Source organism: Ammospiza nelsoni, chromosome 3, assembly GCF_027579445.1.
Source record: "Ammospiza nelsoni isolate bAmmNel1 chromosome 3, bAmmNel1.pri, whole genome shotgun sequence".
Lineage (NCBI taxonomy): Eukaryota > Metazoa > Chordata > Aves > Passeriformes > Passerellidae > Ammospiza > Ammospiza nelsoni.
In genome coordinates, this window is record NC_080635.1 from 55,550,709 (window position 1) to 55,694,887 (window position 144,179).

The 144,179-nt window shown below is 40.5% G+C and overlaps 2 protein-coding genes across 2 annotated transcripts; one reads left to right on the forward strand and one right to left on the reverse strand.

Moving 5' to 3' along the window:
- Positions 1-44,562: 44,562 nt before the first annotated feature.
- On the forward strand, positions 44,563-87,540 carry IPCEF1 (interaction protein for cytohesin exchange factors 1). Its single transcript, XM_059467666.1, has 10 exons — positions 44,563-44,578; positions 48,109-48,309; positions 48,972-49,141; positions 56,776-56,849; positions 57,994-58,065; positions 61,018-61,079; positions 64,298-64,386; positions 69,687-70,053; positions 77,760-77,953; positions 81,791-87,540. The coding sequence occupies exons 1-10, from the start codon at positions 44,563-44,565 to the stop codon at positions 81,989-81,991; spliced, it is 1,446 nt and encodes a 481-aa protein (XP_059323649.1). The 3' UTR covers positions 81,992-87,540.
- A 10,294-nt stretch (positions 87,541-97,834) lies between these two features.
- Positions 97,835-120,310, reverse strand: OPRM1 (opioid receptor mu 1). The gene is made up of 4 exons (XM_059469090.1): positions 119,997-120,310; positions 105,919-106,271; positions 104,456-104,976; positions 97,835-98,614 (listed from the first exon to the last, which is right to left on the reverse strand). The coding sequence occupies exons 1-4, from the start codon at positions 120,308-120,310 to the stop codon at positions 98,576-98,578; spliced, it is 1,227 nt and encodes a 408-aa protein (XP_059325073.1). The 3' UTR covers positions 97,835-98,575.
- Between the last annotated feature and the right edge of the window lie 23,869 nt (positions 120,311-144,179).

Genomic DNA, 144,179 nt, shown 5'->3' on the forward strand with positions numbered 1-144,179 from the left:
TCTTGCATAAATGTTTCTTTAGTCCAAATCTTGCATCCTGTTTTATTACACTGCCTCCAGGCAGTCTCCACAAATTGCTCTATATCTGCAATCACATCCTGAATAGACCAAGTTAAACCCCTCATCATGCTTTAACTTAGATCTTGATGAATTCAGCTCAAACCATTTTTTTGCAGGTTTTACTTCCCTAGGAGCTTTCCTGCATTCATCATTCAATTTTTGGAATATCTTACACATGATCTGAGCAGAAAGGCTTTTGTGCTCATGCATTCTCAGAAATGCCTTTGCCAGCAGGATTGGTAGCTCAGAGGAGTGTGAATGTTGGCTTCTGCTTGAGTTTTCTGCACTAAAATATTCATCCTCCAATTTCCACCATATATCCTAGTGCACCATCTGAAAAGTGTGAGATAGAAATGCTCGTGGGTAATTGGAAAGAAGTGTTGTGTCCTTTGTCCTGCTGTACAACTGTGGCTTCTTTGCTGCAGCCTGAGCCTTACTTTGCACATGCTGTGGTTATGCAGCACGTGCTCTTTGTGGCTATCACATAGGAATGCTTTTGTCTCCTTGCAGGCTGTAAGGATTTTGTAATGGACAAGAGCTTTTGAGGAAGCCACTGACTTAATTCAGCATATTCTGTGATTCACTTAAAATGTAGAAAGAGCACTCCAAAAAACCTCAGTTTGGAGAATGAAAAAAAGAGGGGTCAGGCTAAGCTAAATGTATGGGTCTGTGTTGTGTTGAATGCTGCTGCAGCTGAGTGGCAGCAACTCTGCAAAGAGAGCACCCCACACAACTGCAGCATGCACACTTGTTTCTATCACTACATTTGTATGATGCTGGAATATGAAACAAGGGCAGTCTTTCAAAGCAGTTATATATAGTTCCACACACCACACTTGAGCTGTAAGATATATTGACAAAAGCAGTCAAGAGCTGCTGTCAGTGTGTAATTTCACCAAATTCTGCTGCATCGGTTTAAAATGGTAACCTCTCTTTATCCTGTTGCCTGCACAATGCAAGTCCCTAACCATCAGTTTTGTCTTCCTTTATGATAGCAACTGCTGGTAAGGTTGTGTCATTCCCAAGGGGCCTCGTGCAGTGGTCCAAAAGCTTAGTTAGTTTGGGTTATTCCGGACTTTGTCCAAAAGTGGAAAGTCAAATTTAAAAACTATTACTGCTCCAACATCACTTAGAGTTGGGATTTTTTTTTAAATACATATTAGATATTAAACAGGCAGGAGTTGTCTGTTGCATTCTTTGCCAGTAGAAGAAAAAATAAGGATTACAAACTCAGTGGAGGAAAAAACCCCAGACCTTTGGGTGTCCTCCAGTTCCTGCCAGTGGGAGAAATGTGTTTGTTTTAGCATGACATAGAATAGATGTAAACATTTCTTTTTAAACCTCCCTGTGTGGTCACCTCAGTTATTCAGGATGATGTAAGCCACTGACTTTCTCCCTTAAGTGGTTATGGAGTTATCCAATATATTTTTTTGGGAGACAGTAAAGATATCTTAGACAATTATGTGATTGATTAAGAGAGTATGGAGATGGAGTAATTAGGCATAAAGTAAGTGCCAGAGAGTGCTGAGTTATAGGGGAAATCCTTGGGGTCAGTTTATGATTGCAGTTGCTGTTTGTTCTCTGGTGAGGGTGAATGGTCTCCATCCCAGACAGCAGCCAGGGAATCAGAGCACAAGAAGTTCAGTTTACTGTGCCATCTTCAGCTGAGAGGGGTACTTGCTCTGGCTTTTTTGGTTGTTTCTGACACCCCACACCCTCCTTGGTAAGTGTAGCAGGAGTAGGAAGTGTTGAAATGTACCTGTGGAGCAAACCTGACTAGATTCTGATGGATCACTGGGCTGTGCTGACTGATGGTGCTCAGCCGCCACACGTTCAGATGTGCTCTGGGAGTGCCTTTGCAGGTGAGGAGCCTCAGACCCTTCTGACCTTGACTTAGAGCTTTTTTTGTTTGGGCAATATTTACTGAGAGGCATACAAGATGCCACAGTCTAAACTGAGATTCATTGTTTTGACAGTGTATTTAATGCTTTGGGGTTTTTTTCCCAAGTAACTGCATGCTTCTCAGTGCTACTTATTAATGTGTTTTCCTCTTTCATCCCCCATTAGCTGTTTTCAGTACCAATGTTTCTAATAAAATCCTCACATATTTCCAGTGAAAATGTTCATAATGCCAAGTAGTCACAAATGAGCCATAAAATCTTAATCTGTAAACTGTAAAAGAGCCCCAACCAAACAAAACTCCATTAGTAAAACACAAGGAAAAAACCCACATTTTCTGCCTTGGGAATAACAACTTCAAGAATAATAATAAAACTAAGGATTTTCATCCAGGTAAAAGATCAGCCAAACTTAAGTGGCTGCATCTTGGGTGATTTGTTTGATTTTATTACGTGATAGTAGAGAGTGAGGGCTGTAGTTCAGGTATTGTAGATTCTTGCAGCACAACTGTGGTGTTTAAATGTGTCTCCACAGAATGTGACCAAAGGCTTTCTTGGGTGTAACACAGTTTTAACTGAAACTCTCCCACTTTACTGAATGTCCCATTGAACATGCAGAAGTCTTAATATTGTCTGGCATATTTCTTGATGTGCCACTGGTTTCTGGGGGGAAGTTGGTATAAGTTCCTATAAGTGAGTAGGATGAGAGCAAAATAAATTATGTCCTAAATTAATTATTTCCCTTTTCCTATGTCTTTCCTCTCTGACCTTTTCCTCCTTACATTAAGGCTAAGGGACTTTCCAAGAATTTATTTCACAAAAAAACAGCTATAAAGTCTTTAATATTTATAGCATAATCAGTTTGTTTTCATGTCCGAGATAGTTTTGATCAGAGCCTTCCAGCAAAAATAGTGCTGCCCACAAGACAACATTTCCAAGTCCTTGATTCGTGTAAGAATTCCTCTCTGCTTAATAAGCTGTTGGCTTAGACTCTGCTTTGAAGTTACTCAGACCACCCCAAGCAGTCCTTCGTCCTTTAGGTCCAGACACATCAGCTTCTTATCACTGGATAGGAAGAAAGGTCTGGTTTTTTTCTCCTCTTTCTGAGTTTTGTAACACTGGATTCATAGTTTGCATTGGAGAGATGGGGGTAGACATCCTGCCCTTCCCTGCCTGCCCTGTCCTGTCTGTGCAGTGGCTGTGTGGGGTGGAGGGACAAGAAGGCAAGGGGAAACTCATCATCTAAAGCAGCAGCCCCTCTCTTCCCTCTCTCATGCTCAGGATAGGAGTGACAGGCCTCCAAATAAAAGGCTAAGGTACATGATTTGCAAAGCTGGTTTTCCTGTGGAAGTGTGGGAACATTGAGGAGTGACATGATGTGTCTCACAGAGGTAAAATGAGGGGAGCCATTATCTAAGAACCCAAAAGGTTTGGCAGCATATGAGCTCCCTGCATGGCACAGGCATGTTCCACCTAGGGCTGCACAGAGAGCCTTTACTAAAGCAAGGGGACAAGAGAGCTGGGGCTGTCTGGGAGAGGCAGTCAGATCCCCCAGGGTGCTCACACATGGGTCAGTCTGGTCACAAGAAATGCATTTGACCTGTACAACCGTGGCTGGCTGCTGTGCCTGGAATGGATGTGGTCTGTGTGGGAAACAGGGCCTTGAGAGGGATGTGGAAGAGGCTCAGGTTTCAGCATCGTGACTCATTTTCCCAGTGGTTGACCAAAGCGAGGGGGAGGTGTGATGGGAAGCTGTGATGAGAAGTACTCCTGCTATCTTTCTCCCTATCAAGAAATGTCAAGAAGTGAAAACAAACATCACCAGAAGTCTGAAGTTCAAAAAACCTGAATCACAGCACGGTTACCAAAGCATATGACTTCTCCCACAGGTCATTCTTGCAAATATGGATTTTTCATCTAGTTTGCAATGAAGCATTTGGTGTGTTTTCAAAACGCAGAAGATTTTGGACACCGTCTGGTCTCACACAGTATTTGTTGTTCATGTAGCTGGCTGTGAAGAGAGACATCTTGGCTAGTGAGGCTGGCTCTGGCAGCGTTGTCTCAGGGCAGGAGCTGTGAGAATTGCATCACCCTGCCTAGTTTGATACAAGCTTTTTGGGTTGGATGTGCATAATATGCCTACATTTTAAAATGAAGTGAAAGTCAGTTATAAAATAAAAAAAACATACAAAAGCCATTAGTGGGAGAAGAGATGCTGCCAAAACATTGTGCTCTGGTTGCTCTCCAGTATTCTTGCCTCATTTGCACCCCCAAGACAAAATTCCAGGTGCTTCCCTAGTGGAAGGAGGCACGCTACATGACCCCAAAGGCTCGTTTCCATTGTTGAAAGCACAGGCCAAGCAACATTTCTGTTGTTTTTCTCTAGGTCTTCAGGTATTTCCAGTGATGACTAGTCTGCTCAGTCTGTTGCTACCTCCTCCCTTTGTTCAAGGTGCCCTTGCTGACAGTTTTGGCATTGTCACACTTGGGTGCCTGCAGAAGGCAGTGTTGTGTTCAACATGCTTGTGCTGCTTTTGTACTTGAGCATAAATAAGAAATTCTCCCACTAAATAAACAGGGTTTGTCAGGCAAAATGGTTTGTCCTCAGCACTAGGTCTGAGTACTAGGTTCCTTCTACTCTTTGTGTCAAACCTGATTAGTTGATTAGAGCTGTTTCTGATTTATGATTGAAAGGGTGAAATGAAAATAGGATCTTGTTGATGAGGAAGATTCAAATGAACATTTGAACATATTAATAAAGGCCAAAGAAACTAGAGAAGCAAAACCAGGCACTAATTCTTTATATGAGCAGTGCTAAACAAAAAATACACAAAGTAAATGTGTGTGTGTTTTGTGTTTTTGTGGGGTTTCATATCTCAGCCTACTGTCTGGAAACTTTTAATATTATTCTCCTACAAGTTTCTTGACAATGAACGGTAACTGTGGGATGCTTATGATCAAGCTGCTGCTGTATTATTGTGCTGTTGTATTTTGGGAGAGCAGATTGCTTGCTACACCTGGGTTTTCTGTTCCTTTCCAGCCCTCCCACTCTAAAACCAATGCACATCACATCAAGTGGCTTTCAAAATTATAAGCTCATCACTAGATCCTCTTTTCACTGTCCTACTCAGTTCAACTTTTGAGAACAATAGCAAATGTATTTTTAAAGGCTGAAGATGCAGTACCATAAGCACAGGCAGAAGTAATTTTTGATTGGTTTGAGAACTGGAGCCATTGTAAGGTAACAGATATGCTGCTGTATTTAAGATGAAAAGTTTTTCTTCAAGTAGAAATTGTGTTATGTTCTTGGACTATTAAGTACACTCTTGATTCAGAAATGCACAAAGCACTATTTGTGCCACTTAAAGTTCACATGGAAAAGCTGAATCATCCAAGCCATCTGAATGATGCACACTCTTTGGTAGTTGTTTTCTTCATCAGGCAGCTGGTGATCTCTCTTCCTGTATTCAGGGCTTGGGTGGGGGAGGAAAAAAGGAAGAAAGGAGTCTCCAGGGTGGGGGGAGAAGCTATTGCTTCATGTGTGCAAACTTTATGGTTTTCCTGGGAGCTCTCTAAATTTGTGGTAAGTTAAAACTATATTAAGAGGATTGAAGAGGCAATATATATTGCAATTAGGTTATAAAGTGTTTTTATTTTAAAGTAATAATGCTTTATGAACATTTTAGGCATTATTTGTTTATTATAAGTTATATTTCAAGCAGTTCATGGGAGAAGACATGAGATATGTGCTAGGGTGGGGGTCCTTCAGACTTGGTAGCTTCTGTGTCTCCTGCTCCCCTCTTGAAATAAAGAGGTGAACTGTGAGATTTGTTGCCTCAGTCACCAGCCAAAAAATGGTAACTCAATTTCTCTTGTGCTGGTCATGTTACCCAATTTACATTTGCCTGCTGAAGCTCAGTGGTAATGAAGGGCTGTTTAGTGCTGAAAAATCTCCCAGGTCAGCAGTGGGACAGGCATGTGACAGGGTTGGGGGGAACAGTAGTTTTGCAGAAAACCCCACACATACTCCCTGCAGCTACATCCTTAGTTTTCTAATTTAGGACGTGTCTATTTTTTTGTGGATATTTTGTTTATATTGACATTGGTGAGGAAGCTTTTTCCCTCTTTTTTAATGATCTACCTCTTTATTACAGTCTGTCTTACCTAGTTAGATGGTAAGATTTTTTTTTTAATCAGGCCTTGTCTTCTAGTTTTAACTTCCTGAGTGTAATGGGCTGGGGATTTAATTGTTCTGTATTGTATTTATTAGTATAGTTGAAAAGGTCTAAAGAACAGCAGAATGGAAAAAGCAGTGCAGAAAGGCTTTGCTCAGATCTTGATTGTCTGACTTATCTTTGGGTTTTTTTTTTTTCCAAAAGCTGAAGAGGGACACAACCAGCAGGCATTCAAATCTTCTTTTGAGTCTGAACCAAACTCTGTGTGACTCTGTCAGTGTGAGTAATGAACTGCCTGGGAATTGATGGCAAATTACTTGTATTTCTTACCAACACAGAGCAGGAAAAAAGAGCTGGGGCTCTGATTCTTGGCAGATTCTTCAAGAGAACCTCTCATGAACTGTGCAAGGGGGGCACTTCCATTCCTTTTGGTGACTGTCATTTTAGGGCTGGCAGTGCCTGCAAAAACCTGAAATACTTACCACAGCAGGTAGTTTCAGAGAGGGGGCAACAGCCCCTCTTGCTTAGAAAACACTGGCTTTGGAGAAAATACCAAATCAAACTATGTTACATAGTTTTAAGAAAAGATGACTGCATTGGTGTCATAAGAACAAACATTAAAGATTTATGTAAGAAATTTATAGGACAAGAGACAATAAGGTTGAATTACAGCAGAGAGCTTGAATTTGGTTGAAAAACCTGATTTCAAGGAGAGTTAAGCACTTGTTCAAGATGCTGAAGGGAGCTGTGGAACTTCCATTATTTGAAGTCTTACAGAACGGGTTAGGTGGCCTCTGTCAGAAACAGCCCAAGTATAATTGATCCTGCTGGGAGGGATGGACTTAATGATCTCTTGATGTCTCTACAACATTTTGGATTTGCAGAGCTGTGAGTAGGCTGTGTGTGATTGCATCCTGCTAGAGTTCATCAAGTGCTTTCAGGCCCTTCTGGATAAAAGCCATCATGCACACTTCACCATAACCCTGGTGAAATTTGGAGGTTTAAAGGACCCTGAAGCAATCAAATGAATGCATGAGGAGATGCAGTGCAAGGCTACCACACAGAAAAGAGGGATGGGGAGCACTAACATTCCAATTCAGTAATTTTGTACTTATCTAGAGTAAAAGAATAATCAAAAAATACCATTATTATTCCTTCAGTTGTTGAGGTACTTGCAGAACATTTCAAAACCACCACTTTTTGTTTTGAAGGACTGTGGGGGTTTTCCTCTTAATAGAAGGAAGGTATTAGTAATGGTGCTACACTTCTGAAAAGGGAAAGCATATTAATAGGTCTAAAATATAGTTTGGCCTTTTGAAATCAAGACAATAGACCTACAAAACCTGCTCTTTTATACTGCTTCCTGATAGAATTGAGAGACGCATCCCCACATCCTTGCCATTTCGAATGTAATTTTTAATTTTTAAAAAGGAAAATAACTTGCAGACAGGTAGAGCAGCTCTGTGCTTATGGAAGTAGCTTGTTTCTGTATATAAGTTCCCTGTTAGAACAAGCTGTGAAGCAAAAAAGTACTCACCTTCGTTTTCTTTCAACCAGTGGGTGGCCCAGGGGTATGAACTTTATGGGGAGACACATGTGCGTCATGGTACCCAGAAATTAATTTCTCATGCAGTGAAAATCATCAGTGACCAGAGTCTCCAGAAAGCAGTACCAGATGTCCTGAATATTTTGACATTCAAATCTTCAGAAAGCTCCAAAAAGGAGGAAGTGAAAGAATGGTGGCAAATCTCTTGCAAGAAATTTTAGGGATGTGGGACTTCATTTGCACATGAGTGTGATAGCTCTTTTAAGCAAAAAGCATGGTGGGAAGTGGGACAGGCTTTTTCTTTACTACCACTCAGAGGACTGAGCCATCTGCTTTTCCATGTCATCAAGGAACACTGTCTGGTCTGCTGCCTTGATCACTTCTGTGGAATATTTACTCTTTCCATAAGTAACACGTGTGCTTCTGCAGACCTGCCAGTACTGCCCTATGATTCACAGTGCACGTAAAGCCAGTAGTTATTTTAGGAAGCAATAGCTGAGTCTCTGCATCAGATTTCAAGATGCATTTTTGGCCAAGTTTTCAGATAATCCATTTATATGCAGTTGAAGTGCTTTGAAGATATAAAGTGCCATGTTACAGATAAGTACTGATTAGTCATGCAAATAAATAGATATATTTTAATTAGGGCAATTTCAACATGACTCGTACTGTGGAAAAGAACCCATGTAAACATATTAAATAGGTAATTTATTAGTGGGAGCAACCTGTGATTAAGAGTGTCTTGTTTTAATTTTTGGGGGAGAATAACATACATTGCAAAGTAACAATGCAAGAGAGTAACAGCCTGATAAGCTAAAAAACAATAACAGCCTCTGTTTTTCAAAATATTTATAAGATTATAACTGAGATATTTATGTCTCTTCATGTCTGTTTGAGCCCCAGTACAACTCCAAGTGAGCTGGGCATGCTCATGTATGTACTGCCTGAAATGTGGCAGTCTTGCCAGCTGGTCAGTCTGAGACTACTTATATATCCTGTGGTGCTATAGTAGCTCTGTTCTGGGATTTGCCATCACTTTTCTGCCAGGACCCTTTCTTACAGTAGCTTTTTGTGTGTGTGTGATCTGTCAGCATCCTGACTGGGAGAGAGACAGCAAGTGAGTGGGGTGTTTGCCACGAGGCCTTCTGGTGTCATGTAGAAGGTGTGGTGAAGTGCTGCTGGGTCATTCCATATCTAGTTCCGAGTCACTTTTGTATGTGTGTGCAATTATATGGAAGGAGAGCAGAAATGGAGGCCAGGATCAAGGTGCTGTTTTGCTAAACTTGCTCAGGAGGGCTTCTGAGAGTCAGAGCCAGACCTTTCACGTTCTTGGATATGGCTGCATACTGCTCTGTTGCTTCCCTTGGAATCAGGATTGGGTACCTCTGTGATGAGGCACGGAGCAGAATATCAGACTGTTGTTACTGATATGTGTGTGTTTATCACCTTTGACAATATATCTGGGCAATGTAAGTGATGAATACTTGATGAACTACAGGAATGCATCCATGAAATGATTCCTTGCCTCTTTGTTTTTAGTGCCAGGACTTGTTTATAGTGGAGTGTGCCAAAGTTAACCTCCAATTAAAAATCAGGAGAGGCAACAGTTTACCCCATGGTAAACACCACGTAGTGGCTCAATTTACTCTCTATCAGTTAGTCACAACACCCACAGTCTTTTTAATTTATGACTAAAATGCAAAGGTGTAATGTAAGTGGATTTTCCAGTCTGGTTTCCTAGTTTCAGTGGAATTTGCCTGAGCTTTATATAAGTATAAAAGTATTTACATGTGTGTATGCCTGTGGGTGAATGTATATACCCATGCACTGAATTCTGTTTAAACTACTCAACCATAATATTTGAGATGGAATGGCATGACTTGTCAGCTTTGTCTTTCAGATTCAGTCTTTTACCTTTGCTAAAAACCTTCCAAAGAACTTGGACTTACAATCTGTAGTCAAGGAAAATGGGTCCTCTGTTGCCATGTTTCCCTGTTCACACAGCCCCCTTACCTAGAAAGATGATAAAACCAGGCTCAAGTGAAAGTTTACTGAAACAGCTTTTGTGTAACTTCTCACTTTATGCCTATATGAGGTATATTTCTCTCTTTTTTTCTTTCTTTTCTTTAAACAGAGAATATATAAGAATAAATTTTCACAATCATTGCAGTTCCTACTCAGTAGGTATTTGAAGTACTTACAAAGGTTCAGTGCAAAACCATTTTTAATCATTGCTATTCTCCTTCTAATGTCAGGGTTACACTTCAAGTGCAGCTGTGTGTATCTCTGCCTTTATAAAAAGAAGTCAAATTTCATTTAGAGTTGTGCTTTGAAAAAAACCCAAACAACTGCTGTGACTTTGTGACCTTTCTAAAATGTGTTCTCTGGCTTTTAAATAGGGACTTTCACTTGAAGGAATTTACAACAGATTTTCCTCAGAGTCCTTCACACTTAGATCTTGGCTTCATTCCAGAGTGTAGAAACTAGGTTTGTAATTGCCTTATTTACAAGGTAGGGTTTGCCCTTCTCTTTGTTTGCTTAACTTGTTAGATTGTAGACTATTAGGCGCCACTTAACCTTCTAAAAATGTTTTATTTCTATTTCTTTTCTGATAAATAACTATTATTCTCCTGAAAAACCATCATCAGAATGAACAGAAAAAGTGGATTATTCTGAATTTAATTTGTAATGTAAGAGACTGGGTTTAGCAGAATGGAAGAAACTAGATAAAGTGGTCCTCAATTTGATTAGAAGATAATTTGACTTAAAATTGCTGTTGCATTTTTATCCCCCAAAATTATGGATTTAGATAAAATTTGGGGAAAACATTGGTCTGAAGTTCCATTCCAAGCTTTAAAGAAGGCTCAAGCACAGTAAATGTTTTGGGGAACAAAACCATTATTCCCAACGGCTTTTGCCTTGAAATTGTTCATTAATTATTTATTTTTACCATCAGTCTCTGCCTTTTGCATACCTGACTGGCTCCAGAACTAGCTTCTGATACACAGAACCAGTACAGGGACACTTGTTGGGAACACTTGTGCTTTCAGGGCATGCTTGAGCCTTTCTCTTTCAAACATACCATCATATGCCCTTCGGCTTCCTCACTATCCAAAGCTGCTCCTTGTCAGTACTTTACTCTTCCCAATGATCCTATCAGCAGCTCCAGCATTCTCTTTAGGAAGAGAAAGTTAATGGGTGAGACTTAATGTAGTCCAGAGTGTGTTTGGGGACCAACTGGCTCTAAGAGACATCCAGAGTGAGGTGTTTATCTTCCCATTGTCTGTCTTCCTCACTGGACTCCTCCCACTGCAGGAAAGGGTGGCAGCAGCTCCAGGTCCCGCTAACAGGGGTGGAGGAGGAGGATGAAGAATGATGCCTCCTCCTTGCCAGGGTAAGGCTGTACCATGGATCCAGCAGAAAGCTAGCCCTCATCTGGGATTTCTGGACTATGTTTTGCTGCTGTGTTATTTAACCTTTTTTTCAAATATTGTTGTGTGAGCAGATGGCACTTGCTGTCTGACTGGTGGTGCCATTGGGCTTTTATCTGTGTGACTCTGCTGTAGGAGAGCACTGCAGGAATTACTCAGCTGGTTGGGCTGCTGAGGGTTTCTCAGTGGTGGCTAACCCTGGTTGGATTTTCTAGTTCTCTCAGCCCTCTCTTCTTATTTCAAATAGATTGTGAAAATATTCTGAATGGTAAAAATGTACTTGTCTGTAACAGCAAGCAGATTGTGTATTAGAGCCTGCTGTACTAGTCCTTTGGAAATTGTTTGCTTACATGATTTCCTACGTGGATTTTTTGTGGCATTTGACTGCTTGGCTGAACTGTGTAGGTCTCTGCTCCCAGACAAACTTTTGCAGTGGGAGAAAGACATTTTGTTGTTCTCTGTGGATGAATGGTGGTATTCATAAAAATACAGCCTGTCTAGTCATGCACATAAATAAAAATCTATTCAGGATAATGATGACAAAAAGGGAACATACATATGTCAGATAGATCATATTCTGTAAATACAGACTATAATGAGGTTTGTAGAATGTATTTAACTTAGGTCTTGGTCCTGCAGACAGCTATCAGCATGTGAATACATTTATGTAGCACTGTTGACTTTTAGAACTGCTCAAATTTATAAGATTAGTCCAAAGGCTGCAGAACACACATAGTCATTTTGTTAAACTCATCCAGATTAAAGTGTTACCGTCTTCAGGCTGCAGTCATTCCTGTTTTGTGTTTCCTCACTGGGGGAAGGAAACACAGAGGTGTCTGTAGCTGTTAAGTGGGAGCTGACAAGTTGTGAGTGCAGGTCCCAGGGCTGCCTGACTTCCCTTCCTGCCTCTCAGCCTTAGGAAAAGGAAGGTCATGGTGGAGAAAGCAATGTTTAACTCTCATAGTGTAAAGTTCTAGAAGAGGGAATATTTTCAGAAGTGTGGGCCAGTCAAGAACTAGCCATGGCTCTTTGTGTTTCCTGTTTGGGGCCAATAGGGTGACTGACTTATTGCAAGATTCAGGTGTGAAAATTCTTATTAACACTTTCAGGTTTGACATCTGGAAGGAAACAGAATGGCTTTTTAGGCCTCATCTGCCAGCGAAAACAACCAAATTTAAAAAAGGACTTTGGAGATAAATCACTGTTTAAGGCCATTAAAAACAAGACAGAATTTATTAGATTTACTTTTTTTTATTTTAAGAAATTTAAAGTGCATATATGTTCAATATGGTGACAATGAGCACTGATATTTATAACTATATTTTTTGATACCTTGAAGGCTTATGAAGCCTGGTATTTTAGCTGACATTGAGCTGATGGTCATTCCCACACCATCACTGTTGTTGAATTGACTGAAATGTGAATATCTCCTTAGAGGATAGTCTCATGCTTTATCATGTGCATGTGTGTTATCAGAATTCAGGTTTGATTGATTTCATGCCAGTGAAAAATAGTGCATAGCTGAGTGGTAATGGAAACCTGGATACAATGAATAGCAAGAGAAGAATTTACAGGGAAAGAATGAGAACAAGAAGCCTAATCTTCAGCTTTTCTATATATAGAAAACACCTCAAGGGTAAGCACATACTGTGTTGTATAAATACATTTAAAATGTGTTTTGTAGGCACATATTTTCTATGTGTTGTCATGATCAGAAACACATGTAGACTCTGAAAAGTTATGTGAAGCATGCAGAACCCTTGCTCATGAACATAAGTAGAAGCTATGCACAGTGTATATGTGTGTAAACATCCAGCTGGAGGAATAGCCACATAAGAATTATTTCAGAACCATCCCTAAGTCAGGAAGCCACAAATTATAGGCCTGAAATTTACCACACTGGCACGTCTACATAAATAAAACCAACTGGAAAGATAGGAGAGAGGAAAAACACATTTACCAATAGTATTAGGTTAGAGAAGAGGAAAAATGCTAAACCCTTTTCTTGGCTCCAGTCAGAAAGTTGGAAGATTATTACAGGCAGGAGCTTGCAGACTTGAGCTAAACAACTTCCTGGTGCTGAGTATGAGTTTGATTTTTATTTATGTATATGCATACAGTCAGGGCTTTACACATAATCGTTACTTTGATAGAGGCCAAGAGGGGGCATGGTTGGATTTGTTTTTTCACTTTCCAGGTTCTTTGTCATCATCTCACTCCCTCTTTATCTCCCTCTTTAGTCTGTGGGATGGGATGATGTCATCTTCTTTATCTACCTAGTATCTACCATGATGAGGTCTTGATCCTGACCAAGGGTGTTGGCTGTTTCCTGAACGCTGAATTGAGAAGCAGCCATAGGAAAGCTGAATTTCTATTGCAGACAGCAACACCTCAGCTAGAGTAAACACAACTGATACTTGTCAAACCACTGAGACAACTGCTAGTTGTCACAAAGCCTTATATAGGTCTCGTTACGTCAGTGCTCTTCCAGTCCTCCCAGCCTGTGCCAGAACAAACTCCCAGAGCTTCTCTCCCCACTCGGTTGTCACACTTGCAACTTTGATTCTGCTGCAGCTGGGCTGATGGAAAAGTAGCTTGGGAAAAGTATCTGCTCTGCATGATTGGTCACTTCTCAGCACCAGATGTTCCTGGAACTGAAGGAAGCTCAGCAGGTAAAACACAATTCTGGGAACTGAAGAGTGAGAAAAGGGGGTGCCAGTAGATCTGAAGAAAGAAAGCAAAGTCAGCATTTGTGTTTGTTTGGAGTTGTCTTTTCTTTCTGTCTCTCTGAAGAGAGTCACTGAGCAGAAGTGTAATTGACTGATGTGGAGCATGCCCACATGGTAGAGAAAGTCTGGTGCCCACCTCATCTCCCGCTCAGATCTGGGAGGTCTGTAGCACAACTGGTGAGAAGGTAGCAAGAATCACTGCTCTTCCTACTGCACTCTTCTTGGAGCTCTGCCCAGGTTCTCTACTTCACCAGCTTGGAGGATGTAAGGGAAGAGGAAGAGAAGGGAAAGCATTATGTAAGTTGAGGAAACTTCCTCACTGTCTAGCAATATCTGAATGTTTTAAATGGTGGGGTAAAAGAAAGAGTTTTCTTGAGACTGCATGTCACGAAACTAGAATTGAACATACAGGTTTCCACTCCATCATGTGACTTCTCTTCAAAAAAAAATTAAATGGGGATGTTCCTCTGTAAGTGCCTGGAACCTGGGGGCTTTCTATAGGAGGAGGATGGGTAGGTTTAAAAAGTTTGGTTTTTTCCTTAGGCTCTGCTGTCAGACATCACATAACCCTAAGGAAAATGGCTGTCAGGAACGCATCAGCACTAATGCTGCTGTGTGAAGACTGGAGCACAGTTAGCCCCTGGACCAGAGTTGTTTCTGAGAGAGAACCTCCTGTTCTTGTTCTGAAAGCTGACTTCTGTTTCATTGTAACTATGGCATTGCTATCAGCTTCCTTAACTTAAAATCATGAGGGTTTGGTCAGGAATTTTGAGTCTTTACGTATTTTTATTTCCTGTACTGAAAGGCTCATTGCTGCTGTTAATGAGGTGGATAGATCTCAGCTGGCATTTAACAACAAGTACTTGTTCTGGGTGCTGACTGGGGACTGCAATTCCCACATCTGGGGAGAGAAGTTCCCCAGTGTTTTGTGGATTTACATCTGCCCTTCACAACACTTCCATCTCTAGGAGAGAACAGCCATTGCTTTCCTTGGATGATTTGAGGAACTGAGACAGAGGTAAACCAAGCTTGCTCAGCACTGCAAAGCAAATGAGGGAATGGGAATGGAAAGGCCTTGAACTGTAAAGCAGTGCTCTTCTGCAGCTGGGCTATCTTCCCTGCTGTCAATCTCTTAACTATTCTGTTGCTGTGGCTAATTCAGGGGTGCAAGGCAGTGGTCACCAGCCATTACTGAGTGTTGGAAATGACCTGTGCCTGATGGGGTTTCTGTGCCTGCAGAGGATTCAGCTGAACTGTATTTAGTGAAGAACTTGAAAAAATTAAGTCTGCAAATTAGCCCTGAGAAAAAAATACAGTTGGATATTTCTCTCTTGTGGATTAGAATGCACAGTAGGGAGAAGGAAAGGGTTTGAGCTATGGTGTGAAAAAGTTGTGTAAAGAGAGGCTTAGGGCTTGTGTTTTGTGGAGTTTCCACTAACTGCTCCATGGTGTGTGTACAGAGCACCGTGTCTTTGGGGACAAGGTGCCCATACTGCTGCCACCTGCAGCAGAAGGCTGAGCAGACAGCTGCAGGTGGGGGAGCCTCTGATGGGTATAATCATTGAAATGAACCTGTTATCTCTTACAGATTTTGGTGCAGTCAGATTTATATGTGGCATTTCTTCTAAAATATCTTCATACTTAGTTCTTAAAAGCTTTCAAGCTATGTGTCATGTTCCCTTTGAGTTTTTCTAATAAAAGAGAAATATGTGATAAGGCAGGATTGGAAAAGGAAACTTAAATATTTAATTTGACTACCACTTTGGGATTAAAAAATTGGTTATAACTAGTGATTTATTTAATACCTTGTGTATCTGTAGTCACTAACATTTTGCACAAATGAATGCAGTTCCACATTACCAACTTCTACAATGCTTACGTTAGGTGGAGTTCCTGCAGTCATGCACAGGAACTAGATATCTCTTTAGACTCTCCTTATCTTCTCTCAGAGCATAAAAAGTCCCAAGGAGCATCCCACTAAATCCTGAGTCCTGCAGGCACTGCACCAGCTGTCACATTCTGCTCTTTAAACCAGGGCTTCATCCAACCTTGGTGGAGTGGCTGGACCAGGAAAAGTGCTGCTGATTGATAGAAATCTGCTGTGGTCCAACAAGTAGTTAATGGTTAAACACTCCATGGCCTCAGAAGGCTGGGTCATACTGGCTCAGATTTTTAATGTGGGGTTAGTCTGTGGAGAAACCCATAGCTGAGTGTTTCTGGCAGACAGCCTAAGGGGTGGGAAAGGAAGACTTTTGTAAATTCACTGCTGTACAAATGTATGCTTAATGTATGCATGCAACCCAGTATTTATTAAACAAGTAGGTTTTCATAGCAGGAGAGATGAGCAGATATTCTGCATATGGCTGGGGCATGGTGCTGTTTCCCAGCAGAGCCTGACCCTGTCCCCTCCTGCCAGGTGTCACCAGCCCCAGAGTGTGAGGTAGCAATGTCTGCAGCCTCCCTGGCCCCTGCCTTGGCTTTGGGGTGAAGCTGTTATTGTTGCTTTGATTATTACTGTTACTCTTCCACCTCAGGATTTCTGAGAAAACATCAGTACTTAATATGTAGGGATCTTTTATTCTGATGATGAACAAAAACTTTTCTGTTATCAAGATTGTTTAGCAGGAAGTGCCTATCAAAAAAACCCAAAAAAACATCCTGGATAAAATTTATATTCCTTATGGCAGATGTTAAGGGGAATGACAATGAAAGCATTATATATCTCATCTTTATTAAGTTCAACAAATGTAGGAACCACACTGCCTTCCAGTTCAGCATCAATCTGGTTGTTAAGAAATCAAGTAACTTTAAAAAGTGGACTAAATGATGTGACAGTGTGTTCAGAGAAAAAGAGCTAAAAGGACAAGCTATTTGAAATGGCATCAAGGCTCTTTAATTGTGCTATTACTAGAAACTAAGAGTAAATATGTATCCATGTCAAGGAAGATTAAAAAAATAATATGGCAAAGATGGTGTGGGCAAACATAAAATTACAGCAGTCTGTTAGAAATAACAAGGTGTTTGTTTGTTTTTTTTATTTTCCCAAAAATCGGGAGTCATATCCAATAGAATAAGAATGGAAAAGACCATAAGTTCTGGTAAATATTTAGTCTTTTTGGTTTGATCGCTAAAGTCATAAAAAATGGACTGAGGAGGAAGTCACAGCAAAATCTTTTCAGATCATTAGAAACAGAAACCAGAGAAAGATTTTGATACTGTTCGAATTGTAAAAGAAGTAGGAAAAGATGATAAGACTAAGAAATAGTATTATGTGAGCTTGTACTAGATGTTTCTAGAGAAAACCCTTTTTTAATTTTTGGTGGCGGAAATTTATAGAGCTGTCCCAAAGTGAACTACTACAATAATGAGTCTTAAAACAAATAAGTAAAAGAATCTTGTAGATCATGAACACCCACCGGTGTTCATGGAGAATTCTAGAGCAACTGGGAAAAGGAGATGCTAAAAAAGACTGTGGCATGTAATTTATTAGTTGAATTAGTACTAGAGGAAAAAGAAGAGGCAAATTACAACAAGTGGATTCATATGTATCAAGGGAGACATACTGATTTTGGGGTTTTTTTTGGGTAAAGATGATGTTCTTCATAAATACTTGGTTTTATGAGCCAATCTACATTGAAGGTGTATCCAGTTGATAGGGGATGTTTTGGCACAGGTGTGTTAAATCAGAAAAGAAGTGCACTTCTGAAGCAAATCTCCAGATTATCCCCACTTGCCCTGCTGTAGTTCACATGGCAGACAGATCTTGCATTATACAAAATGAGCATCCTTAGAATAAAATTAACCAGATGTGCTCCAGGAGTGCACTGCTAATCAGTCCATGAGACTGGGCCACTGGTGATCATTAATTTGTGTGCATGGCAGATCCTTGGCACTGCACACTTTGCTCTACAGATTCATTGTTGGTAGCCTGCTGCACTGCTTGCCTATGTGTGTATCACTGCAGCAGGCTTGGATTTCCAGACACCTTTTGGCAGGGCTGTAGCCAAAGGCTCGTGACAGCTAAGGCAGCTACAGCTCTTTTGTGGGCTAACAGCTGATTAAACAATGGGAAGCAAAGGCTGGAAACAAAGTATGGAGAAGGGGAACTAGGGTTTCAGTGCATTAGGACTCATCAGCTTGAAAAAAAGGATTGAGAAGTAATGTAAGAGGTCTGTCAGTTCTGACCCCCACTGTAGAAGGATTCTTAGCAGAACAAGGACATGCTATTCTCCTACAAGAATTGGGCAACGCTGGCCTGCAGATTACAGAGTTACTTTGAAGACCATGTGTTGTCCTTGGAACAAGACAGACCATGTACTGTCCTCTAATAGATACAAAAAAGAAGAATGAGCATTGTGCCAAGACGGGACCAGATGACAAGCATGCTGTGGGAACTGCTCACTTGGCACACCTTAGCTAAAATGCTTATAGTGTGACAACGAATCAGTAATTAACATGTATTTGTGAATACAGCTACTTAACCAATGAGCATTATGCATTAGTGGTGTGAGACAGTGTATAGAGGAGGATAAATATGCCAAAGGGGCAAAATAAAGTGGAACGACATGTAGCCACATTGATGTGATTGTAGTTACTCTGCCAACTCTCCATGGGACCCTCTTCACACCACAGAGGTGGTTACAAAGTGGCAGGGAATACCCATTTTCCACAGGAAAACTAGTATGCACCATTTGTTAAAACACTACAAACAGACACAACAAGTACCTCAAAAAAACTCAAACAAAAAAATCCCAACAAAACTGGCAGGAAATTTAAAGAAAAAAGAACTACTTTTTCACACTCTGCAAAATTAAATTGTGGCAGTTAGTGTGGATTTCATTTTGCTGAATGTATAAACGGGTTCAAAAAGCAAAGAGAAAAGTTTATGGAAGGACAAGCTCTTGAGAAATGAAGTTCTTCATACAATGAAGCTCTGCAAATCTTCCTTCAGGATGTCCCCAGACTGTGGAATGGCAGAATTCCTCATGGAGACTTCACTTGACATTGTCTCTATTCTGGCTCTTTTCCAGTGCTCTGTTAATTTCCACTTTACCTTTATTCTGACACAGTTTGAGCACTACATAAAAATGCTGCTTTCATTTCCTCTCCAAGTCTGGCATATAATTAAGTAAATAAGAAAATGTAATAATCCATGAGATCAGATTTCTTCAGCTTGTTATTGAAGATAGAAATACTTCCTCTCTGCATCCCCTTGGGACACCCAGATTATCCATACTTCTTTTTATGTAGCAGTCTTGGGTCAAACTCTCTAAAAAGGTCTGAGAATGAAATTGGCACATGTACCTTATTCTCTAACAATATTGCATTGTCTTGTAATGCCAAAGGGAGCTTGCTTTAATTCTGGAGATGCTGGTAGTGCTGTGAAGGCACTACCTGTGACCTCACTTGCAGAGTCCTGCTGTATCTTCCAGCTTTGGGAAGTGGCTTGAACTTGCAGTGCTGTTTCTGTGTCAGCCTTGGGAGCAATTTTGGTGTGGGTGTTTGGACAAAGCTCAGTGCTAGCAGGGAGGTAGCACAGGGCATGTGGAGGGGTGCTGTGCCAAGGACTACAACAATCAAGAACACCCAAAGGGCATTCAGTAGTTTCTGACTCTGAGAAGAACCAGGAAAATTACAGATGTGGTTACAGATGTTGTAGCAGGCTGAATTACAGCAAAGGAGCTTCTTTTAAGTGGTGACACTGGAGAAAATGTGTAGAGTGTCTTAGAGAGCTGAAATTGTAAGACCAGGTGGATGGGTGTCCTGGTAAGCAGTGACTGCCTGGTAATCTATGGAGAATAGATAGATGTAGAGCTCCTCAAGAGAAATAGTGCTCTTCTAAGTTTCAAAGGTCCTTTAAACTTTGCAGCCCAGAACTGGTGCAGACTCTTGGAAGAAAGGTGTAGCAAAGTGGGAATCTGTACCACTGGCTTGTTTAATTACATCTCTCTTGCCTTCTCACTCATAATATTTTTCACTCTGTCTGTAACCATTCACCTTTGTTCCCATCCATCTTTTTTTTTTTTTTTTTTTTTTTTTTGAGCAGACAGGGAATTCCTCAATAACAGGAGCTGTTGGAACTTTTAATACATGTGAAGAGGTTGTTGCAATGCCGTTAAGCCTCACATAACAAGCTTTTTGGGTTTCAGAAGTTGTTTATAGTGGTGGAACAAACGAGTAGGAGTAGCAGTGGGGTTGGGGAGTTCCAAGCTCTTCTTGAACTGTCAAAGGACATGTGTGGTAATGTCACTGAGTCATGTTGGCCACAGGGGTGGAGGACAGGGGAAAGACTCTTATCTGCTTCATTGACAAGGGCTTGGACCTTGGTGCTTTCACCAAGTAAAATCATTAAGGTTGGAAAAGACCTCCAAGATTGTTGAATCTAACCTTTGACCAAACAACAGCTTGTCAACTCAACCACAGCACTAAGTGCCATGTCCAGCCATTTCTTGAATATCTCCAGGGGTAGCAAATCCACCACCTCCTTGGGCAGCCCATTCGAGTGCTTAGCCACCCATTCAGGGAAGGAATTCTTTCTAATGTCCAACTTGAACATCCCCAGTGCAGCTTGAGGGTTTTCCTTTTGTTCTGTGGTTGGTTCCCTGGGAGAAGAGACCAATCCTCACCTGCCTACACCCTCCCTTCAGGAAGTTATCTAGCCTCCCTTTCTCCAGGCTATATACCTCCAGCTCTCTTAGCTGCTCTTCACAAGATTTGTGCTCCAGACCCTTTATCAGCTTTGTTGTCCTCCTCTGGACATGCTCCAGCCCCTCAATGATCTTCTTGAACTGAGGGGCCCAGAACTGATCACAGCACTTGAGGCACAGCCTCACCAGTGCCAAGTACAGGGGGACAATCCCTGCCCTGCTCCTGCTGGCCACACCATTGCTGATCCAGGCCAGGAAGCCATCGGCCTTCTTGGCCACTTGGGCACAGCTGGGTCATGTTTGGCCAATGCTGACTAGCACCTCCAGGTCTTTTTCTCCTGGGCCACTTACCAGACACTCTTTCCCATGCCTGTAGCACTGCCTGGGGTTGTCATGACCCAAGGGCAGAACTTAGAACTTGGCCTTGTTGAACCTCATACCACAGGCCTCAGCCCATTGATGCAGCCTGTCCAGATCCCTCTGGAAAGCCTTCATGCTCTCTAGCAGATCAACACTCCTGCCTGAGTGTCACCAGGAACTGACTGAGGGTGCACTTGATAGCCTCATCCAGGTTATCAATACAGGTGTTTAACAGGACTGGCCTCAGCACTGAACCCAGAGTAACTGTGCCTTATGACTGGCCTAAAACTGGATTAACTCCATTCACCACCCCTCTCTGGGCCCAGCCATCCAGCCAATTTTTAAGCCAGTGAAGAGTGCACTTGTCCAAACCATGGGCTGGCAGTTCCTCTGGAGAATTCTGTGGGAGGCCTTACCAAAGGCTTAAGTCCAGGTGGGCTATATCCAGAGTCTTTCCCAACTCTGGCATTTGGGACACTTGGTCATAAGAGGAGATCAGGCTGCTCAAGCAGGACATGCTTTTCCTACTCTCCTTCTGGCTGGGCCTGATCCCCTGGTTTTCTCGTACTTGCTGTGTTTATTCCATTCAGATTTATCTGCCCCATGACCTGCCTTTGCACCAAGGTCAGGCTGACAAGCCTGTAGTTCCCTGGATCCTCCTTCAAACCCTTCTTGTATATGAGCATCACATTTGCTGATATCCAGTAATCTGGGACCTCCCTGGTTAACCAGGACTGAGGATGAATGTTGGAGAGTGGCTGGGCAAGTCCTTCCACAGCTAGTATCCTTGGGTGAATCCTCTCCAGCCCTGCAGACTTGTGTCTAAGTGGCTCATCTGATCATTATCTACTTCCTCCTGGATTGCAGGCTTTTTGCTCTGCTCTCTGTGTCTGTCTACCACCTCCGGGGCCTGGTTGCCCTGAGGGTAACTGGTCTTTCTGTTAAAGGCTGAGGCAAAGAGGCATTAAGCACCTCAGGCTTTTCATTATCCTTGGTGACAATGTCCCCCAGAGTAAAATAAAGGAGGGATATTTTCTTTGACCCTCCTTATGTTGTTCATGTTTTTCATAAACCCTTTTTATTATCTGTCACAGCAGTGGCAGATAATGTGAATTCTAGCTGAGCTTCCTCCTTTCTCTCTGCATGACCTGACATCATCCTTGTATTCTTCCTGAGTTGCCTACCCCTACTTCCAAAGGTCAATAACTCTCTTTTTTTTACTGAGTTCCTCCAAGAGCTCCCTATTTAGCCAAGGTGCTTTCGGGGGTGCCTAACACCAGTCAGTTCTGGTATAAAAGGAAAATAAATGGTTGCTTGTGGTGATGAGTTTGAAAATTAGAGTTGACAAAACCATAGATACCATAGATAATATTGTCTTCTTCATCTTGTCTTCTTAATATTGTCTTAATTCAAGGATTGCCTTTCTGAGAGCTGGTTAAGCAATCAGTCTTACTACAAAGGAGAACCAGATGAGATATCCTCAGTGGTGCCTGCATGGGAGGCTTCAGCACCTTTGCACAGAATTGCTGTCATTAGCAATGTAGAAGTGTTGGTAAATGTTTCACAAGTTCTCAGGCTTTTATGGTTTTGTTTAGTCAGGGTGCAATCCAGTCCTAACATTGTCACATTTCTCATGTATACTGTGGGCTTAACACTGAGCTATTTTCCTTATGCTGTTTGGAGCTTTCCAAGCCTGAGATTTTACCAAGGTGAAATTCCCTGTTAAGGAACATATGAACTTAGGGAAAAAAAGAAAAAAAAGAAAAAAAAAGTCTTGGTAAAAAAAGAACAATGAGTCCCAAATGTATTTCTTTAAGCCTTGTGCTTAGGTGTTATCATAGGAGCCTATTCAAAATAGGTGGAGATTTTAACCACTAGACCACAGTGACTCAAACGTTTACTAAGATGTATTGCAAAATGCTTTTATCCCCTTCTCTTGCCTTATTATTATGACTACTGAGCATGAAAAATGCAAATAACCTGGGGGAGCGGAGTAAGGGCAGAAATGATAGCTGGGCAGAAAGGATGACTGGAGAGCAGCCTTAGTGTCCTCACTTGTGAAGTTTTTTGCTGGGCCTGGGTTGATTGCTGTGGGGGAGGAAGAGGAAGCAGCAATTGTGAATGCTTTGAAACCTCAGCAGAAAATACTGATGAGAAATGGCAAACATGCAGCTGAGGTTGTTGCTCTGCCTGCAGAATGTGTTGGCATTTCGGTGTGACCTCCTTTGTCCCTCAGAGGTGTGAGCTCAGCAGTCAGCTCAGCCCAGAGGGAATGCCTGTAGGGAAAATGAGGGAGAGAATTTGTTTGGCCAAATTCAGTTAAGCCAAATGAATTTAGATGATGTGCATATACCTAATGGTAGTATAATTTGAAAAGGCACTATTTGATAAACAGACATGCAAACAAAACTTGAACAACCAAAACATAGTATGACAGGTTTTTCTTACCAATGTCTCAAAAATTGACTTTCTGCATGTTATGAATTTTTGACGACTCTGAATTTCAGATGGCTATACCATGGCGGTATTTGAATTTAGGTGTAACTCATACAACTCTATAGTATCATTGAATTCAATGCATTCCTGATGGCTTGTATATAAAGCAATAAATTTTTATTGATGAATTGCTGCTAGATTGTTGACATTAATAACATTAGTCAATGGCTGCATTGACTTTTTATCTATTTATCTTGCAACTAGAATGGGACATCCTTTTTTTGGGCTCTCTATAAGAAAGTAGATGGGCTAGCCTTAGCAATCTTAGAACACAACCCTAGAACTATTTGAAAAAATAGATTTAAAATATGTGAAAATAATATGGGCTGTTTTTAAAAGACTTTCAAGCACTTTAAGATATTTTCATTTTCAAGAAATAAAATAGGTTTTTTACTCTTTAATCTTTGCTAAATGACCTTGCAATAGGAATAGAAACAGTTGAGTGAGAATGCAAAAAACGTGCATGTTGATCATAAGGTTTCCTTTTTATTTTTTTTCTTCTCAAGTAAAAAGTTACATCCAACAACTCTCCTACTTTCCTGAATAATTTTTTAAATACCAAATAGTTGGATAAAGGCCTTATCCCTTTTTCTTCTGTGTGTGAAAAAATATACTTTAAAAACTTTGCATGACTTGGCAGAACAATTGAAATATATAAATAAAGGAGAAGGATGTTTTTCATGGTAAGAGAAGATGACTTCTAACAGAGCCTATTTTTTGAAATTACAGTCTTAGTTCATTATCATATTCCCATCAGTGATATTTTATGGCTGGATTTAACAGAGAATTTTACACATGTGTGCAAGTCACTGATTGCCCTAAACCTGTCTTTGTGTTCATACACATCCTGCTTTTTGAAAATACATGTGTCTATCTTCTTCTGGGAAGACATTTTAATATTTTCTCAGCAGGTTTTTGGGTGATTTGCTGGTCACAAGGAGGTTTGGAACTAACAAAGAATGGCAGGCTCATTGCACCACCCAAGCAGGCAGCCTCAGTCCAACCTCCAGCTCCCTGCAGGCTCAAACCGACTCCCTCAGGGCTTGATCCCATCAGGGCTTGGAAACTTCCAAGAACAGAGCCTGCACAGCTTAGGGAAGGAAGGGGTTTTTTAATTCTGTCTGTACATCTCTTTCAACTTCGGCTTCTTGTGTCTCTGCCTTTTACTGTGTACCACCAGGAAGAGCCCATCTCCATAGTCTTGCTGATTGCCTCATAAGGGTGGAGGGCTGCTGGTAGTGGGCCCCAGGAGCTGTCCCTGCTCCAAGCTGGAAGTGTCACAGTCCCTCAGCTTTGCACAGAGCCAATCAGCCAGCTCCAACCATCTCGATGTCCCCTGCTGAGCTTGTTTGTTTGTCACCATCTCTGCTATAGCAGGGTGTGTGCCCCAAACTGGATACAGCATTTAGGTGTGGTTCAAACCAAGCAGAGGGGTGTAATCATGTCCTTCAATCTCCTGGCTGTGCTTCCATCCCTACAGCCTGCTGGCCATCTTGCAAGCCCACCACATTCCCAGTGCATCTGGAACACCCAGTTTCTGTCACTGGGTTAGTGATGAAAGTGTCCATTCAACACTTGCAGTGGGAAGGCGTTGCAGGCTCTCTGGCAGGCATTTAAAACATATACAGCCACAACAAGCAGCAGTAGTGCCAACGTGACTAGAACTGCTGAGGGCTTTTTATCAAAGATGAAAGGAAAGCAGTGGCATAAGTTTCTGCAATAAATGATTTTGAAGCAAAGAGTAGGATTTAGGATTCTGTACAGATGCTAAAGTCCTTGTTTAGTGTAGTGCTGCAATAAAACCAGTGTCTAATGCTTAACTTTGGCAACTGTTTGTTTTCAAGGTGTTTAAGCAGTTTTATGGCCACTTAAAGGTGTTTCTCTTTTCTGATAATCCTGTCCTTACAAAGGCAGCTCAAATGCTTCCTGCCTGTGAAGCAGTTTATCTGGGGAACTCCAAACACTTAAGAGGAATTAATTACTAAATTTTCCTAAAATTTCTCCAATGCAGGTAATTATTGTGTACCTCCTTTAAAAGTGTGAAGGTAAAGCTGTGGAAGAAGGGGGTTCAAGGTCTGGTGGTAAGTCAGTGCCAGAATCAGGCCTGGAACTTCTGAGTACTGATTCCCTGCTTAAATGCTTTCAGATTCATGTTGTCTTCAGCACTTTATTTTTGAAATCTCACACTGGGATTTAGCCAAGTGGTAAAGGCAAATATACAGTTGATTTCCTTCCCTTTGATTTTGCCAATAATGTTCCCACAACAGGGACTTAATCTGGGGTAGAGAGGAGGTGATGTGTGTGAACCCCCACCGTTCTCTCAACACGGGAGCATTCAAAGACTGGTTAATGTTCTCTGTTTCAAATTCACTTCATTAACTGAAACAAGGTAAAATAGAAAAAAAAGCTCACAGAGGAAACTGGAACTTTACTGCTTAGAAGGAAAACTTTATGGCTGTGCAAGTCAGTAGCTTGCAATCGTAAGTGTTAAGTGCTGCTAACACCTGGTTTGCCTGTAACAGGTGCATTTGGCAAATATGAATCATATTGGTTGAGAGAGTCTCATCTCTTCTCACTTGTGGTCTCTACAGCCTGTGACAGAAGTGATACAACCAGTAGGTTTGTTGGTGTGTGATAAGTTTCAGCAGATTTCCCATACCTCCTGGTACATTCACTGGTTACTCGGTCGTCTCAGTAGGCAAAGGAAAGTTCAGATGATAAATTGCTTTCCTGTCTGGTAAGGAACACATACTCATGAGGCATTTTGAATAAAAAAATGCAGTGTCTAATGGGATTTTATTGCAAATATACTGCAAATATGGGGACTTCCCCCCCCCCCCCCCCCTTTTCTGTGGCAACATTTGTTAAGCTCAAGGAAAAAAATACAGATCCCGTGTCTTGAATTTTTAACTACACAAATATGTTTATACTGTGCAATTCCCAACTCCAGTGAAATCTGCCAGGAGCACAATGGAAAAGTAGTTTGACCTGCCTGCTTTCACCGAGTGTCACTCATCTCTGTGAACTGCCCTCATACTCATATGTGCCCTGGTACATTTGATTCTGATTTTTCTGCTTACAACAATCCTTTATTTCCTCACAGACAGCTTGCCAGAGAAACAGGAATTGGAAATTCCTAAATATTTTTTGTTCCTCTCTGCAAGTTTTCTTGTGTCCTTGTAGCCATTTGGCAGGAAGTCCCTTCAGAACATCATTTTTCTGCTCCAGTCCTCCATAACTATCTGTGTGGAAACCTAGTGATTTCTATAGTATTTGCACAACTATATAGATGTTTTCTTTTAACTCTGAATCACTTATCCTACTGCAATCTTTATTCCTGTGTTGTAATCTCAAAAGTTAGTGACCGTATCTGACTCTGCCACTGCTATGGCCAGAAGAAGCTAGTAAAACAAAGAGAATAATATTTTTATGCTGTGAAATCTGACATGAATATTTTGACCTATTATTTCTGGAAACTACTTAGTTTACTGCTCTCTACACACATTAAATCACTATTTGCCCTGTTTCAGAGAGTAATATTTTCAAGTCTGTACCAAAGGGCCCAATACTGTGCTTGAATCCTCCTCCTTCTCTTCATTTTATCACCTTTCATTGTTTGTTCCTTCCCTTTTTGTTCTACATGACTGAGCAAGAGATGTGTTTTCCCTATAAAAATCATAATCTAAACTATTTATGTTAAATTCGTTATCAGTCAAGCCACATTACAATGCATTGTTTGTATTAAAATAACTGTTTGTATTAAAATCCATCTTCCTACAAGAGCTTTCTTCTCCCCTGGCAATTCTTGACCATTCTTTTCACTCTTTTCTCTTTAGTCTTACAGATTCTTTCTAGTGTGTGTTGGTGATGGCTATGTTATGTAATATTCCACACAAAACTGCTATTGATCCAAAGAAGAGCAATCCTAAATCCGTTCTATTATTCACCATTCCCTTCCTCATGTGTCAAATGATTTTGTTCTGCTTCTGACCACAGCTGAACATTAAGCATGAACTGCCCTTGAACATGTTGCACAACTCCACTTTTTAAGCTCATTTGCAGCAACAGAGCTATTAAGTAAATCGGTTGAGTACTTTCCCCTTCAAATGTTATTAATGGAAATGTAGCTACAAAGATGCATCTGCTTACTCTTGTCTTACCTTATGTCTTGAAATGGTGCATTGGAGAGAAGACTTTACAGACATTGCCTTAGCTGTGGATTAGAAAAGTGGAAAATTACTCTCTTGGTAAAGAGGGAAAAAAGAAAAGGGAAAGCAACATATAATAAGTTCATTAGTATATTTTGAAGGATATGTGAGTGCTTTTCAATGCTGGTGCAAAGTAACATATGAATGCAACGCAAATACCAGTCAACGAAATGTGATGCACTGGGTTAACATGGTCCAAAGTTAAAAACTAAACTGAGAATGAAAAAGTTAAAAACAAACAAACAAACAAAAAGTGTGCAGCCACAATGGAAACTTTCTTTAGATTCAAGGGCGATGTCTCTCTCAGCTGGAAGTGGTTGAGGATGTGGCAGATCTCTCCTGCCTCTGCTAGCACAAGCTCTGAAATGGATGGACTATGAATGCATTGTGCTGGCATGTCCTCCTTCCACAAAAGATTCATCTTTGCAGCAAAATATCTTCTTTTGGATGTGCTGATGCATGTTGCTCTATGTGAACAAAGCTTTCAAGTAACTCCCTGTAGACTGATGTGAGTCATCTGTTTTTTATGTTCCTACACTTCTGCCAAAACTACTAGAAAGTCCTATAATTATAACTGGCGTTCGTGGCACCAGCAAGACCCAAATTAATTTTTTTTTTTTTGGATGTCCTACACGTGGCACTGTAATTTCAGTGTCATGAACAGTAAAGATGGAGATCTCTGTGTATCTACTTTACCTGACTCTGGATCCTGGAATTTTGCTGTGACAGGGAATGAGATCTGACAAAATGCAGGGGAATCCCTAAGCAGCAGCATCCCTCCATCCTGCTTTGAGGAAACTGGTCTGTAATATTCCAGGAAGTTAAAAAAGAAAATATAATTTCAAAGTATGTGATGGCCTGCTTTATTTTTAGCAATGCCTATCTCTTTGAAGAAGGATGAAATTTAATAGAGTTATGCTCTGTCTTCATAGGCTTATGTGATATGTGAAATAAGACCTGTGTAGATAGAGCAATGAAAAGTTACTTGGATATTTGTGCTAGATGTTTATTCATTCTTGAAGTCCACATACCTTTGGGTAAAACTGTTGAATACATAAGCCAGAAAAGTACCCAAAAATACAAGGTCCTGAATTTTCATTTCCTTTTTCCCACAAGCCTAGTGAATATGAAACTTACGGAGGCATCTGTCTCCTATTATTAACAGGGTTGTTAATTTTAGCTTACCACTCTGTTGGTTAGTTGAAAAGGAAATGTGGTAACTAAAGATGGTTGATTTGAGACTATTAGATCCATGTGCTTGTCTGCAGATCTTGCTGTCATCCCTGCTTGGATGGGGTTTCTTTCCTGGGACACACCTTGCAGATGACCCAGAAAAACCAAACCGACACCACTTCGTGTCCCATCTTTCCTTTTGTCCCAAGGGCTCCCTGCCCTTGGTGTGGCTGGGTTCAGGCTCCACCACACCTTGGGGTTCAGGACTGAACACTGGGGCCCCCAGGAGACTGGGACTGGAGAGGTGCTCTGAGGAATGTGTTAGCAAGAGAGGCTGTGCTGAGCCTTTGAGAGTGCCATTTGTCATGGGGACTATTGCATAATTTCTTCTGTTTCCCACAAGACTCTACTCGGGAATGCATGAGAGTACAAAAATTTTTCAAGCCAATTTTCATTTGGGAAACAAACAAAATAATATTAAAAATTAGCTATCTGGGAATATTTCTGGTATTTTATTTGCATCTCCAATCCCATTTCCACGTCTGGGTTCTAACATTAACACTTCTGGCAGGCAAGGCATTTAGCAATTGCTTTGATGTCTGACTTGTGGTTTGTGTAGTCATGGCTTGTAAAAGACACATGAGTTTCCTCTTGGGCAATTTCAGCATTGCAACTGATTTCTGTAAGAGTTTCCTCTCTGCTTTGCAAGGTGTATGGAGCTGACAGGACAAGCGTGGTTATTCGTCAGAATTCCTTGCTGGTAAGGTTATGGCTAATTTTTTTTTCTTGCTTAAGTGACAAATGTTAGTAGTTTCTGTCTTGTCACATCTACTTTCTTTTTCTTTTTTAAAGACAGTATAGTTTTAGCTGATAAGAAACAATGTTCACTTGGTACAATAAAGGAAGTTCATAGCAGCATGTAGCTGCCTGTTTTTAAAGGCCTGTGTAAAAGATCTCATGTTCTCCCATCCTCCTCTCTACTTTGGTTCAAAATGCAAATGGATCATTAAAAAATAATGAAATAATTAGAAAAAATATTTGTTGAGTGAGGACAAGATATATATGAATTACTCTCTTCTGGACAAGTTTAATTCAGTTAAGTTATAAGATCCATCAAAGGACACGGTGACAATCTATTCATAGCTGTTCATGTAAATTTGGTATTTGTGAAGACAAATGTGTAATATGGAAATTGAAGCAATTCCCTTATTGATTTTGGGTTCCTAGAGAAAAACATGCAGGTATAGTATTGTGTGAAGAGAATTTAGAGTGCAATATGGGAGTAGATTTTATTGTGCTGTGGTGACAGCACTGAGCAGAATTATTTCTGTTTTCAATGTGAAAAGAATTTTAGTGTCCATTAGTTTTAATGTTTCTCTCATACAGACTAAATTGAATGAGTAAAGACATGGCTAAATCACTGTGTGAATGGGCTTACCCATACAAAAGGACAGCTGGAATTAGAATCTCCTGTCCTTTGTGCTGAAACAGAAAACCCAAACCCCTGTCTTTATTTCTGGATTCGAGTTTTCCTCAACAAAATGTGCCTCTGGAGAAAGTGGAGGTTAGCATCCAGTCTAATTATTCACTTACCTACTTTTTCAACAAGTTCTTTTTGAAGTGTAGGGCTCAGTAGTACTAATTGGGTTTCTTGGATGGTTTATTATGCCCATGCAGGAACTGCAGTTCAGTTTGGCAGGATTTTCCCATCTGCCAGCCATGCCAATATTCAATGGTATATGACAATTCAAAAAGGAGAGAGAAATTGTTTTGTGACTTCTTATGGTATGGCCTTTCTGTACCCTCCCCAGTGGTGAAACTCTCTAGATGCAAGAACTACCTCTGTGGAGAGGAGATTCCCACAGCGCCCCTCTCTTGGTGTTGGCTCTGGTGGCAGAGTCATGCTGCCTCCCTGCAGTCCCTTTTCCATCACAGGGTGGTGGAAGGCTCTGTTTCACCTTATAAATGGCTAGAGCTATTCATGCGAGGCTGCTAATGTTCATGTGAACTTTGGGTTCCAGCTGTTTGCTACTTGTCCCCATGCATGCTGGGAGACCTGATTTCTTGCAGGGCTGTCGAGTTCCCAGTACACAACATTTGCTTTTCACCTCGGTGAGTGTATTTCCTTGTAGGTGCAGCAGCTGGGTGCTGCCTGCTCAGCATGGCAGGCTCTCCACCATCCCTGTGCAAGGTGGTGGAGGAAAGCATCAAGCCAATACAGGCTGAAGGGCTTCCTCATTTTTTAAGATTCTCTGTTTTGTCCTTACTGATTTCAGATGTTTCCCCTTGCCCCACAAATCCATCCCTTTCACATTTCCCCATGATCTCCCTACAGTAGTACTGGTTTGGTTGTGGATTAGTGGGACAAGGTCTGCTGTGGATAAAGACACAGCTGCAGGGCACTGTACAGACAAGAGAATTGTGCACTCACTTGATTAAATGGCATGGATTTGCAGCCTGCTCTCACCAGCTTGTCGTGGGGGGATCCTCGGAGATTCTCAGTTGTTGTTGGATCCTGTGGTAGGAGCAGTAACCAAGGAAAGGGCTGTCACTGCATGACATGCTGAATAGTTTCACTGTTTTGTGCACAGAACTCTCTCCAAGGAGCCACTCAACCCCTTGTTAACTCATGGGGCTGTTTACAGACCAGTGTAGCTGGTACTGGTTTCATGTCTAGAGAAGGTGTCCTTCCTGATGTGTCATTTAATGCTGATAAAATCATACTGAGTGTTGCACCATCACCAGACAGGGAGATGGGCACAGAGGTAATGTTGCATGCGAAACTATCCCTATTACCCCTTTCTGCATCTCAATTCCTTCTTGCCTGAAGGAGAGCCATGTTTTTTCTCTTAAGAAATTCTCTGGAAAGCAGTATATGCAGTTACAGACACAACTCATCAAAGTGTGTGCACTGCGTTTATGCCTTAGCGACATGCCTTTCTAAAAATATTTCCCTTCTGCAGCCTCCTCTACTCTTTAATTGCTCACTTCTCTTTCCTATCATCAAGTTACAGTCTGGCTGTCCTCCAGTGTCTGTTTCTTTTGCTTTTGCTATGGGGCATCTCTGGCATAAATCTTGTGAATAGGCTGTGTCTGTCCTCCTCCAGCTCTATCTCCTGCCTCTGGCTTAGCTGAGTCATGCTTTCCCTATGCTTGTGCTTTCAGTTGTCCTTTCTCTCCAAACAGCTCTTGTGGGTTGCTTCTAGGGGGGAAGGAAAAAAAATCAACCTAATGACATGGCCTTGACTCACCTTCTACTTCTTTAACTGCTTCTTTGGCAGATGTGGCTTCCTCATCAGGGCAGAGCTCATCTTCCTTTGACTTCTCTACCTTGTTTTTCTCCAAAACCTGCTCTAGTCTTTCTCTCTTTCCCAGCTAGTATGTTCTTATTTCTTCTATTGACTACAATCAATGAACGAAATCCTGTTCACTCTGCCTTCATTTTATCACGGCAATTACCTTCAATTTTATCTGAAAATCTCTTCTTAAAACCTTCCACCCGTGATTCTATCTGCCAATGTTTCTCCATCTGTTTTCTGAAAACCTGTGCAAAATGGCTTTCAGAAGGTCCTGATATACCTCAATGTGCTGTTTATGATCTAATCTCTACTGTACTCTGATCCATTCCTCTCCACATTTTGCCCAAGTGATTTTATTCACAAACATCCTCCTGCAAAGGACAGATCTAATCCTAAACACAGAGTTTATTTTTTGTCTGTTTGGGTTTATTTTTTTTTTCCACCAAATGTAGTGTTTGGCCTGTCTCTCTGGTATGTCATGGCTCAGCCTCTAGTTGAATCCAGGCAGCATGATCAACTTCTACCTTTCCCAAGTCATACTTGCTCATTGCTGGCAATGATATCATACTGATAATGCTATCATAGTCTAAGGACTTCCTTTAGTTCTTTGTTCTTGTTTCTAAGCTATTGTTTAAATTTCACATATACTTTTAAATGCCTTCACTCTCCATACACAGAAATAAACTCTTATCCAAGTGTCATTATCTATTATCATTTTTACTGAAATCTCCTATTATCTGGCCTTGACAAAAGTAATTTCATCGCCTCATATCAGTTCAGAAACTCACTGCAAGGATAATTTTTCTACTCTGGTTCATTGATGAATCTATCTAATTTATTTATACTTCTGAGCAGCATTAAACATACTGAGCCTGAATTCTCATTTTGAACTCCCAGGACTCCTCTCTTAGTTTTACAAGCATTTGAATGTATATAATCTCATTATTTTTCAAAACCCTTGCTCTGGTGCTAACACAAACCTTCGACATTCCCTGTCCTCAGGCTTACTGAGACCCAAAATATGATCCTGGTGGTTGTTGTCCCGCTGTTATCTTGGAGTCTGTCTGATTCCTGCCTACATCCTCCTGCTGTATCTTGTCTTGAGCCTGCCAAGAGAGCTGTCTTTTCTTCCCTGTTCCTACAGTGCACCTGGTCCATTGTAATGGAAGCAAGCATACTGCAATCCCTCTTGCTAACACTTCAGAGAAGTTTCTTCAAAAATATTTTGTGTGTTGATGCTGTGAATCACTTGACATATTTCTCAGCTTTTTTACATTGTGTAGCTGTTTCGTTATCCTTGTTCCTTCTTGCAAGGTCTCAAGAGAGCTCTCATGCTCTTATTCCATGGTGCATCCAAGTCTACCAGGATCTTCTGGGAGCAGCTTCTGGGTACAAGCACCATCAAAATACCATACCAGCTGAGTCATATTAATTGTGCTTATTTTCTCTTAATCTAAAGCAAAAACAACTGCTAGGCAATTCAGTTTGCCTTAAAGCTCCTTCGTAGTTAATGTGTCTCAGCTAATACACAGTAATTTGCTTATTGTCTGAGCTTTCTGCAGCTCCCTCTAATAGTCTGTAAATGATTTGTGTGGATCTCACAAAGTGCAAGGAGAAAGGAGAGGATGTCAAATTGCCAATTTTTCTCAGAAAGCAACAGTGTGAAGATGTTTGTATTTAGTAAGATGCAGCATTTCCCAAATTGGTTGTTTAACATCTTTACAGATATGAGAAAAATAGGAATTTTGGGAGGAAAGGGAAGAGAGCTGAAATGGAGAACCAGAAATTATCACTACTTATTTATTTTTTTACTAGAAATTTAGTTCACTGATTTTTCTTTTCCAGCTGTGGTTTTTATATTGTGTCTCTGCCTGGGGTCTTGTGGGTTTTGCCCAAGTGCTACCAGCACACTTGAAACAATGCTAAGATGAAGATTGAATCTGTATTCCAAATTGCTATGTAGCACAAACCATTGCAGGGGTAAGCAAGACCCTCCAGCAGTTTTCTGTGTTCTGGATGTGCTGTCTGTACCTGGCATACACTTCACTTCCAAATGAAGAACAAATGAAATGCAAAGATGCATTGTGAAGATAAAATCCTAGAAACACAGTGAATCAGAGCAATTTAACTGTGGTCTTGGGTTTCCAACCCACAGAAAAGACTTGGTCTTGTACTGATTAATTGCTGAGTTCATAGGGCTTTTTCCAGTTCCTCCACTTCAGTGATTTCTGATCAGATAGACTTCCAGGTGGTTGTTGTCTTCTGGCCTGTTTTTCTCCTGATGGAAACCTTGGTACAGCTTCAGAGACAGCTGCTCAGCTGTGGAGATATGTTGCTCCTAATTTTGGGTCATAATATGACTTTATACCATGTCAGATGATATTATGTTTGGGTTCTACACTGCTGCCTGTGGATGTGCAAGGACAGTGGGTGCTCAGTTGGAGTCCACAGCTTTCCTCTTCTGCTGCTTCCTCTTCTTTTGCTTTTAAGGACGTGACAAAGCAGGAACATATTTGTTGCACATGCAGCACATTATGAAATGTGCTGAAAACTTGACTGACATCCAGTTTGAACAGCTGTTCAGCCTCCTGACCTGAGTTTCAGCCTTGGCTAACTTGAATTCAACCTTTTCAGCATTCTTTCATCTTATTCTTGTGGCCAGATCTTCTTTTCCTGCTAAGAACTGGGGCTTAAATTCTGGAGTGGCAAACATTTAATAAAGAAACAACACAAGCATATTGAAAGTGAGTCCTCTGAAATGGTTTGGAATAGCTTGCATTTTTTTCTTCCTCATTAATCTCAATAAGTCACAGACTGTTGGTGAAAAGTCTGTCCAATTTATGAGAAGTAGGTTTCTTGTGCCAGCCTTCTTATGAATTTGGATGAATTTTATATTATTACTTAATTGTACATAAGTTATATAATTGAAATTTAAGGACAGTAATATAATTTGAAAAATAAGTATTTTCAATCAGAATATACTTAACTTTAGAAATCGTATTGTTATTGGTATAAATTAGAGCTCTGCTGCAGTGGGAAATACCAAATGTGGAGGTGCTTTTCTTCAAGCATTTACCTCTCATTCATTACTTTTACTACCATGAGGGCTCTGTTGCCAATGAGAGGAAAAACTGAAGTAAGAAGTTAAAATAATTACTGTGAGATGTACAAATAGGTGATAATACTAATTTTATATTGTCCTAATTATTATTATTTATTACTGAGAAGTCAAGAATTTATTTTGACTATTTGCCTTTCCTCTATAAAGCTTCAAAATATGCATATAATAAGAATTATGAAAAAATTGAGGTGCTCTATATTGAAATATACTCTTTTAAATATAAAAAACCAGAAAGAACTGGGAACATTTTAGAAAAAAAAACCAGAGAAGACAGGAAGTATCTCCTTAGAAGAAAAATAAGACACACAGATTAACTTGGTGTAGACTGTTGTGAGAACAATAGGAATCTGGAACATAAGTACAAAAGTTTGGTGAAATACAGATTATGACATAAAATCCAGACATTCTGGGAAAACTTTGAAATTCTTTCTGTGAAAGATGTTCAGTTTTTAGTTCTATGTAAGTAATTTTAACATATGAGTTTCCTCTTTAGAAAAAGGCTCACTGTTTAATTTCAGATTCCACTACAGTGAGGGCAACACTACAGGAAAGGAGTACAGAAAAGTGTTCATTTCTTTAAGATTCAACAAGTGCCTGATGTAGCCAGATCTGCATTTACAGGAGCAGCAAATAGTTATCTCTAATGATTTATTTCTTTGTGCAGATGTTCTGGCAAAGGCTATGGTGTTTAAGAAACAAGAATCAGTAAATCCTGAATGCCTACAGGCGCTGAAGACTGAAGAAAAGTACAGAAAAGTACTGCAGTGATCATTTGCATGCAGCCATCATTTGCAATCTGTCATAGGGTTTTTTTTAAAGTTTATTGCTGTTCTCAGGGCCAACCAGCTTGTTATGCTACCCACCTTAGAAAAGACCCCCTTTTCACACTGGTGAGGGTCTGTATTCTAGCAGATGTTACTGTGCCCTTTTTGTGTGGTGAGGAGGCTTTTTTCTCTTCCTTATAGCAAATGTAAGTCACAGTAAACATGGCTGGTAGCAACTGAAGATGAGAATTAATCTGTTTAAAAGAAACACAAATCTACTGCTGAAACAGTCTAGAAGCAGGCAAGCTACTTGATAATTAAACTGGATTTCAAGGAAAAATGTTTCTAAGAGTACCTTCTTAGCATATCTTTGAGCTTTAATCCTAGAGATGATTTTTCCTGCCTCTCAGTAGTCCATATCTGGTCTAACTCAGACATGCTGAGAACAGCATTTGCCTCCCAGTTGCCTGCCCAGATCATTGGCCTGCCTGTCCTAGACCTTGGAGAAATCCTATGCTGTGTATTAGTACATGGATGTCGAACGGAGGAATGGGTTCTGGCTAAATGTCTCTGGAGAAGTTGTGATGTCAGCAGTCCAGTTTTTCCATTCTCTTATTCCTAGGGAAATGCCTTTCAGCCAAAGGAAAAAGGAGGCCGCTTGCAAATCTGTGTGGCTCAGCAGATGGCATTGTGAGCAGAAGCAGTTCCACCCTCCTTTGGTGAAACTCGCCAGGGCAGTTTATCCTTGCTCTGCCTCTCCCCACTGGGATTGCCTTATTGCAGAGGTGATGTTTGAGTGCAGCACATGTATTTGCTGTGCTCTGATGTGTGGGAGGAAGATAAACTCTTCATTGCTCCTGATCTCTTAATGAAGAACCAGACAGGACTCTCGAGACTTCAGTTTCCTGAGAACTTTATGAATGTGGAGTGGAATTCTTTGATGGAAGAAGCAAAAGATATTTCTTACCTATTTCATCCTCATCATCATCAACATAATGATTTTGCTTTGATTTTTAAAATCTGTTCTCTTGAGATTTCTGTGGAAGTGTGAATGCCGGCCTTTTGTATAGTGCTGTTGATACAACAAATGTTTCCTTGGTGGAAGAAACAAGACTTGCCTCTAAGATTCAGAGAGTGCAAAGAGTAACAATTTTTGCTGGCCTCTTGCTCTCAAATGCAGGAGTTGAAAGCATGTTCCTGCAATTTTTACCTTCCAATGGATGTATAAACCTCCTGCAATGCCTGACAGTAAAGGTTATTCAGAACTGCCTTCCAGTGAGGATGTCTCAGCTTCTTGTCTCTGCAATAATCCAAATTTGCAAGCAGAGCAACAGTTCTGAACCTCTGTTCTAGGGTGAGTCATGCCCTTGTTCTCTCTTGATTGTACTGGACCTTGCAGTGTTCCCTCAAAACTGTCTTTGCTGAACAGCTGATCAGAAAAAATAGAGGAGGGGATTATGGTCCCTCTCTCCTCACCTCTATCTTTTCACAAGGGACTTGCTTTGAGAGAAACACCTTAGATTCTTGTCTCAGGAGGATCTATAGGCTTTTTACTTTTTTCCCCTTCCTCCCTTCTGTGTTTCATCTTCTGGACTAGCAAAAACCTTTGTATCTTTGGAGGAGAGCAGAACCTCAGGGAAGTTCTTATTTATCCCTGGAGTGTTTCCTTACCCTTTCAGTGCACTAACTCTTCATCCAGTTTTGCAGAGAGCTTAATTTTGCCCGCTTTCATTGCCTGGCACAGCAAAAACAAAAAGCCAGCTAGGAGGCAGTAGGAATTGAAGCATTGCACTCAACATTTCTGCAAACTCTTCCTTGGCCTTCAAGCATAGCGGCACTAGGAGTTCAACACTACAAGGAATGTGGGGCAGGCACACTTCATTAAGCATGCCATTTTGTTTCCTCATTTCAGTCTGGGAGGCCATAGAGGCAGCTGGAGCATGTCTTCCTTTTGCTGAACTTCCTCTTTCTCTCCCGCCCCTCTTCTCCTGAAGGCAGAGAGCACTGACTCCTGCAACTGCTTGCTCGGAGCTGTCAGCACATGTAACCTGCTGCCCCGGGGCTTCCCAGCTGGGCTGACAGCACCTGGCCATGATCCAAGCAGGGCGATGTCTCCAGACCCTTTCTGTCTCCAACACGGGAGCAGTGAACTTTGTTCCAGTTTTTCCTGGCCTTCTCCCAAACAGAGTCAGAAGTCATCTTTTTGAATTGCTTTCACATGAGGGGATGGAGTAGTTCCAAATGCACTTGAAAACAATGTTATAACCAATGGTATTATAAAATATAAATATTTTAGATACGAAAAATGCAGTTTCTTGCTGCTAAGCCTGTGAAAAAAGCCCTTTGGTCTTTTCAAAGTGTAACACTTATTCAAAAGGTTCAAGTTGTCCATTGTGGCCAAAGTCGAATGTATACTCTAAAAATTATGTTTTCTGACTCTATTTTCATAGACTTGCTCTTTCTGATGCCAATGGTGAATCTGTAGTTTCATCTGCAATTAGAAACATGAGGTCATGGGGACCAAAGTAGGTGGGGCAATCTTATCAAGGATGGAAATGGGTCCATGAACTTTTCTGAAAAATACCTTAGTGTCTATTTGTTGTTGCCCCGAGGCAAAGTGCCACCTTAATATCCATCTTCCCTGGTGAGCCTGTATGTGAGAGAAAATCTGCAGGCCAAGAAACTCCTTGTACAAGTTAGACAATCAATTTAGATAGCTGATTAACCAGTCAAATACCTGACTAGATCTGACTAATTAGTGGTTAATGGTAAGGTTCTGTCAGATTAAATTGATCTCTAGTAAGCCTAAGGACATTTAAGAGTTTGCAATCACTGTGATAATTTTCCCCCTGCATTGTTGCAAGAACCCCAGTTAGAGGTAAGGTGATAATTTAGGACTATTATGTAAGGCAGTCTCCTTGCCACAGGACAGTGCTTCAAGCACTGCTGTAAATTGGGGCAATGTTATTCCTAATGTCTGGTGAAATATGTGATTAAGTAATCATTGATTTTTGGGGGGGAAACTTTGTGCCACTCTTACTAGTTTCATATCACCTGTCAATTCATTGCCCACTGAAGCACAGATTGTTGCAGGCAGCCAGACGAGCAGAAAACAAGCACAGGGGTTAGAGCTGGTGACCAGCGTGAGAAATGTAAACAGAAGGCTCAGAGCTTATTTTCCAGGTTGTCCACAGCCCTGGCTTGGTGCTTGGTAAAACAGAAATTTTCTTTTGGAGTAGTCTGTGTCAATGCCACCTGAACAGGAGCTTAGCTATGCACATTTTGGGTGCTTCTGTGACGCAAATAGTCTGAGTCATGTTGCATATATCAAATATTTTGCTCAGAAGCAGGAAGGCATATGTCCACTCTGAATGTCATCTGAGTGATGCCTGGAAGGCATGTCTGGCAGGCTTATGCCCTAATCATTGCAGATTGACATACTCACTGTAGCTTGTAATTGGCAAGAGACAGCATAAGGCCTTGTGGATTTTGACTTTCCCAAGAGGAATATTACTAATGAATTAAGATTGATTTTTGCAATTAGAGTCATTGGAACCTCAGTATTCTTTTTGGATTTTTTTTCTTTTCCCCCACGCTTTCAAATTAAATTTGATCTTTATAGATATTTCTATATATTTTAGGCGAGATGATGAGTCAAATAGACTACCTCTACCTATTATTGCAAGATATTTCTGATAAGACACCGTCACATTTCCATGTTTGTTGCATCAGCTTATTGCTCACATACCTACTTGTTCATTACTATTCTTGAAAAAGCAAAGATGAAGTGAGACTAATAAAACTATGCACACATATACCTAATGTTTAGTTGTTCAACCAAAATTTAAAAAGCCCTCAAGAACTTGATTTGGAGATCTTTTAACTGAAACCACATTTGACATTGTATTCAATTCATACTGAAATAAAATCAAGTGGTTCAGATAACTCCTAGAAAAGCCAAAGAAATATAGTTATGGTTTACAAACTGATAATATAAATCCATCCCCTTTGCTTTTATTGAGTACATCCATTGCAGTTTAGCTTCCATAAAATGAGATTCAAGTTTGCTTTACTGTTTCTGAAGCCATCTGAAGTGGAAGAGCATTTACCATGTTTAATTTTCTCTATTTGATTTGTTCCACATTTTAATTTTAGCAAATTGAGCATCCATTACATCAGACTGCAATCCTGTTACAAGTCTTCCATGTGGGTACCTTAATCCATAGGCTGGAGGGTTTTCCTCTCCTTCTGTTCCTAGAATTTATCTTGTTGCAAGAGGAGAGTTTTGGGAAGAGGGCTAGAATCCCACACACGCCTTTCAGGGTGACATTCCACTTCAAATTCCGTTCCATTCAATACACGGATGCACACAGGTCTTCAGGCTGTGAGTGCTGTGAAATGGGCTGAGTCTTCTCCTGCTGCAGCTACTCCAGCTAGGAGTCAGCACCCCTTCCTGATGATGAAGGCTCAGGTGTCGCTTTTGTGGCCCCTGAAGCCTTTCTGTTGGCCGAGCTGCCAGCCCTGAGCATGCCCCTGGGCTGCCATGGAGTGACCACTACCAGCACTCAGAGGGAAAAGTGAGGACACTGTCCATCATGAGATCCCAACTGCAGCCTGTGTGAGGGGTTTACTGGGGGCAGGGGGCTGTGGTTCCCAGAGACAGCCCCTGCAGAGTCATGCTGGGCCATCCAGTAAGGTGGATTGGCTCTATTTGAGTGGCCACATTTGTCCAGCTCTGGCTGTAATTCACCTGACTGCTTAGAAGGACAGTTTTCCCACAGTAAACCTGCACAAAATTGAAAAACATCACTTCTTTTGCTCTAGTGCAGAGACAAGCAGCCTTTCTGCAGTGTAAGTTTTGAAACAGTTGAGTACGCTTGAGTGGATATAAAAAATCCTAATGCCTTTTCATGGAGTAAGTAATCTCACTCAGATTGGACTTTCTTAGGAGAAACAAACTCAGGTTAAATGTCTAAGACTTATTTCTGCAGTGACTGTGTGATTTTTAAAGTATCTTTCATTACACAGGGTACTATAAATTATATCCTTTAACTGGAATGGGACAGAAGTCAATGCTGCTTTTGAACACTGGGTGCTGGCTCAAAACTGCTTGTCCAGTTCTGGAAACTAAACAAATGTCTGAGTTAAAGTCACAGAGAAGGGTTAGCTGAATTCCATTTCAAGTCCTTTGGCACAAAGCACACAGTAGGAAACATTGCCTTGCCAGTTAACTAATGCTTCTCCCCTTGCTCCTGGTGCTGTGTGATTCAGACTGTGTGCAGTTCCTCCCCAAACCCAAGGCACACATGAAATTAAGGAATGACAGGAAAAAGGCCATGTTGCAATAATTACTGTGATATGGTCTGTTATTCTCTTTCTTTCTTGCTCTGTATTTGAGGCTCAGTGTTAATTTACTTGTATAACTCAAGGTGTTTCCTCTGCTTGTTTGTACTAGCTATGATTTCTAAACATCCTTGAAATTATTGGCCTTAACATCTCTCCTCATCATGATATTGCTTCAACTTGAGCTACTTATAGAAAGTGCTTCTTTCTACTTTTGAACAGAAACGGCTGGCAGCCAGAAAAACATGTATTTGTTTGTCTTTCTATTTTTGGTTTGAAATTGCTGGAAGCCAGTAGGTGGGTTTTTATTTTCTTTTTTAAGATTTTATTTTCAAACCAAGACAAATATTATGTATGAGGAGTGGCACATAGCTTAAATAACTGGTTCTAGTAACAGGAAAATGTTCTTGTTAGAAATTCCTCTGAAGTGTGGCTCTATTTCTGGAAATCCCTTCTTGCTTGCTTCAGCAGGGTTTTGTTTCCTCTCCCATTTTCCTCCATGATTCTTTCACAAGCAGAGGGGTGAGTTTTATAGGAACTTTGCTGGCACCAAAACATTGGTATGTTTTCATTCATCTTGTACTGCACCAATTCATCATCTGCCCATTCTACCAACCAAAGGAAAATCACACGGGAAACTGGACAAGGGTTTGTGTTAACCGAGTGAAATCACCTCATCTGCCACCTAAATGGATACCTACTAACCTGGTGTCTTTGGGAAACAGAACCCAGTGTCTGCTGTTGGACTGCACTGATTTTGGTCTCCAGAAAAGAAAATTTCAACTCGTTATAAAATGAGTATTCCAATATGAGGTCTCATCCCATTCAGGAGAACCAGAAGGTTACTTCATTTTTACTCCCAGAAAATGCTGGGAATTACTTAACCAAAGCAGGAATCCAAGTCCTATAGATTTCTTTCAGACTAAAGACCAAAATGAACCAAAAAAATTCACTCCCAATTTTATTTATTTATTCTCTCTCTTGCATTTCCTCTGAAAACCCCAAAAACCTCCATTCCCACCCAACTCCAAAACCTATCACAACCAAACAAAAAGCAACCTTCTGGCCTATGAGCTTTGTTCTGTTTATTTCATGAAAATAAGCTTAGATACTTTTGAGTTAATGTTACTTACTGCTTGTTGATTTCTAAATCAGTAAAATCAGTTTATATAATATAGGATTGTCTTTGGAAAATTTCTTTTTAGGGGTTGGGAGAAGTCAGAGGGTAGAGTTAGAAAGACAAAATGTTTGAAAGCATTTTTTTTACTCTACTGACAAGACTTATGTTATATGAAAATATAATACAGAGCTTAAGTACACAAAATTTTCTCTTTTAACAGCTTTTCCATTGACCTTTGAAACCATTCATGGAAGCTGATGGCAATATTCTTGTAAGTATACTTGAAGCTATGACAGAGTTATTGATCGTCTGAAGAGGTCACATGTTGAAATTATTGGCCATAACATCTCTCCTCATCATGATATTACTTCAATTATATCTTTTTAGTCACAAAGACCATGAACAGCATAAAAGATGCACAACAGCATTAATATCCAAACAGGATCTTTCTAATGGGCCAGCCCAAGAAGAGAGGTTGCCCCACTTCTGCTATAAGGATAAACTGAAATCTACTGCATGTGCCTGATGCTAGGGGTGCCCTCACTTCCAAATCCTACCCCTCAGTGGGTGAGATAACTGTAACCTAAGATACATGAGCTCAGCAAAGGATTTTCTTAGCCACACAGTCTAACCCTTGGGAAGCTTAAAGAAAATACAGCTCTGTAGAATATATCTGTTGATCATAGCTGCCTTTGGTGCCTTCTCACACTCAACATTGTGAGTCAAACTTCATGAGACATGAAGCCTGTTTTTTAGTATTAGCCCAATGCCCCTGCTTTTCCATGTAGACTTTTTTTTTCTTTCCCTTGAAACAGTCTCATATCCCTATTTCATCCCATTTTTATTCCTGGGGAGTTTGCAGGCTGCCCCTGACCCAGGACTCCTGGAGCCTTTGATGCAGCTCCCTCTGACTAGGAAGGGTCAAGAGTCCTTTAACTGGTGTTGGGAGGGATCTGCCCTGAGAGCAGCCAACAGAGCCATCGGGTTGTGCAGCTGGGTGTGAAGAAGGAGTGAAATATGGGGGCCTCCATTCAAACTGTGCGGCTGCAGCAGTCTTAGACATGCTGGAAACAGGGCAGTTTCCCCAGAAGGTGTAGAAACAGCTGTCCCTGCTAGGGCAGAGGCTTCCACAAGGAGTGGCTGCAGCTCTCCAAGTCCCACACTTCAGTGGGTGTCACTGAGGCCTGAGGCTGAGGGTGATGTCGCTCAGCCCTGCAGGCCATCTTGGAGGAGCTGTGCTGGGAAGTGGAGGAGGTTCTGGAGGAAGCATGCAAACTGTGCAGCATCAGAGAAAGTGGAAGAGAGAGATAGGGTCTTGTCTGAGACACAACAGCGCGAAGGCCACCAGTCCCCACCTGCAGCAGAGAAGCAGGCAGTGTCTATGCCCTCTATCAAAGTAAAAAATATCACTGGAGAATTGGAAGGATGGAAGTTGATGACTTCTTGTATAAAGAGGACGCTCCTGCCTCATCTAAGAACAAGTTGACTGCCTTCATAATTGAAGAGGAGCTAGATCTGTCCCCTAGAAAATGACGTGTTTCACTTGAGTGTAAACCATGCAGGTCTGCCAGGAAGAAAAGGTGAGACCCTAAGTGTGTGACTCCCTGCTGCAAGGGACAAAGGACCCACCTGTAGGCCTGACCAGCCATCCAGAGATGTTTGCTGCCTGCGAGGGACCAGGGTCCAGGATGCTGTCCAGAGTCTGCCAAAGCCTGTGCAGCCCTCTGACTTCTATGCCCTGTTGTTATTCCTTTTGAGGACAAAAGATACTGCTAGGGGAAACCAGTATGTGCTGAGGGCCATAGAGCTGGAAAGTAGCTTTGCAGAGAATGGCTTGGGAATCTTGGTGGACATCATGAACCAACAATGTGCCCATGCTGCAAAGAAGGTAAATGGTGTCTTTGGCTACATCAGACAAAGAATTGCCAGCAGATCAAAGGAGGTCATAATTTATTCAGTGCTGCTGAAGCCACCACAGGAGTGCTTTCTCAATATAAGAGACACATGATACACTGAAGAGGCCCAATGAAGGGCCAGAAGAATAATTAAGGGACTGTAGTATTGAAGATGTGAGGAAAGACTGAGTGAACTGGTACTGTTTACCTTGGAAAACGGGCTCAGGGGAGCTCTTAGCCATGTGCATAAATACCTGAAGGGAGGATCCAAAAAGAGGACGTGGTTTAATGGCCAACATGGTGGTGGTGCTAAGTTGGTGGTCGGACTCAATGATTGTAAAGGTCTTTTCCAACCTTAACGATTCTATGATTCTTTTCAGTGGTGCCCAATGACACCACTGAAAGTGGTGCACACAAGAAGTGATGCACACAAACCAAAACACAGCAGGTTCCCTCTGAACATCAGGAAACCTTTTTTACTGTGAGGATGACTAGGCACTGTCACAGGTTGCCCAGAGAGACTGGAGTGTCCCTATGCTCAGTGAAATGCAAAAGCCAGCAGAAACAGTCCTGGAAAACCAGTTGCAGGTGGAGAGTGGACTTAGATGACCTCCTGAAGTTCCTTCAGTCTTAATCATACTGTGATTCTGTGGAAAAAAAGGACACCTGAACTGACAGAAGCCTCTGCTGAAGTTGTCACTTCTCTCACACATTTTTGCTCATCACTGGAGCCTGCCTGGCACAGAAGTGGAAATGAACTATGCACAGTTTTACAGGCTCCTGGTGTGTTTGCCAAGTGCAGGAGTAATAGAATCTGTGGAGTTCTGCAGGATCACTAGCCCATCCTGTTCAGTCCTTACCAAACCAGAGACTACCAAAATAATTGAAACCTACTCTGTATTACCAGTCTTGCACAAAAGTGTAGGTTTTGCAGTTATCCCAGAGCTTTCTGAGAGCTACTACTCTCACATTTCCCTTGGCAAGAAGAAATAGAAGAACATCTGATGTTCTTATCTGTTCAGTTGGTCTTGTGCTAATGAAATAAATCACTTCCCATTAGGAAATTTAAAATTATAGGAAAATATCCAGCATTGTTAAAAGCAAAATCATGACTTTTGGTTTAGTTTCAGATTATTCAGTGGCTATGTTTGCTAGTTACAGAATATTCACATCTGAAACTCCTCTTGTACCCCTTGTTTTATTGGTAACAACTCTGCCTTCCACAGTTTTCTCTTTGCTCTGTGCTGGTAAGAATCTCTAGAAAAGTGAAACTTAAAAGTGTCTTTTAATCAATGTTGACCCAGGTCCACTGATATGAAAGATTATTGACTTTTTTATAAAAGAGTTTTCAGTGAAGGAAACTTTAATTCACTTCTTGAAAAAAGTTTTGCCACTGGAGACTTGCTAATGTGTTGTATTCTCATGGAAAATTGAATCCAAACTGTGCTAGAGAGACATTTTATGAATTTTGTGGTAGGTTCATTTAAATATAAGTTTTCTATTGGTTTGAGATGAAAGCAGTTTTACTGAAAACTGTTTGTTTATTTCATAAAGTACCTATCTGACTCCAAACACTATGCTTTGGAGAAAGAGGTTGTTTCTATTTGTTTATAGATCAACAAAATTTGAGAAGGCAATTTTGTGAATCATGCTGCATTTTATTGCTGCATTTGGGGATAAGAGCTTTCTCTTGTGTGGAGCAGAACACATATTTTTTTATAGAATGAAGCTGAGTTTCTGAACAGCACTGAAACACAATCAGAAGTTGCAGAATTCCAGGCTTAATGTTAATTTGTTGAAAATTTGCCTCAATTTTCAGGAATATTTGGAAAGATAATGAGAAATGTATCTTAATTTAAAAAAAAATCATTCATCAATTATTTTGTTAGAGATTTATCACTGATTTTATCCAGGCAAACTAAATACAGTTCTGGCTGTAGAGAAACTGCTCTTCCTTCCACCATTAATTTCCCAACTCCTCCCACAATATATGAAGAAAGGAGGGTTGATTCATCACCCCCATCAACTTGCAGCAGGATACCATCATTGCAGCAGAAAAAGACACGTAAATTTGTAAATTATTTTAGCTAGCCCAAGCTCTTACTAGGTGATCAGTTTTTGCCTCAGTCTGATATACAGTGGGCCCAACAGATGTCTTACATAACATGGGTACAAACTCTTTCCTGACACATGAGCAAGACACCACGCTATTTTTTTTTTAGATCATCAGCCAGGTTGGTGGAAAGATTACTTCCTCCTCAGTTGTGTAGAGAGAGCCACATCCTGCCTCAGAATTGCTCCTTTTTTATGATTTTATATTTGTTAGAGATTAAACGACCCCAATGTAGTGCCATAGCAAAGATGTGATGTTGCTCTAACACATAGTTTTTGGGCCAGCAGACCTGATTCATACTTGTTTTCCTTATTATCATTTTGGATAGCTCTGAAAGAAAGCAATTAGTTTGTATGACCCATTGATTCCCCGAGGACATACATTATTTCCACGTGTCCTAAATAGGGCATAAGTTTCTTTGGAGTGAAGACATGAAAAGGATGGGGAAAGAGCAGAGTCTCTAATAGAGCTGATGTGTTTTCTTATTGCTTTTCTTTGTGTGTTGTCATGGAGAATAGTCTGAGAGAGAGAGGCAGTGGTAGAATAATAAAAAAAAACAATAAGTGAAAAAGGGAAAAAAGAATACTCAGTGTTTAGGCAGGAGCCTGGGATTATTCATGCCTGGTAAAGCCTCCCATAAGAATGTTGTTCAGGTCATGTCAAACAGGCACCAGATAAGCACAGGAGTGCGAGGCACGGCTCTGTGCTCTGTGCTACACGCTGCACAGATCCCCGCTTCAGAAAGTTGTAGCTCTTGTAAATGCTGGTGACAGTGGGCTCTCCTGTCAACCTGCAGATGGTCTAGCTTTACTCACCTTTAACGTGCCTGTGAGAAGAGCCATCAAATTTTTCAAGGGGGATATGAAATGGGGTTTTGTTTTCCTGAGAAGCTGTCTGGCGAGGCGGAGGGGCTACATTAGGGATGTTCATAGCGTAGCTCTGCAGCGGATCAGGTAGCTGGCGGCTTTGCATAGCAACATTGTGGCCAGCATATTAAATCATACCTCTCTTTATGCTGCATTTGTCATCTGGGGGCTTCAAACCCTTCCTAAAAATAGAAAAAAGTGAGTGCTTTAGTTCCCACACTAGAGAAGGAAAGGTTGAGGCAAAGAGAAGTCAAGTACTTTGTCCGCAATCACACAACCAGCCGGTCTGTCTGGGGAGAATTTACTCTAAAAGCCATAGCTTCCATTTTCAATTGCCTCCTTTTTTGTTCTGTGGTCTTCTCTTTTAGTTTCATTTTCTATGTGTTTATGCAGGATTAAATATGTAGACTGCAAATGTGTAAATAAATTCAATTGTGTTATTTTTGAGGTGACTAAAATTTCCATATATTTTGTGTGATTGTTTTTCCTTAGAAAATATTATGAAACTATTTAATAGGGAAAAAATATATGTTCTACATTAAATAAAAAAAGGCAAAAGTGAAGATAGTATTTTTTTTTCTTTTTCAGAATTTCTTAGAATGAGCTAAATTACTATCAGTCATCTGGCATGTATTTTAATCTCCCTATGTTTGTAAATCCTCCTTATGGAGCCTAATGAAGCATTAAAATGCTGGAGTTTTAACTTCTATTTTTTAACTACAATTTGGGCAAACACAGCAAAGTAGAAGCTGTCTGTGGATGTGAAACAGGAAGCAGGAGTAGATAGACACGTGTAATAGGGTTGTGTTTGCTCTTGCTCAACTAGATATACATCAATTTTAATTAACACGTTTTTTGCTTCAGCTGCTAACGTCCCTTCAGCAGTGAGTGGGTTATGTGTTTCCATCGTGCATATACCACCAGCATCACCACCACGTCCTTCTCTAGCTTCCCCCTCCCCTTTCTACACAAATGTTGCAACACAATCTGAAATTTCCTCTTTTCTTTCCTTCCTGCATTTCTTACAGGTTCCTTTGCGTCAGAAGGCAAAAAAGAAAAGTCAAGGTAATGAGAGATTGTTTTTTCTTTTCTCTCCTGGATTCCTCTTTTGTTATTTTTTTTGTATGTCTTATTCTTGGGAGGGTGAGGATTTTGTACTGCTACTCATTTGGTGAAAATCTGCTTTTTAACTCCACTGATTTTTACACCGATTCTGAGAAAAATGACAACGGGCTGTTCCTTTGGACTAAATCCTTGTGGTATGTTAATTGAATCAAAGCTGTAAATCAGCAAGGTAGAATCAGCTGCCTGCACAGACATACACACTAGTGGTTTTCATGTATTTGGCATAATAGTTTTCTCTAGCTGACTTAAATAGATGTATCATTTTCAGTGCAGCTGTGTGAGGGAAAATATATGCATGCTTCTCTTAAAAGGATCAAAGGCTGTATTTTTAATTTACAAAAACTCGTGTTATCTTAGCATTAATTAGTATCAGCATTATCTATAGCTTACTGTTTAATTTCTGAACATCAGCAAGCCTTTCAAATGAAATTGTGTTACTGTCACAGCCATTATAAAACTGAATTACTTCTAAGTATAATTTAAGACATGCTTGGATGACTTGCTGAGGTTCCTAAGTGAGGATGATATCCTTAATTGGCAGCAACATCTTTCCTGGTAATGCAGTTTTAAGCAAGCACAACACTGTATTTTTAATGGTACAGGGTTCTTTATAATGAGCCGACGGAGGATATCGTGCAAAGAGCTGGGGCAAGCCGATTGCCAAGGATGGCTCTACAAAAAGAAGGAAAAAGGAGCTTTCATTGGCAACAAATGGAAAAAGTTCTGGTGTGTGCTAAAGGAGTCATCGCTGTATTGGTACAGCAGTCAGCTGGTGAGTACGGTGTGCAGGCAGCTCCGGGTGCCAGACAAACAGAATCTGCTGGCACGGACAGAGGGGAACCTGGGGTCACAATTTAGGTGCTCGCTGGAGAAGTACAAATAACTGGGTTTATTTCTCAGCCCTGGCACTTCCTGTGATCTGAGAAGTGTCTATATGAATTTGAAACATGCAGAAAGCTATGTGGTTTCTAGTTCAGCAGGTACTTGTGAAATGTTAACTTGCTGTCAGTTTCACCATGTTAAGAGCTCTTCTTTAAGGGCTCTGGTGGCATTTGAACTTGAGAAATGTTTTCCTGGGTACAGACAATTTGCAAACATTTTTCAAAACTCAAAACAGGAATGCTTTTTCACTTCCTATTAATTTAATTTTCAGAAATGTCTCTCCTATCTCTCTTTCCATCCCCTTCCACACTGAGATTATTCTGTTTGTCTTCTTCTGTCTTCTTAGTTTATTTTTCTTTTTTCTTCTATTTTTTTCCTATTTAAATTTATTTGTCCTCTTTTTTTTCTTTCCTTTTTTTTTTTCTTTCTTTTCTTTTCAAATAGTAGAGGGCAGTTGGCTTTACTCTGGGCTTGTTTGATTGGGCAGAGAGGATGTTTTGCCCATCCTAGGAAGATTCAGATATAGTTATTCCCTTCACTTTGCGGTCTGGCGCTGCTACCTTTAAAAAACTCTTATCACATTCAAATGATGGGGTGACAGATCTAAGAATTAGGGTGAGAAGAGAATTATAGTATGCCAGCAAAAACATTGTTTGAAAGTCAGCAGCTTCAGTGTTGAATTGTGGATGGGCATGAGGTGCCTTAAATGCAACACAGCTGCTCTGGAAATCAGTATGTCACAGGCACAGCAAAGAATGAAAGGTTGAAGGAACCCTTATTAATTATTAGAGCATTTTAAAAAATATCAAAGGCAATGATCTGGATGATTTTCACTTGTTTATTTACACTGCAGCAATCCCCATCAACATTTTTGCTAGCTGTTTCAGGAAAAAAATACAATAGTTTAAGCCATTTAAAAAACTCCTCATACCCTAAACAAAGCTTTACTCATGTAGACTAATTCACATTCTCCCTTCTGTTGTGAGTATAGTGCTAGTATTTTTTGTGGGGTGGTTTTTTGCTTGTGTGTGTGTGTGAGATATTTTTTCTGTTTGCTTTTTTAAATCCAAATAAAAACTTTGACTGGTACTTCAAGATGATATTAACTATTTCTTCTTGGGGTAAAGGAAAGCAACTCTGCTAGTCTTGGGCTGTTGTTTTTTATGATGTTGTGGTAGTCTGATATGGATTGCTTTCAAGACTATGTCAAATACATGCAAAATAGAAAGAAAACAAATAGAAATGTTGTGGAAAAAAAGTTTTGAAAAGGCACTTTTTTCCTTATGCTTACAATATCTCTACTTGAAAGACATGGGGAGGCAATAATACCAATAAGCAGCAGTAATACCTTGCAAAACCTTATTGGCTTTTATAAATCTGTTTGCAGTTGTACTTCTGGCCAAGCTTTAAGAAATGTTAGCTGGCTGGCTGACATGACTTTTTAGACACAGAAAATATCACAAAGGAATAATCCTAAGGAGTAACCAAGATGAGAGGAAATAAAAAATGCAAGACTAGGAAAAAATTGCCTCTGGGAAGAAAAGAGTGATGGGGGAGAGGTGCAAATTCCTCCACTTCCTTCAGTTTTTCTGGCCTGCTTAAATTCCACTCCTGAGATCCAGAAAAACCATGATCATGCTGGTTCCTGTGCTCCTAGATGGCACTTACCCTTTTAGTCCATGCCTAATTCCTGACTGTCACTGACTGTCCCCAAAAGAATAAGGCTGAAAATAAGAGTCAGCCTCATTCCAGTTTATTTCGTTTCCTCTGAAGAGCTAATGTGGCTTCAAAATACCGTTGTCTTGTGTCAGCCCTGAGTTCTCACCTATCACAGTTGTGCTTTAAGCATGATAGCCAGTAGCACCTCTTTGCTTGCAACTTCTGCCAACTCTCACACACTATTTTATGGTAAAAACTCAAAGTTTCTTTGGGCAGCTTAAAGTGCAGCCTCTAAGTAACTATAGGTTCAATCAGTGTTTTCAGAATGTCTGTAACTGTGGGGTTTGGAAAGGAGGAGAGGTGATCTTTGCTAAGGCCTGCTCTCTTAAATTCTTGAGAGCAGAGGCATGCTCAGAGTTGTATGTGGGATCAATTAGAGCCAGATATTCTCACTTCTAGATTGTTGAAAGAGACATAGCAGTGACACATGCTCTTGCTTGCGTGACAAGTCCCTGGCATTAGGACTGCCTGCACTTCCACTATCTTCAGTGAAGTTAATCCTTGGTCCCAAGGGGCTGTACAAGGTGACAGTCTCAAGTTCTGTTGAAACAGGAGTCCTGCTTCTCACGTGCCTGAGGCTTCCTGAGATGGGCCCTTTTACAGGGGCTGATGTCAAAGGTGGTGATGAAAGACTGGGGCTGATGTCAAAGGGACTGGGGCACACTGGTTGCGTGTAGCTCTGCTTGACCTGCTTGGCTCTGGTGAGAAATGAGCTTGGTTTGTTTGTGGCTGTGTGAAAAGCAGACACTGGCAACTGTAGCATAGCAACAGGGTGCTGGACCTTTTTTCTAATGGAGATGGAGAAAATAGAGAGTGGGTGGAATTTGTATGGGAATGTGCATTATCCTGGCTTTGAGTAGATAACCTCATCTGCGTATCATCTTCTTGGTCAAGTTTGTCTTCATGTGCCTCTGAAGTCTGGATATATCTGTCAGTCTAGCTTAATTTTTCTTCAAGCTACTCTGATTCTGGGTCTCTCATGAGAGGCAGATTTGGATACATTACATAGGACACTTGTGAGAATTTTCAGCTGATATTTCCTTCAATTTAATGTAAAATATTTTGTGAATGCCACAGCTCAAAAGAGTAAAAAATAAATGGGTGACCAATAGCGGATCAGACACCCTAAGAGTCAAGCTTCTCCTTCACTGAAAGAAAGCCAGAGAACACAAGCAAATCTGAATAAATTTTCGATGAGCTAGCTGAGGTCAAGGCCCAGTGGTTTCAGCAGGCTTGGGTAGGCTGCCCTGGAACCTCTTCCCGCACAACCTTCTTCTTTCTATAAAACATGAGACAAGTAAACTTCTCTTTGCAGCACGGAAGCACTCCCAGTCTGGGCAGGGGAAGCTGCTTGGACTAGGAGGAAGCACGGAAGGGCTGGTTTTGCAATGAAAACACAGGACATGTCAGAAAATATATCTGGGCAGTCAGAATTTCTGGGTGCATTCAAGAACATCCAACTCCTTGGACAACTGCTCTTCATTAGTGTTGTTTTTCTGTTGTTTTTTTTTTGGTTTTTTTTTTTTTTAGTACTGCTCTCTGTAGGCAGCTGCCTTGAAGACAAGTGTTTAAATAGCACAGTTAGTGATCCTGCCTGACCCTTTATCTGTTTCAATTCTCATACTGAAACTCCAGAGGGAATTAGTGCTCCTACATAGGAAGAGGGGTGGTGGGGGAGGATTGTCACGTGGAATCCCAGGCTCCTGGCTTTCTGGGCTTGTTTCGACTGTGTTGGATAGTGTTGGCTGGCATAGGACAAAGGACTGAATGCCTCTGTCTGGTGGGTCTTTAGGTAGCTTGACTGGTTTTCCAAATAGAGTTGAAATAAATTTTTGTGGAATGTCTTAATGGTGGTTGTCATGGGGATACAGCTGAAAAGAAATGTAAATATAAAATTAAAGAGATGCAGGCTGTGATCTGCTGTCACTATTTATCTTTGAACTTTTATTTTTTTCCTCATTCACTGTATTTGAATTGGTCCTCACTCCAACAGCTTTGCTGGAAGCTGTATAATTACAGTCTTTTAAAAGAAAAATATTTTACCTTTGAGTTGTAATAGCTGCTTATGTGGATGAGAAAAAGTCATTGATGTCAGCTGATTGCGCTGAGAGGCTTGGGGACCTATGGCCCAATATCTTACCCAAATTATTCCCAGTTCTATAGGATGCCTCATTGGTGTACTTGGCAGAGAGAAAAAAAGACTAAAATGCTGAACTGCTCCTCCAACATCCAAAGCATCTTCTGGGGGCAGTGCTGAAACACTGATGAAGCCATGAGGACTACCCTGATTTGCAGATTGGAGCTCTTCCACAATAACAAGATATTTCATTTTCTAGCACTATGTTTTAAAATCTTGCTGCAACATTGCACTCACTTTAAATGACTTACTAAATCTCCTAAAGCCACAACATTTAGATAACATATTGAGGCAAACTCAAAAGGACATTAGCCTCTTTCATGCATTGTGTTTCATAAATAATTTCTTTTCTTTTCTGAGTGCAAGGCTTTTCCTGTGGAAAAATGGCTACTTTCTTTTTTGCCACAAGAATTTTCACACTTGTTATTAATGAAATCATTTTTCTACAACTTGGAATAGCAAAAACACAGATTTGTGTTAGTCTAACCTCCATAAAACCCAAAAGAGATAACAGCTTATTCTTTTAAACATCCTGATTAAGTAGAAAATAGGTCAAGGTTCTTTGTATCTGAGTTTTTAGGGCTATTTTACAGCTTCACATCAAAATCTGAAGGAATCTTGAATGAAACGTGTGAGTTAAATAATAGCATGCTAAAGTCGTGTTAGGGATAACATTTTGTAAGAAAGAAAGAAAGCACTTAGGATTTCTATATGCTTTAAATGTTTTTAAATGACATTTTTATCCTAAGAATGACTGAAAAGATGACTTCCACATGTTCTGTTCCTAGGATTTATTTGGAATTCTATTTGCTGACTGAAATAACACCCTTAAGATTTTTTGTGACTTCTTTTTCTTTTTTCCTTCCTTTTTTCCCTGATAATTATGAAGCTACATACCCATCAAACCCCTCTTTTCTGTTACATAGATGGCCTGTTTTAGATGTGTACAAATAGTGTATTTCACTAATACATAAAATGAAACATGAATTTTTCTTTAAATGAACAAATATGAAATCACAGACAGAATTAGTATAAATTCTGAATGTATTTAGAGAGAATGTGTATGTGAGAACGTAACCTTTTACCAACTGGAACAGGCCAAATACTGCATAAGAAATAGGGGGTTTCTCTGCTGTACAAATTGTTAAAATTAAGGTACTGAAATCAAGGCCTACAGACCTATAGTCATTAGTAATTTAGAGGGAGCTCCCCTAATTTAGATAGAGGAATCTATTTTAATCTAATCTAAATTGCTGATGGATTAAGTCAGTGATTCAAGTCCGATTCCATTTCAGCATGGGTGGGAGTGTTCCAGGTCAGTGTCTCCACACTGGCTTGTGGGGTGCTGGCAATTCACTAGTCCAATACAAAATCCAAACACTCAAATACTTTTGTACATTGACAGTAGAAGGAGTGATTTATCCAATGGCATTTCATGGGCTTAATCCCCTCAGAAATGCCTTTGCAGCACTCTAAACTGTTTATAGGATACAGTCTAGACCAATGGTCACTGCACTGATAGATGGAATTGGTTGAGCTGTAACTGCAGACAGAACATGGAAGAAAGGCCAAGCCTGTCCCAGACCTGAGTCAGCCACTCACTCACCTGATGGTTTACCCAGCTCAGGCCATGGATTTATTGCTGCATGGGTACCTGGGTATATTCCTTCACCCAGAGTCTCGTGGATAACTTTTTCTTAAACTGGGAGTATGGATTCCTACTACAGAGAAGCAACTGGCTTTGTATGCATTTCTCATCCAGCAGTGTGTGCAATAGTGATCGTTGTACCTCGTGGACAGCTTTTTTGAGTTTGGTTCACGGTGTTCTCAGATTGGTCTTGGGAACTAAACAGGAATTTTGGTGTTCCAGATCTAGTAAGTGATCATCTTTTTGGAAAAAAATGCTGGATAATACAATCTCTACTCTTAGTACAGTACAGCCCAGGAATAGTGCTCCTTCATTACTCCCAGTGTTTATTTTCTCATCCTTATATATTTAATATACTATGGATCTGGAATGGTAATACTAGGCTTAGTTAGTTGTCATTTTTGCTCAATGACTTTAGGCTCATGAAATTCCAACCTGTGTAATGGAAACAAAAGCTCCCCAAGCTAATCACTAAACAAGTTTTACAGATACAAATACAATCAGAAAGTGTTAAAAGCCCAAGTAGCTAATAAGCACTTTTTCATACAAATATTACAAAATGAAACTTTTTCAGCCCAGATGTAAAAATTTTTTTTTTTTCTCCTTTACTGAAAGAAAATAAGAAAAACCCCTTCCACTGGTGCTGTGTCTGCATCTTGGAGCAGCAAAACCATTTATTAGTGATGATGTGAAATATAAACTTCTCACATGAATGTTTAATACATGTAAATGACAGGAATGATGGTTAGTCCATGATTTACTGTATACCAAAGAGCAGATATGCAGATGTGCGGGGAAGCCACCCACTGAAGTAACCATTCTGTGTCAACATTTCAGTTCTTGGAGATTCATACTTTCAAGCATTAAAGCTCAAAGACTTGTCTTGATGAACATCTTTTTATAGTCTGATCATATTCATGCATAATGAGACTTGAGATACTGTCACTCATCTTCATTTATCCTCTGCCTTTGTAATTGTTGTGTGTATTTTATCTGCTTTAACTCAGTGTACATTTTCAGAATTTTAATGTGTCTACTAGCAATGGCTGGGAGCAGCAAAAATGTAATTCAGGAACGAGCACTCTGTGTTTTGGAAAGTAGGTTTTTTCCTGACATTTTGTCCTACAGACTTTTGTCGACATTATATATTCACTTCATCTTAGAGGGACTCCTAACATCATTGCAGATGACCAGGTGTATGTAGATGGATGTAGCAAGGAAGATGTTTCTGCCTCAAATGTTTCAGTTTCAGGCAGCACAAACAGGAGTTTGAGGCTTGTCACTTCAGTTTCTCAGCTCTGACTCAGAGTCCTGCTGACTGAGAGCAGAGACGTCAATGCTCAGTAAAGCTCCTGGCATGCAGAAAGGGCTGACGGTATAAACAGGGTGCTGAAAATGTAAATTTAAATATCTGCCTGGATATTGCTACCTCTTGCACCATGCCTGCAAATTTCTGGGGTTAGTGATAGTTGGGTGACCAAAGCGCTCTGAGTCTGCAGTGTTTAACCACAGAACTCAGCTGTGTGGGATGGGAGCCGCCTGCATTGCCTCTGCCTTGCTCGTGTACAGGTCACCCTGCAAAATGGTCCATGCTACAATTACACAGGGGACACCCTTCTCCATTTCTACTTAGAATCATATTGGGGCACTTCTGAGCTGTATTTTTCAGCTCTACATCGGTCATGTTTGTGTAAGATACACACATGCTGTCATGGCACAAACCCACCTTTGAGACTGTAGGTGCCATCTAGACCTGAACAGGTGATATAACCCTTGTTCATCCTTGCTAGGCAACAAAATCTATGCTTACACTCTGCCACTTGCACCCCAGATTTGCTGGTATAGAAATATTCCATCAGGCGTTAATCTGTCCCCATGGTGATGAGCATATATTTTCACAGTATAAAAAGCTGTCAAAAACAAGCACTTGCGTGTTAAATATTATTCAGCATTGGAGTCTACTAGTTTACCAGTTGGTTGATGTGGTGATATTCAATTATTTTTTTTTCTTTTATGGAAGGCTGAAAAAGCAGAAGGATTTATAAGACTTCCAGACTTCAGTGTGGATCGAGCAATTGAATGCAAAAAAAAGCAGTAAGTTTATCTCTTGTTCCCAGTTTTGCATGATTTTTACAAGATTGCAAGGAGTGAGCCTCAGTAGTCTTTGACAATGAACAACACATTATTTATACAATGTGTTGTATAAATAATGAGATATTAATTGAGCTACTGAAAGAAAACCATATTGCAAAAACATTTTTTTGAAAAATCTCTGCCAGATGTGCTTTGCTAAAACCACAAATAAAAAAAGAACAGATGAGAGATGAGTGTGCCAAAGGCTTTCTTTTCCTTTTTTTTTCATTTGCTATTTATGACTAGACTGTAATTCTCAGATCCCCCTCTTAGTTGAGGAGGTCAGCAGTGGTGCAAGTAATGCTGCATACCTCCAAGCCTGAACTATTATTTAGGCTGCTGTGGTGCAACTGAGCTTGGGCTGTACTTGAGGCCTTTGATTGTGCAGAGAATAAATACTTTCTTTAGCAGGGTGCCCATTCAAAAATATTGTCTCCAAACTCCATCTGCAGAACTGACTTCCAGCTGCTTCTGAGTACACTTCAAAGGTTGGGAGGGGTGTTGCTGTTGTTCAAAGTTATAAAGTGCAGCATGGTTTTAATAGTGTCCCTCAAGAAAAAAATCTTCGTTCTTCAGATGGAGAAGTTAGAAGAGCCAGTCACTGTTCACCCACTGTGTGCTGCTTGTGATTTTACTGCGTCACATGTCCCTTCCCTCAGCCATCAGTTTTCCATGCTTTGGAGGTCACAGCCTGATTGACCACAGCACATGGAAGCTGTTCCATGTCTTGGGTCACTACTGGTGTTTTCTTCCAGCATTTTTCAAGTTCGCTTTGCATCTCAGAGCTGGAGAAAGCAAAATTGCACATAGTATTTGCAGTATGAGAAGGCAGCAAAGTTATGTAATGAAATAATGGAAGACTTTGTTTTATTCTTTATTCCTTTCCTCAGTTCCTGTAGTTTATACTCTCTGAATAGTGTGTGGCCTAGGAAATGAGCTAAAAATAGACTAGAGTTTTAAAGAAAGAGCTGCATTGATGGACAAGCTAATCTGGATTAATACAGTGGAGTGAATAAATATTTTAAATAATTCATTCAGCTATTATTTTTTCTTTCTTATGGAAACTATTTTTCTTCATATCTCTTATCTTTTTCTTTCCCTAAAGTGCTATTAAGATCAGCCACCCACAGATCAAGACATTTTATTTTGCGGCAGAAAATGTTCTGGAAATGAACACGTAAGTAGGAGCGACTGGTCGTGTTTCATCCTGTCTCATGCCTGAGAGCACCCTTTGAAAGTTCATTCTTTCACTGTCAAGCAGTCGTTGACATAGTTATTTGGGGAATTACTGAGTCTAATTTTTCTGGTCACTGAATGGAAGAAAACTATTGCTCTTTGTTCACTAATTATGATTGAAATCAGAATCGCTTAATTAGCCCAATTTTGGTGCTAATCTTCCCAGCATTTGCTGGTATAAATCCCTTTCTGTTAGAGTGGTGTTAAGATTTGATAGCAAGTACAGCACCTGGGAAGAAGTGAGGGGAGAAAAGAAAGAGAGAGAAAAGTCCCAGAAGTGATCTGGGACTAGAATATAACAGTTTCTGATTTCAGACTATTGTATCAGCTAACTGGGAGGGTTAGAGGGATAGAAAGGTCTGTTTCCTTTATGTAAATTAGCATTAACTTCAGCATCAAACTGTGCTGTAGTTGAATGATTCTCATGGCAGGTCAGAAATTTTCTTTCCACAAATGGTCCAGAAGATTAACAACCAAATAGTTCACAATGGGAGAAGTAAAAATGGATATGAATACTGCCATTTTAGAAACCACTGAGCTATCAAAAAGATATTATTTTCTACTAATCCACATTTGGCTGATTGAGATATATCTCATATCTTTGCCCTTTTTACTTCAGACTGCAGTCTTTTCTCTATGCTATTGCATTAAATGGCCAAATACTGGATACAAAGAAGTGCAATTTAAATGGGAAGAGAGCTCCTGCAATAGTCGGGTCAGGATTTTCATCATGGCTCTACTGGTGACCTTTGTGTGATTTTTCACAGGGCAATGACTACTCATTCCCTCTATAAATGAGAGACCTCATACATATTTGCCACAATAGAAAAAGAGAGAGGTTGAGAGAATGTGTGTGACCTTCTGAAAGTTCTATAGGTACAGAAATGTACAATATTACAGTAGTGTATGTCCCTAGATATGTATTAATAAATCTGTACTCTACAGATGCCTACAAGTAAATATAGATTTAAAGAATCTATTGCCCTTTGCAAGTTGGAGCAGCATAGAGCATTCTGGTGGGGAGACAACCATGCATTTTGTTGCTCCTGCACTTCCCACCAGAGCTCCTGAATGGAGCGACAAGATCCTGAGCCAGATTGTATGTGGATGACTGAGAATGAGGGACAGCTGGACAGGAATATTTCAGTAGAGAGGGTAACCCTAGTTAAGAGAGAAGAGATGGAAGGATGTCTGGAGAAGGAAAACTAGAGCTAATGGAGGATATTAGTAAGTGCTAACAGCCAGTTTGGAGCCCAGCTGGAAATTCTCATATGAAAAATGCTTAGTCTCCTGTGAGTCAGTGATTGAAATCTAAGCAGGTGTCTCAGCTCTTATGCCCCTGGAACGATTTTGTTCAAATTCCACTTCTTGATTAAATTTCATTTTGGCTTACAGATAGGTAGCCTAGTGTTAGAGCAGCCTGCTCTATGCTGTACTAACCCCCTACTGCTGCAACTGATGATGTTTTCCTTGGCAAAGTACAAAATACATGCATTTAATACATAAAGTACACGCATACTCACGCATATGTCGAAACAGACTAAAAGACATCTGTTCTCTTGGCTCCAGTCCTGCAAATGCACGTGTGAATGGTTCCACTGAACTCACTGGAGCATTCGTGTGTGTCGAGTTCCTGGTGTGCAGAAATGCTTGATGGATCATGACCTTTTGTAACTCTTTGTGCATATATCGACATATGCACATACCTGTACATATATCTCTATTAAATCAACAGTGGATTTATTAACAAAGTCATTTGTTTCACTAATTTATCATGTATTTTCTATTGCCATGCACACATGAAAAGTAAAGTCATGCTGACTAGCTGCATGCATTTAGTTGGCCAGTTGTACATAGTTATTAGTGACTTGTCTGCCCTCATCATTAATGAAGTCCTAGATTTTTTTTAGCAAATCTTTTCCTTGTTAAGGTGGATTTTCATTTAAAAAAAATTTTCGTTAGGATTGGTTGTTAAAAATAATCAATGGACCACTCTTATAGAAATGAAACTTTGTTTTTCTGATTTATTTGTGGCTCTGTTGCTCATACTGAAGTTTAAAAGTGCAGTTACTTTGGTGCTGATCTTACTAGCAAATTCCCTGTTGCTTTAGTAGAACCAAAATAAAAAAAAAAAATGTTTTTTTTCCAGTAATGAATTCCTGCCCTTCATACTTTCTCTATATGGGCCTTGACTTTTAATTGTAAAAGCTTGAGCCTTTTCGGTTGTTAGTTACTTTAAATGTGGATTGATCTGAATGACCTACAGGTAAACATAATATACAAAAAGTATGACTAGGGAATGTTTCTAGCACCAGAAGAATGCAGCCACCAAGGAAGATAAGTGAAAAACACCCCAATTATAGCGTAAACCAACACAGGAAGTGAGACTCACAAAAACCAAAAGTACATAGCAAGTTGAAATATGTGATATGTTATGATCAAAAAGTTTGCTTTCAAGTGGTGCAGACTGTGCAGCGATAATTTTGGCCAGGCCATCGGACATCATCCTCTGAGGCTCCCATGCCTGTTTCTTCATCTCGGGTGAAAGATGACATCTCAACAGCTGGACTAATGCACTGACATGGAGTTACAGCACAAAGACTTTTTCTTTAGCTTACACAAATGTGACTCCAGGGTCACCAGTATGATGACTTTTTTTCAGTATCAAGGGAAAATGTCCCAGGCAACTTATCCTATTCACTGCAGGGAATATTAAAACAGAGGTAACTGATGCCTTTCTAAAAGATTATCTAAGAAATAGAAACTTTGACATTTAGTTGTCAGGCTAATGAAAGCAGATATGGTGATGTAGAAAACAACTGAAAGGAGCAAAATTCAGTCTGAAGAGCATGTGAGTGTCCCTGAATCTGTGTTCCCTCTGTTTCAAACACAGGTGGCTAAGTAAGCTGGGAATGGCTGTAGACCCTCAGGCACCAAACAGGAAGAATGAGGAAGGTATGCTCCTAACTGGTTTCAGTGTGTAGCTACATTGTGTTCACAGTTTTTGCTTGGCCAATTTTTTTTATTTTTGCCAGCTATTTTCTTTCTTTTGAACTGTTATCTTGGGTCTGCCTCCTGCCTGAGCTCAGAGAAACCGCATTGTCACGACACAGAGTAACCACAGGAAAAGAAAAAATGGTGAGAAACAGTGTGAGTGAGACATACTAGGTGATCTTGGGAGAGCTGTGTAACTACTTTCTGGCACTTTGCTGGCTTGCTAAGCCTACCAAGCATGGAGAGGACCAGCTGTGCTGCTCTGGGTTTTGAGCTGGTGAGTTGTGTTACAGGAGCTGTGCTGCAGCATGGCAGCTGCAGGCCCAGGGACACCTTGTGCTCTGCAGACCCATCCCTACTGCGTCCTCCAGTCTGGGGGCTTTCAATAATTGCAATGCTGGGGGATGAGGGGGTGGTACTGCTATTCCGGAGCCTACAACTTGTTTTGGAGCCAAGCCCAAGTTCATTATGGAATGAAAAACTCTATAAGTCCTAAACAATTTATTTACTGTCTTAATTTGCACATCGACCTAATATAACTCTTTGGTAGGAGGATACCAGCACTCAAATCACAAATCTGGGCAGAGGGGCTGGTTTAGAATGAGAAGTGCTCTGAGTAACATTATGTTACCAAACCAGGGAAGGACTCTAACCTGGGGAATATGTGAGGAATATCTGGGCTTTTAAGTCTCCATTTTTAGAATATTGGTACCCAGTGCCCTTTCTGGAATTGCTGAGCTTGTGAAGGAGCTGTCATTATAAAGAAGAAGCTGCTGGTATTTGCAGTTGTATGAACACTGAGGTGATGCAGCCTGTTTTGTCTAAGGAATGAAGTTCCTCTCTGCATCCCTTCTGCTCTACCACAAAATTCAAGATTGTGGTTTATGTCCAGGCTTGGGACATGTCATTACATTATTGATTAATTTGATCTGGCTCCATTTGTGCTCTACTATTAAAAGCAGCTTTGGGGTTGATAAACACTGATGCTGCTGATTTCTGGAGAATTCAGCAAGTCTCATCAGTTTCTTTGTTTTTAGTTCACACTTGTTTCTTGTCAGGAAACTTGTTAACTTCCACACCATCTAATTCTTCCTGCCTGTATCCTGTTTGAAGCCACCTTTATCAAAACACTTTAGGATAAAGGGCTATATTGAATGCTAGGTTTTGTAGCAAGAACTGCAAGATGCTTGTACTGAGGAAGGAAGTCTGCAAATATATTGTCTATCTTTTCATGAAGGGAAGAGTTCAATGGAAAGTAGGAATGGCAAAAAATTTTTACATTAAATCAATTTTTTAAAACCTCCATAAAATGTGACACTGGTGGTATTGGTTGAATCAAGAATTATGAAGCAATAAAAAATGAGTTATTCCACCAATTTTAATATTAAAAACATAAAAATAATCCACTCAATAACCTCTGCAACAGGTTATCTAATAACTTTGCAACAGCATAATATAGCCAATATTTCTTCAGCTTTAAGGACAGTCACCCATTTCCCCCTCAGGAAAAGGCCTTCTGATTCCAGTGTCAAACACCTCCTTTCTTTCCATGCATGTTTTGTCACTGGTGCTCCAGCAGCTGCCTTCAGTGTGGGTGCAGCACCCACTGGTGCCTGGGTGGACACATCCTTACAGAAACATTGCTATGTTTCATTAAAACACTGTCACTACCCACAGTCACTTCTGTTCCTGCTGACCAGTTCCTCCTCTCTGTATCACACAATTCTTCAGAATATTGGCTCTTTTTGTGGCATTTCTTGTGTATTCAGATACTTTCTGTGCATTTTAACACACTCCCCTGTTTAGAGTATCAGAAACAGCTGTTGAGTCTCTTTCAGTTTTTCTGTGTGCCTAAAAGGGGAGCTGTAGAAAGCATAGCTTGTTACTGAATTACTCAAAAAGGCATTAGTAGAGTCTTAGAATTTGATATAGGCCTTATTGCAGCCAGTTTCAGTTCTTTATGCTTAGATGTGCCAGTATATATTTCCAGTAAACGGAACAGCATCTATGCTATTCAAAACCCTACAGTTCTGCAAAGAATACAGGGAGAAAAAAACTCCTTTAAGTTTCTCTTTGTTAATATGTTAGAAAATTCTCTCTCATGCACAAAATTCTTCTCTCTTACAACTTTATTCCCCTCACTCTGTGCTTGTTAACACCCATCCTCCCCCCAGAATCACATGCAGAAAAATAAAGCGTGTGGGTATTAAATAAGTTAATTTTAGATGTAATAATTTCAGGTGACTGTCCAGAGACCATGCTAACAAACTGCTCTCTAGTAGTGTGAGCTCCTGAAGTCAAGCTCTGATGAGGAATCAGAGCTGGACTTAAGCAATCCCTGTTCTCCGGGGCAGAGCTGGACAGAAGCTCTGGGACAGCACAGGCTGCTGAGGTTTGTGGCCAGCAAAGGGCAGCCCTGGATCCCATGGACACCACAGGGGCAGCCTCTGTTCTGTGACCCTTGGCACTCAAGTTGTCCTCATCTGCCTCTGACTTTGTCTTTGCAAACTCCCACGTCCCCAGCTCAGTGGGGACAATGTTTACTATGATCTTGTCCAATGTTTACTATTGCCAGGTCCTGGGCATAAGAACCAGCAACATTCTGCCTCCCTTTTTCTGTGTCTCATTTTATCCATGATTATCACTTCATTTAATCCACCTTTAAACACATTTGTGGAAAATATTTTCACCTGCTACACGGATAGTTGAAAGAAATAACAGGATGACTGCCTCTGCCACATGTCAATGAGTTCAAACTCCTACGAGTTTGTTACCAAAAAAAAAAAAAAAAAAAAAAAAAAAAGAGAGAGAGGAGAGAGAGACACAAGTAGGGTTTTCCTTGGGTATTCCTAGAGTACTGTGTTTACTTTTGGTATTACTTCTTCATATGTTCTGCCATGCTGTATAGTGTGTCTACATGAGACACCATAAGTGACACAAGATTCTCACAAGGTTGCTCTATAGTTTCCAAAACATGATATGAACAATCTTTTTATTCCAAAATTGCAGCCCTCCAGCATTACTATAAGACTACAAGTGGATTAGGAGACACTGACTTGTTAAAGTATAGTCCTAAATCCAGAACACCCTACTTGGCGATCTTTGGTTGCCACAGTGCTGCAAAGATTAATATGTTTGTCTAACTCTTTATTTTTGCTCATTTTCCATGTCTACCTCAGAATGCTACAGTGAAAGTGAGCATGACGACCCAGAAATAACAGACATGCCACCTCCACCCTACACAGTCCAGACCCCACCTCCTCCTTCGGTAAGTGTTCCAGTTATTACCTTGTTTATTGTTGCAAGCAGGTTGAAACAAACCCCTCCTGGGGTTGTGGACCTGTAGGAATAACCTAAAACACTGTCTGGACATGTCCCTGCTGTGTTCCTGTGAAACCTTCATGCACAGACTGCCTGCCCCGTGGCAGAGCTCACAGCTGGCACATCCGGCACCACAGGGAGCTGTGCACTGCAAAAGATCAGCTCCTTCCCATTTATCTTGCTCGAGAAAGGAAGGTGTCATTCTACCTCATACACAAGCTCTGTCTTTTCTTTACAAGATTTTTAACACACTGCTATAAGCTGTTTTTTCATACTGTTCTCTCTCTTTTTTTTAATCCATCCTGAAACCTCTCTCTTTTTGTGACCTTAGTAGCATATCTAACAGCTTCATATTTATATATTTGAGTGGGCTGTTTTTAAGACTGCTGAAGCTGAAACTGCTTATGTGGCAGTGAAGTGAAGGGAAAGAGGCCTCTTCACACAGAGATAAAAATCTGTTTTTTTTCTTCTACCTCTGAAAAATAGACTATGAAAAAAGATAATAGACATTCTTCCAAAATCTATGTAGCATATTGTCCCAGAATATTCCTTCCTGCCTCACTTCATTTCATAAATTAAAATAAGCGCTATGAACCCTCATGAGTCTAATCAAGTTGGCTTGCCTAATTATTATCTAGTTCTTGCTCTATTAATCTTGTTTCTATATAATTGTTTTTCCCAGTGATCTCATTGCCCTTAGATGTGATTTAAATGGGTTTTTAAAAAAAATCTTCAAATTTTTAAAAAGTTTTTCCATTTTGTTTTTTTAAGTAAAGAAAGAAAAGTTGTTAATTTGCTATGACAGGTAGCTTCGCTAGTAGGTTTAGGGTGGTTTTTCTTTCCTCTCTTTGCAGCCTTTAAAAGAAAAGTTTAATTTGTAGTAGAAGTCAGGAAGAGCTGTTGCAAGTAGCAGAGGCAATCCCTAGATGTTTGTAACCTGTAAGTTTTCCTGGAGCTAGCAACAGGCATTGGGGCGGCGGTTTTGGAGTAAACAGATTGTTCATATCATGCTTTGGAAACTATAGAGCAGCCTGGTGAGAGTCTTTTGTCACTACATTTTTAATTTTTAAAATTTTTCCCACTAAGATGGAAAGTCAAATTTACTTAATTCTCTGTTTAGAAAAGAGTGATCTGGTTTGGGCTGGTAATAAGGAATCCTGATTCAAGCCTTTCCCTTCCATACCTGAAAGTTAACACTGAGAGGTGTTGCAGTAGTATACTTAGTACTAAATATTCTCATGGCATCTCATGGAAAGGAAGTGTCTGCTGTTGAGGTACAAGTTCCTCTGTGGCACGCTGAAATGACACCCAGTAGCTGGGGTGGAGAGAAAGAAAAGTTGTTAATTTCTGCAAAGCAGGAGCAAATCAGAAATATACAGATGAGCTAGGGAAGCTTGTGCAATCACAGGCATTAATAAGAGGAGATGTAGTGGACAGAGTTGTCTGTTTGGCCATCTCTAATTAGCTCACATAAAGCTGGGAGCACATGTCCCACTGTCACCCACTCACTCCCCTCATTTTCAGTCAGATAAGTCAGCCTTCACTTCCTCATCCCGAAATGTGTGGCGTTTATCACCAGAACAATCCTTCTGGCACGCGGGGGTGTGAGGCACTCACTGCTGTAGAACGTGGTTCTTTATTGCCTGTATTAACTGGAAGGGAAGTGTGACTGAGTGCCTATAAATATCAGAGGAGAGAAGAGCTTTGGCAATATGTCTCCCACAGTTATTCAGGGCTGTGGGTCAGTTAATGGAGCATCTTGAATTTTATACCTCAGTGGCTTGCCTTCAGGAGATGTAGATGTGTTTTCCGTCTGCTCGCCTCTGAGTGAGTGCCTGCATTTTTCCAGATGAAGAGTTTTAAACAGGTGCTGGTTTTAGTTTTCTGTTTTTCTGGTTTCCTGCAGCCTGTTGGTCTGTTGCTGCAGAGGCCATCTCCAGTTGTCTCCTTCCCATATGCTCCTCTGGAGTGCTGGCCTCCACATTTTGGCAGGGAACATGTGGGAGGAAGGCAGTGGTGCAGATGCTGAGGGATACTGCTTTCTCAAGCTTTCCCTTAAAGGGAATCTTCCCTTCAGCCTTTGCCTTTGTCAGCTGATTCCCCAATTCTTCCTATCCCTTAAAATCCCTTTCCTTGTGGACAAAGGAGTCGTCCTTTCACGCATTTGGCCACTCCATTTGCTGTGGGTCTGCCCCATGCTCAGCTTTCTTACATAGTTAGTAGAAATAGCTCTGTTTGACTGCAAGTCAGTGTCTTCTTTTAAATACAATATTTAATACCCCTTAAAACTTCTGGGCAAGGTCTGAAACAAGAAAAACACTGGAAGGATTGAGAAAGCTCAACTTCCACTAAAAACTCAATTCTAGGTTTACAGCCTGTGGCTGTCTCAGGGAAGGCTGGTTAAACACAGCTCTCTGCTGGTTTTTTTGTTGCAGAGTTCTTGAACCAAGCTGTGAAGTCTCAAAAATGTGGTGGATTTGGGTTCATATTCTGTGGGTGCAGCACTTGGCCTACTTCAGTTTTCTCAGATTGCTACTCGAAGTGACACTTATCCTGTCAACTCAGCTCAGTGTCAAGAATGCTACAGGCACTGACTGGAGTTAATGTATTTTTATTATTTTAAGCAGAAAGGCCTCCAAACTTCTTGACATCAACTCCAAACCAAAAACAATTATTCTGGAAACTCATAGAAACCCAGGTGTAGGCTCTGTTACATTTTTTTAGAGCAGCAAACATTTTGCTGTACTTCTAGAGCCAAGTTTGTACTTGCTGTTCTATTCTCTGCTGGCTCAAACCATTTTGAAATTTGCAGAAGAAAAAAGTAGTGATCATGAGGTTCCATGTGTATGCATGAATTTGGGTACTGTGGAGGAAAAAGTAAGTGAGGAACAAATTATTATAACATCTGTAGGACAAAAGTTAAACTGACCACCTGCATTGTCCACATGTGAATGCATACACAGTTAAAAAAATCAGCAGATTTTATTAAGACAATAAATTGCAGCAGCAGCCAAAAATGCAGTTGAAGATTTTCATGGTCATAATTTTTCTCTAAAAAATATCTAGAGATTCATTAAACTCCAGTGAAATCCTTATGATCTACTTTTTAAAACATCCTCAAATGGAAATTTGTTATACGGATGATTGCAAAACTTTCAGAGGAGTCATTCAAATAAGTTAGGTAAACATTTGTCATGCCAAAGAAAAAAACAAAACACAATACATATGCAGACCAAAAGAAACACCTTCTGGCAGTCATATTTATTCTTACTCATATTTTTTAATTAACACACAATGAAAATGAAAATAAAAACATATTCCCCTCAGTGAGGCACAACCTTCATTTCAATAACACTTTTTTTTTTGTATAGGCAAATGCCAGAAAAATAGAGGTGAGATCTACTATCTTCCTTTTCCAACTTTGAACAACTGAAATTAGACCATCTGCAACATGTGGGCAAGAGTTCTTACTGTTACGTTGTTCTGCTTGACTTTATAAATGCTTCAACAATTTGTCTTTGTGGTAGGAACTCTTAGATGAAATGCTTCGTATCACCTGTGTTCCCAAGGGCATTTTTAGAACTCCTAGTTTAATACAGCATCTCCTCATCCTTTGCTTGAGGATGCATATGTGAAGGTTTCTATTTTAGAAACAAAACCACACCTGAAACACAGTGTTGTGCTTTTCACAGGGGAATATAAATGTCTGGGTCCTGCAGTGTTTGGCATAGTCTTATAGGAATCATGAAAGGATCAGAAAACACACCTTATGAGGAATGGCTGAGAGAGCTGGGTTTGCTCAATCTCAAGAAGAGGGGGCTCAGGGGAGACCTCATTGCCCTCTGCAATTCCCTGAAGGGAGGTTGTAGCCAGGTGGGGGCCATGCCTACAGTGACAGCACTGGAGGAAGTGGCCTAAAGTTGGGACAGGGAAGATTCAGATTAGATATAAGACAAATATTTTTCACCATTAGGTTGGTCAGGGATTGGAATAGGTTACTCAGGGAGGTGGTGAAGTCACCATCTCTGGAAGTGTTCAAGAGGGATCCGAATCCAGTGTTGGATGATGTGGTTTAGGGGCTGCAGTGGAAGTGCTGGGTGCTTGGCTGGACTGGATGAACTTGAGAGCCCCTTCCAACCTTGACAATTCTATGATATTATGAATGGCTTAAAAAATTAACAAAAGTGAAGAAGCTGCTATAAACAGTGCCCACAGTCTGATATAGGTCCTCCTCATCCTCTGAATTGACTCCTTGTTACATGATGCAACTGCATTAGAAGAACAGGAAGGCTTTGCTGTTTTTAATATGAGAAGGAATTAGTATACATTACAGTATACAACACTGAATTGAGGAGTTTAAAAATAATAATAAAAAAATTGTTACTCTTGGCTTGGTTTATTTGAATAAAACTTATTTCTGGTTTACTTTATAAATAGGTATTCCAGGCTAGCCCCTTTACTGTGTTTTCAGCTTTTCCAGGTTTGCCTAGCCACAACTTCTCAGTAAGTTTCAATATTTTCAGTCTAGTTCTCATCTGTTTTAATCCTTACACAGATCTATTTTACATAAATATTGAGGACAGAAACTTGTGGTCCATCAAGTCTGGTATTCCAATGCTGCCATTGGCCAGTAGGAGATGATATGCAGAAGGGGTAAATTTCTGCAGTAGCAAATCTGGCTTTCATATCATGATGATCTCACCACAATTTCTGATAGTTTCTGCTAAGCCTTCTTGCTCTGGTGAATGATTATGCCTTGAATGGACTAGGAAAAATACTTTACTGTACTTCAGTGCTTGAGACCCTTTCTGTCTATCCCTGATTATTGCATTGGTGGAACTGTTGAGTGCTTCGTGTTCAATGGCTAATTTGGAGTTTTTCTTCTTCACTCTTGATTTGGCCAATAAAGTGAAGACAAATCAAAGAAAGAAGGTGAGTGTGAGACCTACCACAGGGGGCTACATTCAACATAATAGTTTTCCTTGGTCATTGTTTCTAGGCACTGTCAGGTTCATACCTCTTTTGCCTTTGGCTTCCTGGTGGCTTGGTTTCTGAAGTTACTGCTCTGTAGGAGACTAATTCCCACACCACTGGTTTGTTTGGATGAATAAGTAACCGGATTACATCAATTTTTGGTCATTCAGCATTTCAACAGCATATCTATACATCATGTAGAACCTAGAAAGAGGAGAAATTTGTAAATAATTTTTCTTTATTCTCTTTTTTTCTTTTGTTTCTGGAAAACAGGATCAGCAGCAGTCATCATTCACCTCAACTCTATCAAGTGAAGCATCTTGCTCTCTCTCCTCTCCTGAAAGCACTTTCAATTCCCAAGAATCATCGTCTTCCTTGACATCCAAAGTGGTTTATTCCGAGAGGCAGTCCTGGCTTGACCTGGTGAACAGCTCTGCCACGGAAGAGGGTGATCAGCCTTTAACGTTCTGCGTACAGATCCATTCTGACGAGGCGCCACAAGTGGTCTGTGTGGATGCAGCAGAAAGCCAGGAAGTGCAGCTTTCCCAAGCCAATGGTGGATCCCAAACCTCTTACCTAAGTGCAGATACACACTGTCTAGCTGTGCCAGATGCAGCAGGACAGCGATCACCAGCCAGAGGTGAGCTAATGAGAGAGGAGATTTTTGTTGCAGAGCCGTACAATGGAAGAGTTCCAGGTTTCCTTAACTTCCTTCCCCCTTCCTTCCTCTATATTCCTCACTGAAGAGTTTTCCAGGGGCACATCATTTATAACATTTAAATTATTGCACATTAAATATATAACTTAGTATCTGGTTTGCAACTTTTCTCAAATTGTATCTATATGTTAGACCATAACCTCTGTGTATAAATTTAGCATAGACGTAATTTTATTAACAGCCTTTATTTCAGTGCAGATGTCTTTTATTAGTTAGAATTGAATCAAAACGTTAACAAAGTGTGTCACAGAATGGATGCTGTAACAAAACTGTAATATGTAGGGAACGGTGAACATAGGGTTAAGTCAGTTCAATTTTACAAATCTGTGCTGCTGCATTTACTCAAAGTACATAGTCCCTATTTGCTTCATTAAGCTTCATTGTAATCAAGAGACAACAACTGAAATCCTGAATCAGAAAGTCTATTAAGACTGGATTTTGTTTAAGCAAATAGGTGTCCGCACAGTATCCTCCTACTGAAATGTACTGCTAATTGAAAAAGGTGGTGTGGTACCAGAATTTGGTTGAATTGTACTGTTTGTAACTCTCCTGTGTAACGAGGAAATATCTCCTGCCTTTTGAGCAAAGCTTCTTCTTCCTGAGTTAAAAGCAGTTGAAGCCTAAGAGTTGTTCCTGGCATACAGTTCTGAGTAGAGGAGTAATACATAAGGGAACAACAACATTCCTGTGCCTCAGCTCTTCCCATTATTCCAAATCCTTGTAAAGATTTGAAATGACTACTCTGTTGCTGAAAGAGAAGGGTTGTCTCAGCACAATGGAAAAGAAAGGTGCATCTAAAAGCTTAGGCTGAAAATAATGCAGTGGTGAAAAGAAACAACATTGGAGTTGTTGGGAAATCAGGGCATTTCTCTGTAGGTGAACCTGATACTGAAAGATGATACTATGAGACACATTAGTTACCTTGTCAGTCTTCCTATGTTTTACAAATATTGACTCTTAAAAAGCTGGCACCCCTTTATGTAGTCATACCTTTCCTGATTTTACACACACACACACACACACACACAAAAAAGGACATTAGGAAAAGTAAAGTTTTCATCAAAAGTGAAAATTAACTCAGTGTTTTCTGCTCACCTACCTTATCCATTCTGTAGGCTTCTCTGCTAGAAAATTCTGCAGCAATAAAGAGCAGAAAAAATTAAAATCCAGAGTGAGCATATGTGCTGTTTCTATGCATTGGAAAAGAGTGCTGTGCTTTGAGTTACTGTGGAATCTACTTCCCCTAATTCTGGCTTTTCAAGTTGTGAAAAAGTCTATGAGAAAGTCATAGAAATGACTATGACTTTCTAATGAAAAAGTCACAAAGACATATAAAATATATTTTACCTTATGAGTGAAATTTGATAAAGTCATGTCTTTGGAAAACATCATTAGGGATATTCAAGTAGATTGTTGGAATGTAGGTAATAAATGGCATAGTGGCTTATAGATCCTGTTGATAAAGATTCAGTGGTTGCTCTTCAGAAATCTAAACTTTTGCCTAGAATATACTCCTCTGGTATTGTCAGAAATCCTGCAATAATGTGTAGGTTATTGCTTTCCATTGTAATGTAAGTGTGACAAATACTTTTATGTCAGAGAATGTGCATGACACATTGATAATCACTTAAAGTGTAGTTTGATCATAGGCTCAATCATACTAACCAATTAAATGGGATTAAAATGTAAATCAAGGCATATTTTTGTATACTCCTGCAGTGGGCAAGATGGTTTAATTTTGATAAGGTTATTCCTGGGGAAATGAATGCTTCTGTTGCTCACTGCTTAGCTGATAGGCAGCCCTGATGGCAGAGCACAGAACATTTCCACCTGAGCCACAGTGGTGATCACTGACAGAATTCCAGGAATAGATCATTTCCCCAAGACAGTCACTATGGAAACTGTATCACCTATCACCTCACTAGTTCTCGTCTGCATCATGACCCATTGCTGACCAAGCAAACGTACACCAGACACAGGTCTGTCTTTCCTTTATCAGTCGGCATATTATGGGCTGGATGTGGAGAGTGCTGCTGTGCGGGGCCCTTCCCTGCAATGGTCGCTGAAAACATTAAGGAAATATTTTGCAAGGAGATTAAGATACTTCAATTTGAGCATGAAGTAGGAAAAGAAGGATTAATGTAAAATAACATTTCTGTTCCAAATGAAAGTTATCAAAAAGGATGCAATTCTGGCTCTGTGGCTCATCCCCCAAGAATTTCCCTCTCCAACTAGTTGATAAGCATGTGCATAAATACTGTGAGATGAATTCAAGTTGTTGAGTAAAATCTAGCTGCAAATTCTCCTGATTTGCAAAAACTGGTAAGAGTACCCTTGTTATCTGATGCAAAACAAGAAGGCATACTTCAGTGCAGTGGGCATTATTTGCTTTAAAATGCTTCTGAATAGTGTGTTTCTAACATGTTTCAGTCATGAGTGTGCGTCCAGGAGGAGACAAGTCTGTCTTTTGTCCACATTTGTCCTGAAAGCACATATTCCCTGTGTGTAAAGATGGCCCTGCTATCATCAGAACAGCTATGTTCTTAGTCTTTGATCCCAGTCCCCCACAGTACCTACAGGTGTGTCTCTCTGTTTCTCCTGGTGAGGATAAAAAACCCTGCCACACTGTTTTCTGGCCACATTCTTCAAGGTAAAGCCACAAGTTGAATTTTTGGTTGTAGCTGATAAGAGCCTAGAGTTGAGGTGAAAATTTTCTAGAACTGAAGAGATCTTTTGCTGGGCAAAGTCTAGAAATGGAGACCAATGTGAGAACAGTTGGTACCTAAAGGAAGAAAGAGTAGCTGTGGTTTTGTGGGAAGAGCTTACCATGAAAAAGTACAAAAACAGTGAAGAAACCTTAGTGATGAGTTAAACAATGGAAGAAACATTTTCCAGAAATAAATGAATGAATCTCCATAAGAAAAGCTACAGATTCAACTAAATGCTGATGGATTATTTTTTCCACAGAAATTATTTAATGAACTCTGCTAAGCAACTGTGAGTGTCTGGTGCAAGGAGCCATAACATTTGATATCTTTAACAATCTTTCCAACCACTCTTAGTGGCGTTATGAGCATTGTCAGCATTTCTTCTCTGCACCAGTTACTGGGGAGATGTTACATACCAGAGAGTGAAACAAAGAAGGGGAGTTTATCGGTTTTCTCTTTTGAAAGGAGACCAGCATTATGCATCCATTTGCTTTTTGGAAATATTTAAAACTTTGGTGATGCATCTTGCTACATGCAGAGTGACAATGGATTCTAAGCTGCCTGTGATGCAAAGAAATTGAAAGGTAAACAAGAAACAGCTGAGAATACAAGCAGCTGTCTGACTACGTGCACTGTATCCAGGAGCTGGCCTTGGCCCCTCCAGGATGGCTGGACACACTCTCCATCCTTTTTATTTCTTCTGGCAACCACTGGAAGAAAAAGTATATGACCCTGACACACCACCATTATGATCAAAAACCACAACAGCTAAAGGAAGCCACAGGAACTAAGAGGTTTTATAAGAAAATGGAATGTGTGTTCCTGTTTAGTTAGGTATCTACTACTATAGCAGTAAAATCCTTCTTCCCTGCATTTTCTGAGGGTTTCATGATCGTATGAAGTTGATGTACCTTGGCAAGACATTCCTATTTTACCACTTCTGGTTCATTTTACCTTAGCTCACAGTAGCTGTGGAAGATCTGGTGTGTGCTGATATTTTCAAACCTGGACAGCTGTTCAAATACCTCTTGGATTTTATCTGGGTTGGTTTTGTGGGAAGGAGTTGGTTAAATAGGAGCTGGATTTATTTAATTCCTTCTGTTCTCACCACTGACATCCTCTTCCTCTCTGGAGTCTGCCTGTGCCAGTAATAGCCAGAACAGATCCTCTGGTGTGCTCTGGCCCCTTTGTTCCTTCTGCAAAAGTTATAGAGAATAGCTGGATCGTGGCTGAGACTAGATGAGAAATGTGCTTATGGGGAGAACAACTATGTAGAGAAACAACTTGAATAATTATTTTTTCTCATCAAAAAAGCTTTAGAAATCACAGTGAAAACTATGGTGCTATGGTTTTCTGAACCCTCTGAAAAAGAGATACTTATTTATGTTGTTTCCAGTTCAGTTTATTAAAATTCCACCCTGCACTGCTGAGTCCACTGTACTGTTAGACAACAGCATCTAATTGTGGTAACATAGTTTCCTGAATATTTTTTTCCAATCTTTCCTCCCTTAGTTCTGCATTTACCAGTGAGGAGTTTGCCTGAGTTATGCTCACCTAACTGAATTTTTTTCTGTATTTTCTGTTCCATAATTATGTGGGAAATGAGATTTCCCTGAGGTGACTTCATATTCCAATCAAAAAGTCTAGTACCACTGTGGAGAAGGGCTTGGGGGTGGATAGGTAGGGAAGGGCAAAAATCACCTGTGACTTTTTGCCTCTGCTCTTTTCAGCCTTGGGTCTATGTGTTCTCTTGACTGGTGTAAAAAATTTTAGCAGAATCAGAAAAAGGGGTGCTGGCAAAGCTACAAGATGCTCATAAGAGTAGCGAGAACAGGAGGAAGAAGCAGAGATTTTTTTTCCCTGGGATTAATACACAACTGGGGGTCTGTGAGATCTCAGTTACAGAATGGGAGAACAAATATTTACATTTCGGATAAATTTAGTCAGATGTGTTCTGTTGGAGGCGGTTTTCAATGCAAAATGCTCTTTTTGCCAAACATTTCATATTTCTTTATCTTTACTACTGGGAAACAATCAACATTGTTTTTCACAGCTGCTTTTTGAAAGTTCTGGATAATTTCACTTATGGAGGCTTAAAGAGCATTAAAGTTGAGATTTCAGACAGGCTCCTGTACTGATGCTCCAAGATGGGGAGTCTCAAAATATTAATGTCTCCAGCCTCTGGCAAGTTGGCTGACAGGAGGGCTGAAGCTGAAAATTGAGGAGGTGAAGAATAGGCATGTTGGGCCTCTGGGAGGTTGTTCTTGTCTGTTATACCTCCAGTTAGAAGGAAATTCCAGATAAATGGCATCAAGCCTCAGAATTGTGTTTTAGCTCCCCTAAATCAGAATTTTTCAGTTCCTCCATTACCTCTCCCCCTTTCAGATTTACAGCATCAATCTAATGCATTCAGTGGCAGCTTCAAGCTTGCAAAATGTGGGCTTTTTCTGAGCTTGGCTCAGGGGTGCTCAGGATGCTGAAGGTAAAATTCCAGATAGGTAACAGATAGTCTGGCCTCAGTTTATAGAGGTTTGTTGGCAGACATATTCTTTGTCAACAGCAGCAGTGTTCTACACAAATGCACAATATTAGGATACTCTCTTATTTTTTAGCAGTAGTTGAAATTAATCAAGGATGGTGACAAAAGTGCTGTGTAACTCATACCTGGCTCTACACAACCTGTAAGTTCCACTAACCCTTGCTTTTCAGCAGTTTGTTCAAATTCCATTTAGTTCTTTATCTATCTGATATGAAGAATCTGACATGGTCCCTTCCCTTTGAAATCATCTGACCCTGATTAATCTCTTGGAGGATGAGAATGGTGGAAGAATAAGAAATAGGAAAAGAATTTCAGGTAGAAGTCTTGAAAGTATGCAGAAGCTGAGTACACTTTGCTGGGCAAGTGCATCATGTATGAGCCTTCTCCTGTGCTTTTCTCCCTTTGGCTCCATCTTCTTCTGTGCTGAATGCTACTTTACTCCTGACAGTTTCCCACAAGTGCATGGAAGATATCAGATTGTTTTGCATGAAAGAAGAGTGTTCAGTGAGGGTGAATTTTTCTCAGTCTTTCTGCTTTGTAACCCTCTTAGGATACTGAGAAAGTTCATGAGTTTGCCTCAAAAGGTGTCTGGAGCAGGGACCTTAAGTCTGCTGTGGGTTGACTTTATCTAAGAGTGGCTGAGCAGGACTGAAGCAACTTTCTCCCCTTCTTACAGTCTTGGATAGTTGATAAAGATCAATTTATCTCTCAAAGTATTACTGTGCACAGTCCTGATGGGTGATGTCTACAGCAGAGTTGAGGCAGTCCTGTGCAGAAGCTGGCTAATGAAACAAACAGCTGCTTCATCCCAAGAAAGCAGGCAGGAAACTAGTTATTGCAAGCCTCATGGCATGTGCCAACAGCTTTCAGGAAATACTATTGCCGTGTATTATGCCTTACACTTCCATTTTTTTTTCTGTTTCCTGCAGCTTGTTAAATATACAACAGCTCTCCTTTTCCTCCCCCAGCAATGTACCAATGTTGGAAGTTATATTTAGTTTTAGTTAAGTTACAGTAGGCTTTTTATAATCACACAGTAGTGAAGAATAGGCCAGAAACACGGTGAAGGCAAATATTTGCAGCATATCAAAAACCTTTCTCGTAACCTAAATATTTAGAAAGAACAGAGATGTAGGAGGATGCTGTACTTTATAAAACATGGAAAAGATAAGAAGCAGCCTCCTTAGCAAGCTGACATATTGCAGCAGTCTTTTCACAGCAGCATGACTGAGCAGAAGGACTTGTTCCTTTTGTTGTGAATATATTTGCTGACTGCAGATGATTTAGAAAAGTAAATGTTTAACTTTAAAAGAAAAAAGTGCCCAGCCAGTTCAATGGGAATAGGAAGGACTGCAGTTGAGAAGAACCAACACCACTACCCCCAGTGACATAAAACCAAGTGTTATCCAAAGTGGATCTTGAGGGATTCATTAGCACCCTGAAAACAACAATAACTGTAAGACTTTCCTGTAGAAATCACTGAAGCTGTGTGGACTGAAGGACAAGAAGTGAATTGTGCAGTCTGTTGCTAAAAATGTCCTTCTGCTGAAACGCCCCTACATATGCCCAGCACATTTTTCATTTCCGTCTGTTCATTTTAAAGTTTTTTTATTCTGAGAAATGCCTTTGCTTAAATTATCTTCTTATTTTATGCCATTCTTGGTTGTTTATTCAATTTTCCTTTAGTGTACTCTCTGTCTTAGAAGATGGTCCTGCAGCTTGGGAGCCAACAGAATAATTAAGGTGGAGATAATCAAGGCTTTGTTGTAAGGCTTTATAAGCAAATTCTCTGCTGCAATCTGTGAAACTCAGGGGCAAGACATTGGATATCGCAAGGGTTTTTGCTTTAATCTGTTTTCTAGGGACCTTCTCTTGGGGCTCCTGAAATGTTTCTATGTTTCTTTTAATTGCTCATTTTTTGAAACTCTGTTTTCAATAATTACCAAAACCTGGTGATGAATCAGCACACCAAAGAGAATTTGCCCTGAAAGTTGCCAGGTAGAAGCATAATTCGCTGTGAGTAGCATGCAGGGTGGGATGAATGGGTGTAGATGCTATCAGAGTTGTTTCATTCAAACATAGGGCTACTGACAGTTCAAAGTCTGTGATATATCCAGAGCATTAAAGCAGCATTCTACTAGTGGAGATACTGCTCACATCTGTTTGGATCATCACCTGATTCTTAGCAACGTGTGAGTTTGGAAGTATGTCTTTCTCATAGGCATTATTACCCTAGAAATTACCCTAATTTCCCTTAGTTTTAACTCTAATACAATTATTTTTTGAGTTGGTTAAGAGCCTTCCTAACAGCTGAACATAACTTTTCTGTTATCTGCTGATACATTCACGTTCTCATGCCCAATTTATTCTTTTCTTTGCAGACCAGGAAAAGTGTGATGATGATGATGAGATGGAGCGACTTTACAAGTCATTGGAACAAGCAAGCCTGTCTCCCATCGGTGATCGTCGACTGTCAACTAAGAAGGAGCTTAGGAAGTCATTTATCAAGCGCAGCAAAAACCCCTCCATTAATGAGAAACTCCACAAAATTCGAATGCTGAACAGTACATTAAAGGTGAGTTTGCAGGTCGTGCCAAGGAAAAGCTTGAGAGGAAAAAACAGTTTGGCTGAAAAAGAAGCAGAACAGACTTCAGCTAAACAGTAATTATGTATTTACTGAAAGCCCCAGAGAATTTTGTTAAAATTTGGAATTCTTTTTTTCTGCTTCATTGTGAACACTGATCTGTGTTATGTTGTTCAGCTTGAACTGGAAGCAGAGGCAATAGCTCAGGAGGGACTCCTCTTACAGAAGTTCCAGCCCATTTGGAAAATTTAATAAAGAAAACTCTTAGTTAACTGGAAAACTTGCTAGCTCAGCTAAATGCACTAAACAGGGGAGCCTTAAAAAAGGAAGAGCAGACAAAGTACATTGATGATAAAGGACATGAAAATGACCCTAAGCCAAAAAAAGTTTTCCTTATGTGATTATCTGAGAATGTACAGGATGTGCCAAAGCTATTGTAAAGACCTCCTGTAACTAAAATATTTCTAATAACAAAAGCATCCTGCTTTTATGTTGGAAATATATCACAAACTGGAGGGGTACAGGGGTTCAGGAGACGTTCCATGAAAGGGCCAGTAAATCTGTCTGGAATGTGGGAATTTATGAAGCAGTTTACTTGCCAGCATCAAGTGTCACGGGATTTCAAAGCCTGCTTCTGAATGGTACTGAGGGAAAATAAAGCTTAACGACAGCATTTGTATTGTAAGGAGAAGACAGAATAAATGCAAACTTGGGGCTTCACTTGTTTCTTTTTGTATGCATTAGAAGCAGGAATTGAGTATCTTGTTTCAAATGCATGTATTTGGCCTCAGGTACTGTAAGCTGGAGAAATGCATGTAGAATGGTTGGACTTGATGATCCTAGAGGTCTTTTCCAACCTCAGCAGTTCTGTGATTCTAAAAACTTATCCTGCCAGCACAATCATTGGTTTATTAGTTGCAATGGAAGGCTTGGCTTTGGCGCCTCAGCCTGTATTGAAATTCCTGAAAAGTAAAGGCAATTGGGAAGAGAGGCATCCTTCTTGGCTCTGTATGAGACCTGGTGAAGTCTCTTCTTAGTATCAATGGGTTTTCAGAGATGTGGCAGTGGCTACAGAAGTATTCATTTGCATCAGCACTAAAGTGAGTCCCCCACATAGCTGAAAGTTGGTTTAAAAAGTGTGTCCACTTCCTACATACAGAAACATTCCAAAAAGTTTTCCCTGCCAGGGCCCTCACTAATAAATCTAAGAACCAGTTAGTGCAAAATGGAGTTGTATTTTGTGGGACAGTCACTTTCATTAGTATGGAGCTGAATGGAAGCCTTAATGTCAGACATGAGCAAGGAGGACAACAGGGTGCATTGATTTAGCATGGGAGTATTATATAAGTTGTGATTAACTCAGGCTTGTCCTACACTTGTATTTATTATGCAAAAATAAGTTTTGGAGTGTTCATAACATATCAAATACGTTGATCTCTTTGGGTTTTTGGCTTTTTTTTCTCTTTTTGTGGTTTTTTTTTTTTTTTTTTTTGGTTTTTTTTTTTTTGCTTTCTTCAAACTAAGAATCTGGAGTATTTACAAGACAAATAAAAAAAGCACAGACATTTTCTCATAGACACAAACACACAAACAGAGTTCTCTACACAGCAGTATTTAAGTTAGCCTGTCTGAAAGTCAAGTGCCTGCAGTGGGAAAGTGCCATATTAATTACATCAGTGGAATTATGTGCTTTTAAAGTCAATTTTCTTAATGTATAATGCAAGACATAAGATAATTAGAAATGATCTACTGGAAATTTAAAAATCAGGAGTTTTAGATCCATATGTATGCTGCTTTAATTAAAACCCTATTAGTTTGAGAAGTGATTTATGCAAGTCTCAATGCAATTTTAATTTTAGACTTTTGACTCCACATATTTAACAACAGATTAATGTTGCTGCCACAATATATCATTAACAAAACATGCTTTGAATACTTTGGAAGAGAGGGAAGCTATGTGCAAATGCATCACAGTCTTAGTGAATGTGGGAAATAATTTTAGTGCTACAGGAGAAACTCCATGGCATGACTTTTTGCTGCAAGTTTGTCCAGTAGAAATACTTCTCTTCCTTCCACCTCCTTATCTCCTTTCTTCTTCTCTTAAGCTAACTGCACATATCCCTGCATCAGTGCTACAAGTCTTCTTAAAAGGGTCTTGAGGGTAGGATGTGTGTAAAACACAGTTGAATGAGCTTTTGGGTTTGAAAAGCAGCTAAGGCATGACAGGAGTTGGAGCAGTTGAAGTTTCATTAGATAAGTAGTGGGATATGGATACAAAAACAGCTGATGGCTGCCATCAGAAGGTGAAATCAGTGTGTGGGAGTATTTTCAAGGTGTTTTCAAGGCAGCCACCAACACAGGGTGTCCTTGGGTATGATGAATGGGTGGTAGCAGGAGAAGATGGTTAGAACTATCCATTGCTTTCACACACAGACTGGAGTGAGGGAGTCCAGCAGAAGTAGCCAAGTTTTGTTAGTGCAGCATGGTGCCTCCATTAATAAATTATACTGTCACCCTGATTTTTTAAGATTTTCTAAGCCTTCTATGTTTACATTCTTGTAACGAACTTTCTCACACACTTTCTGTAAATAACCCATTGTTTTGCATTATTTTATGGAGGAAGAGAAATTTGATAGACTGTTGGTTTGTCCAGCGTCATTGGAGAGGTAGCACTTTTACCCTCCAATCCACTGTCACTTTTAGAAAACTATAAATATTACAGTCAGATAATAAACTTCCCTTTTCTTCACCTTGAGAGCAGCAGTGTGTATGCTTGTGTTGTTTCGTGTCCTATAGTGACATTTACCTGCTCTCTGGGTCTTCTCTATTCTGTGGTCCCTGGATAGGCAGTATGGGCTGGAAAAACAAAGTGGTTTTTTTATGCCACAACATGAGGACATCAAAGAACATCAGTGTGTGAAAGGAGGGTGTAGTGAAGACAGAGCCAGGCTATTTTCAGTGGTGCCCAGTGACAGGACCAGAAGTGAGGGCTCAAACTGAAACACAGGTTTCCCCTGGATAGCAAGAAACACTGTGAAGGAGACCAAGCACAGGTTGTCCAGGGAAGCTGTAGAGTCTCTATCTTTGGAGATATTCAAGAGTCATCTGCACACAGTCCTAGGCAGCCTGCAGTAGGTGGCTCTGTCTGAGGAAGGGTTTTGGCCCAAATGACTCCCAGAGATCCCTTGCAAGCTCAACCATTCTGTAGTTCTGTGACATGCACAGTCTCAGTGTCCCTGCATCAGTCACTGCCCGCACCTTACAAGTGAACCAGGGTGCCTGCAATATATGGTCTGAGCTGCTCTCGCCTAAAAGTAGATGCCAGATTTATTAGCAGTAGCTGGTGGTAGATGGCAGACACAGGTATTGTAGCCACTCTACTGCCAGTGCACAAATTATATCCAAAATTATGGTCAGTGCAGGTCCCAGAGAAGAGAAATTTATTACATGGAATGAGTGTTTTTGAAAAAGTTAGAACTGCTGTGAATTACAGAAATAAATGCTGTTGTGTCTCGTTTCATGCAAGCACTGTCTTGTTGAGAGACAGAATAACAGTGTGCAATTTTCACATGAATCTTCTCTCATCAAGTTTTGCTAAGAAGCCTATAAAAAAAATCTAGATGAAATCATAATTTGCCGTTAACTGGGAAGAATTTTTACTGCAGACATAACTTTGATGACCTACACTCTAAAAATGGGAACAAGCTGCCAGGAGGATGGGTAATTTGCCATCTCCTTGTGACATGAGTTTAACATTCCCGGAGTGTTTTTGTTAGGGACAATTGTCTTGACATTTTCTGTGGAAATAACCACTTGTTCTCTTCCTAGTGTAAGGAACATGACCTGGCCACAATTAACCAGTTGCTAGAGGACCCAAAGCTGACAGCGGTGAAGTACAGAGAGTGGAGGAGCACAAACATCATGCTGGTCCAAGATATTTATCAGCAGCAGGAGGTCCAGGACACATCCACAGAGAATAGTGAAGAGCAAGAAATGACTCCACAGCCAGTCACTGAAAGTGCTATTTGATCAAGGGCACACGACAAGATTTTTCTGCACGGGTCTTCATGTACAAGCGATTTAAGCTGCTGTATCTTGAGGTTTGTTTTTCACAAGTGTGCTTAAAAGGAAAACAACCTAGTCTCCAAAGTTTTAAATGTTCTTGCAGAGCTCATTTAATGTCAAATGGGCAAGTTCCCCAAACTTGCCCAAGTTGCCCAAAAATCACGCCTGAATGTGGCCTGCATACGTAAGAAGACTATTTAACAAAGCAGCAAAGAAACAGTTTTCAGTTTTTGGAGAAGAAAATTATAAGTGTCCAGCTCCTGAAGGATGCAGAACTATGTAATATCTAGTGTATAAATATGAGATCCTTGGGATTGTTTTAACCATACACCTTTCCTTGAAATGAAGCTAAACTGATCCCAACATGATGTAGCCTACTCTACCTTTTTATCCTTTATGGTAACCTGACGTATTAGTTTTCATCTCTGTACCCATTTGCTTTCACCACTCAACTACTTTAAATGGAGACAAATGGAAGAGCAATTGTGCATGAGTTGATACTGTTGACAGCTGCCAGGCACCCAGTTTGGGCTCTGCCTGATGTTTTATGAGTTTCAAATTTATTTATGGTCCAGACCAAGAAGGTACTGTCTTTCTACAAGAAGAAGAGGTCTCTAAGTTTTTGCTAACATTTTCAGTGAGACAAAATTCAACTTTTCTTATGGACTTGGCAGAATTCCTTGGAAGAATTATGTTCTTTCTTTTTTTGGCAACTGGGAGTATAAAAGGTACAAGTTCATCCCAGAGTCCAACTTAAGGAAGGTGATCATATTCACAAGCCAGAAGCTAAATGACTCAACTCCTAATGTGGACCTAGAAGTGTAAAACAAAGCTGCAAATATTTTTGTAAATATATGTAATTTTATTACTTATATGAATGTGACTATGTACTGTATAGATGTTTTATTTATATATTTATATATGCTGAATTTCCTAATATAAATAGGCACATGTGGACCAAGCCCACTCAGCTGGGAGTGCTTACTGATTGACTTGAAATGCCTCTTTATTTTGTGTTCCATTATAGATCACAGTAATCGCTCTGCAGCTGAGACTACCCTGAGGCATACGCTGTGGCTCTTTCTTCTGCTTTTCTAGCTTTGAGTTTTAGATGAAGAAAATCTGTACAACTTAGGGCCTGAAAAAAGTTTTCTGAGAGTTTGAAGAGTTCCATTTGAGGGGAAAAAAATAAGAGGTTTTGCTGCAGGATCATGACTTTTTGGGTTCATTGTCCTCAATAAAAGGTTTTAGGCTTTTGCCTTCCTCTCTTCTGCAATATAAGGAATTTTGCAGAGTGCTGAATTTTGAAAAGCAAGAATTAGTCCACCATTCCCAAATAAATGTCACTACAGGAACTGTGACAATCCACACTTCTGTTGATATTTCATGAGGATATTCTTTGTCATTAGTTTTCAATACAGTTTATCTTTTAAAGCAAAATACACTATAGACATGCAGCCATATTCACCTCTCTTTATACATTTTATGTTTTATCATAGCTTGATTGACAAAACAAAAGATAATGGTGTTAGTGGGAACATATGAAATCTTTTCCACCTGTGTAGTGATTTGTTTGAGTGTTGATATGGCACTTTTAATACTCAACAGCTTTTCTTTTAAAATAAAAGCAAGGAAATAGATGAAAATGACTAAATGGGGAAGCAGACACAAAATCCTGGATGGTTAAAAAGCTATTCTTTTCAGGAAATCATCATATGAATGGTGATTCCATCACTTCACTAATTCTAATTAGAAGTTAAGCAAGCTAAATACCTGCTGCAATTTGGTTTAGAGTAACTGCATCTTAAAATGGAGCCCATTTTTAGGTTGCTTTTTTTTTTAATAATTTTTCCACCATTCCCATTGAAATGCTGTCAATTAACTGCTGAGAACACCCTGAAAATTAGGAGTGTAGGGATTTATCTGCTTGGTCCATTTAATTTTTAACTACCTGGTGCTAAGTAATGGATAAATATTGGAGGACAAATTGCATGTTCTATCACACATGTGAGTTTCTCACAAAACAAGGCAGGTAAACACTGTTTTCCTTCAAAATCATCTTCACTCAGATGCTGAAAAGAAGCACATGCTTAAGTGGCCTATTGAGCTGGGCCAGACAAGTCAGTGCTTTGCAGTTCTGAGCAAAGTCTGGGTCAACTCCATTTGCTGAAGTAAATTTGCTGTATGCAAAGAAAAGCCTATGCGGCCTGTACATGCTGTGTTGGCTCTTTTCACACTGCACTTGTGTAAACACAGACAAAACAGCTTTCCCAAATCTAGAGACAAAGAGATGCCCTTGGACTGCCCAAACTCCACTATTGGTTTTGACAGATTACATAGCCTGAAATTGCTTTTAAATTACTCTCTTTTAGATGGTCAGTAGATACTTATTGTTGAACTATTGAGGTTTTGGAGACCTACTAAGCATGGGCTCTATCACTGCTTAGAAAAGAACAGAAAATTCTTGAATAGGGTTACTTTAATCCCAGTTATAACTTTAACAAATTTCTTTGTTCAGGAAAGCAAATGCATTTTATGTACTGTGCAGGAAGTCTAACTCCACTCCCTTCAGCTACTACTTAGACTCAAAATAATGGAAAGCGTGGAAAATGCAAAGTGAAAATTGCAGTGAAACAGGATTAATTTTCTGGCATTGCTAATTACTGTGACAGTTTTTGCCTGGGTTTATCACAAGGGGCTGCCCAGCAGCGTGAAAGCCATAATCAGAGACAGAATTATGCACGAGCTGACAGCTACAGCGGGGAGCTGCCTCAACAGGAGAAATTTGGACAAGTCTGTGCCCTGCTCAGTGATGCTTGGAGTAACTGGTATTTCTTGGTCTGGATTTGGAAGACCTGCACTATTGACTCACAGCATAGGGAGCTGGGCATCCCTAGTGTGTGAATGTCAAGAAGTTTTTAACCATCTGCGTCAAGGGACATGTTTTGTACACTTTTTTGGGAGAAAGTGTGTGTGTGTGGATATGTGCACATGCACAATTTTTCTTGTCAGTAAAGCCAGTTGGTGCAGGAAGTCCAGCAATGGGGATTTTGGAATTCCTGATAGTAATACCTGATTTCAACTGTTTCTGCAGCAGGAAATTGAATCTCTCTGTTCTGGTGGTGTACATCTCATGAGATACCAGAATGAGATGGGATCACGTTTCCTTTCCTATGATGGAAGAGATTCCATGTGGGGATTGTGAATATTTTTACATCTAGCTCTGATGATTCAATCAATACTAGGGTTTCACCTTGTCATGGTTTTAAGTGCAGCTGGAGATGAAACACCATACAGTTGTTTGCTCAGCCCCCCTCTCTTTTCCTTCCCCATCCCTGTGTAATTGGGAACAGAATTGAAGTAAAAATTGTAGACTGAGACAAGAATGGTTTTGTAATTTAAAATAAAGTAAAATACAACAGTAATGGTAAATAATAATAATAAAAAAAAAGGAAAGAAACCCAAGCAAGTGATGTTCAATGCAATTGCTCACCACCCACTGGTGCCAGATCAAGCCCCCCTCCCAAGTAGCTCCCCGTGGTTTATTTACCTGGCATGATGTTCTGCAATGTGGAACATCCCTTTGGTCAGTTTGAGTCCTCTGTCCCAGCTATGCTCCATGCCAGTTTAGTTTTTTGTGTATTTCCCCACTGGCAGAGTACGGGACAAGGAAAAATATCCTTGACTTGGGATAAAACAGGGCTTAGCAGAAAACAAAACACCAGTGTGTTACCCATTCTGAATCCAAAACATAGCACTGTAACAGATACTGAAGCAGAAATTAACTATACCCTAACTGATACCAGGAATAAACAGGAATAAATAATGTGCTGCTTCTCTTTTTTTGCAAATCATTTGAATTTTGGAGAATACCATCATATTGAGAGAAAAGGCTGGTGTGGGGCAGTCAAGGAGGGAGGAGAAGAAAAAACATGGTATTTGATTTAAAACTCAGTGGAAATTGAGAATTTAAAATTATTTCTAACTTGAAAAAATTATGGGTGTGTTACACCTATTGTGTAAGCCTGTAAGCTTACATGTCTATTACAGATTTATATGAATCTGATAATATGAAAACCTGTATTTTTAAACTTTTCAAGTAGCAAAGGAACCCATGAAAGCATAATTTTATGAGGGGAACTGCATGTACTGCGTTTGGTTTTTGGGCTTTGGCCTTTTTTTTACTATTTTGCTTGTTTAGTCCTACAAAAGTAGACAATTGTAACCAATTGTACCCAAGTGAGGGCCTGAGTTTACTTCACTTACATGAGACATGTCTTTCTGCTAACAGGAAGCCAAAGTGGTTTTCTTGTAGTAGTGGAGCCAAAGTGGAATTTCCTGTTTTGTGTCAGGCATCCAAAGCAGCAGACATTTTAAGATGTCAGTGAGCATTTCCTTGATGCTTGAGGATTTATCCCATTTTCATTTGCTTCAAGCTGCAACATTATAGCATTTTTAAAAAATGGCATTCATTCTGAACTGAAATAAAATTTGAGGTGAAAAAAGGAAAATAGAACAGAAAAAAAGGTTGTAGCTAAGATCATGCTGAAATTCACATCTCTGCATAGGGTAGTAGGAGCTGAGCTTGCCAAAAGCTAAGCATTTCAACATTGAAAAAAATTGTAAGGTGTTGAAAAGAGTACTACATTCCTTGAAATTTACTGTGGGAGAAGTTCCAAGACCTGTCTGCTCTGGAAAAATGAATATTTTCCTAATTTATTTCCTCCTGATAAAAATCCAAAGGGAGTGTTTTTTATAAGATGGCAGCAAGTTAAAGATGAAATATGCATGTAATTCATTGATAGCTCAACAGCCTTGATGTATGATCTGGAAATGGTTGACTTTAGATGACTCAGCCTGTACCACTCAGCCTGTAGAATCCATTTCTTTGGGAAAGCATTGTAGCTACCAATGTCTGAGGCTTATGCACCCCATCTGGTCCACACGAGGTCCATTTTGAAGATGTAGGTGAATGGCTTTTCTATAGGGCAAATAGTTTGTATCCTCATGCCATAGTTTAGGAACCACTCCCTATGTCCTAGATGCCTTAGGACCTGACCAAATTACTCTGGCTCTTGAAGCTGCTTATGGCAGTTTTATCTTCTCCCAACCAAAAATAAATAGAGGCTATGAAAGTGCATCTCCCACTCCCACATGAATTAAAACCAGCACTAGTCTAGCAGAGATTTATGGAAGTCACCTTATTTATGAGTGTTTACCAAACTAGCTCACCTGGTGAAAAACCATTTGTGCATACAAACAGCAGTGCTCTTGTGCCAAGCTTTCAGTGCTGGGGGCTGGCCCAAAGGAAATATGGATGTGTCTGTCCCACTGTGCTCTGTGCAGAGAGGAAAAGTCATGCACAGAAGAAGATTTACCAGGACTTCTATCAGGCAGTGGCAGAGCCTGCAGCACCACAAAAGTACATGGGATCCAGATTCAGTATTTTATCTGCTGAGTCTTTTTTTTTTTTTTCTTCACTGGTTTAAAACTCACAGCACAATGTTGGCACTCAGCGCTGCCTTTTTACTGCTTGTTGCCTACACGTGTGAATTGATTTTCATGGAATGATACACACATCTTGCAGAATGAGAGCCTTATGTTTGCACTTGTCAATTAAACACTGAAATGAGAGAATATTTTGCTCAGCCTTTTTTTTTCTGCTTATTTTCACTGCAGATTTTTCAGTTTACTTCTATAAAAAGAAATAATTTTTTGCTGGTTCTTTAAGCAAGCAATTTCCCTGTGGGACTAATATTATTATTAAGTTGTATAATCTGAAACCACGAAGACTCAATGAATGGTTTGACTAAGGAATGCCTTCTACTAGTTCACAATGTGGTATTTGAAACTGCTTTTAAATTAGTTAACTCTAACTCTTAATTGGTTATTGTAGGCACCCTTTAGGAAGATCAGTCTCTTCTGACAGGTATGGAACATTTCTAGATTATTTTTAAGCTCACAGAGCAGCCTGCTTCAATTAAAAGAAGATAGGTATTTTTGTCAAAAGGCTTTCAGTTTAGCTGGAGAGGCCAGCCAGGTAGCAGTATGGTGAAAGTGTGTTTCCTAGGAAATGAACTTGTCCTAAGGGCTCAGCTGAAAAAAGAATGTCCCTGTCTCTGTCCCCTCTCTTCCCCCAACCTCCTACATGCTCCCACTGCTTGCCTTGGTCTAATCAGCTCATCATTGGGCACCTCTGTCAGCTCAGCCAAGTCAGGCAGCAGGGAGCAGACACAGCAAGCTGGATATTCATCTGCAGTGATGATAACTGAAATTGCCTCATGGAGAGGGTCAGTGCCTGACAGAGTCCTCAGAAGGGATGCAGCCGGGTTCTGTAGGCAGAAGCAGAAGGAAGAAGAACTGTGTAAGTGGGAAGGAAGAAAGGGACTCTTTCCTTTCAGAAGTAAAGCATTAGCTTGGCTCATGCTCCCACAAAGTTATACCTTCGCTTCTACCAAGCAATGATTTCTCTTTTTTCCCCCTGCTAGATAGGGAGTCATGAAGACAACCTGAGGAAACAGTTTTCATGTGATCTCAGCCTGTGCTCTTGCTTTCAGTGCCTAATGCACAGCCAAACATTTGGCTTCTGGGCCTGAAAACAAGACTCTACAAAAAAGCATCCAATGATGCATCTCTTTAGGATCCTTGCTGGCATGCTTGCTGTGGGAATGCTGACAGGAAAGGCAGTGGGGCACCATATGTCTACCCTTATGCCTGCTGTAACACCTCACCTCCCTGCCTTGGGCTGCCTCTTGTTTGGCTCTTGCTTTTGCTTTACACCCTCTTGTGGCGGTACAAAACATCAGCTGTTCCAACGTTTTATAAAGGTGTCATTGAGTTGCTCATTATGATTTGGACATTTGTCTTTTGTCTGATTCAAAAACCCTGTTGGGTTTTATTTGGCTGGCTTCCTGTGAGCTTGGGGTGAGCATGATCACTGGCAGCACAGAGGGCAAAGGCTCCATCCCTGCATCTGACCCTATGTCATCACTGCTTATTTTGGAAAGGCTCAGTCACCATTCTTCTTATTATTGTGGCTTTTTCTTATGGCTGGAAGAAAGTGCCTACTGTCAGTGAGAAAGTTCCTGTATTATCTTCCTCTTCTCAAGAAATATCTTGGTTATCACTGGGGGATGTTTCAAATTGTCGAACAGAAGCCTTGGCAGCACATGACATACAGTGCACAGTGACAAACTGCTCTGTTATTTTGGTGGGGAAACTGTATCTTTCCCCTTTCCACTTCTTGGCAAAGTGCTCTCAGTCTTGGGAAGACAAACAAGTTCTTTTACTGCGGGTGAGAAAACTTCTGCGAGAGGCTCTCAGCGCGCTCCTGAAGGAGAAAACTGATCCCTCAGCACAGCCTGCTGGCTGCTGGCAGCACCACAAGCAAGGAGGCAAATCACAGGTTCGTGGGTAAGAGTGGAAACAAAAATAAGAGGGTTCGCTGCAGGATCATGATTTTTTGGCTTCATTATCCCCAGTACAAGGTTTTTGGTTTTTGCCTTCCCCTCTTCTGCACGTATACAAGTTTGTGATGGTCTCAGCCCACATTTGAGGAGGTTTTGCAGAGAGGTGACAGCATTTACAGCAAGTGGGAAAATGGGAGATGCTGTCTGGGACACTGACCCTCTCCAGAGCCAAAACAGAAGCAGTAAAATTAAACCAAGGTCAGTCTGGAGATAAAGATGCTCTTTAGTGAGAAAGAGCAAGTGAACACCTGAGCAGCAAAGGTGAACACAAAGGAAAAAGAGCTGGTAAATTAGGGGGTGTGGGAAAGGGGTAATTTTTGTCTGATGAAAAACAAATGGCATGGGATTAGTGGAATACCCCAATTGGCCATACAATGGATGGGGATGATTTTTAGTATATGGCTATTTAATATCCATGTATCTCATCCAGCAATTTATTAAAGCTGTTTTGCAGAGCACCCTAAAATTTGAGGGTTCAGATGTCAGAGATTTTTTTTGGTGTAAAATGCACTTAAGGACCACATTTCTGTCCCTTGTGAAATGTTCTGTGCATGCCTGGTGAAAAAGCCACTGTCATGGTGTGTCACAAGAAAATAGCTGAAAAGTCAGAGGCGTTTCCAATGTCCTCAGCCCTTGCAATGGCAGTCCTGGTAACTGACAGGCCTGGCTGCGCTCTTGCAGTCCTGTTGCTGAAGCAGAGTCTTTGTTTCTAAAGTGCATTTTCCTAAATCTCATTTTTTTTACAGACAGTAAATTCAGTTCAACTTGGCTAGCGCTTAAGTTCATGCATTACAACAGCTATGAAGATGACTCTGCTAGTGGTGTAATTTGCTGTGAAATTTGGAAATTTTTCTCTACAAATGTCAGGAGGAGCTCCAAATCAGATTTTATGTTATTGTAAAACACACACATCACCTTCCCAGATAGATGTGATATTTCATCATGAGCATAATTTGCTTGCTGTGAAACAATTTATTCTGTTCATCTTGCTGCTCATGACATGAGGCAATTCAGGCAGCTGTGTTGTTTCTGAAATGTGTTTTCTAACACAAGAAAAAGAATGACTTATGGTGCTGGTACTATTAGGAAGAAGCAGATGACAGCCTGAGGACTGAGGCAGCAAACAAAGCTCAGCACTTTGGAGACAGTGGCACAAATGACATCTTCAAAAGAGGATGTGGGAATTTCACTCATTAAAGAGAGAAAGGAAGCCTATCCCATAAGGAATCAGAGAAATCATGAAGGCAGAGTTTGTGTGACAGCGCTGTTCATACAAAAAATCAGTGTGTGAAGTAAACCCTGGGAATAAAGTTCAGATGCAGGAAGGTGTGGACTGGTTTAGGAGCACAGCTGCTCTGGAGGATTCTAGGGTGACCTGGCTGAACCACAGCCCAGGCAGGACTGGACATCACACCAGCTGACATCTGGACCTGGATAAATGACACAGGACAAGAGGATCCCGCGGAGAGAAAAAAACAGGCTGCAAATCTGCCTTAGTTCCTGAGTTCCGTTTGTTTCATAGATACCACTGGGCAAGGTAAGCAGAGCAAGGTAAGACATAGTAAATCATGACTCGGATGTCAAGGATGGGAAGGTGGCACAAGGGAAACCACAGCAGGTTCAGTTCCCAAGGATGTGTTTCACACAAGAGGCAGCTGCAATAGGTCAGCACTCTGCGCCTGAGCTTTGCAGTGTGGCCTGAACCATGATGCCACTTTTGGCAATGTTCACAAAAAAAAATCAGTTTCTCCAGCCTTCAGTTTTCCAGTCAATTTGTTGCCTTGGAAGATATGAAATCCTACTGTGGGTTTACACCTTCCCTGATATACTATCTACCTCCTGGAGAGGACACAGTGATAAATTCCGTTTATAGTTCAAGAAAGACATAGCTATCTCTGGGATCTTATGCCACCTGCAGCCTCCCAGAGTTTCCCAGTAAAATGACTTTGGATGAGGATCTTTGCAACAATTTCGTACTCCTACTTTGTCTGTCAAAATTTCCAAAAAAGATCAAAAAAATAACTATACACATACCTGTATTCAGTTGTTAATGCAGCATCCAATTAATTCCACTGCACCAAATTCACCTTTGGCATTAGCTGAAGAAAGAGATCTAGTTTTTCCTTTGATTCATTGAAAGTTATGGAATAATTTGTAGCTGCAGTATCAGGCTAAATTCTTAAGTGCTACATTAGTGAGGATTATAAAGGTAGTACAGATCAAGATGAAAGAGAGATGTTTATTCTGTATTGCTCCAATTAATCCTTTCAAATCCAGCAGCAGCCTTTTCTGCAGCATATACCCACACATTCACAGATGAAGGTGCTTCTTCAAGCACCTTGAGCTTGAAGAAAGCCTGTACAATATTGAACACTCACAATACTTTTTTTCTTCATAGCACTTTTTATATAACATTTTATTTCACTGCCTTTTGAAACAATTTCTTCCCATTAAGCCACCACAATCTTAAACTTAAAAAAAAGTAGCACTTCTCTAACACTCTCATTGATACCTGTGCTGAAAGCCCAGCAGCAAGCATCAAATACATTATTAGAAAATATGCACTTAGAAGGAAGAATAATTTCTACAAAAGAATAGAACAAGAAAGAGGATTGCTGCTGTGTTGGAGAAGAGGCAGCAGTAGTTCCACTGAACTTACACCAGACAGAAAGTAAAATAGCAACTACAAAGCAGAGGCAGTAATGTTAAAGGGAAAAGAGTGGAGGAGTGGAAAGGGGGAGCCTTAGTAAGACAGCCTGTGGAGATACCACCTATACGGCATTTAAAATTTGCCCTAACTTTTACTCCATTATAGGTAATACTGATTTCACTGAATTCTCCTGCATAATAAATTTACTTTTGCTGTTTGCTTTCTTGTCCTCACTCACTTCTAGACTGTACCTTATTATTGATATATGTTCTCTCAGGGCCTGGAAGAGATTTGCTGAAGTTCTGGCATTGTTACCTAGAATCTACTGCAACTAGTGACCTGTATTATTAATTTTAAACCAAAACATTGTGAAGATGTCTTTAGATGGTGTTTTGCTCATCCCTCACAGGCAAATTCACCAATTCAGACATTTGAAAGCCAAACCCAAATGCTACAACTTTCTGTTCAGACTGTCTACAAAGGCTGTCTAGTCTTTACCAAGTCCAAGTGATCCCAACACGTGATGTTTTGCTTTAAGAAAAGTGTGGATGGAGGGTATTCTTGGTTCAATAAGTTGAAATCCCATTATACCTTCATGATACTTCTGTCTAAAATGTCTTTAGCACATATGTGTACAGGGGAGCCACCTGAACTGCAGTTCTTTTTCTGACTGTTTGAAGACCCCCTGCTATTAAAGAGACTAAAAATTCCAGCTGCTGATGGGTCTGAAGCAGAGGTCTTAGGAGAAGTGGCTGAGGGAGGTTGTTGGTGTTTAGCCTGGAGAAAAGGAGGCTCACGGGAGACCTTATTGCTCTCTGTGACTGCCTGAAAGGAGTTCCAGGTAACAAATGATGGGATGAGAGGAGATGGCCTCAAGTTGTGCCAGGAGAAGTTTATTTTGGATATTAGGAAAACTTGCTTCATGCAAAGGCTTGTCAAGCATTGGAACAGGCTGCCCAGGGAAGTGGTTGAGTTCTGATTCCTGGAGTGTTTAAAAGATGTGTAAATATGGCCCTTGGGGATGTGGTTTAGTCGTGGGCTTGGCAATGCTGGGTTAATCCTGGACTTGATGATTCTAGAGCTCTTTTCCCACCTAAATGATTCCATGATTCTGTGATTCTACTTCAGTTCAACCAATAGGCAGAAGGTGATGTGTACAGCTACAAGCACGCATGTAATTCCACTGCTACCTCTACTTTCACACAGTTGACTTTGGGTTTCTCTGCCATATCTAGCACATGTTTTTCTTGGGAGAGAAAAAAGCTTTCTCACAATTATCCCATATTCAACTTCCAAATTACAGAGATGATGATGGCAGTATAAAAGTCAACATAAATGCTCTATCAAATGTTTAAAAAAATTAATTTTCTGTTGCTCTGTAATGAACTGCATTGAGCCAGAGACCATCAGCACAGAGGGAGGTAATAGTTATTAGCAACACCAGTGGGAGGTCCCCCTGTTCAGAGTTCATCTGGTGATGATATTAATCTTCTCCATTACCAAGAATTAATGTCAAAGCATGAAATTTTGATCCATCGTAAGTGGATACTGTGATATGGTCTGACCCTCTCTTGAAAATAGAAGCCTCATAAACATTGTTTAATAACTTTTGTGTTAGTGTTATGATGCTACCATTCTCTTTTTTTATCTAATTGTATTATGGTACATGAAAGCAATCTTGATTTGTAAATCTTTCAGAGCAAGTTTTGTCTGCCTTCATCATCAGACCCCTTATCATATTTGGATCTACCAGGTTGTATTTATCCCTCTGACTCAATGTACAGGACTCTGGAGAAGAATGAGTTCTTGTGATGCTGCCTACTGACAGCATTACAAGGGAAAAATAAGATAGATATTTACAGAAAGGAACTGTGACAGTAAATTGATGTGCAGAAACAACGTGATGCATCACTTACATGTGAACAGTGTATCCTGGAGCCTGCCTGTTCCCTGTTCTTTTGTCTTCTCTACTCTGGAACATCAGATACAAGAAAAATATCACAGTGAAGGAATACAAAAAAAGCAATTAAATTTGAACAGCCTGTATCATCTCTGCACTGTTGAGTAAACCAAGCAAACATTTAATATAAGAGGTATATATGTACCCTTGCAGAATTAGTAAGAAGTGAGAGAGAATTCAGATGATCCTGAACTAAACTGTATCTTATTCACAAATATCTTGCTTCTTTGAAAAGTTCAAAAGAAAACAATTAGTTATTGGAAATCTATGTGGGGGAAAGAAAGGAGAAGAATATGATCCTGTGTCAGGTAAAAAGTTCAGCCAAAGTCAAACACTTTTACTTTTGTGTTATTTGACAAAATGTAGTACATGGAATCACTAATCAAGAGAAAAATTTTAAAAGATCAGGAGAAACAGCAGCTGGTCAAATTAGGAACTGGATACCAATAGAAAGTAAAGTGCTGATCTTATCACCTGGTTTGGAGATTTCAGTACTAGCAATTCCCAGATTATATATTTTCCAGGCAGCTTACAGTCTTGACACAAAAGTCATCACTTTGATCCTACACCTTGAAGAAAATGTTTGATGCAAAGGAAAAACTGAAAGAACATATTTCAGTTTGTTTGTACAAAAAGGCTTTCAAGAGAACATGACCTTAAACACAGTTCTAAGAAAATCAAGTAACACAGAAGTAGGTCACTTAAAAAAGCAAAGATTATTGAATGGTCTTTGGAAAATCAGAGCTAAACTGTTTTTTCATAAATTTGGCAAAACACTAACCTTATATAGAAAACTGCTTTGATCAATGAGACCCCAACACACGAAAACCTGTGAAAAATAAGTAGCAAGGACAGGGATGCCCCCCAGAGGCTGTGTCTGCCGGCAACCCACAGTGGGGCAGGGACCCACTGGAGGCCACCAAAGTAGTATTTTTACCACTGCAGTGGCACATAGCTGATTTCCAGAGTTTTTCCAAATTACCTGAATCCTTATGGTTAATTAGCAAGGATTAGTTGAGACTATTTTGCCCACAACACAATCTAAGTGCCCTTTTTTTTTATTAATTGGGAGATATGGAAGGGCATGATGTAGATTTCTAAGGTTTCTTCCCATTATTCAAAATGAGAGCCAGATGCCCATAGCACAGGTAATCACACTCAAGCTGCCTTGACTTTATTGACAATAAAACCAAAAGGATGGGGTGTTCAGCTGTTGAGCTCTCCCTTCCCTTTTTTAGCTGAGTGAACCTGCACAAGTCAGCTCAAAGCCAACTCAGCTGCATATTTCTTCTGCTAGAGCATCTGCAATTACACTCAGCTACATTCCAGCTTCAAGAGAGACAAACTCACACAAAGAGACTTGGGTTCATGGGGTCTATCTCTGCAGTGGAAAATGTCAACTCAATTTTCCTCTTCCTTTGTATAAAGACTCCTTAAAGTAAAGAGGGAATTGGCTGATGTAATTGCTAAAACATTCTCCATCACATTTAAAAAGTCATGGCAATCAAATGTAGTCCCAGGTGACTGGAAAAAGGGAAACATTGCACCTGTCTTTAAAATGGGTAGAAAGGAGGCTCCTGAGAACCAACAAATCAGCCTCACCTCTGTCTGGGAGCATCATGGAACTCCTAGAAGTTATGTCAAGGCACACAGGGGACAGGGAGGTGATTTGGGACAGCCTGTATGGCTTCAACAAGGGCAAATCCTGCCTGACCAGCCTTGTGGCCTTCTATGGTGGAGTGACCACATCAGTGTGACTAGAGAAGGGCCTTGGGTGCCATCCGTCTGGACATAGGTAAGATTTTGACATGGGTCCCACAATGTCCCTCTCTCTAAATTGGGCACACATGGCTTTGATGGGTGCACTGTTCAACAGATGAGAAACTGCTTGGACAGCCATACCCAGAGAGCAGTGGTCTAAGGCTCAGTGCCCAGATGGACATCGGTGACAAATGGTCTCCCTCAGGGGTCTGTTTGGGATCAGTGCTATTCAATGTTTTCACCACAAGCATGGACAATGGGGTTGAGCGCAAATCCACAAGAAACAGAGATATTTTTATTAAAGGTTTACAATGCAGATACAGAAGTTGTGTAATAATATGCTACCTACTGCAAAGCACTACCAATGAACATTCAAGCCTTATGGAAAAAAAGACATTTTTCTTACTTTTTGCAAGTGCTCTGCTAATAAAATTTACTTCCTCATATCCTTAAGCCATCAAGGGTACAACATTATTACTGCTAAACATATTTACAGTCAGGTTTCTCAATTTTTGGACTGCAGAAACAGAAAATGTCCATAAAAATATTTGGCTATCTGCTGGCAAGTCACAGTATTTTGCCTGTGCTTCATGCAAAGTAAAGAAGAAATAATGGTTTCAATTAATTACGTAAATTTTGTGAAAGCTGAACTTTTGACTGCCCACAAAACTATGCTCTGAAGTTTACTTAAACACATTTTTGGTCTATCAGTTTAGACTTTTCAAATATTCATTCAATTTTTTAAAATTTTTTGATTGTTGTATGTGAGCATGTCAGACTGCTCTGAATCCATCAGGTAGAAATGATGTCATAGGATGTTACTGCATTTAAATCTAGTGAATTCTATGTTGATTTTGTTATTTAAATAATACTGCTGTGTGGTGCAAAACAAGGTATTGACTTATTCTAAGTGCCTATCTTATGTTGTTTAAAAATTAGATGCAAAACCCCTTAGAATGGTGATGACTCTGGTTTAAACTTTAATGATGGCTATGAGGTGATACAGCTAAACTAACACAAAATTAAACATAAATTCATATGACCACACAGTTGAATTTTCAACAGAAAGAGAAAAAAAATTAAGGCACTTCTGTTATATCTAGCTTCATATTCTGCTGATATATAGGCTACATATTTAGCTGCAACACAGTGATGAAACTCAAATAATCCTTTAATTTACAACTTGCAAGGATTTGGTCTTCAATCTTTATTATGCAGTCTATGGCAGAAACAAACAATTTCACATTATAACCTTATATTTACACAGACTTTAACAATGAAAATAAGAAATATATTTTGGCTGCAGAATGAAAAAAACAAACAAACAAAAAAAACCCCTGTTCCATATAGTTGTATTTCAGAATACACTTAAATTCATCAAAGTACAATTTTCCTCCAGTTAACTACTGATGATTTATTTACAGAGCAAGTAACAAACAATGTCTAGAAAATACCATTGAACCACAAGTTATCTACATGGATATTTCTAATCTTCATAATAGAAAACAGCTAAGAAGGCATTTGCTGCAGCACATTGTTTCTTCCTGAAATCTTAATGTGTTTTAGCAGCTAATACAAAATGCAGATGCAGACTGTATCATGTTAATTAGAAAAGCAAACATACTGTGAGTTTGGTTAAGAAAAAGTAGATGTCTGTTTTAAAATTTCTTTTTTAAAAAGGTCTAATGCATTAACTGCTCCAAGTACTTCACATAAGGGCTGTTGTTTACTTACAAACTGAAAATGCTGCTGACAGAGCAGCTGAAATTTGAGAAACTACTTGAAAGAGAAGACATCATCAGCCTGTGCAAGCTGTGACAGGCTTACAGCTGCAGTTTTATTCCCAAAGAAATTTATGTTAATCTATGCTATTTTGGGGATCATTTGACAATCAATAACAATGTAGAGTACTTCCGTTTACTCCTATCTTTTAGAAAAAGTGATAGCTCATTGTTTTGATTTTAAAGTTGTTTTTTTTTTTAATTTATGTGAAATAGAAGGAGAAGATGAAGCTTGGAGGCTTTTTTGGGTTTTTTTATCTTGTTTTGGTTGTTTTGGTTTGCTTTTTTTGTTTTTTGTTTTTTGTTTTTTTAAGGGATCACTGAAAAAAAATTTTCCTTTGAAACTGCAAAACATGCAACCCTTGCAAGAGAAGACCTCTTGAACTAAAAATGTATTGTTCTACATGACCTCATGAGACTTCAGCACGTAAATAATCTGCACAGAAAACACCTCTACAAATAAATTTTAAGAGTAAATAGAGTGTACCCAACATTATTACAACTTCATATCCCATTATTTTCCATCCTCAAAAGCTCACCTTATTTTTCAAACTATGGTTGTCTAGCCTTTGAGTTTTTGTTTCCAACCTGTTTTAACACCACCATAACTTACCAAGAGCATATCAGGTTGCTACAGGCACAGTAGCTTTGTTTTAGACTAATGTATGTGCTCCTGGTAAACAGGAATGCTTTGAGCACTGGATTCTGGAAAGGCCCCCACATCTCCTGGCTCTGCTCGCTGTTACATTTCATGCTTCTGTTAAGTGCAATGCAGATGTGCTGCAGAAGCAATTTTTGACAGACTGGAAAAGCAGGCACTTTCCTCTGTGGTATTTTATTTTTTGAGGGAAAGCAAATCCTACATGTTCCCACTAGCACACTGTGGCAGTGGCAACTGCTCTGAGAGCCATGCAGCAGGAGACCCTGTCACGGCAGTGGAGTAGTTTCAGCTTCTTGAAGTTCCAACTGAAAGGAAAGAAATTGCAAATACAATGAACAATTGCTTGATATCTTCCCACCCACAAGTCTCTGTGTGTGTGTGTGTGTGTGTGTGCGTGTGTGTGTGTGTGTTTTTTTAGGAGGAATTTATTTCTCATTTGCAGCTACTGTTCTGATGTATAAAGCTGAGCACATAGCCCAGAGTAAGGCAAGGCTATGCTTTTGTCTGAAGCAACAGAGGAAATGATCACAAAGAAACATTAGTAGGTCTGAAATTTGAATTAGAATATACTTCATATCAAGCCATTTGTTCTCTTTCTAGGGTGGAACTCTCTATGAATTTCATGAGCACAGAAAAATTTCACTCCCTCTCTGTATTCTTTCTGTAGCTGTTACAGGGGAATTCGTGCTTTAGTTGAACACATTCTGTGTTCATATCAGAACAATGTCTAACTTTTGGATTTTCAGTTATAGTCTAGTTTAAATTCTGTGTGAGGTGGGCCTACATCAGCAAACAAACCCAACAATCCCTCAGCCCTGCATGCCCACAGTCTCCCACAGTAGGCTGAGTCCTACTTGCATGCAGGCACAGCAGCACTACAGATGTTTTCACCAAGAAAACCTGCTTGCTGCATGGCACATCCTGAAAGGCTGCAGCCCCTTTTTGCTCAGCAAATTTTGTACAAGAACCTGCTGAGAGCTGAGTGGGACACACTGCAAATCAAGGGTTTATGGAATGGCATAGACACGGATGGAGCCTGGAGATTCACAAAGAGCCCATCTCAACGCATATCAGCTACAAAAGAAAACCCAGTTTTAAGGATCTATTACAGATATTTCATAGATGTCACTCTCTCACCAGAGATTCACCAGATGTCACTATCTTGCTTTTACGAAACTGGTACTTTAAAATTATTATTGAAATACAATATAATTCACAAAGGAGAAATATTAACTTTCTAAAAACACACAGGAAGGCCATTCTCTGTTCGTACAGATAGATGTGAATCTGCCAAGAAGCTGCCCAACTTTTTTCATGTTTCTGCAACAGGAATCACCAGCATTCCCCACGTTTGTTCACAGTGGGTTGTTTAGCACAAAGAAAATTAAGAAGTAAGAAAACACTTATTTCATTCATTTAATCAAAGTGAAACTAGCTTTCAATTTTTCCTTGTTTTAACTTGATACTTGAATCCAATATCCTTTTGATTTCTACATGTGGCTGCCAATCCAGCCAGTAAAGGCAAAGCTTTCAGGGCTGAGCCTTTTGTTGTTGAACATATCTGAGGCTTCATTTTCAACATATGGGGAGGACTTACAGTTTCCATTAGGGCATTTAAACTTATTTCAGTAGTTGACAAAAAAGCATCAGAAGCTAAAATTGAAAAGAAGAGTTACACACTAAATTGTCCCAAAGATGTGCCTATACATAATTTCCTTAATTGCTTGGATGCATTCAGGTGAAGCTGCTATAAAAGCAGCTATAAAAATGGGTCACAAAGAAACTAATCACTGAAACAAATTAAATTTCTCAGATTTCTATAATTATTAATAATCCAGTTCCCTAATTATTTAGGATTTTTAATTGTTAACACATAGATCCTAGCAAAAACTCAGTTTTCAGGGGAAAATAACTATCAATTGATTTTAAATTCAAGAAATTAAACCTTCTTTTATCTCAGAGATAAACTGATGCAGAGAGTCTCTGAGAATTTGAAGTAAAAGCCATTTCAATACACTTGCCAAGATTTTGATATGAGTCAGTTAATGTCAACAACATCAAAAACCCTCACCCATTTGCAAAGGCTTCTATTTGGGCTTCCATTCCCCTCCCCTGCCAATACTTGGTCATAGAGAAAAGTTCAAAGAAAGCAGTTTTGCTTTTCAAGCATTTTTTCCCCCCAGGATTCCATCACTCCTTCTCTATGCAAATGCACTTATAAGATTGCATAAACCCTCCTGAAAACTATAAGCACTTAATCTAAACATTTTTGGCAATGCCAAGGAGCCACAGAGTAGGCCCAAGGCCACTTTATTAACTCAGAATAATATGAATATTTATGATTCCTGTTGGTGCTTTTGAACTGGTAGAAGACACTGTTGTTCCTTCCAACAACTTAAATACTTAAAAGTGTCAACTCTAAATGCTTTTAAATGCTTTAAGAGTGTTAGGCTGTATGTGATTGAGCCTTGCAGCTCTCATTTAGCAGCAGAAAAGAATTTTTACTTGGCAAAAAAGCAACTTGTAGAACATCTGTTTCTTAGAAAATTGTATGAAATGTGCCAAGTACTACAGAGCCTTGCAATTAGAATTCATGCCAAATGCTCTCCAAGGCCTTGTCTACACAAGAAAGAGCTTGTCAGTATACCTCAATCAATAGGAACACAAACTAACTTTCTTTCACAGAAAGCACTTACCTGTAAAAAGAATACCCTGTCTATAGAATTTACAGAATCTCACTGTCTGAGCAAATATTGGTTTGTCTGGGGGTTTATTTTCTTTTTTACTTTCTGAGAGCTAAAGCTTCATTCATTCTAGGGACTTTTGTGTTTAATAATATTAGGTCTTACATTTTTAGTTGCTATTCCAGAGAATCTGTTTAGTGTAGATTAGTTCAACAATCTTGTCTCTCATTCTGATAAAAGCAGATATCAAAAATGTCCCTTACAGCAATGTTTGCAAGAGAAAAAAAAGATAAATTGACTTTAATATTAAGCTTTGAACATGGCTTGCTGTCAATGTATTCCACAGACATTGTGGAGAGTGGGAAAGATTGTACCAAACAGCTGCTGAGCTGAACTCCAGGGAGAAGGCCCAGGTCAGCATTCAGGGAGCACATCTGGCATCAGCAGCTGCCAAAGCAAGGACTGCAGGGATGGTGGGGAGGGAATGGGAGTTGGCCACTTCAGAGTCTTTCAAATACCTGAACATGCAAAGTCCCATCCACCACCTGTGACTGCCTGAGCTACCAAGGGCTGGCTTCTTCTCCCTGGCTCTGGGGAAAACTAATGATTAGTTGCTAGCAACAGCTACCAAAGCAGTCCAACAATTTCTTCAAGCTCTGCACACACCTTTTTTGTTCCATGCAGATTGGCTCTTTGCTTCAGTTTCCATCCTTACTGCCACACTTGGACCTCATTCCTTAGGCTTCTCTCTCTCCTCAACATTCTTCCTCTCAGCATCCCTTCAGCATTCTTCCCCTTCCCTTCAGCATCCTTCCCTTTCCTGCTCTTTACATATGCTTGATTTCTTCATAACTAATTTCATCACTATTCCCTGAAGAGAAAACAAACCCTAACCAGCAAAGAACCCAACTATAGGACTAGCTGTTGGGGAGGATGAAACAAGAAAGCCTTATAAATATGACTGCCTGGCAAAAGATTTTGAGAATATAGAAACTATAAGCGAGATTGAAATGAAAGCAACCTTTGAGATCCCTTAGTTGCTGAACAAAACAATGATGTGACCAGTTGAATGTGATCTCCCCTGGAGGAAACAATTCCCTCTGCAAGCAGGCAGGCCTAAGAGTCAGAGCAGGCCCTGCAGCTTGGCAGATGGGGCCCAAAGAGTAAGATTTAGGGTTTAAAATGTGAACATAGTATGGTAATGTAGTGATTCTTATAGGTTATATGGAAATGTTATAGGATATGCATGCTGTAGTAGATTGGTTAATGAGAATCTGAATATTCAACACAGAAGATGATTAAATGTATTGTAACAGGAACTTCGCTCTCTTATCTCTCTTTTCTCTCTCTCTTAGTCTCGCTCTATCTCTTTTCGCGCCCTTCGTCGCGCCCTTTTCTCTCTTTGTCTCTTTGTCTTCACCTCTGCACTCCTTCACCCCCTCCTTTCTACATGCTCTCCGCTCTTAAACCTTTGTCTTTAACTCTCTTACACTTTAAGCCTCTCTTCTCTCGGGCCTGCTCCAAGCTGGGGCTGGCAGCTCCCAGCAGGGCCCTGCACCCACGCCCTTTGCAATAAACTGCAAGTTATACGACTTGGCTTCAAAGAGATCTCGTCTCCGTCTGTCCCGACCATGCGACCTCCCCCACGGCTCCTACAACTAGCTTCCTCCTTATTGCCACTCTCAAGATCACTTCACTCGCTTGCTCCATCCCTGCCCCAGCAGGCTGTCTCTCTTGGTGGTGTAGGCTGAAACATCTCTCTGGGAAACATCACCTTCTAATCTGTGCTCAGGCAAACAGATTTTATTCCACTCAGCCTCTAGGCAGTACCTAGTACACACTAATCTTTCCTATGGGTAGAAATTTAGAAGGCTACAGCTCTCCTAGAAGTAATATAAAGATACACAACGAAATGTAGAAAATGGGTGCATACACACTGCACTCTTTAAAGCTGGAATTGTACCAGACAGAAATACAATCTTGCTGTCAGACACAAGCACAATATTGACTCCACTGAGGATTACAAATGCATTATTAACAGATGAATGTAGTAGTTTGCTACACCTAGTAAATACTACAATACATACATACGTACATATATATGTGCACCTATGCCAAGTTTGGCGGTTCTGCCTCACCACCAGACTGAGCAGCTGCTGATTTCACAGGCCACAGTTTGGCATGGATGAGTCAGACATGGGTGAACAACACCAATTGTTGATGCTTAATAAAGCTTCTCGCTTTAGCCCTTCTCCCTTTAGACTTCCCTCCTCTTTTATGGTGCAATTACTGTTTAGTCTCCTTGGAGATGGGAATTCTCTTATTTGGGCTATCTGGCAGCAGCTGAGTGTCAGGCAGGTAGCTGCTTTCACAAGAAGCCCCCGAGTTCTGCACCTGGAGGAGGCAGCCAGCTTGTGGCTGAAGTGGCAGCAGTGAGAAACTGTTGCATGAGCAACCTGAGTATATTGCTGAAAGGTGATACAGCAAGGAATGAAACAGGCTTATGCCTTTTGTTCTTATTTTTAAGGAATTACAGAGACAACTCGGACTTAGTTTAGTGCTTGCAATATGCTTGAGTTACTTTCATGAATGTTAAGATTTGCTTTCCTGTTTTGCTGAGAGATGAAGCTTGGAAAATCTCAACACTAAGCACAGGACCATGGATATTGAACATGTACAAAACAGCTTATTTGCAAACATGATGCAAAAATATGCTGAATAAAAAAACCAGAAACAACTCTTGTCATCTGATGTGCCATAAAATCCCTACTTCTTAAAAGCTTTTTCTACATGGAAAAGGTATTTTCTTGGTATACCTGAAATGGCAAAATGGCACATTAGTATTTAACATGTGTGTATATATTTTCATATCTATATATACATATATATACACATCTAACCCCACCTTATTCACCACATAATTATCTGACACAAGAACTGCATGTAGACAAGCCTTGGTCTACCCCTTGCATGATTTTCAGGACAAGCAAGGCCAGGTAGGCCTTCTTTGTATACATCAATCAAAGTGAACATGCACAGTTTTTTATCTTTTTATTCACTGTTGCAATGGGAGAAGATGAGAGATCTATATTCTGTCCCACTCCTGTTTCCATCAGCAGACAAGGAGTATGAACAGGAAAATCTGTTTTCCAACCTGTTGCAAACACCCTGCAAGTGAAACACTTTTTAAAATGTGCTTTGTACATGCATGCACGCTGAACCCAGTCACTCAAGGTACCCTTTAGAACCATTGGCTTCTGAGCAACAAGCAAGGCAGAGAACAACTTAGCACCATGCAGGACTGGGGTCTCTGTGTATGCATACACCAGTTTCAAACACAACTTTGAAAGTGTTCAGACCTTCCAAAAGCTACAAATCAGTGTAAGTGGTAACTTCAGAGCACATGTCATCTCCAAGCGGGTGGCCTGGATCCAGAGATGACATCTCCACTGCTAGTCATACCTGGTGGTTAGTCCTATCCACAGTGTTGGCAGTGGAAGCATGGTCGCGAGTGTTTTGTCGGACTCGGGTGGAGTTTTGCTGCTCAATGGTTGAGGAGGTGGGGATGCAGAACTCTCTGAAACACCTTTTGAAATTCTCATCTAGAAACGCATAAAGGACCGGATTAAGGCAGCTATTTGTATACCCTAGAGCAATACAGAAGTGCCAGGAGACAGTCTGGAAAGTAGTTTCTGGGATGTTGACCAGGGCTTTAATGATAACGTAAATGTGGATGGGAGTCCAGCATACAATGAACACTGCCACCACCACAAGAACCATCCTGGTGATTCTCCTCAGGTTCCTGTCCTTCTCTTTGGAGCCGGACAACATGCGGACGCTCTTCAGGCGTAAAATCATCAGCCCGTAACACACCGTAATGATCAGCACCGGCATGATGAAGGCAAAGATGAACACACAGATTTTCAGGAGGTTCTCCCAGTACCAAGCAGGGTGGGAGAATGTAAGGGTGCAGTCAATTGAGCCTGAGGAAAAGGAAAACAGCAGAGAAGAACATTCAGGTCAGTTTTTTATTTGCTTTTTTTTAATCCTTTCTTTAATTAAATATCGTAGGCAAATATATGAAGACTTTACACCTAAGCAAACGTGTAAAATGAAGCAATCTGTGACCTGTCATTTACACAAACATTGGTAGGATGGAGTGCATGAAGCTTGAGTTAGGAAAACAAAACCAAATTAACATGTTCTCTTTAGCACATTATGGCTTGGAATTTAATGGCTAATAAACAAGGAAAATAATTGAATTGTCACATATGCTTAAGCTTTGACTGATTTTCATTTTCAGTATAAAACATGGTGAAAAGAAAGATTGTTAAGCCACCATATATATGCTGAGAGTTTGTGCATTTCAGAGCAATGGGGAAGAGAATGCCATGACACTTGGTAACTATGCACTGTGGAGAGTCTGGATTTATGCTGACGTGCTGTCACTGCCCCTTTATGGAAGGTCTCGGAGCACCAGTGCTCCAGAATGTGCTCTCTGCTCTGTATCATGTCCTGCCAGGCAGAGAGTAACATATCTATGACTGTCAGCTTCCCAGAGGGAGTATCCTGGGTAAAGCACAGGCTCCTGTGCTGAAGGGCAGTGCAGAACTGCGCCACAGCAGAAGGCAGGCAGGCACAGATTGGCTTTTCCAAACACTGCAGTAACTGAGTGGGACTGCAAGACTTGCAAGAACCCACTGAAGGAGCTGGAGCTGCTTGTTGTAAAACACAGATCACAGGTACTGCTTGTCCAGTCAACTACAGTCAGATACAAAATTGTTGAACGGGCTCATTTGCACTGATACTTCCTTTACACATGTTGGAGGTCAGAAGTTAATTCAACGCCTCTACAATACAGTGAAACAATGCAGAAAAGAGTTGAAATGTAGAGTATTCAATTTAGGAATGAAAGCCAGACTTACCATGCCTGTATTTAGTAGTTGCCATGAACATAACTGGCAGGCCAATGGCAGAGGAAAGAATCCAGTTGCAGACATTGACAATTTTGGCATTTCGGGGGGTGCGGAAATCAAGGGCCTTAACTGGGTGGCAAACAGCCACATAGCGATCCACACTCATGGTGCAGAGAGTGAAGATACTGGTGAACATATTGTAGTAGTCTATGGATATGACAATCTTACAGAGGATGGTACCGAATGGCCAGGTTCCCATCAAGTAATTCACGCTCTGGAATGGCAGAGTACTTGTTGCTAGGGCATCTGCCAATGCAAGATTGAAAATATAGATGTTGGTGGCAGTCTTCATTTTCGTGTACCTAGGAAAAAAAATTGGCAGAGCATGTGAGTGACCACAAATGACATTGTTAAATAAAACCAAATTCAGTGCATCATCTATAAAAAGCTTCTGTACAATAATGTGCTAGATACTGTCAAAGATCACATTTCCTGCTTTTAAAGAAATGACCACGCTATGATTCACCTCCATGTTGGCAGTTCAGTGAGACATCAGCTAAAGGGCGTAAGGAAAAAAAGATTAATTTAACTTGTGCAGAAGAAAAAGATACAAATAGAAGAAACAATATTATAGATGCTAACAAATTGACAAGATGAAAAAATTGTATGTTTTCAGATCCGATACTGTACTACATGGATAGATTTTCTGTACCTGCTGATGTCGTGCCAAATATCAAAACTATGTTCTGTAGAAATAGAAAATTCATTCTGTTGTGAAGTAGTAATGATGTAATTTCAAATAAGCAGCACTTGAGATCCATTTTTTATGTGGATGCTGTACTTTTGCAGTGGTACAAAAAAAAAAAAAAAAAAATCAATTTAAGTAATGTTCATGCTGCCCTGATCGCTGCTGAGGTTGCTGGGCCCTGTGGCTACTTGGATTTTGGGGGATCAGATGGCTTGCTCTTTTGATGAAACTTCCTTCCATTTCTGCAAAACTAATAAGAAGAGTGTTTGATCAAATATTTTACAATTTATGGAGTGCTTTTCAAGAGGAATAGCTCATTTCAAAAGACTTGTCAGGGAACCTGCTAGGGAAAGCAAAACGTAAAATACATAATTTTGTGGGTTTTATCTCTCTGAGTTAGATTGCTTCAGAACATGAGTCAGTGGCAAAAAATCCCAATGAAAGGATTGTGTAGTGAATGTGCATTTGGAACTTTTCTTTGGTGGACTGTGCAGAAATGCAGACTTCATGTTGAATGGACCTAGAAAGCTTTTATGATGAACATTTGAAGTCATTGATGCTGGATTTGTTCTCTCATTTTTAGCACTGAGCATGAGAAGGCACTTACAATCCTAATTTTTATTTAGGGTGGCTTTTAAAACAGATTTTCAAGATGATACAAACGCTATCTTGACTGCTGCCTTGAGAAAGTAAGATCTGAATATGATACGTTCAAGTTGTAAATAAACTCCATATTCTGAAAGTCCTGTAAAAACTTTCCTTACTCCATTTATATAACAAGTTTGTAACTAACATAGGAGGAGGTAGATGCTGCAAGCATCTACAACTCTCTCTTCTGGAACTTGGGGAATATGTACAGGATTGCAGTGTGGGAGAGGTACACAATAAAAGCTACAGCTCTAAAAACTGTTTGGAAGGAGAAGAAAATATTTCTCGGGCAATTTGCTGTAGAATCTTCCAGATGAGAATGAAAGCAGCAACATTTATATTCTGCTTTGAATATTATCCAGTACTAAGCTCTGTGGTTTATCAAAATGAGTATCTCTCCAAAGGTGTGAGATATCCAGGAGTAGCTGAAGGTTTGTCCAGAGCTGACCTGAAGGTTTGGTTGTGTTGTGAGCAGACATATCCAGCTGGCTCCCACCTGATCTGCTCAGGCTGGGACAGCGACAGAGGGGCAGTGGCTCTCAAAGGTGATGAGGGTTCTGTGCCCTCACCTGGGCTGCTGAGCCCTGCTCAGACCTTGGATGATTGCCTGCCTTCTTCACAGCTAGACAAGAAAGCCCACTTGGGAATGCTGCTCAGTGCTGCTGCCATCACACATGATTCTGGGACAGGTCTGTCTGCAGAGCGCCTCCTCAGGTAATAATGACAATGCTTTGTCAGCAGTAATTAAAGCCATTATGATTTAAAAGGAATGCTTGATGCAGCAAAAAAGCCCAAACCATCAACCAATATGTAAATGACTTTCAGGTTAGAGGATGGACAGAAAAACACTCTGAATAAACAGAATAAAGTTTCTTCACTGGGCATGGGGCTTATCCCACTTAAATACTACATATTTTTCAGTTTTGCAATCTAATTTTCAGTTTTGCCAGTTTAAGTTTAAAAGTTCTTGGACTTGCTTTATTTAATGGCCTCTATACACCATTTATGAAGGGTTTTGCTTGTTGTACTCTGTAATCTTTGTACTTCTAATCATGCTGTTCTTACAACGAATAGAAGCAGAGCTCTTACGGTGATAGAAAGTATTTACCTCCACCTGCTGCCTAATCAACAAAAGCCTATTGAAATTTACAATATTCTTTTCAGTGAATTCTATGGGCATTTCTCTGCACGAAATATTTAAAGATTTTATAAGGGGCTTATTTCTGCAAGGTACATTTTGAAAAACATGTATTTTTCTAAATTAGTAGATTATCAGTGTTCCCAGGATTATTTTTTTGGCATGAACAAATAAATACCAAAGCACTTGATTAAACATAATTTTAACAGCATGAAAAGCAACAGTCAGTCAAAATGAAGCTTTTCAAAGTCTCAAACGTAGCTGCTATTATACTTTTTGCTAAGGTATCAGTCTACCTATGTGAACAAGCAGAACAAATATTTCCATTATCCAGACACAGATGGTTATGTGATTCTACTTCTACAGTTGAGATGGACTTAGTAATACCAAAATTTATAAATGCAATATTTAAAGATACTGCTTTCACACTTTCATTCAAACTTACTAGAGAATCTAAAATTTAACAGACACATAGAGAAAAAAATCTTAATTGTGAACTCATAAAAATCTGAATACTGGTATTTAGACTACATTGAAATTTCAGCATCTAAAACATCAAGTCTGTTAAATTCTGCACAACACACAAGTTTGCAAGTGAAGACAGAAGTTAGTTTTGGGTGGCCTTACTTTTATTTTACAACTCTGCAAGGAAAAAAACTAATAGAATGTGATGAACTGGGGACTTTTTGTGAATATTTAGTGCAATACTGCTCTTGGTATATATCCAAATCAATTATGCTCATTATAATACTGGCACCTACTAGTATACCCCTTCTAATTTCCCCAGTGCAGGTTTTGTATTATAAAATATCTGTTCAAAAACTGTTGTTTTGCTGCTAATAGTAGATGATAAATCAGGTTTACAACAGTAAGAATACACTTTATGTCTGTCTAATTTTTTAGGGAAAGCTCAGCCTTGTCTTTATCTTCAATCCTACAAAGCTTTAAAGTAGACTTCAAGTTTGAAGACCTGAGATTTGCTTGGAATAAGTAAAAGCAATGGAGAAAAGAGTGAGAATTCAGCTCAGATAGTCACCATGTTCCTAGCATTCAAGGATTAATAGAAAGCCTTGAAATGGACCCCTCAACTGTCTGCCCACAGGCAACTTGTAGTTTGTAAACCAAATAAAACTTTCACCAGGTTAATCATTCACCATATTAATCTCAGAGAGACTCTGGCTCCCAAGGGTAACAGCACCTTCCCTTCCACTTCTCATGCAACAGGAGAGATGTGAGCATGTCTGTGACTCTTAATTAAGCCTCACAGAGTTTTTATAGTGCTATTGTGGTCTATACAACTGATGTAGTCTTGTCCCTACTGCTCCCTAGTCAAGTGGTTTACATCCATGTGGATTGTTGAGACATCCTCTCCTCTGCCCTTCTGGATCAGATCAGATTTACAGCATCCTTGGACCACTGGGCTGGTGCAAAGAAGCTAGAGGGGTCCACATTTAGTTCAGTGTAATACAGACTATTATTATTATTATTATTATTATTATTATTATTATTAATAATAATAATAATAATAATAATAATAATAATAATAATAATAATAATAATAATACCACACCAATAAAAATAATAATGATAAATTATTATTATTATTATATTGTTATACTGATTATTATTAATGATAATGATGCAGCTCAGAATAATACATAACATTACAAATTAATTTGAAGAATTTGCTCTCTGAATAACATCAATGAGGAGGAAAGCAGAAAGTCTTTTGCACTTAGGAAATGGAATGGGCTGGTCGATGACAGACTGGTAATAATTACTGTCAGCAGCACAAAGGCATGCAAGGTTTTGCCTACAGAATTCTAATTTGGAGACAAAGACTACTTCAAGATCTGTGTTGAAGTTCAGCACAAAATACATGAAAAACTGGACAAAAACACTGGAGATTCACTGCAGAAAGCAGTCACTCTCAAGAATGGTTTGGCTGCTGAAAGAAACAACAGCCAACTGTTAGGTCTTGCATACAGACAACCTGACATAACTCTTCCTGATGCTGGAGATTAGGTTAGCATTTCAAATTCATGTTCCTCTTGCATAAATGACTTGTTAAACAAATGAAGAATCATTATGTGCATACATTAGATTAGCTGAGGTTGTCTTGGGTGGCAAGATTAAAAACATGTGAAGTATGCCTAGTTGAATCAATTTAATTTTTTTTCCCCATGACTGTTTCAGTGTACCTTGTATAATGCAACTCAAAAACAGTAGGAAAAAGGGATTTTTTGCATGTTTTCTTGAGATATCAGGTACTTTCAATTTTTCTTGAGCCCTTAAAGCTTTGAACAAAGTCATGATCTACTCAAGGTGGTCTGTAAAAACCTGAAAATTTTTTCTGTCTGTCAATCCAGTTTTAAAATTTAACACTGAAATGAAGTCTCTCAAGCCACATTCTGGAAAGTACCTTTGAGCTAAAGGGTCTCAAAAGGGACTTTACTGACATCCATCTATTTTATTATCCTTTTCTTCCCACAGTAATGGGTCTCCATAGAGTGAAAGACCCATACTATATCTCAGCCACAGCTAAGACATGTGCTGTGGCAGGCTGTAACCTACTAAAAGTTTTGAAGTCATATATATTCTGGATAGGTCTGACCTTCCTGTCTGTGAGCACATGATTTAATTACCTTGAAAACTTAAGTCTTTGATTTTTCTATTAATGGGTACTTCGGAATGCTTTTTCCTTAAGCCATGGCTACAAGCACCATAAATTTGTGCACAACCCTGATAGGTTATTAGGCAGTAAGGCCACCCAGATTGGAAGTGCCATCCTGTGGTTAACAACCTCTGCATCCTTTTGATGAATATTCTGCTAAGAGATCTTATTTCTGTAAGAAATAGATGTAAGGCTGTAATTTCAACACAGTAAGCCCTGAGTGAACCAAACCAACAACAAATTGAAAAACGAAACAAAGCCTTAAGAAGGTATAATAGAGCTGAAAGCATTCACACTTGGTTGCAATGAAATTGAGCAATTTGCACCACATTCACTTACTTCCTGCACCCATCCTGAGTTTGGGGGTAAAGGCTGAAATGGGAGAGAGAGGAAGCTTTTGCTGCCTTTAAGAGAGACAGAAGCAGTTGCTGTTCCCTCCTGCTAAAGTCTTGCATCCTGACTCCCAGCACAGTGCTACCCATTCACTTCTGTGACCTGTCATGGTGGTTTAATTAGAGATGAAAAATACTAGGCATCACTTAGGTGTCAGGGCATGACATCCTGAGGGAGTCCAGTAGATCTAAGATCAAAGAGTTATTTGACATACTCAGTCATACTTCACACACATTGTTCTAGAGCAGCTTTCTCTCCTTCCTTCACTCACTGGCAAGGTCTGTCCATTTTCTGAAGGAGTCTGAGCATGTATGGGGTCAGTGTGGGCCTGAGCACAGGGCAGGGAACTGCTGCACTGTAGCTGCTTCAGTTGCTATCTCTTTTCTCCCTAGAAATTTGTTTTCCCACTGCTTTGTCACTTTATTCTAATCCATGGTACAACCGAGATTTGGCCAGAATGACACCAAAGTTGACTTCCCATGGGTTACCTTGTTAGCATCTCTGACTTCCCACCCAGATTATCCCTTCCTCTCATCAGGACAGTGCCAAGGCAGGTGCAGATCCAGCAGTATTTGCTTACAGGATGCAGGAGAAACAAGCAGAGCACATCACCTCCTGGGAAGTAGCACAACTCATTTTTTCTGGTACTCAGAACCCATCAGGAATTTATCTCATACCTCAGCTTTGGGAGAGGGTGAGCTAAACAAAAGCCTTTTAGACAGAATCACCTTTAGTCTTCAGTGCCAGTCTTTTGGGAAATGATGTGGAGTTATGAGGGCATCTGACTCATCCTGTTTTTCTGTGATGGACTTTGGACTAAAAATGACTTGCTGCTGTCTTTGTGGCTCTTCCCAATTTTATTTTTTTTTTGGCTACTGAAAGGCATAACATAGAAGTTTTCTTTCTGCTATTTAGTTTAGGCCAGTGAGTTTAGTCCCTACACGGAGAAAATAAAACAAGCTTTCCCCAGACATCATAAAAAGCTACTTAATGCTAAAAAACAAATGACAGTAATAAGTATGCTTCAGTGCACAAACAGTCATCTGCTGGTACACTTCCTTCCCTTCCAGCCTAGTTGAACAGGGGGAAAATTACCTGCCAATTATTTCAGAACTTAATCTGGCCTGTTTGTTAAACCACTTTTATTTGAGTCTCTGTTTGCCTGGGGCTGAGGCATATATGGGTCTCCAATAAAGGTCATTGCTTTCATGGTTATTGTGTAACATATCTCTCTGAAATAAATCAATGGTGCTAAAAAGGCTAACTTCAATATATTTCCATTATCCAGCAGCAGGTGCTTATTGTTGAAGCTTTTGCTTCGCTAGGAAGACATATAAAGGAAAACTGTCAGTATATTCAATTTCACTTTTTCCCCTCTGCCTTCAGGGAAGTGTGATTGAGAGTAAAACTGCTGACTACACCTCTGATAACAGATAATGTGGTGACATTTTCCTAGAGGGAACAAGTTATCAGCTACTTTGTCTGGTTTCCAGGTGCTGGTACCCTACTCCTGATCTGCAGATTGATCACCTGAGATAAGGATTGTACATGAAATATCCCTGGGCAGCAGGGAAGCAGGCAGGCAAGCCTTTGAAGACAGTTTTAATGCTAGTAGATGTGAGATCCCTAAAGGTGTGGTAGGGAGCAGCAGGTAAGCAATGCCCCTGGTCAGAGGGCAGCAGGGAGGTGGCATGGGCTGGAGGCCAGGCCAAACACACTGTACAGACCAAAGAACACCAGCTATACAAGGTATGGCCTCTTGCATGCAGGAGATTGGGATCATCTGCTGAAGCTGTGGACTGTGATCTGTAAAGAAGTGACAGAGGTGAGACAAAGGAATTAGAGAATAAATGTGGAGGAAGGCTTGCCTGTGATGTGGGGAGAAGGGGAAAGCAGGTAATGGTGGAAGCTGGCATGAGAGGAAGAAGGAGCACAACTATGTGATATGTGAAAAGACCTGAACCCATGTATATAAGTACAAATCATCATATAAGTATAAATCATCATATAAGTACTGAAATCATGGACTCAGTATGTACATGATCAGGATGAGATTGTGTCTGAAACTGTGGCTCTGAGGGAATTACAAACACCACAACCTTTTGAGAGTGATTTGGGTAATTGGCTCCTTAGATGATTTTTCTATAGGGGCAGCACATCCCAGGGCTGAAGATCAGCACTGTGACAAGTGCTGCTCCCTGCCTCCCTTAAAATAGAGACTTCACTCAGTTGGAACTGCTCCACACAACACAAACAGGAGGAGATGTTCCATTTTACACAAACATTTTTGTTCTGAAGTTTTATTCTTGATCTGAGATACCAGATCTTATAGCTGATAATTGAACACTTCTCAGTAAGAAGGTGGAAAAAATCTATTTCATGTCCTTCACAGTTATTTGATTAGCTATGGTGCATCGTCATCTCTACCTTTTTTCATCATGTAAATTCAAAGGAAAATATAAATAAAATTTAGAAGTGTTTAACATTAAATGAATGAATGAGAATGCTTATCACAGCTTGCCTAAGCTGTGGAACTCCTTGATAGTGAACATCATTAAAAGCCCACTTCCAAAAAGGACTAGAGGTCTTTGAAAGATAATTATAATATTCCCACTTTCAACACCATAAATCCAAACTGCATGACATAAACCAAAGAAGACAAAGATGGTTATAAAAAGAGCTTTCTTTGAGGTTAACTTGAGCACAACAATTCAGAAAATAGTTGCTTTTGGATTTTTAAAAAATATAGTTACAAGAGCGTATTTGTATTTTGAAGAGAATTATCAAGCACTGAAAACTTGTTTCCACTTAGAATCATAACGATTCTAAGTGGAAACAAGTTTTATAATAATAATTTTTTGAAGATGTCTGTTAATGAAGATCTCTACAACAACCATCTTATAACACCTAAGCTTAAAAATAACCAAACTGAAATCCATAAAAATGCTTCACACGTTTGTTTTGAAGCAATTTTGTTTTAGTAGTGGCAGTCTTTGTGACCTTCTTCCAATCTTATTTTTGATCCTCATTTTTTTGGGGAATACTGCATGTTAGAAATGTCCACAAAACGCTACTGAATAAATACTGATGCAAACTGCATCTCAGAAAATCTCTGCAGTCTAAAAGTCTATTAGAAGGATACTCACACAGTTTTGCCCCTATTTTTTTCCACTCTGTGACTAAACACCAGCTGCTGGCTATGGCTAGAAAAGAGGCTAGTGAGCTAAATTATGATTCTGTGACATTTGGACTTGCATCATGCTATGTTTGGTATTTTTGTAAATATGTCACCTTTTGATCTAGAAAAGTTATAAAAGCTTATCCACAGTGTTCAGCAAAAGTTATGCTCTATGGTTTGGGAAAACACTGTAAATTAAAATTAAATAAAGCAGTACTTCAGGATTATGTTAGCTACATAGCTCATTAGTCATTAGCTTGCTAGTAATTATGTAATGTAAGCAATATGTGCATACAGTATTTTCTACCTCTACTGAAGCCTTGAAAAATTGGTAACTTTTGATTATTTTTATAAAGAAATAAAAAAAAAAAAAGAGGAAGTGTTTAACACTATTTTTTCATGGGAGCCATTACCATAATGTCACTCCAGGAAAAGTACAGTGGGATCAAACAGCTTTTTACAGGCAAACAGAGTGAGAGCGGTTGTTTCCTGCCCAGCACTGCCTGGTGGCAGGCACTGGCAGAGCCAGAGGGTCTGTGCACCTGGGCCTGGCACACTGTCCTGTGTGCAGGGCTTCACTGGGACTGGGGCCAGGCACAGGCTCTGGAGATGAGTCTGGGGCTGCAGAGCTCTCACTCATCCCTCAGGCGTCTCTGCTTCCTCACTGAGATGGGTGTTACCGCCAGGCTGCAGCCTCATGTGTTTTTGGTCAAATTTTCATCATGTCTGTAAAAACATAATTAAAAAAAAATATAAAGGTATACATTCCATTTTATCTGTCTGCTTTCCTTCATCTTGGGGGAGGGAGGGGAGCTGCTTGCTAGTTAAACATTTACCCACTAGCAAAGCTTGGTAAACTCTGTCACAAACAGTATGCAAACAGGGACACCTGCCTTTCTGTAAGGCAGGATGCTGAGGGTCAGCCCCTTGCTATGCTGCTGATTTAATTCAGCTCCTCTGCTGCTCCTGCCCAAGAGTGCTCCCTCAGTTGTGTCCCCAGGTCTCCTCTGGCTGGTGCTGTGAGCTGTATTAATTCATAATTGACATGACTGGAAAAGGCTGCTGAGGCTTTCAGCTCTTAGCACGGGGGCGGAATCTTTGCAGTCAGTGGAAGAGGCAGGACACCCACACAAGCAATGCTGTGCAAATGCAGAGAGGTTCACGAGGCTGTGGACAGGAAAGAAAAGCAGGAATTTTATGCACTTCTTGGTTACTAAGCTCCCTGATCTGTGCTGCTACAAAGGATGCTGAAGGTCACCTTACATACAACATCCATGACACCATGTCACCTTGCAAGGAACATATTTTTTAGAAACACTTGTTTTACTTCACTCACTTTCAAGCTTGAGATAATTTCCAGGGTTCTTTTTTCTCTAAAAGGAGTCCACACATCTGTGCACATGTGTGAGAATATTTATTTCTCTGGTGCTATCAATTATTTCTACAACTGAAATTTAAACTCTGCCTGTTCTACTTAACAAAACAGTTTTTCTGAATTGTGAGTGAACTCGGCCGAACCAGAGTTTTTAGTGCTGCACAGTCTATCCAGATTAGATGATGCTTCAGCCACAGCTCTTTTTTTTTCAAAACACTATTAAGAGGCTGTTTTGAGACACACAGATTTCTCTTAATTTCAGAGAGAGTATTTCTTCAACTTCTTTCCCTGTTTGCCTTTTCTTTTTCCTTAAAGCAGTATAATAATTTACTCAATGAAAAAAAGAGATTTCCTTCCCGTACAAAGGATTGCAGAGAACCTGAGACCTGTTTGTTTATGGTATGTGAAAAATGTATAGCAAAACAAATGAGGAATCACTCTGAACTTGAGTGACTTCAGTGGCTGTTGGTGGAATTACATTTCTCCCAGAGCATCTGGATTGAGGAGGACTGGGGCCTCTGTGAGCTATTCCTCTCTTCCAGACCTGCAGTGCTTAAGTTTTTCATCTAGGCTCTATTGCAGCTTTCTTGCCTTAATCACAAGGCATATTGTTATTTCTGCTCTAATTGTGAGACTAATATCTCACCAACTCAATGAGAAAGCCAGAAAAGCCTTTGGATTACTGTGTAAACTAATTCAATGCCATATGTTACTAATTGCACACTGTCTTCTTGTATTCCACAGCAGGTAGAAGTAGCATTTGCTGTTGATATAGCCATAATTGTATTGCATGACATTGTATTCATATTAGTAATTTACACTTACACAAAGCACATGAAGAAAACAGATGATAAAAATTATCTATAGATTTTTTCAGATTACAGGAAATTCATGACTAGCAGTAAAGCCTATTAAACTACTGCTGCTGTCACTTAAAGGCATTTTTTGGTACTTGAGAAAGGGAACACTTCAGTGATAGTAAAAGGAGGTTAAGCCTCACATACTACATATAAAACACCTAAATATTAATTCAAGGATGAAAGCATTCAGCTGAATAGGAACCATTTGGAAGGATGAGGAGAGTGGATGAAAATACATTAATTATTATGTAATGTGTATAAATTGGAAATCTTGGAATGCATTTGGTCAGTCTGGTTTGCAGGAAGAGCCTTCTTTTCACATTGATAATCACAATACATTTCTAACCCCTCCTTGGACATATCTGCTTTCTGACCTCTGTCTGTCCCAGCAGAGATAGCAGAGCGGCATTGTCCATGATAATGATAGTTCCCTGCCAGGTCAGCACTCGCACAACTCTGGCTCCAAACCCCTGGATTGGCCTCATGTGGAAAAATTTTAAGAGTAATAATGTTTATAAGAATGATATAATTGTTTTAAAACTATTTCCAAAGAAACCAAGCATGAGATGACAGCATGCAGTACACTCGATCTGAAGTCACTGCTGCTTTCACTGGGGCTGGACTCTGAAAGGTGAGTAGGACAGTTTCAAATATCTAAGCACCTACCTCCCAACTCCTAGTATTTTCAAGACAAACTAGGTACCAATATTACTCAAAAATCTTATTTTTTAGTAGCCTCAATTCCTCTCACAATTAATTTGAAGTTCAATGTTTTGCTCTTCCTGAGCAGGCATGATGGGAAAGACAAATAAAGAAGGGGAGTTTTATATGATGACAAATTCAATCCAGTGAAACTTTGGCCTCTTACATGTAGTTGGATGCAGGGAGGCATGAACGGGAGCACATTTCATCATATTCCATGATCTGAAACACTTTCAAGCTAGTATAGCTTGCAGCGGGAACTAAATCATTAAGTTCCCTCTTGCTGACCGGATACACTACACGTGCAGAGAAGCACAGAAAAGGAATGTATTTTTATGCTGCTTAAGCCACAGATGCTATTCAGGCATTAGCATAAAAAGTCCTTGTCATCCCAACTGCTAAACAGCTGTGGTGCTAACTGGGAAGCAATTCTGTCATACCAAAAGCTGTTCTTGCACAGGAGATGTGGGGTTTGCCCTAAATTCCTGATGGTTTTGGACAAGCCACTTAATTTGTGTTTTCTTCTGTAAAATGAAAATATATATTTGCTTTCTCCGATTGCTTCTGGCTTTTGTTTGTAAGCTGCCATCTCAGGGAAAGATGCTTTCATTAGATAGGAATCTAAATACAAGTGCCTCATTAGATTTGGCTTTGTGGTGCAAGTGTAATTCAATTAATTACTGTAAGAAATATGAACCTAGTAAGGGTTATGCCCAGGATAATAAATACATAATTCCAGGGACAAGCTGAGGCATATTTCTCTGCTGACAGCTATCCTGTCTCTGTTACACTGTACATCTGCTTTTCCTCCCAGAGGAATGCATTCAACACTGCTACGGTGATTGCAGTCGTGCCCCCACTCAGAAGCCTTTCTGCAGATGTATCCTCACACAGACAGCTTGAGTTTCAGACTGACCAAAACCACAGGACAGAAGACAATCTCCCCAGCTCTGTGCATGCAGCCTCTAAAGCACAGTTAAACCACAAGGCTTCTGAACCGCTCTAGTCTGAACCACTGATGGGTATCACTTATGTTCCCGCTGGGTCCACCAGATGCACAGGCTTTGCAGTGACATCCCTGTTGCAACACCCCACGGTGACCGCGACCCTCATCCCCGGCTTTCCACAGCTGGCACTGCTCGCTCTGCATCCATACACCACAAAGCCGCCCGCAGCCGCTGGTTTGCCAGGGATGCCAAGAGACAGCCCGGCTCCTGCGGCCCCGACTCCTCGGGGAGCGCGGAGCTCAGAGGGAGAACGGACGCTATAGACGGGGGGGGGAAATGGAAGTGATGGGGATGCCTCGATAGGAACGGAGCGCGCCCCGGGGCCACTCCTATCTCCCCCTTTAAAAGCGCCCGCTGGGCCCTCCAGGGCTCAATGGATGCTTGGTTTGGGAACGACGAGCAGCCACGAAGGGAGATGAGCTCGGCCGGGCCCCGTCCTGTCAAGCCCCGCCGTCCCGCGGCTCCCGGGAGGTGGCAGTGTTCCCCCACGGAAGGCACCTAGCCACCTGCCCAGCTCCGGGCCGGCAGGGGAGCCTCTCTCATCTCCCGCTCACTCGTTTTCCGCTCATTTACGGGCAATGGATTTATCGCGCGTGATCTGATCTGTAACAGCCCCACTGAGGGCTTTTTCTCTTGCGGGAGAGAAAGTTGCGAAGCGCCGCAGCACAGTCGGAACGCCGGGATTTCAGAAAGCGGTGGCGATCACTGCATACGTATTTATACATGTGTATACACATGTACGTCTGTACACATGTATTTCAATATATGTACACAAATGTATTTCAATATACACATATAAATCTAGACATGAGGCAGAGGATCTCCAAACACGGCCACAGAGAAGCAGTGCCATTTACATTTGGTTCGTGCATTTGGGAGAGCTGGGTGGAAAGGCAGGTGGATGTGTACCGGCTATCCCTGTTACCACCCCGTATCCATGCACCAGCCCGTGCCCATACACGCTCACAGGCAGTGGCTACAGTCCCTTTAAATCCTCGCTCCTTAGGGGACAAGTCCGGGATTCAGGCCCCGTGTGCCCGAGCCGCTCGCAGAGGTGGGCAGCTCGGAGGGTCCTTAGAACATCCTCGGACGCGCAGCGGTTTCTGACGGACCGGCCGCCCCTCACTGCTCCACCGCAAGTTTCTCTTCCTCCATCACCCGCTCCGGCTCTTTATCAAAAACCTCCTTCCCTTTCCCTTTCTTGCGCCCTTCCGCAACCCCAGTGCACCCCTTTACGGGCTGCCCGGCGGAGGGGGCCGCAGCATCCCCGCCGGGACACCGTCCCGCATCCCGGCTCCGGGCGGCGGGGTTCCGCCCCGACGGCAGCGGCCGTGGGCTGCGGGGCGGGGCAGGGCGGCACTCACCTGACGATGACATACATGACCAAGAAGTTGCCGAAGAGCCCCACGACGCAGACCACGGAGTAGAGGGCCATGATGGCGACGGCGGTGACCACGGAGGGGCCGCCGCCCGCGGGCGCGCAGGGCCCGCCGCCGCCCGCGCTGCCATTGCCATTGCCGCCGCAGGGCTCGGAGCGGTTCCAGCCCAGCGCCGCCGAGGCGTTGCCCCAGGCCGGGCAGGGCGGGCGGCAGGCGGAGGCGTTGGCGGCGAGCGGGACCTCCAGGGCTCCGGCGAGGAGCGGCGCGGACCCGTTTCCCAGCAGGTAGGCGACAGCCATGGCTGTCTGACAGCCACGGCCTCAGCGCGTTGCCCCGCTCGCTCCCCGCGCTCCAGGGACGCCCGGCGCGCCGCGCTGCTGCTGCTGCTGCCGCGGTCTCGGCCCGGCGACGGCACCCGCCCGCCCCGACGGCGCGCCCCGCCGCTGGCTGCGGGCACATGTGCGCGGCGGGCGGGGCGGGCCCGGAGGAGGGGCCGTGTCCGCAGGAGCGGCGGGAGCCGCCTCCCGCACCCGCTGCCCGCCGCCCGCCGCCGCTCCTCCCTGGCCCGCGGGACGCGGTGGCGGCCGCCCCCAGCGGCGAGCGGGGCGCACCTGCGGGGGGCAGCGGGCGGCGCGCCGGAGGTGTTCGCTTCCCCTGCGGGTGGCACTTGGAGGCAAAGCGCTTAAAGTGCTCCTTTGCCCAGCGCCACAGGCATCGGTGGCAAACATCGGAAAGAGAGAAGCGGGGGAAACTGACTTGGCGAGATAAAGGCCGGTGCACAGAGAGGAGATCAGTGATTATCGTCTTGGCAAAACGATGTCCTCAGTGATTATAGAGATAACAGAACCTTGTTAAAAGGTGACGAACTTTCGGGCAACACTTCGCAGGGGGTGGTTGTGAACAGAATTATCCTTTAGAAATTACTCGGATCTGAAGGATCCTTAAGATTTTCAGAGGACCTTCTGTTCAGAGCTCCAAGAATGTTCTCCCCCAGTGTTGGTGTGATTGTTATCAGATGTGATAACACAGATAAGAACGACATCGAAACCGTACGCTCATTGTTACTGGGTGCTTAATTTGCGCACCGTTTGTTTTCACCGGCACCTTTCCCTGATCACTTGTTCCAAATGAGTACCGAGGTGCAGGACTGCCTGATGGCTGATTATTAGGACTTAGCTCATTTACTGTCTCACTAATGAAATCAGAAGAGATCCCTGGTAAGGCAGAAAAAAAAAAATCTCCTGGTGAACAGAAAGGTGACAGAGTAGCAGTGATTGCTCCCGCTGCCTCATCATGGATGCGCACTTGTTCTGCTCACCCTGTGCAGAGCAGCTCCCGCTATTTCAAGAGTGGTAATGACAAAAGTGGAGAAGATGCAAGTAGCAACCTAAGAGAAAGATGCAGAATCCCTGGCATTTCAGTATAAGGGTTACCCATGTGCGTGTGCCACAAGCAGTGGGAGCCGGTGCTGCTCAGGGCAGGTAACAGTGGCAGAATTGATCACACACTCTTTCAATGTATATCTGATAATTTGTGGGGAGGAAGAAGAGGCAGTGGGAAAGGGGTGTCACTGGACTTTGAGAGGGATACAGATATGGAGAATTTGTATTTCTTTTTTTATTCTAAAGTGAAATGGAAGGAGAAGAAAAAGTAAGCTATTAGTGGGCACTTTCAGTAGATAGCATGTATTGCTTCATGGCCAGAGAGAGTATTTTCAGCATTGTTCATTGGGTAGGAGAGAGCCCATTTAGCATTGCATGTAGGATGAGTTTTAGAATAGGAGTTATTTTTGTCTCTGGAAAAAGCTGTGGACAAGGGGAAATGATAGCAAGAACTCAGAGATTTTACGTGGTCAAAGACACTGCCTCTTTATCCCCTGTTGAAGTACAGCATGTACACAGAGCAGGAGGATCAAGGCTTTAAAACTGGGCTTTTCTCAGAGGCTTTCATCTCTGTGTATGTGCACAGAGTGTGGGAGCCTCTCTCTGTGCTTGCCCTTTGTTACACCAAAGCCATCAGAAGAGTTTAAGGTAAGCCACAAGTACACAATTAGTATTTAGCCCTTTGAACACAACTGTGCCTGGCTGTGGAAAGGATGGGGAGGATGGGGAGCAAAAATCAAGGCTGCCAGGAGATCCACTCCATATCTTGAGCCATAGCCAGATTTGTATCATCCTCACTATCAGAAGACTATGCATTAAAATTGACATAAAAGCTACATTAAAATATCTTTTAAAAAACCCTCAAAAACAGATGCCCAGGTAAATTGATTGCTATATATAAGTCTTTATGACTGTCACAGAAAAGTGATTACACACAAAAAAAATTATTATGCCCAAATAAATCAACCTTTTGGCAGGTGCAGATGAAATTCTAGGATGCAGAGAGGGCTGGCAAAAAGCCCTGAGAGTTGAGCCTGTTTAAGACAGGCCTCATTAAGCAAAATTTCAAGGTAGGGGAGTGATAGTTAAATGTGCCTCTTTGCAAAGTTATTACTGGTGTTATTTCCCGAGGACATGGGCAATGTGAAATAAATGTTTAGAATAATGCTTTCAGATGGTAAAGATCATTTTGCGTGTAATAATGTGTGAGACTCTTTCTCCAAATAATTTCAGATAATACAGGACTGTGTAGCCAAGATTCTGGTGAAAGAGTGTTTGTGAAGTTGAAGACCAGTAATTCCTTCTTGATGGTAGTAGTTCAGATTTTTCCTTCCTCATAGAAAAGAAGCAGTCTCAGTCATTGGCATCATTTCTGTATTCACAGATCACCTGTGTCTAGATTTTGACAGTGACTCTGCAGATAAGGGCAATCTGCAGAGTGGCAAAAACTATATCCATTAGTTGAAAATAAATACTTTAAGTTTCATCATATCTGAGTTCTTCTGCCCTTGTAGAAAATAAAAAGTCTCTTCAAAGTTTAATAAATGTAGCTATAAGTGATAGCTTTTGTGTTTGCATAACAAGTCTGAAGGGTGTCAGTTGGACCGCATTGATGATTGCATTAGGTGATCTCTAAGGTCTCTCCCAACCTTGACCATTCTGTGATTCTGTGATATAGTCTTCAATTTCCTTATCTAGCAAGGCTGCAAAGCAGATTCATGACAGTTTGTTAAGGACTGTATTAGCTGTCCTTGATAGTTAGCTACATTCTCAACTATCCTTGACAAATTAATAGTTTTATTTTGCTGAGTTGAAGCTACATATTGAATGAGAAGAGTGAAAGGAGTTCCAAAAAACCACCACTGTAGTTAATGACATAAGGGTCTAGAGGAAGTTAGTGTGAGATATTATTTAATACAATAGTAAGCAGAACAGCTCAGTTCATACAATCTTACATTTTCTAGTTCTTAGGTATTTTGACTCTGCGAGTTCAATTCTTGGTCATTGATTAGGCTTTCCAAATCCAGTAGCTGCAGCTCTGTGCTCTTAGGTCCAGCTAATAGCCAGACCGGGCTTGTATTCCCAACAGTTACGCCTGCAAACACCTTTATAGAACCCACACATAAACATATACACAGAGCTGGCCCCACAGACCAGCACAGACACAAACAGCACTAACAGAAACACAAATTGACCAACAGCCTTACCCTGCTCCCTTCTGGCTGTTCAGGGTGAAAATGTTCTAGTGGGAATATATATGTGTACATGTACACCATATGGCTCTCCTCAGTGAGCACCTGGATCAGACACACAGTCTGCCCAGTAGCTGCTCCCTGCATCCCAGCTGTTTGCACATGGACATAGAGCCCTGAGGCTGCAGCACCACTCAGGCTGTGCATATGGACTCATGTTCAGACACCCAACACACACATGGGGGGACACACTAAGGCCCCCTAGGAACCATCTTCAGACTCAGTGTACCCAGTAGCTGGCCTGTATCCCTCCCTTTTCCTGCCTGTGTCTCCTCCTCCCTTCAGCATCTCATGACACATTTTTGTGCAGTCCAAGATACTCTTCTCCTGCATCCCATATTGTGTCCCGTAGCCCTAGCAGTGACACCCTAAAGACTGGGAGGTGCTCCAGGTATCTGCACCCCGTGGTGTTGGTTATAGTGCTTGGCCCATGGGGCTGAGGGTCCTCTGTGACAGCCCGGGGACACTCTAGGGAGAGATCTCATTTCTCTGATGGCATTATCAGCGTTCCCCACCTGCCCTTGTGTCCTGGGGTTCCCTCCTGTGTGAGGAGATGGGTCTTGGGATGGTGGTTCCTCTGGTGGCTCCTGCAGTAGCCATGGCAGAGAATTATTTAGGTTTCCCCACCTGCTGCTGTCTCTGCCTCTCCCTGCATGTGTGCAGATACAGATCACATAACTTAAGAGTCATCTCTGGCAATCTCACTGCTGAATACTGACTTCACTAATATACCAGAAAGGCAGTATTAGGCATACACAAAGGATGCACCTGTTGGAGAAATACTGTCCACAGAGACTGACTACTCTGCCCACTCACAGATGGTAATGTAGGGAAAAATATTTATGTGGCCATAAAGTTGGCTTTTGCTGAAGGGAGGAGATTCAAATAGATAATTTAAATACAGTTATATACTTCTAGGAAATCCTCAGAATGCACGAATAAAATATTTGTTATGGGCCTCACAGGTTCCACAAGGCATTCAGAAATAAATGGAAAACTCTGAGCCATCATAAATTGCCTTGTGACAAATATAACTTCTAAACTACAGTGTAATGCCACTTTGGTAGCACTAAAAGTAGAGCATTATGTGACACTAAGTAATTGCCACCCATTACGTGATTAATGAAATTAAATAATACAGTGGGGCAGAATAAAGAGCTGACTTTGATTCTTGGAAGGGGAGGACACTAGCAAAATCTCTACAGAATGGACAGTGTGATATCTGGCTTTTTGATTTATCCATGTGATTTTATTTTGAGAAATAAAATATTTTCAAAATCAAAAGGAGAGGGAAAATGAGGGATTATGATTTTGAGAATTTCCCAATCTGTGTTTTGATTAATTTTAGAAGTGATTAAAAGTTACAGAATTTAAAATCTGACAAGCTCTACTTATTTTCAAATGAGGAAATAGTTTCAATTTCCTCCTGTGTTAAGTGTGAACTTATGATTTTTTCCATAAACCCAACTGCAGGATTTTGTTTCCTGATGTGTTTATCAAATTTAACATTTCTTTGCCTCTATCTGCTTACATTTCCAAAACTTTTTTTGTGGGCATCCTATATGGATCTGTTTTTAAGACTGCATTATTTATTCTGTCCTTCAAACTCATGCCCTTTTCCCTTTTAAATCCTTCCTTGTTTTTGATTTCCTTTGCAGCCCTAACAAGAAGTGATTAAACATACATTTGATCTATCATAGGGAAATCTGTCCAGTGTAACCCTGCTGATATAATTGCCATCATTCATGTTCCCATATGAATACTTTTAATGGGAAATAATGGAGAGTTTTGAACAAATGGATAGTTTTACTTCTAATTATTCTTGCATACATATGTTAAAAATTATATGCCCTTCAAATATCCTGTTTTCTCCCACACAAAAGCATAAGCCAGAGCTGAGGCACCACTGAAATGAACTAAAATAAAAATTCAGCACACCTCCTCCCAGCCTTTATCTCTCTGTTCTTCCACATGCAGAGGAATCCCACTTTACCACCATATCTGCAGTAATTTGTAGGGAGATAATTTTAGAGGCTCATATAAATCATGAATGCAGTGTCCTCACAAACAATACTTGCAAAGGCACCGGGAACACACTCAAGTGAGAGCAATTACCTACAGGCATGCCATGGGCTTTGTTTTTTCAAACCTTTCCACAGTAAGTGATACTGCAAAGTGAATTAATCTCTCTTTTGTCTTCCCAGTAAGTATCAATTAGTGTAAAATAAGGTCCTCTGTCTTCCAGCTCATAATTGTTGCTTCTTGCTTGATTTCTCTGCTCTGACAATTGATACTCAAAATGTTCTTGAAGCCTTTGTGTGCATTCTTGCTGTGTGCAGCATGCCTTGCTCCTTTCAGAAGGGAAGGCTGCCTGTTTTTGTAAGACAGCACTACACTTTAAACCTTGCACATAACAGATGTAAGACATAAGTAGGGCTAGAGGCTAAGCAAAGACAAACAACAGGAAAGGAAAAGGCACACTGGAAAACTGGAATTCCATAAAGAGTCTGTCAATCTGGCTTCTCATAGCACCAGGTGCAGTCCTAGAAAAATGCCTGCAAATAGAGACGGAGGCTGAACCTCCTATTGTGTTTTTGACTAGTAGGAACAATCGCTTTGAGATGTAACACAAGTTCTTTAAGTTCAAGACATCATTTTAGCCACAAAAAGCCAGTTTGACCAAAAGGTTTAGATATTTGGTCACTAAATCACTTCTTTCCAAAATGTGAAGTTCCATACTTTTATTTGGCTGCCATGTGTCACTAGATGCTATATATTTTGTATTTACAGTGTTCACTGGAATAAACATTTACAGTGTTCACTGGAATAAACATTGTTAAAGTTCACCTCAGGAAGCAAAACTTCTTAATTGCTGAAGTGGGAATTATTGTTGTCCCTTTGCTCTGGGTAAGTAAATGGTTAATTGTCCACAACTAAATGGAGCAGCTTCCAAAAGGAGAGATCTTTCACATCCTTTTTTCTCCCAGTATCTCCTGAACTATCATCTACTGTTTAAGCACTCAGCTAAAAATTGTGCTTAGCTTCTTTTGATCTCTTGAGAGATGAGAGCTCAGGTGTTCCATCTTATTTGCAGGGTGTCTTGTTCTTGGGGTGCACATTAGGGCATATGAGAGAGAAGGCATAGGAGCAGCAGCAGCAGTGATTGATGAAGTGACGTGGTGATGGACCCAGCAGGGGAAGGAGTTGTGTCTGTGATTTCAAATTGAGGGAGGCATCTTCCTCAGGTATTGGGTAAGGTACTGGGTAACTTATGTCCAAAGGATAAATTCTGATTTTCGTGCTCAAATTCACTTTATCACTTGCAAATGCTTGTTTTAAAGAAACCTTGGGGTTTGAACTCAGCCCACACAGTGCTCTATAGATGACTGTTGTGAGATAATGACACTGTCTAAATAGAGTGTCTTAAGCAGAGTGCTGGTGTAATCTCAGCTTAGATTTATGACAGCAAGCATGGCACTACTCCTTCTCAGGTTGTTTACTTGCATTTGTCCTTGTCATACGTTTGACAAATGTTTGAGTTTGCATCTTACAAGGATTGCATCTATATAAAACACAAAAGAAAGACACTTATACTTCTCCACTTATTATTTCCTAAGTGTCTTGGTTTCAGCTGGGATAGAATTCATTTTCTTCTCAGTAGCTGACACAGTCTTGTGTTTTGGATTTAGTACAAGGATACTGTTGATAGTACACTGACATTTTGTTTGTTTGTTGGTAAGTGGTGCTTACCCTAAATCAGAGACTTCTCAGTGTCTCATGCTCTGACAGTGAGGGGGTGCACAAGAAGCAGGAGGGAGCACAGTCCAAATGGTCTAAATGGACATTCCATACAATAGAACATAATTTCCTGGATATGAACTGGGAGGAGTTGGTTGGGAGGGGATAATTACCGCTTGGAGATGGGTTGAGCATTAATGAGTGAGTGGTGAGTGTTTGTATTGTTCATCACTTCATTTTCCTGCGTTGTGTTCCGCTTTCTCTCTTTCTCCTTCTCCATCTCCTGGCTCTGTGGTACTTAGTTGCCAGCTGGGGTTAAACCATGACACTCAGAAAGCAGAATTCTCTTGGTATAATGATTTTTCACATGTGGCTTTCCAGTTCATGAGCCAAGAAAATGATGAACTATTGTAGCCTTGTTCCCACACTAATCCATTTTCAACAATGAACCTCGTGAGGGGAGATATTGAAGGAGGGCAAAGAGTTTTCCTGGTTAATTTTTCTTGGAAAAGTATATCTGCCCAGTTTATTCTTTGCAGCAAGTACAAGAGACAATATATGAACAGGTAATAATCTTGGTGTCACATGGCATAGGATTTCACTGGAACATGGTGATGTCCTATTGTATTCTGAATGCAGTATTTGTATTGTGAATATGTGCAAGCATGCAGAGACTCTGCTCAGTGTGTTATTAAGGCTCTTTATCAAATGCATAACAGAATCAGCAAGCTACACAAATTAGATGCCTGAGTCATAGTCTTCACATTTGCATAGGAGGGATAATAGTACTACTTATGACAGGATGAAAGGTCACAAGCATGTCAAGTATTTTTCTATGTATTTTTAAGTAACATAAAATCTGAAATTTGAAATAAACTTTTCTTTCTGATTTTTCTGATTTATATTCTCCCTTCCTTTTCTATTTTCTTTTTAGTTGCAAGTAGTCTGCAGTTACTAAAAAGAGAGCATAGGAGATGATTCATTTCCAAACAACCACAATAGGAGAAAGAAATCAACTTGAAGATTTCACACTTATCTGTATAATAAGCGCTTCCAATTTCTCATCAATTAGTGATTGCAAAAACTAATTTGCAGTAGGATATGACATATAGGGAAATGACCTTTAATTTGTCACTAAGATTCTGAATGCCCCTGGCAATAGAAAGGTGTCCTGTCGGGGTACAATGACATTTGAAGTGATGGAAAAAAATAGTCCTTGCACTCCTACCCCGTTAGATTGTGGAAATTATTGTCCATTGAAATTTCTATAATTTCAAACTAGTTCAGAATATCTTTTCTCTCTTTGATTTCTTCCTTCTATGAAATATCTGTAGTCTATTAGGTTAAGATCTCTTGTAACCTCTGATGTGTGACTTTGTTGTCTTTGCCTGCAAGAATAAACAGAGTGAAGGAGCATGTGCATTTTTTGCCTGAGGTAAATGGGAGCATATGGGGCATGCAGTAGAAAGTTGTGTGATGGATGACTATAAACATGGATATTGTAGTTGCATAATTATCTTTTAATGTTTTATGTATTTGAAGTGCTTGAAATGATAGAGTAGTAGTATCCATGGTAGCCTTATTCTTTTCTGGTTTGGATATGCCATGCTTAGCATCACATTCAAAATTCTCCTTTCTGGATGCATTATCTTTTTGTACCATGAATCATTTAACCATAAAGAAAACAATGGGACTAGTTTGTCTTTGATATTGCTGGAGTAAGTAAGGTATAATTCTGATGAAATCAATGGAGCTTCACAGGGCAACAGAACTTGAGGAAAGACTTGGTTATTGCTACCTAGGGGAACAGATTCTGTCTGCTCTCTTGATTTACTTAGAATGCAAGTTCTAGGAGGTGGGAAAGACCTTCCTTTTGCTGTAAGTAAATGTTTAGTGTGGTAGAGGGCCAGGGAAAAGAGTCATGGCAAAAGAGGTCACATGAAAAATAAGAAAGTAATTTGTAACAGCCAACATGGCTTCTCTAAAGGCAAATCATGCCTGAAAAATTTGGTGGCCTTCTACTGTGGAGTTACAGCAAGGACAGATGAGAAAGGCCTAACTGACATTATCCACCTGGACTTGTGCAAAGCATTTGATGCTGTCCCATGATATCCTTGTCTCTAGACTGGAGAGACATGGATTTGATAAATCAACTATTTGGTGGGTAAGAAACTGGCTGGATGGTCACAGCCAGCGAGTTGCAGTCCACATCTCAATGTCCAAGTGGAAAGCAGTGACACGTGGCATTCCTCAGGGATTGGAATTGCACTTTTTAATGTCTTTGTCAATAACATGGACAGTGGGATCAAATACACTCGTGGTAAGTTTACCAATGACATGGAACTACTTGGCATGATCATCATGCTGGAGGCAAGAGATGGCATCTGGAGGGACCTTGGCAGGTTTGGGAGGTGGGTCTGTGCAATCTTCATGAAGTTCAGCAAGGTGAAGTGTAAGGTCCTGCACCTGGGTTGGAGCAATCCCAAGCAAAGTACCGACTGGGTGTAGAAAGGATCAAGACTGGGCACAAGGACTTGGGGAGGTTTGTGAACAAAAAGCTCAACATGCACTTGTAGCCCAGAAAGGCAACCACATCCTGCACTGCTTCTAAAGCAGTGTGGGCAGCAGGGCGAGGGAGGTGATTCTCCCCCTCTACTCTGCTCTTGTGAGGAGTGCCCACCTGGAGTGCTGCATCCAGCTCTGGGGCACTCAGCACAAGAAAGGCCTTGACCTGGTGGAATGAGTTTGGAGGCGAGCCATGAAGATGATCAGAGGGGCTGGAGTAGCTCTCCTATAAAGAAAGGTTGAGAGAATTGAGATTGTTCAACCTGGAGAAAAAAAGGCTGTGATGAGACCTCATAACAATACCTTCCAGTACCTAAAGGGGACCTAGAAGAGAAATGGAAAGGGACTTTGCACAAGAGCATGTTGTGATAGGACAAGGAACAATGGCTTTTAGCTGAAGGAGAGTTGGTTTAGGCTAGATAGTAGGAAGAAATTCTTCACCATAAGGTAAAGGTATTGGAACAGGTTGTCCAGAGAAGTTGTGGATACCTCATCCCTGTAAGTGTTTAAGGCCAGGCTGGAGGGAACTTTGAGTAAACTGGCCTAGTGAAAGGTGTCCCTGCCCATGGTGAGGGGGTTGGACCTAGATGATCTTTAAGGTACCTTCCAATCCTAACCATTTGTAATTCTATGATTCTATGTCTCCAGAGCCTTGACCTCACAGAATTGGCTTGCCTGGGGACACACCACTTCACGCTGCATCCATATAATGACCCATAGTGAGAGGCTGTACCAATAGCCACAGTTGATGGTTATAGCTGCCGTACAGGGATAGCAAATGATGCAGGAAGTGGAGAAGAGAAGCAATGGATGCTGCTTTTTTGGCAGAATTTACTGCAGGTACTTCAAAAAGAGCTTGGGGCACTAGTATTACTAGCATTATTAAATAGTCAGCTGTGATAATAGGAGAGAATAGTAAATTCCTGACTTGTATTTTCATTAATATTTCAGTCAATCTGAAGCAAAAGGAAGTTTTAGCCTTCTGGAATAAACTGCTACTGAATTCCCTTTGCTTTATTTCAAAGCAATATGCTGACATTTCTCACTTCCTGCTGAAGTGTTTATATACTGTCAGATAATTTCTTGATTCTCTCTTGGAAGCTAGTACAGTTTACTGAGGAGCTGAAGCCTTCATTACATCTTTTATGTGTCTCAAAAGGGTATTACGAAGTTCAATTAACATTTGAGAAGTGTTCTGCAATCCTCAGATGACATGTACAGTGGAAGCATACAAAATTATTATTATCCATTAAATGCATGATTTTTGCAGTGTATCTTTCATCAAGTTACTCTTGGGTAGAAGTGTTCTCTTCTTGGTTAGAAGACCACTTGAACTTGTGCAGCAAATATAACATTAGTGGGTGTGAGCTTTTGCAGCTCACTGAAATCGCTTACAATTGGAGAGTGACAAATCGTTGTTCAAGACTTCATTTATTTAAAAATCTTAACAATTCTCAGTCCCACATCTTGTAAGGACCTATGAAGTCATTGTGAAAGCAAGCATAAAGGAAAGGAAGTCTAGGAGGCAGGAACCACGATCCACAATGCTATTGTGAGTGTTTCACTTGCCAGACAATGATTACCTTTGCAGTCCTCTCACAACTCCCAAGGCTGAGTGTCGAGTATGCAGAGTAATTAGAACATGAATTCAGAGTTCAGATTGTCCTTGTAAGGTTGTGCCTGGATATGGCAGACTGTGGGAGTATGGGTTGCCAAAACCTTGACATTTCATTAGTCCTGGAATGAATCATTTGTGCAGCAGAAAGGCTGAAGTCAAATTGCCCTCTTTGAATGAATATATGTTTTTCATATTCAGGTATTGTGAAACTGGTTTCAGAGCACCCCACAGTTCATTGTGTGTGAATAGCACAATAGCTTTCCAATAGCACACTTGCTCGGTCAGGAAGCCCTTTGGATGAGGCTCCCTAAATGCAAGCGCCCACGAGAGCATTGGACCATCAAATGCTGAATGGGGTCAGGGCACAAGCACAAAACAAAATGTAAGAAAATGCATAGGGTCCTTCAGCTGTAATACAGAAGATGCATTTGCAAATGAGAATCTGTCTCTAATAAATAACTCAGCAAGCTGGTGAGTTTATTTCTTCCCTTCCAGGTCCTTCTAGGAAAACTTTCCTTTGTTCATTAGTGCAGCTCATTATCACTTTTCTTATGACACCTACTGTTATTCCATCTCATCCATATTGAAATTCCCTTTCTGCCAGGAAATGAAGAAACAGTTCCAGTTCTGTAGGATGCACTGTAGAGCTACAGTGAGGAGAAGTAGTAGTGGCAGAATGGGAAGTGCATTGAATTATGTGCAAGAGGCATTTCTCTCTCCTGAGGAAGCCTCTGTCTTTCTATTTCCTGTGTCCATGTTGGACCTCAAAAATCCCTAACACAGGTGCCTCTGTTAAGTGTCCAAGTAATATGAGTCTGGTCTTCAATTTCATAAATTTCCAGGGAATAACTTGCCCATGAGAACATGTAATGACCTATGCCCTGGGATAAATAGAAATTTTTGTTGACTAAAGCCATGGAGTTTATCCATCAGTTTACCTGTATCTGTTTCCTTTTATGGCATTGTAACAATAGGGAACATATTGGATGTAAATTGATGTAGGTTGCTTTCAGACTACAGTGCCTGCAGAAAGGTAAGGAATCCTGAACTGGGGCTGGGCACATTCCCTGTCTGGTGCCTTGTCAGACAGCTCCTTGCTTGTGGACCTGTCAGCATGAATTCAGATCCCAAGCCATGCCCTCGCTGCACTGAGTGTCCCCAAAAGCACAAAAGCACCTCCCTATTCTGACAGGGGCACTTCAGAGGTGCCAGGGCTGACTCCTCACTTGGTACAAATGTTACTTGTTACTTGTAAATATTCCTGGCTACTTTTTTGTGGTGTTCTGTAAGCAACACCAGCAAATAAACCAAGGTGTATCAATCACCATATCTGTTGTCAGGTATTAGTGGATGATGTGTCTTCTCACCCTAAATATATTTCTACTTTTAACTATTGATTTGAACTTGTATTTGGTAGTATAGAAAAATATGAGTAGAGTAGCTTTATGCAACTGCAGATATTTTCATTTTTAAAGGAGTGAAGGGCTAATCTTGTCCCAATATGCTTTAAAAATACCTATTATCTTCTATTTAAAGTGTTTGCTCCTCCCATCTAATAAATATTTGCATGTCAGAGGCAATGAGAGATGATTCCCAGATGTTTCCAGTCATCTTGGGAAACAGATTTGTGCCCTGGAGGCTGGAAGCTTTTCCCCTTTTTTCAAAAGAGGCTCATTTGTAATCCCAGAATGGTGTTTGAGGATGTACAGGTATGGGTATTATCAATGTTCATTTTATTTGGTCTTGAATTAAAAGATGGATCTCTATTTCTGCCTTAAATCCCACCTCCTACAAAGACCACAAACTTTGACTTATTTCTAGCATTAAGAGTAGAGAAAAGGGGAAAGAAAGGAGGGGAAAAGAGAAAACAGCCTAGCTGTGGAGAAACATATGTATACAGCATGTGTCTTCCTTTGTATGGTCCTCCAGATGGAAGAAAAGACCAACTCCCTTTCCTTCCTCAGAAGGACACTGGAATGGAAGGACACTGTAAATGCAGTCAGAAGTCTATATTCCAAATTGAAACCTTGGGGGCACGAAGAAATAAGTGACCCAACCTGATATAACTAATTTATGTCTCAACCAACTCCACAAATGGAGAGTACAGGCTGCCTTCTCTGCCTTCTCAGTCTGGCCCTAACGCTACTTTAATTTAGAATACATTGTCCCTATATTGAAGCAAGGTTTGGATGTAGTTTAGAAGTCCAGCAGCTAAGGAGCAATTCACTTTAAAATTGCTTAGTACTGAAAATTTTAATAATTTACTTTAACATGTATCTTTTCCTGTCTCCTTCAAAAATTCCTTGTTCCAGCCTAAATTTCTCAAGCCCACACAGAATCTCTGAGACACACAGGGTAGAAATTAATTCTCTCAGAGAAACTTACAGTTTTAAAAAATTAATTTAATTTCAGCTATATACATAACCTGACATTTTAAAATTTGCCAAGGAAGAATATAAAGAAAAAATAATTTCACATGGAGCAAAGTTTTACTTTCAAATTGCTATTTTTTTTCATCTATGATTTATTTTTATTAGTCTCATCTGCTCTAATTAAAATTTTAAAATGAAAAGTCAAATCAAAATTAGTTTTCAGCACAGTCATGGTTCTCTGTGAAATGTTTTAATAATCCCAGAATCTCCAGTTCAGACACCAAGACCTTTTGTCTCTTTCTATCCTTCCCTGCCATGAGATTCACTGTGCTCTTCTTCACATGGAACAATCTTCTAACTGAGCACCACAGTGTTGGGACTTGCTGTTGTTTCTCCCATTATATTCAAAGGGTTGGAATCACATTAATCAACTAAATGAAATAAATATTCAAGTTCTGACCTTCTCCAGTGCAAGTCCCAGGGCATATCTTATCCATTGGCTTTTAGACATTAGTACCATCTCTGTGTCCCAAACCAGCAGAATATTTAATTGTGCACTAACAGCTAAAAAAAAAAAAAAAACCGAAAAAAACCCAACCAAACAAACAAACAAAAAAAAAAAGCGCTGCAAAATGTGGGCCAGTGAATTTGAATTAGAGAGATCAGTTTTGATATGGGCTTTCTCAGTGTCCAACTCAAACAGGGTGGAGTCCAGTTCCTTGAACAAGGACATCCATTGCCATTAAAGATATCCTTTAAGGTGTTCATCTGGTCCCCTGTTGAGTTTTCAGAATCTTGTGTCATTGTCACCACGCGGTGTCCTTAGACAGTAGAAGAATCCTGTCCTTATGGTTTATTTAAAGCAAATTACAGCAGCAGTTTCACTGAACTCAGGGTTAAGCAGATGCTGAAGTTAAGATACAACCTAGAACCTAGTTGTCTGCAGAACTCAGACCACTGCAGGGCTGTGTTTACTTGGAAAAGCCAGAATGCTATTTATGATTCACAGAACCACATACTGAATATAAAGATGTAAGAATATAAAGATGTCAGCCTAAATTCTGACTTTGTTAGTCATCAGTAGCAGGTGCTGTCTGTAACACAGTAGTAGCAGGACCAGCATGTAGTAGATTTTCTTCTGGTTTCCCTAAGTTTTCACTTAGGATCTTCCCAAGATGGAGGATATCCTTGCATTTACTAAGACATTACTTAGCCCTTTCCCTTCCCTTCCTTTCCCTTCCCTTCCTTTTTCCTTCCCTTCCCTTCCCTTCCCTTCCCTTCCCTTCCCTTCCCTTCCCTTCCCTTCCCTTCCCTTCCCTTCCCTCCATGGAAGAGTTTTTGTTATGAATACCATAATAATGAGCTATAATAATGCATGAGGAACTGTCAGTGAGCCTTCCCTGGCATCAGTTTGTAACCTTGGGTTTTTTCACAGACAAGTATGTTAATGCTATTTTCTACTGTCTGAGAACCACCTACACCTATCTCTATCTTTACACATCCATCAGAAATCCACTGTCAGCTGTAAATAACAACAAAATTGAATTGAAGGCACTTTGCATTTAGCCCTGTCTTGTCTGGAAGTCATTAACACCCATCTGTACTTAATGTAATATTTTCGAATGTCAGTGTCTCTTCCTCTACCCATGCATCATGACTGCCAGTAGGCAGTGCAGTTAAGGATAGAGTTCAATTATTTCCAAAGATATGGCGCTATAATATAAGGTATGCAGATATTTTCTCAATGATTCATATTCCTCCTTGTATGATAGTCTGCTCTTTTTGGCCACTGTTTGCCATCCACTACATATGCACTCTTAACAGTGACTTGCTGATCTCTAATTTGTTTTCTGATTAATCTGAGTTTCCTGACTGCTGGCATGCAAACAAGCACAGCCATTATCTAGTTTGCCTCAGCATACACTACACATTCATCTAAAACTATCTGTGTGAATAGTTTCTTCAAAGGCAATGCATTTTCCTATTCATAATTTCTGCAGTAAGGGAAGGTGTTATGTTGGTTTGCTAAAGATGCAGTTACTCTTTGCTCAGCACTGTCCTTTACCATGTCAAAGCTGAGTGAATTTGCTCAGCATGTCCTCATCTGGTGTTGCATTAGGAGAACTCCTGGGAAAAGGCATGAAAAGCCAGAGAGACTTGGGGTTGTAAAAATATTTTTGTCAAAGAAAACAGTGTGCAAAAACAGAAAAGAAAGCTCTCCTTTTCTGTTTTCTTATTTTTTTTGAAGAAAAAACTTTCATTTTCTTTTTTCTTTGCTTTTTTTCTCTTTTTCTTTTTCTTTTTCTTTTTCTTTTTCTTTTTCTTTTTCTTTTTCTTTTTCTTTTTCTTTTTCTTTTTCTTTTTCTTTTTCTTTTTCTTTTTCTTTTTCTTTCCCCTTTTCTTTTTCTTTTTTCCCTATCTCACAGGTTAAGACCAGTTTGAACTGCTGGTCTTACCTAGTTTGGTTTCTCCTCAGGAAGAGTGTGCTGTTTACTGCATGAGCAAAAACCCAGTGATGGATTAATTTTTAGTGTTATTTGAATTGCTCCCTGGATTGGAGGGAAAAAATCGAATCTGTGGGCATGTTTTGTGAATGTTAAGCAAACTGTGACCTTAGTTTATGAATTCCTGATTTGCAGTTCAGCCACAGAAGTATTCATGCATTCACCTCCTATTTAAATTACATGCTTTAGGTTAATTAAATCAAGACTAGATCTATAAACACCCAAGATACGCAGTAGCTTTATGTAGCTTTATTCTTTATGCATTTAAACCAACTCTTCTAGCAAGCCTGTGGCATTTACTGTCAGATAATGTAGGAAATAATACATGAAAACCACCGGGGACAGAATAAGATGTAAGTAGCACTGCAGCATTTATGAGTAACTGTTTCAAGTGGTCTGTGTCAGCATAGCTCTAGCTAAGTTGAAAATCAGATGACTGGAAAACTGACATGAGAAAATGAGGTGAGCTAGGGATTTCCTCTGGAAAGAAAGATAGTAGAATTGGCTTGACTGCAAATGTTGCAGTCTACTTATATTTTCTCTTATTTTGCCTAGCATCTTAGCATCTTATTTTGCTAAGATGGTATCCAATTGCCTATTGTACATAAGGATGATTTTATATTAGTGAGGAAGATAATAAAAGAATAGTGCTTTTTGAAGGTAGTGCTCCTTTAGCACTGAATTCATATACATGCTGAGTTTCCCAGAAACTTTCAAACTTTTTTCTGATCTTAGGAAAAGTTTCCACAGAGTAATAGAATATCTGAAGGTGGAAGGGACCCACAAGGATCACCAAAGTCCAACTCCTGGCCCTGCACAGGACTACCCCAAGAATCACACCATGAGAAGGAAAAGAAAAAGAAGACTCAACAGGCAGACTTTTGCTGCTGACAGTTCAGTCCTTCCAAAGATTTCAGGCCAAGGTTTGTTTTGAGAACAGGATGGACCTGATTCTGATACCTGGGGAAGGAGTTGCCACATGTGACAAAATCTGAATTTCAATTCAACTGAACATGGTAACACCTGCAATCTCCTCACTGGTACATGACAGAAGAGTGCTCATAGCATGCCTCCACCCCTTATAAAATTTTAAACAATGAGCTAACAATATATATAATACATCTGATAGTGTTTAAAGAAACATAAAAAATGAATCAATGCTTTTCTTATGTGCAAGTAATTCCCCTGGAGATCAAAAAGCTCTCTGCAGACTAATTGCATGTGGTATTGACCACTAATAGATTATTCAAGGGCTAGTTAGGCTTTCTGTGGATATAGTTTTTTGCCATATTTTGGCAAAATAATTCTAAAAGGAGAATGAAGTGCTAAATCCTAGGCAGGTGCAAGAAACCTGAAGTTTGTGACAAGCGGAATGTTGTAAATTCAACATTTACAGTTTGTTTAATATACCATAAATTGAAGAGTAAAAGAAGTTCATCTTATGCTTGATTTCTGTAGAACACCTGCAGAGTTTTTTTGATGGTTGTGAAATATTGAAAATGGGAAAAGGAGACTTGCACTCCGCTATAGCTGGCTGTTGTGCATGACTGAGAGACAATACAGTATGGAGGTATATGTGCTATAGAAATGCTATAGACAGCCTGAGACTATGAAATAAAACAATTTGTATCCAATTGTCATCTGTGAGCTGCTAGTAGCTTTTCTCTCATCTGAGGCTCTCTATCCAACACTGTGGCATTCCCATTTTATTGTAAAATAAAGGAATCCATATGGGATTTCACTGAAGGTGCTCCTCCACCTGTCTAGATTCAGGAGTTTGGTTTTGTGAATAATTTCAGAGCATGATGCCCAGGTTGCAGGTGACACTGCAGGGACCATTGGTTTCTTTCCAAGTAGATGCCCCTTGCTAAGCAAGAGCTCCCTGGCTACAACACATATGCAAAGTTCTGCCTCTCCTGACATCACTTTCCATTTCCCTCTGAACAAAGGATCAGTATTTTCCTTCTCCAAAGATTGTACTTTTGTTGTTGTCGTTGTTATAGTTGTAGCATTGCTCAGAGTATCTGTGAAAAAAAGTGTCAAAAAAGAGGTCTGGTCTTTAGCTACATGTTTTGGCTGTTCACTTGGGAGATAAAATAACATGGGACTCCTGTTTAAACAATTATTTATGTCAAGCAGTCTTTGACTAGAGCACACAAATGGTCTGTAAACTAGGATGGGAACCTGAGTCTCCTCACTTTAATCTGAGTGCTCAAAGTACTAAACTGTGAAGCCATGCTTGCTAATATTCTATCTTGGCTGCCAGTTCATCGTTAATATTCTTTTCCCAGAGGTTACACTCACTAAGCAATTTGTAAACAACAGCAAATCAGATAAAAAGGCAAAGGCTGCTTTCCAGAGTAATAACAGCAAACAATAAAAAAGACCCAGACTTGTGAATACTATCTAGATAAGATCACTTTCAAAGGGAGAATTTCCACCATACAATGAGTTCTTTTATTGAGGTGTTCTGAGAGGAACATAATTACCACCCAAGTAACTGCAGACAAGCTGATACCTGTGATACATCAAAGGGAATCAAAACTTCAGCCTTGCTGAAATGATATATTATTACATACAGCATTGTACTGAAGTCTATGAAAAAAAAAATTGCTAACCTTACTTTAGCTTAACTATATGTTAACTGTAGAAAATATGTTAATACTGTTGGGATGATGAAGTGCTTTCTCTTAACTTTTGGTCTAAATGCCTCACAAAGGTCTATATTTAAGACACTGTGCCAACATAAAGCTAGCAATCATTGTTGGTCATTGAAAGCCAAAGGTAAATAGACTGATTAGGATCTATAAAGAGTGAGAGATGAATAAAAAAACAAAACAAAACAAAACAAGAAATAAAAAGAAGAGTGAGAGATGGGAAATAAATTTGCATCACAGAATTTTAAGGCTGGAAGCAGCCTTGGGAACATACTTAGTTTTTCCCCAGTCCTAAGACAGAACTAAATATGCAAAGTACACTTGTAGCAAATGTTTGTATGTTCCCTTAATACTGGGAGGAGGTTTCTGCTCCAAACAACCTGTTTCTTGGAACACTTTCTGAGAGCAGTAAAGGGATTGAAATGCTAAATAGTGTCAGGATTGGAGCCTTACCAAACTTGACCAGGTCTGTGAAAGGGATCTGTGTATAACAGCTGGTACTAGGAGGAGACTGGAACTGATCTCTGGAAAAAAGTCCGTGTCTGCTCTAAATTCTTAGAAGGAGCCAGGTATTCTGCCAAGAATACTTCATTTTACTCTGGTTCACACAGGCCAAAGCTCTAGCTAACTGTAAATTTGTTTGCAGAGTAGGTTTAAGCAAGGTGCTGCAGTGCAACTCAGTGGGGAACACACCTGGGCTCAGTCTTAGCTGCTCCTCCCCTTTGACAGGAGTAGAGGGAGGAAAATAGACAGGGAAAACAGACTAGAAGAGAGACAGGGAGGGGATGGAGCCACTGTCTAGGGCAGACAGATTTCTTGTGTGGGGGATTGAATAAAAGCATGAGTGTGAATCCAGTTTCCTCATTCCCCAAAACTCTGTCCCCCTCCCTCACCAGCAGCCAGTCTGACCTTCCAGGAGCCTGGCATGGGCAAAGGGGGTATCCAGCTTATGACCATTGGTTGCTGCCCTGTTGCTTTAGGGAAGAACTTACATCACTTCTGCTGAGCCATTGCTTTGTGCTTGTAAGCAATGACCACCAGAGTTGGAAGAGTGTCCCCACCTAACTGACCCAGCTGTCCTGATGGCTTGGTGTCACCAGAAAGCCCCCATGACTTTTTCTTTTCTCTATGGGCCATACCAAGTCCTGATGGCATATGATTGCCTCTCAAGTACTGCCAAAATAACGTTAGATTGATTCTTCTAGAAATTATGCCCCCACTTTTCTCTCCTTCATTCCTGGAAACATGACTTTCAAAATGTGAGGAAAACCTGCATGGCTCTGTTAGGGCTGAAATCTGAGGCTTTTTAGCAGATGTCTAATCATTCTAGGTGCCAGTTCTTGTTCAGCTTGAACAACAATCCAGATTTCCTGATATGCCACATCTCCAAATTAGATATTGTCTTACATTTCTCAGTGGTGAAATAAAGATGTTTTCAGAATACAACTGTCAAAGGATGTTAGCTTTATTAGCAGTAACAAAATGAAAAGCAAGCTGTCTTGAGTGTATGCAAGACGTAAAACCTGGTGAATGCAGATAAAAGGACAGTTTTTATGCAATGACAGCCCTAGATCAAGAAACTGGAACAGATAAATGATAAATCGACAGAAAACATCAGGTTCCTTGGTATTAAGAAAACATTAATTTTATCTTGCATAAACAAGCAGAACTGAAGAAAGTAAAATATTAAAGAAAGATTGGTAAATGCTGAAAATCATGTGAAGTAATGTATTTCTCTTTAAAAAGTTGTACCTCAGTTTGCATCAAACTCTATCACCAACTAAGAGTGCGTGGAACAGGTTCACACTCTATTGCTTCATACACAGGCAAAACCTTAAATTAAGCAGAGCTCAAGTTGGAAACATAGCTAAACTGTTTTAGTTGTAATACGTTTAAATATATTTACAGGCTATTGTAATTAACTCATCTGAAACCAGAAGTAAAAAATGGAGATAATGTATTATTAGATAAGTGATTCTAGAAATTATAAGGTATAAAAAAATGTGTTTGAATGAGATAGGAATTGTAATATTCTCTCTTAGAACCTTTCCAAACCTTCACCTGGTTTAAAGGCTGCAGTCCTGTTCATTAAGTACTTCAGAGGTTGCCTTCAATTTTTCTTCATTCATTACTGATGAAATTACCTTCTTTGGAAGAAACCTTCACTTTCTTCATAGTGACACTGTGCAAAACCTACAAGACTGCATTTGGGTAACTTTAAAGTTTGTTGATCTAAATTAATTTACACTGTACTAATTTTTAAACCTCTTACTGTTTTATCTACCAGTCCTTGATGGTCTTGCAATAAGAGAAGGCAAGAAATGTTGGTAGGGCTCTGGGGAAGATGATGGGAGAAGATGGGGTTTGTAGCCCCAACTAATTTTGTGAACTCATTGTCCCAGTTTTCAAATAAGGGTTTTAGCTCTGTATTCAAAGCAGGAAGGATGTGAACTGTCAGTAATGATGGAAAGCAGAAGTGTGTTTATACCCTTTGGGGTGCCAGAAAAAAGGACTGCATCATGTTTGCTTTAAACAAACTTGCTGGGGTACAAGAGAGCTGCAGCCATGGGAGCAGTACAGGACAGTTACTGTGATATTTCTTTCTCACCTCTGGCCTGGGAGGACAGCCTTGGGTCCTGCCAGTGATCTTCCCAGCAGCATTCCCACAGCAGCATCTGAAGCTGGCTGACAATCCAGAGGGGCTTTGCTATTATTGTCTTGCAGTGGGAAGATAGCTGGTACTCCTTGAAAATAATTTACATGTCAGAAAGGAATGCTGAGGGACATGCTGGTGTTTTTCCTTTGAGTTTCCCATGGAGATGGTGCTTAGGAACTTAACTTTCAAAGTGTTATCTTCTGTCAATGTTTCTTCTTACCTTCAGGACATCTCAGTTTGTTGTAATCCCAAAGCCTACTGAATTCCACTGCAGGATTCCAATGTGGGTTTGGGACCATATTCCAGCAGATAATTTATCTTCAGCTGCACTAGATATAGTCAAAGGTGAGCATAAGTTATGCCATGTCTCAAGCTTGAGCCACTTTTTGTTCAAATAAAGTGTTTTGAAAATGGATAAATGACAACATTAAAAAAAGTTTCTGGATGAATTTGACATTCTCAATGAATTTAGCCCAGCTAATGGCAATAATGACAGTGTTGTGCTTTTTATCTTGTGCCTTCATGAGTTGTTTGAGCTGGTGACAGTCCCCCATTCCAGCTTTTGAGTAATGATTAAGCCAAAGTGTATCTTATTACTTAACTCTTTGCAATACTTGGTTCATTGTGAGGCACAAAGTTTGTAGTGTTGGATCCCCAGCTGTCCCAGCTCACCATCTTCAGGTAATGTTGGTTAACAAGACAGCCTTATGACAACTGTTAAGGTAGTAGCTATGAGAAATCAACTAATGTTGTTTCATGTGAACCAGTAAGATCACTATTGCTAATTACAGGTCACAGGCCCTACACTAATTTTGGAATGTGAGGAACAATACTTTTAGGGTTAAAAATGCTTCAAACAGGTGTATGGGTCAGAGGCTGATCTATTTTTGATTCATTGGCCTCTCAGAAGGAAGCACTGAAAAACACTTAAATTTCAATGTGGCACTGGAAAATATGCTCAGTGAAAGGGCAGATATATCAAAGTAAGGGAAGGCAATGGTTGGTGAGAGATAAATTCATTGTTTCTGAAGACCATGACTACCCCTCTGAATATGTGACTGGTGAGATTCTAACTGTGTGGGGTTTTAGACTGTGGAAAGCAGGGGACCACCCAAATGATGAAGAGCAATAACAGATCAATATTTAACAATGGTGTTCCATAAATATTCTTCATGTTGGCTGTAGAAAACTGTCTGCCTAAGGTGGCTGTCTAGAAAATTGAGTATTTTAAAGAAAATTGCTGTCCCATGATCAAGGAGAGCTGTCAAAACCACTTGGCAAAAAAACAACGCAAAAGAATTAATGCCAGAGATATTTATGTGTTATTGCTAAGGAGAAAAAAAAAGTCATGCTGTGTATATTTGAGAGTCTAGCACAAGTTGCCATTCAATCTTTGTGAGGCAGAAGGGGTGGAATGTAAAGAGCTCATAAACTGGGCTATGAACTTGTATTTCCCTGTAATTAAGAACAGAATGAATGTGCCTCTCATTTTTGGTCAATGAGGTCCACTCTAAACCAAAGTTCTTTTAAATAATTTTATGAGTTTCTGGGTCTTATTTCTAGCATGGCCAATCATTTCCATTGCCCTTAAACTTCACCTCCTCAATGGCTATACTTGTTGGGATTTACTGTCACACATTTTTTTCCTAGAAAGCCATCTAATTAAATGGAGGCAAAGAAGAAATTACAGATCAGGATTTCTTTTATTGCCTTATCTACAACTTTCTATGTGCTGAATCAGAATATCTCTCGAGATTCCTCTCTGTTTGTGTATGATTTTTCTGTAGTATGTTACAGAAAAATCTTCTTCTTCTTTCTGGTTTTGCCCTGTAGCTTCAGAAATAACTGAGTAGAGCCTGAGGTGTCTAGTCAGGCTCATGGTAAGGACTGAGCAGTAGGATGAGCTGCAAGTCTCCTGAAAGGAGCAGCTGGGTGAGCCAGTCAAGAGTTCCTTAGCGGTAGGAGTGTGATGTCAGTGTTTAGATCCATCTCAAGGTGATGCCAGCAGCTCCCAGCATGTTTTGGATCTGGAGCAGCAAGATGAGAAGGGACACTTCTGTTTCTCCCTTTGTCATTTAACTCCCTGTCTCTTTTGTTTTGCTTGTAAAAGAAATCACAAAAGGAGCGACAGAAGTGATAGCTGTGGCATTATCCCTGTTTTCTCCTCTGCCTAAGGAGGGAGACAGCAGATGCAGACAGCAAATTTCATTCCAAGGTGTTTTTCCTCCTGCAGAAACCAGAGAGGAGGAGAGGAAAAGTCGCTGCACCGCTTGATTTTCTCACCCGACTTGCGAACACCGGTTTAATGTCTGCTAACTCGAGCAGTTTGTGGAGAAGAAGCCATTTCCTGACGGCCCGGCTGAGGCGCGGGTGGCTCTGGGCGCTGCGGGCCGGAGGAGCCGCGGGGCCTCCGCAGCGAGAGCG

Coding starts and splice junctions, on each gene's coding strand:
- IPCEF1 (XM_059467666.1), top strand. Junction 61,080..64,297: donor AAACAGGAAGAATGAGGAAG/GTATGCTCCTAA, acceptor TGTCTACCTCAG/AATGCTACAGTGAAAGTGAG. Junction 64,387..69,686: donor AGACCCCACCTCCTCCTTCG/GTAAGTGTTCCA, acceptor TCTGGAAAACAG/GATCAGCAGCAGTCATCATT.
- OPRM1 (XM_059469090.1), bottom strand. CDS start 120,310: ATGGCTGTCGCCTACCTGCTGGGAAACGGGTCCGCGCCGCTCCTCGCC. Junction 106,272..119,996: donor GTCATGTATGTCATCGTCAG/GTGAGTGCCGCC, acceptor TTTTTTTCCTAG/GTACACGAAAATGAAGACTG. Junction 104,977..105,918: donor AACTACTAAATACAGGCATG/GTAAGTCTGGCT, acceptor CCTTTTCCTCAG/GCTCAATTGACTGCACCCTT.